Here is a 144,179-nt window from a genome sequence, read left to right on the forward strand (position 1 = left end):
TCCACAAGTAGATAAGAAGAGCAGATGTTGGTAATTATGTTGTCCTGTCCTCCAGATAGGTCATTCAGATACAAAAGTTATCTCGTGGTAATAAGCTTTCTTCCTGGACTAGGCCCTTATCTAAATTCTTTTAGGTAGTTTAGGGAAAGGCAGAAGTTTTCTTGGATCTGCTGGGTCTTATTACCTTCCGCTCAAAATAGTCCACATGCCATAAAGTAGCACATTTGGGGGAGAGTTGTTCTGAACCCCTTCAAAGCTTTACTGTGTTTAAGAGCTTGAAAGACTGGTAGGCATATTCTGTGATACTCCAGAGGTCAGAACTCGTGTCATATCTTAAAGTAAAAAGGGCAGACTTGGAAAGGCTGCCATAGGCAACTAGACTGGCATAACTGGGCTGAGGCAGGCACAGACTCAGTTGGAGAGTTTAGGAGGAAGTTCATAGTGCAGTAGGAAGAACAGTTACTCCCAAATGTGGAAACAGCATGTGAGTCTAGACCAGTAATTTACTCTGAGTGAGGGTATGACTGTGTACGTATCTATGAGATGGGATGAGGCATTGCAATGGAGAATTAAGGAGTAGACTTTGACAAAAGCCCACTTACATCATCAGGATTTGGTTCACTAATCAAAAAATCAGGTGTGGAGGGCCTGGGTTGGCTTAGTCAGTTAAGCATCTGACTTCGGCTCAGGACATGACCTTGCAGTTTGCAAGTTCGAGCCCCTCATTGGACTCTCTGCTATCAGTGTGGAGCCCGCTTCAGATCCTCTCTCTCTGCCCCTCCTCTGCTTGTGCGTGCTCTCTCTCTGTGTCTGCCCCCCTCAAAAATAAACATTAAACTAAAATAAAGAATTAAAAAATCAGTTACACCAGGAAATCTTTTTTTTTTCAACGTTTATTTATTTTTGGGACAGAGAGAGACAGAGCATGAACGGGCGAGGGGCAGAGAGAGAGGGAGACACAGAATCGGAAACAGGCTCCAGGCTCTGAGCCATCAGCCCAGAGCCCGACGCGGGGCTCGAACTCCCGGACCGCGAGATCGTGACCTGGCTGAAGTCGGACGCTTAACCGACTGCACACCCCCAGCGCCCCTACACCAGGAAATCTTAAAGAAGATCAGATTTGAATAATTCATTTTAAACTAAGACATCCATTTAAGAGCTGTACTACTATTTATTCTCTATCAATGAATATCTCAAGATATAGTGATATTAGCCACACTTCCTCTAGTCTTCTGTCTGAAGGTAGGAACTCTCAAATTTCCTGACATCCTGAACCTCATAGCTGGAATACTCATTTAGTGATTGAGTTGAGTGGTGCGGTGATGTGAGTTGGAGGGTGAAAAAGCACCCCCCCCACCTTTTTTAGTGCAGAGCCAAACTTCTGTGGATTTTTAGATGACAATTCTAGCTAGGGAACATACTCTACCTTCTTTTTATTGCTTCACCCTAGAGAGGAAACAGTGTCTCAATGAAGAAATCCAATTACAACTTCCTTTGCCATTTTTGTAATACAAAGGACAGATTTCTCCCTAATTTATCTATGGAGACACACATATAGGAGTAAGCAAACAAGTGAGTGAACAAGCAGTGTTTTTAAATTAAGGGGATTTACAATGGAACAGAATAGAAAACCCAGAAAAAACCCCACATATATAGTCAATTAATCTTTGACAAAGCAGGAAGGAATATCCAATTGGAAAAGGACAGTCTCTTCAACAAATGGTGTTTGGGAAACTGGATAGCAACATGCAAGAGAAAGAAACTGGACTACTTTCTTATACCATACACAAAAATAAATTCAACATGGATTAAAGATGTAAATGCGAGGGGCACTGGGTGGCTCAGTCAGTTGAGTGTCTGACTTTAGCTCAGGTCATGATCTCGTGGTTCATGAGTTTGAGCCCCACATCGGGCTTGCTGTTGTTAGCCTATCAGTGCAGAGCCCTCTTTGAACCCTCTGTCCCCGTCTCTCTCTGCCCCTCCCCTGCTTATGTTCTTTCTCTCAAAAAATAAATAAACATTAAAAAATTATTAAATTTATTTTATTAAATTCTAATTTATTAAATTCTACATGTGAGACCTAAAACCATAAAATCGTAGAAAAGAACATAGGCAGTAATGTCTTTGACATTAGCTGTAGCAAATTATTTCTAGCTATGTTTCCTGAGGCAAGGGAAACAAAAGCAAAAATCAACTATTGTGACTACATAAAAATAAAAATCTTCAGCACAATGAAGGAAACAATCAACAAAACTAAAAGACAACCTACTGAGTGGGACAAAATATTTGCAAATGACATATCTGATAAAGGGTTAGTATCCAAAATATATAAAGAACTTATCAAACTCAACACCCAAAAAACTAATAATCCAATTAAAAAATGGGAAGAAGACATGAACAGACATTTCTACAAAGAAGACATACAGATGGCCAACAGACACATTAAAAGATGTTTATCATGATTTACCATCCTGGGAATGCAGATCAAAACTACAATGAATCACCTCACACCTGTCACGATGGCTAAAATCGGGGTGCCTGGGTGGCTCAGTCGTTTAAGCAGCCACCTTTGGCTTAGGTCATGACCTCGTGGTTTGAGTTTGAGCCCTGCATTGGGCTCTGTGCTGACAGCTCAGAGCCTGGAGTCTGCTTCGGATTCTGTGTCTCCCTCTCTCTCTGACCATTCCCAGCTCACACTCACGCGCTCTCTCTCTCAAAAATAAATAAACATTAAAAAAATAATAAAAAAAAAAACCCTCTTAAAAAAGTAATGGCTAAAATCAACAACACAAGAAACAACAGGTGTTGGTGGGGATGTGGAGAAAAAGGAACCCTCTTTCACTGTTGGTGGAACACAAACTGGTGCAGCCACTCTGGAAAACAGTATAGAGGTTCCTCAAAAAAACAAAACAAACAAACAAAAAAAACAACTACCTTACAACCCAGGAATTACGCTATTAGGTATTTACCCAAGGAATACAAAAATACTACTTCAAAAGGATACATGCCCCCTATGTTTGTAGTAGCATTATTTACAATTGCCAAGATATGGAAGCACCCCAAGTGTCCATTGATTGATGAATGGATAAAGAAGATGTGGATATATACAATGGAATATTATTCAGCCATAAAAAGAATGAAATCTTGCCATTTGCAAGACGTGGATAGAGCTAGAGAGTATAATGTTAAGCAAAATAAGTCAGAGAAAGACAAAAACAATATGATCTCATTCATATGTCGAATTTAAGAAACAAATTAAACAAGCAAAGAAAAAAAATGAGCTCTCTTGGTCAAGAAACAGACTCTTAATTATGGCGAAGAAACTGATGGTTACCTGAGGGGAGGAGGATGAAAGCATGGGTTAATTAGGTGATGGGATTAAAAAGTAGATGTGTCCCGATGAGCACCACGTGTTGTATGGAAGTAGTGAATCACTATATTGTACATGTGAAACTAATATAACATTATATGTTAACTAACTGGAATTAAAATAAAAATAAAAAAAATTAAGGGTATTTAATTAGGAAACCACCAGATGTTACTCATTTTCCCTTAATGAAAATGTAACTCTGTGAACAGAGCTCAGTGACCTTGGTCTACTTTGTTAAAAACAATAATCATAATTTATTAGTATCCTCTGTTTTGGGAAAAAGAACATTTGGATTTCTCATAATACAGAATTTGAACTCATGTCTCTTTGATTCCAGATCCCAGTGAGTCTGGATTGAAGATCTAGCACTGGAGGGAACTGAAAAGGCATGAATGTTGAGGGTAGATAACTTAAGTAATAATTAAGCCTAGGTATATTAAATTCTCCCTTCCTTCTTTCTTTTTTAATGTTTATTTTTGAGAGAGAGAGAATGTACACAGGCACTGGGAAAGCGGGGAGGTGGGAGGGGCAGAAAGAGAGGGAGACAGAGGATCCCAAGCGGGCTCTGTGCTGACAGCAGAAAGCCTGATGTGGGCTTGAAGTGATGAATCGTGGGATCATGACCTGAGCGAAGTCAGACGGTCAGCTGGTTAAGTGAGCCATCCAGGTGCCCCTGGGCTAATGTTCTTATTAAAGATACCCTACAGAGTTCCCTCACCACTTCTGTCATGTGAGGATACAATGAGAAGTATGCGATGCAGAAGAGGACTCTCACCGACCTTACTGGCGCCCTGATCTCAGACTTCTAGCCTCTAGAACTGTGTTAAATAAATTCCAATGGTTTATAAGCTACCCAGTCTGTGATATTTTGTTATGGCAGGCTGAATGTTCTAAGACCGTTTCTTACAAATTCTATTTTTCTTTGGAATTAAAAATGGTCTTATATGTGGTTTAGTTTTCTAAGTAAATCATAAGCTAACTAGAGTTGTAAACTCAATACAAGAAGGCACAGGAGTTATTGGTCAATTCTATTTTTTTTTCCCCTTGGGGATCAACCTCCTAGAGTTCCCTATCATGCTATTTCAGTCTGGACTGGTTGCTTTTTACTTCTGCTATACAGCTGTCATCTTAGAGTTTTCCTCACGATCATAAAAACACTTGATTTCTCTACTGGCTCTGTTTTCTGGATCCCATGATACCATCTTTTTTAGGTTATTCCCCTCTTCTGGAGCTCATCCTTTATTTTTTGAGACGTTTCATGTTCAAATATCTTTAGTCTTTCTTTACACTTGATTGATATGCATGAATTATAGCATTTGAGGTAAAAAAAATTCATCTTCCCTCAGAAATTTGAAGGCATTTGTCCTCTTTTACTTCTAGTGTTGCTGTTGAGAAGCTCAATGTTATTCTTTTGTAATCCATTGTATGTTTCATGTTCTTTCTCTGTGACCGCTTTTATTTTATTATTTGTTTATTTTTTGAGAGAGAGAGGGTGCATGTCCTTGCATGAGTGGGGGAGGGGCAGAGATAGAGGGAGAGAGATTATATCACAAACAGGCTCTGTAGCACAGAGCCAGAGGCAGAGCTTGAACCCATGAAACTATGAGCTCATGTCCTGAGCCGAATTCAAGAATTCAATGCTTAACCAACTGAGCCACTCAGGAACTCCTGTCTTTGACAGATTTTTAGAATCTTCTCTCCATTCTAGGTGTTTCAGACTTTCACAATGATGTGCCTTATTGTGATCACTGATTGTGTTAGGTCTTTTAAGTCTGTGAAGACATGACCCTTAAATGTACAAATTTTCTTGATTTCTTTTTTTCTTTCTTTTTTCTTTCTTTTCTTTCTTTCTTTCTTTTTTTTTCTTTCTTCTTTCTTTCTTTTTCTTTCTTTCGAGAAAGCACAAAGATGGGGAAGAGGGACAGACAGAGAGGGAGAGAGAGAATCCCATACAGGCTCCATGCCAGTGCAGAGAGCCTGACACAGGGCTCGATATCATGACCCGGGTATCACAACCTGAGCTGAAATCAAGAGTCAGATGCTCGGGGCGCCTGGGTGGCGCAGTCGGTTAAGCGTCCGACTTCAGCCAGGTCACGATCTCGCGGTCCGGGAGTTCGAGCCCCGCGTCAGGCTCTGGGCTGATGGCTCGGAGCCTGGAGCCTGTTTCCGATTCTGTGTCTCCCTCCTCTCTGCCCCTCCCCTGTTCATGCTCTGTCTCTCTCTGTCCCAAAAATAAATAAAAAACGTTGAAAAAAAAAATTAAAAAAAAAAAAAAGAGTCAGATGCTAACTGACTGAGCCACTCAGGCCCCTCTTGATTTCTTTAATATCCTTTTAATTCCTGTCTTCCTTGAAAGTACTGTTAATGTTTTGGAATGATCCTATATTTATTATTTCTCTCCTACTGTCTATCTTTTTGTTTAATTTTAGGAAAAATTTTCATCTTTCTCCAGCCTGTATTTTTTATATCATATATGTATATATACATACATACTCGTATGTACATATTTACATATACACATATATTTATATATACATATTGTAACTTCTAAGACTTTTTTCTTATTGCCTGAATTTTCCTGTTCTTACAGCATCCTTTTTCTTGTTTCATAGACACAACATCTCTCTCAAAATATTAATTATAGTTCTAAAAAATGTTTTCTTCTTTCTGTATTATCAGCTTCTTACAAAATTCTTTTGTTTGTTTGGATCTGTGTTTCATGTTAGAGGATGTCCTCAAATATATGTTGGTTCATGACTATACATTCATATTTAAGAGTGAGGCATTTATGAGGCACCTGTCGGCTCATTGGAGGAGCGTGTGAAACTCTTGATCTCGGGGTCATGAGTTCAAGCCCCATGTTGTGCATAGATATTACTTAAATAAATAAAACTTTAAAAAAAAAAGAGTGAGACATTAAAGGTAATTGAGAAGTACTTCTGACCATGACGTAATAACTGGAATAGACTCTTGCCATAAACAACTAAAAACTTGTACAAAATTTATGAAATGACTGTTCTTTAGACTTTGGACTACAAGCAGTGCAGGTCTGTGATCTCTGACAGAGTAGAAAAAATCAGGTGATCTTGATGATCTAAGCTTTTTGCCTAGAGGCACTTTCCAGACATCATCACAGGGAAAGGGTACCTATGCAAAGTATGGAAATCTCTCTGAGTTGAGAAGCTAAAGATTGTGGTCTGAAGAGTCTGAGGCAGCTGGAATTTATAGTGCAGGGTACTTTGAAATTGAGCACGGTTGGAAAATTTATGCTTTGGCCATCAGTGTATGCTACAAGTTAGTGTTTGTTTTTTGTTTTGTTTTGTTTTTGTTTATGCCGCCAAAGTGCCTGTTGGTAAATGTCTGCCAGGATGCTGCTGGCAATATCCCCTGTCCATAAGTGTAGTTTGACCTAGAGAAATGGGACAGAAGAGAGTCCAGAAATAGACCTACATATATATTTTCAATCAATTTCTTTTTCTTTTCTTTTTTTCTTTTCTTCTTTCTTTTTTTAAGTAAGCTCTGCACCCAATGTGGGGCTCTAATTCACAACCCTGAGATCAAGAGTCACATGTTCTACTGACTGAGCCAGCCAGGCACCACATGTTCAATCAATTTTGACAAAGCAGCCAAGGTAATTAACTAGAGAAAGGATAGCTATACAGTAAATGGTACCAGAACAACTGGATAACCATGTGGAGGAAAAAAAACAGAATGTTGGCCATTACTCATATGTCACACAAAACCTGCTCTAAATTGATTATGGAACTAACATAAAAAACTAAAACTGTAACATTTCTAAAAGAATCTGTGGGAGGAAATTTTTGCAGCTTTGCACTAAATATAAAAAAAAAAAAACTTATTTTCCTCAAAAAGAAAATTGGAAGGCGAGTCACAGGCAGGGAGAAATTATGTGCAAAACATACATCTGATAAAGGGGTTTTGTCCATAACATATGAAGAACTCTTACATCTTAATAAGACAAGTGATACAATAAATGGGGAAAAAAAAGATTTAAACAGACACTTCACAAAGGCATATATGCATAGCCAGTAAATACATTAAAAGAGGTTTAACATCATCAGTCAACAGAAAGATAAAAACAAAAAACACAGTGAGATACCACTCTAAAGCTACTAGAATGGCTAAAATTTAAGTGACTGACAATCAGAGTTGGGGGAGGCTGTGGAATTGTTAGGACTTTATACACTGCTGAGGGTGTGTAAAATGGTACAACTACTTTCAAAACAAGTTGGGCATTTTTTAATAAAGGTCACCATACTCTGGGGTGCCTGGCTGGCTCAGTTAGTAGAGTATATGACTCTTGATCTCAGGGTTGTAAGTTTGAGCCCCATGTTAGGCATAGAGTTTACTTGAAAAAAATAAATAAAACCCAGAATAAATTAAAGATAAAGTCAACATACTCTTTACTATGTTACCCAGGATTTTGGACTTTTACATCTATATTCTAAATAAAATAAAACCTATGTCCACCAAATAACTTTCACATGAATATTCATAGTAGCTTTATTTATTAAAATCCCATAATGAAAATCAGCCAAAATATGTATCAACACTTAACTGGAAAAAAATGTGGTATATTAATAAAATGGAATTTTACTCTGTAATAAAAGGAAGAAATTGACACATGAAACAACGTGAGTTAATTTCAAAACATTACATTGAGCAAAAGAAACCAGACACCAAAGAATACATATATGATTCCATTTAGATGAAATATTACAATAAGCAAAATTAATCTGCAGTAACAGAAAGTAGATCAATGGTTGTCAGAGACCAGTGATAGGGTAGGGATTGACTGAAAAGAGGCTAGAGGGAAATTTTTGTCATATGAAAATGTTCTTTATCTTGACTATGGTATATACTAGTGTACGTATTTGTCAAAACTCATTTAACTATATACCTAAGTGGATGCATTTAGAGCTATACTCCAATAAAGTTGAGTTTAAAAGAAAGTAATGCTAATTTGAAGTTATTTATAGGTAAGTGGAATTTGTCTTTTTGTGTACCTCACTTTTGGGTGACAAGTTGATTTTTTTCTTGGGGGATGACCAAATGTCAGTAGCTCTTTCCAAAACAATATGGATTTTATAGAGTCAACTATTTTTTTGTGTAGTAATGTATTATTGTTTTATATATTTCTTTTTTTAATTTTTTTTAACATTTATTTATTTTTGAGAGAGAGAGAGAGAGAGACAGAGCGTGAGCACGGGAGGGGCGGAGTGGGAGACACAGAATCCGAAGCAGGCTCCAGGCTCCGAGCTGTCAGCACAGAGCCTGATGCGGGGCTCGAACTCACAAACTGTGAGATCATGACCTGAACCGAAGTCAGACGCTCAACTGACTGAGCCACCCCGGCGCCCCAGTTTATATATTTCTAATTACAGTTGATCCTTGAACCACATGGTTTTATCTGCACAGGTCCACTTATATGTAGATTTTAAAAATAAATATACAGTACTGTAAATGTATTTTCCTTATGATTTTCTTAATAACATTTTGTTTTCCATAAATTATTTTTCTAGATTACTTTATTGTAAGAATACAGTGTATAATACATATTGTACAAAATAGGTGTTAACTGTTTATGTGAACAGTAAGGCTTCCAGTTAACAGGAGACAGTAGTTAAGGTTTTGGGGAATCAAATTATATGGATTTTCAATTACATGGGGGGTTGGCACCCCTAACGCTTATGTTGTTCAAGAGTCAACTGTATTTTTAAATAAGCACAAGTGGTATACAACAGATTCAGGAACTAAAATAGTTGACTCTTAAGCATATAATTCAACTGGTGGAAACTAAAGCATGAGGAATCCTGCAGTGTAGTCTATGTGCTATGAACATTAGGCATTCTACAGGCATTAGTGTGTTTTGTAGACGACTGAGAGCTTCACTTAACCTCACTAGTTAATTAGAGTTTGGTTAAGAGCTAAAAAATCTAGGTAGCCATGGAGAAGTCTGCAACAGAGTCCAGCAGGAGATCAGTGTTGCAAGAATTTTGCCACTGGGATTTGAGTGGACTGAGATAAGTGACTGGTGTTGGGGAATAGAATTAAATATAAAATCTCTGCTAATCCAGTAAAATCTCTCCATAAAATGTAGAAAATAATGAAACAGTATTATTCTTAAAGGAAGATAAAAACAGATTGTAATGCATCACAGGTAATCTCTTAAAGAGATTGTAGAGACAAAAAAGATATCTCACCCTATTTACATAACCAGGCAAGTACAATCCATTATATACATGTTAGTTGTCTTTAACCAAAGGAAAATAAAATTTCCCCTATCTTTTGGCAAGCAGGAAGTTACAGCTTAAAGCTAAATTGCCACAGACAAGGAGGCGAGCCACCACCCTTCTTAATTTCCTTTTTCAAAGAGATGGGTCTTTGGTCCCCAAGAATGGTATTTCTGGGATGCGTAACTGGAAGGAATCTTATTTACTATTTAAATAGATGTACATACATCTCAAAGAGGCAGAGATAGCATTTGTAATCTCAAGTTTTCTGAAGGAAATGCTAAAAAAAGAGGGATAAAAGTTCTTTTTTTGCATTATGAAAAATTTTAAATATTTTAGATTTGTACATAATCTTATAATTTCCCCTTTGTTCCTATTTTTTAGTAAATCTGTAGTTTTCTAATTCTCGACATAGCCATTTCTACCTTTCTCTAGCAACAGTCTAAATATCTAGCAAGTCCATAGTATAATACAGGACAAAGCAATTACTAGTATTACAATAGGATGAATTCTAAAGGCTAGTATAGTATTTGCCTTGGAAAAAATGTTTAAGTATACTATATCAGTGGTAATTGATTAAAGCAGATTCTTGATTAACACAAGAGTGCACAAATATTCTCCTTCGTCATTAATTTTACAAACTGTTGTGATGTCTTTATAGTTTGTACTTTCAAATAATTAATTACTTGAAAAAAATTAGCTGAAGTATTAATTTGTAGTATTTTATGTAAATATGTAATATTACAATATTAATTTGTAATAAATTCAAGCCTAATCAGTAATTTAACTGTGGAGCTTGATAATCTTATTTTTTAATTTAATTTTTTGTTAAAACGAAATTTCTCCTTTATTTACTTTAAAAAAATTTTTTTAATGTTTATTTATTTTTGAGAGAGAAAAGAGAGACAGAGCATGAGTGGGGGAGGGGCAGAGAGAAAGGAAGACACAGAATCTGAAGCAGGCTCCAGGCTCTGAGTTGTCAGCACAGAGCCGGAGGCGGCGCTCGAACTCACGGACCGTAAGATCATGCCCTGAGCCAAAGTCAGATGCTCAACTGACTGAGCCACCCAAGTGCCCCGAATTTTCTCCTTTAAATTATAAAAAAATAAATAAAAAGACTGTGCCTTTCATCAGTCATATAAATAACATTACAGTTGAAGGATATTAGGCCCTTTAGTAATTATTCCACCTTCCCAAAAATTTCTCCCAGATGTAAAACAAAGACTCTAATGGCCATTATCTAGTATTGATACAGCAAATACTCAGTGTCCAGGAAGGAACAAGTTGACACTCAGGGAATCAGAAAAGACTGTTTATTTTGGACCCGTGCCAGGCCAGTGGAGTCACCTCCAAAGGGCGAGCATCCAGCTAGGGTTTTGCTGATCTTTTGTACATATGTGCTTCCGGGATTGGTGGGGCTAGTACAGTCCAGCTTCTGGTTTCTGACAGCAGGCTGATACAAGAGGCAAACAAGATTGCAGAAGCCAAAAGCATGCAAGGGGAGTATCTGGCCTGGGACATCTGGCTGCCCCTTTTAATCTGTTTTTTTACCAGCTTTCCTTCTTAGTATCGAAGCCCTATTATAAGGCACTCAATGTAAGGTACAGATTCAACTTTGTAGGGGAGGAAAAATAACTTTCCCTCTACCCTTCTAGGTTCTTGACTGAGACCCTCCTGTAATAAAAGACAGATTAATAAGAGAAAAACAAACAGAAGTTTGACAACATGTATACTACCTATATATATGGGAGATACTCAGGAAAACTGAGTAACTCCTGAAATGGCCCAAGATATCACCTCGAGTACTATCTCTAGCTAAAGACAAAAGAAGATATTGAAGGTGGGGGAAACCAGTTATGGGAGGTTATCATGCAAAACACAGTACATGAGATTATGGTTGTTTTGCAGATTTAAGTCACTACCTTCTCCACTGATAAGAGTTTTTAGAGATTTAGTCATCTTCCTCTTCCTGGTACAGAGAGGGAGACACCTTACAAATGGAGATTTCCCTTGTATATGTAAGTATTTTGTAAAAGGGTAACTGGTTTTCAGAGCTTCTCCTATGTCTGCTATTTCTTCTTAAAAATAACCAGTTAAAGATAATCCTTATGTCAAAGAGGGATATTTTGGGGTAGCAAATTCTGCTCCCCTTCCACTTCCAGCATTTAGTGTACAAGGCTCTAATCATTTTAAGTGTTGAAAACAGGCCATTTTTTCACCTCCATCCAAATCACAAATCAGTAGTTATCCACGTATATTTAATGAACTATTATAATAATACAACAGGTATGTTATTATATGTTTCTACTAGGACTAGAAAAAATTTGTATCCCAAAGTAGTTAACCGTCACATTAGATCTATCTTCTGTAGTTTCTATCCATAAATGCCAGATTTCTATTTTTCTATTAATCAGGTCCTTTTCTATACCACCCTTCTAATCAAACTAGTTAACAAAACATCTTTTGTGTGTGTTAAATTTGGGGCATGAATATCTGGATTCGTATTAGTTTTACTTTGATATTATTAAAAAAACCTTAGTAATGAATATGGTCCTATTTTTATTCTGCCAATAATCAGATTTTGAATTTATAAGTCCAGGCTGTGTCTATACTGGGAGTGTAATTTAAAGCTGATCAGAAATGTGTGACTTTAGGGATCATTATTGGGAGTAAAGAAAAAAAAGTAATGTAACAAATAATATGTTTGATTTCTAGTAAAATGTATTTCTTATAGTAACTTAAATAACTACTACTGTGAATAAGACACCAAGGCAGTCTGAGAATTATAGGAAGTTCATTAGAATACCCCCTTTCAGCTGAGTTCAGTACCAATATCAGTCACTCAAGAAAATTTAAGTTTCTTTTTTTTTTTTTTTTTTCAAAGTTTATTTATTTTTGGGACAGAGAGAGACAGAGCATGAACGGGGGAGGGGCAGAGAGAGAGGGAGACACAGAATCGGAAACAGGCTCCAGGCTCCAGGCTCCGAGCCGTCAGCCCAGAGCCTGACGGGGCTCGAACTCCCGGACCGCGAGATCGTGACCTGGCTGAAGTCGGACGCTTAACCGACTGCGCCACCCAGGCGCCCCAAGAAAATTTAAGTTTCAAATCCCTTGTGAGAACCACAGTCTAGTCCTCCTGAGGAGCTGGCTTCACATGGGAGGCATGAATCCATCTGAGTCATCTTTTACTTTGAGCCATATGGGTGATCAGCAGCACCTCAAATGGTCTCTCCATGTGGTGGCTCCTCATTTTCCCTCCAGAACACTTTTATGTAAAATAAATTGCCCAGTTTGATGGGGTGGGAGTGGGGGGAGAAACAGACTCTTCCATTAGGTCCCTCCAGGCCCTTCTGGCTTTATGTCTCAGGGTTTCTAAGGAAGAGAGAAGCCATTTTAAGTATTGAACATGATTATGAGAGAATTCAGTTAAACAGACAGAGGAAGTGATTTCAGACACAAATTCACAGTCCTGATGTAGGGGAGGAAAATTTACTTCTACCCTTCAACATTCTTCCAGCTGGCCTAAGAATTAAATTGGCATGAGATCGGGGCGTGGGTGGCGCAGTCGGTTAAGCGTCCGACTTCAGCCAGGTCACGATCTCGCGGTCCGTGAGTTCGAGCCCCGCGTCGGGCTCTGGGCTGATGGCTCAGAGCCTGGAGCCTGTTTCCGATTCTGTGTCTCCCTCTCTCTCTGATCCTCCCCCCCGTTCATGCTCTGTCTCTCTCTGTCCCAAAAATAAATAAACGTTGAAAAAAAATTAAAAAAAAATAATAAATTGGCATGAGACAGATTAACAGAAGAAAAAAACTGAAGTTTAATTACATGTGCACAGGGGCCCAATAATGAAATTGAGACACAGAGAAGTCAACGCAGGCAGTTTTTATTCTTTTTAGACAAAAAGACAAATCTGTGAGGAATTGATAGGGCAAAGAAACTTGACTTTGGGGGCTTCAATTAGGAAGGAATTCCAAAAAGAATTTGGGCTGTGGTAGTAAATTAGTAAAAAGTAACAAGCGTTGTTTATACAGTCTTCCTGGCTCTAAATTTCTTATCTGTGGTGATACTGATGTCTCTTTACCTCCTGGTATAGGGAACGTACCTTTCACATGGAGATTTATTTCTTGCTTTGTGGAGACAAAGGGGGGTCAGAGAGTTCTTTTGCACTGGCTGTCTCTTAATAACATTTATTTAAAATGATCAATATGCCGGAGCACCTGGGTGGCTCAGGTGGTTGAGCATCTCACTTTGGATTGAGTCATGACCTTGTGGTTCATGGGTTCGAGCCCTGCATTGGGCTCGCTGAAGTCAGTGTAGCGCTCACTTCAGATCCTGTGTCCCCTTCTTTCTTTGTGCCTCTCCCACTTGTGCTCTCTGTCTCAAAAGCAAACATATAAGTAAATAAATGAATGAATAATAAATAATCAGTATACCAAAATGACACATTTTGGGGTGGTCTGTCCTTGGCCTGTTTACTGCCAAACATAAACTCAAAGAGATAACATTATTGTTTTCAAGAATCTCTCTATTTGTGACAAAGCTGGTGGTAATTCTGTAGGCCACTTTAACCCAGTAGATTGCTGAATTTTAGCCAATAAACTTAAGAGTTTGAGTCATCTATTGTACTTGCAGTATGATAGTTTTTAGGAATCTACATACATTTGCATAATTCCTGGACAACAGTGGACATAAAATGATTTCCTCTATCTGATTCCTCAGGGTCCCCAAAATGGTGATTATGTGCATTAAGAGAGCCTTTATCACTGCCTGAACATCTGCTTTTGAAGAGGGAAAGCCTAGGCCATTCAGAAATCATACATACCACAACTAGACAAAAATCTCTTACCTTTCATAGGTGTTAATTTTATGAAATCTAACTGCCATCAGGTTCCTGGTAAAGTTGGTCAGAGAAAACTTTCTACACCTACCTTTGATGTGGTCTGTAAAGAATTCTGACAAATAATAAAACTCTTTAATATGTTTTGAATAATTTCATCTATTTGATAGGTGTAGTAAAAGTCTAGTGACTTTAAAAATCTCTCTTAGATGATTTTGACAACATAACAAAACTAATCAAGGAAATAAAGACTGTGGTATAGGAATTATTTTGTTAGGTAATTTTTATAGTCCAGTCGAATTTTTTTTTAGCTCCTCCCATTCAATCCATTTGTTCATTTCCCTTTGTGAAGTGTATTTTTGAAAATGAACAAAGGTTTTAGTTATTAAAAGTGGGGCTTCTAAGTTTGGAATCTGTCATGTTTTTACAGCAGCTTTTGTAGTTCTTTCAGCAAAATCATTGCCTTTAGAAATTTTGTCATTTTGCCCTGTGCACGTTCTACAATGGATATGATAATTGAGTAGGCAGTTGTAAACCTTCTAACAAATCAGCTTTTAATTCTTCATGAGATATTTTAGTCTTCACTGAAGTCAACAACCCTATTTTTCTAAATTTGCCCTGTTGCATGACAGATACCAACACTATTTATCATCAGTATATTATTTGCTTTGTGTCCAGAGCCAAGAATTTCAGCTCTAGTAACTGCTACTAACTTATCTGCTTTACCCAACTTAATCCCAGACAAAATACAAGCTTCCAAGATGTTATGATAAGTCACCAAAACATAAAAAGCCTTGAGTTGGCCACTTTTGTCCCAAGCATATGACCCATCAGGAAACGTTATGGAATCTGCATTTTGAAAAGGATTATCAGATAAATCAGACTGGGGCCGAATGTTTTCTTTTATTACAGTTGTACAGTTATGATCATCTATTCAATTTCCTAATCTGGTAAACAAGTAGCAGGTTTAGGAAATTGCGTCTTCCGATCATTGTATTAGGATTGGATAATAATACTTATTCCTAGCCAGTCTGACAGTCTACCACAAATGCTGGGGGTTATTCTTGTGAGATAAGTATCATCACATGTGAGATACTCAGGTAAATCAAGTGACCCAGTGCAAAGACTTGAGCCTTTTCATTAAGTGTGGTGGCTGCCACCACAGCTCAGAAACATGCAGGCATTTTCAGGGTGCCATAGCATCCAGATTGGTCTATAGTCGAATCCCAGCCTTAGAAGTTAAAATTCTAGTAGTACCTTTATTTTTAGTACAAAACAAATGGAAAGGGTGGCCTTAAGCCCTTTGAAGCCATAGTGTCAGTTTTACATTACTGGAATAACTAGGAAGTCATCTACATATTGAATAATTATAGATCTTCCTGATGGGACAAATTTCTCTGTTTTCCTGTAAATGACTAGAAAAAATAGTAAGGGAGTCCCCCAAACCCTCTTGGAATTCTTTAACTTCATAAGACTTACTTATGACTCCTTCATAAGTAAAAGCAGACAAGAATATAGACTCATCCACTAGAATAAAAGCAAAAAGCAAGCAAATAAATAAATAAAAGAAGAAAAAAAGGGCAATACAGATCAATTACAGTGAAAACTTTGCAGACAATGGTACTAAGTCAGAATAGTTGCATGGTTAGGAACTACATAGGTTAAGGAACAGAAAATTTATTTACTTCTCTAAGATACTGTACAAATCTACATAGTAGTCAACCATCTTTATCAAATTTATCTTCCTTCTTTACTAAAGTATGCAACTATATAGGGTGAATCCACTTTCAAAATTATGCCTCCTTTGCCTAATTTTATCTTTATATTTTTAAATTAAAATTTTTTTCTCCTAATTTTATTTTATTTATTTATTTATTTATTTATTTATTTATTTATTTTAATTTATTTTTGAGACACAGAGAGACAGAGCATGAGCAGGGGAGGGCAGGGTCAGGAAAGAGAGAGACACAGAATCTGAAACAGGCTCCAGGCTCCAAGCTGTCAGCACAGAGCCCGATGTGAGGCTTGAACCCACGGACCGCGAGATCATGACCTGAGCCGAAGTCGGACACTCAACTGACTGAGCCGCCCAGGCGCCCCTCCTGATTTTAAAATATAACGAGTTTTATTCCTTCAAATTGAGCTCTAAACAAAGGATATTGTTTTACACATGGCCATGGCTTATCCTTTTGGTAAGCTAATTTTACTGGTTTTCTGTCTCAAATTAAACTAGTATCATTATTGCTAAATAATGGCCTAAAGTGATGCATCAATTTGTCTCAGCCCTGGCACATAGTAACCAAATCAGCTGACTTTTTCCAGTGGGGCTCAGCAAAACACTTCATCTGGAGCAGTGATTATGGTAGCCTTTATTTGCACGGTACAGTCGCTTCCCAGTAGGTTTATAAGAGAATCAGGAGAAAGTAAGAAAACATGTTTCTTAGAGGAAAAATCTGAATGGGAACCACTGAGGAAAAGGAACTATGAGACGGCTGACCTTGAAATAGCAACAACCTGTATTGCTGTATCACCCAGATGCCAAATGAGAAATTTCCAAGTTAATTGCTGAATAAGTAGCACTGGAATCTATTAGAAAAGGTAAGGATAGGTTAACCTGAGAGAAAGTTATTGAAGCATATTATTCTCTAGTTCCCACCCCTAAGATCCTCCCAGTCTATCAATTTTTGAGCCATTTGCCAATTATTTCCTAGCTGAAGGTTTTGTCCTTCTGGGTTTTCTTGATTGTCTTGTTGCAATTTTTGTACCCTCTAGAGTCACTTCTTACAATCTCTCTTCCAGTGTCCTGGCTTTTTGTGATGATATGTAATTTTCCCTTCTTTCTTTGCTCCCTTCATAGGTTGACCAGAGTAGGGTTATTCCCTTTAGTAAATTATCTGAGCAGCTAACACTGTGGGTTTTCATTTTTTCTCTTCTTGTCTTAGCTGCTGCTAAGATTTTTTTTTTTTAATTTTTTTTTCAACGTTTATTTATTTTTGGGACAGAGAGAGAGCATGAACGGGGGAGGGGCAGAGAGAGGGGAGACACAGAATCGGAAACAGGCTCCAGGCTCCGAGCCATCAGCCCAGAGCCTGACGCGGGCTCGAACTCCTGGACCACGAGATCGTGACCTGGCTGAAGTCGGACGCTTAACCGACTGTGCCACCCAGGCGCCCCCAACTGCTGCTAAGATTTGAGTAACGGTCTGTCCTTTGCCTTTTCAGTCTATCTGATTGCCTTTTCCCTGACTTGAGTTTGGATAGTGGGCAAGAGAGCCAATACAGCCAAGGTGAGTCAGTACTAGAGGGTGATTTGATCTGCCCCTGCTTCCATACTTGTGAATGTTGAAAAAAAACAAATTGCTAATGGAAATCAACTGGGGACTCACTTAGTTCTGGGTATCTCTTGGCAGTGTCTCCCTGCTCATCATTAGCAGAAAAGCATTAAGTAACCCCTCTTGATGGGTTTCTAAAGCCCTTAGTTCTACAGTTGTAAAGGGTGGCTGATAGCTTCCCTTGGCCACAATACCCATCTTGTGTGTCATTTTCTAGTCCTCAACATCTTTGCTCCATGACTTCAGTGAAGTTTGCTGATTGCAAAATTCCTTGCGGCAGCCAGTGCACATCCCCATATGGGGCTACAAACTGAAAAGCGGCTGTGGAGCACTTCTGTGAGTATTTCTGGGCACAGAAAAAGAAGTCTTTATTTTTTTATTTAAAAAACGTTTTAATGTTTCTTCATTTTTGAGAGACCGGGAGAGACAGAGCATGAGTGGAGGAGGGACAGAGAGAGAGAGGGACACAGAATCCAAAGCAGGCTCCAGGCTCTGAGCTGTCAGCACAGAGCCTGATGTGGGCTTGAACCCATGAACCACGAGATCATGACCTGAGATCATGACCTGAGCCAAAGTTCGGCACTTAACCAACTGAGCCACACAGGCACCCGAGAGAAGAAGTGTTTAAATGACTAATAGTGAGATGCCTGGCTGGCTCAGTCAGTGGAACATGTGACACTTGACCTTGGGGTTGTGAATTTGAGCCCCACTTTGGGTGTAGAGAGTACTTAAAAACAAAATCTTTAAAAAAAAAAAAAGACTAATATCGGCTGGTGAGAAGGCAAGTGGATTACCTGGGAGGCCTGGAAAGCTTCTCAATGGCATCAGCTTCACAGGTGATCTGAATAGGAAGGGCAGGTTCTCCTTACACATGCATATCCTGGAGATATTGTGGGTTTGGTTCAGAACACTGCAATAAAGGAAATATCATAATAAAGTGAGTCAAATAAGATTTTTGGTTTCCCAGTGCATATAAAAGTTATGTTCACAATATACTGTAGTCCATTAAGTGCACGGTAGCATTGTGTCTAAAAAAACAATGTACATACCTTAATTTTAAAATACTTTACTGCTAGAAAATGCTAACCATCATGTGAGCTTTCAGTGAGTTGGAATTTCTTCTGATCACAGATCACCATAAAAATCCAGTATTTCAAATTTTCATTAATATGAGAATTACCAAAATGTGACACAAGACACAAAGTGAGCAATGCTGGAAAAGCGGCACCAATAGGCTTGCTCAAAGAAGGGTTGCCCAAGCAAACCTTCAATTTGTAAAATATGCAGTATCTGTGAAGCACAATAAATAAAGCAAAGCACAATAAAATGAGGTATGCCTATAGAGACAAAATATAGGATTATGTAGCACTTTGGTTTCTTTTCTCATGTTGATATTTATCAGGCCTAACACCATTTTTAAAATTTTCCCGTATGGCCAATGCAGCCACTCTCTTCTGTTACCTTCATACAGTGACATAGTCTTTCATCCAAATTCCTGATTATTTCTTGATCACATTTCTTTATTATACTTGCTTTCCTAGCTACATGTTGTGCGTTTGATAAGGAACTCTTAGAGGTGGATTCCAGGGTTGAGACACGAAGTGGAATCAGGCTAGGACACCAGACATGCAAGCATGTGCCCTCAAACAGGGCAAATGATTAATTACCAGCTGGAGAAGTTGTGCCCTTATCTTTCCTTACAGGGAAATCTAATGAAGGGAACCCCATCTAAAAGATCATTGCTGGGGCGCCTGGGTGGCTCAGTTGGTTAAGCGTCTGACTTTGGTTTCGGCTCCGGTCATGATCTCATGATTTGTGAGTTCAAGCCCTACATTGGGCTCCGAGCTGATGGCATGGATCCTGCTTGGGATTCTCTCTCCCCTCTCTGCCCCTCCCCTGCTCATGCTGCCTCTCAAAATAAATAAATAAACTTAAAAAAATTAAAAAAATAAAAGATTATTGCTTCCTTCTTCTCAGGACTCAATTTGATGTAGGGAAAGATTAAGAGATGCAGAGGGAGCTTGTACAACAAAGAAAAGAGGATAGTTCTATGAAAGAGAGAGTGCTTTAATTTTTCCATTTTCTCTTTCATTGGTCTCAATCTTTCTTTCTGTTTGTCAGATCACTTTCTACATTCTCCTCAGTTGACAGTCATCCAGTAAATACCACTAATTCATATGCCTGGAATGAGGCACTTCTAAGAACCCCTGCAAATATGTCCATTTGTCCAAATCAAAGAAACCGTTCCCACCACTGTAAGACTGGATTCTTATATGTATGCCCATTCCAAATGTGACAGAGAGATAGATATTAGCAATTTAAGAGAAAGCTCTGCATGTAACAATTCTGTCTTTCTATATTTTTCTGCCATCAAAGCTATTGGTGATCCTGATGGGATTTTAGAGCTGGTATCACCAATGCTTACTCAATAATAAATTCTTGAACTTGAGAGCGTAGTTCTCTGGCTAGTATTCCAAAATAGTGGAGAGAAAGAAAGGACACTTTTCTTAATTTAGGGTTTCTTACCTGACTGTTGTGGGTTCACAAGACTTTCAGCTGATCCATCCAATTCAGGAATTGCCAGATGATCCTTATTACCAAATTGTTGGGAAATATATTCAATATAACATTTCCTGCCAACCCAATAAAACTTCTCATAAATGTAACCAAGAATGAATAGTTTATTACTGAATAAGCATTAAACCCGACTGCAGTGTGTATCACAGGCAATCTGCTAAAGAGATTGTATTGACCCCCACCCCCCCCAATTAAACCTCTTACCTTTTGTATACATGTTAACCCATGTTGGTGTTCATTTTCAATCTGCTTTTTTTGCCTAGGATACTTCCTTGTTCTTCTTTTCCTTCTACCTATGTAAGTCATTTTATTATTTACTTATTTATTACTTATTTACTTGTTTTTTTACTTATCTATTTGAGAGAGCGTGCAAGCCAGGGAGAGGCACAAGGAGTGGAAGAATCTTAAGCAGACTCCACATCCAGTGAGGAGCCCAATGCAGGGCCTGATTCTCATGACCCTGAGATCATGACCTGAGCTGAAATCAAGAGTTAGATGCTCAACCAACTGAACCACTCAGGCACCCCTAAGTCTTTCATTTTATATAGCTCATCAGAGTAATTCCTAGCTACAAAACTGGATACTACCTGATTTCCTTTTGCCCAAATAAACCCTTACAAAGTTTAATATGCCTCAGTTATCTTTTAAGTTTTTAATTTTTTTTTTTAGTAATCTCTATACCCAATGTGGGGCCTGAACTCACAACTCTGAGATAAAGAGTCACATGCTGTTCCAACTGAGCCAGCCAGACACCCCATTTATCTTTTAACACAGCAATGCCCCATTATGTGCCCCAATTATAATGGTACATTAGGTCAGGATTGGAGTAGCAAGAGGATTTGATGCTGGGTTTGACAGATTAGGGCTAGTGCTACTTAGATACTTCTGATTTGTATGGCTTCTAAAATCCAGGGCAGGGCTCAGCCTGCAGATAGTTTGGGCCATAGAGCCGCAGCTACATTAAAGAAAAGCATTTTGGCCTAGAAACAAGAGGATTAGAAGTTATAGAGAAATAGATTTGTGTATAAAGGTGTAATTATTTTTTAAAGTTTATTTATTTTTGAGAGGGAGAGCATGAGCAAGGAAAGAGCAGAGAGAGGGAGAGATGAGAGAGAGAGAGAGAGAGAGAGAGAGAGAAAGAAAGAAAGAAAGAAAGGAAGAAAGAAAGAATGAGAATATCTTAAGCAGGCTCCATGCTCAGCGAAGAGCCAGACTCAGGGCTTGATCCCACAACCGCGAGACCATGACCTGCACAGAAACCAAGGGTCAGAAGCTCAACTGACTGAGCCACCCAGGTGCCCCAAGGCATTATTGTTTCTTAAACCATATTGAAATTTACTCCTTTTAAGCCAGTTAAGAAAATATATCACAAGACAAACTAAGCATGTTTAGCAATAACAACACTTTTGAGAGAAGAATGTAATTTTCTCTTCTGGAAATAATATTGCAGATGGTCACTTGTGGGTCCACTTTACCACAGTAGAGGAGCAAAGTTGTTGAAGCATAGAAAACTATGCTCAGCTGAGCCACTTTTCTGCACAATAGTAAAGTACTTGAAATCATTCATGAGATCAAGGTTTAAAACCATTTTAAGAGACAAGACTTTAAGTGTTTTATAGCCACCTCTGTAAGAGGTCCTTCCTGCCCCAAATGGTCAAAGCTTAATTAGAAGTTGGATAATACTTAAGTTTTTTTTCTCATATCTTCTGTTCAAAATATTATTATCATTGGTATATGGTTTGTATCTTGTCTGATCTGGATGATACAGTCCAAAAAATAGGGCTTGAGAAGACAGACCCTACCCTCATGGAAGAAGGGGTGGGTGGCCCTCTGGGTACAGGTCACATACCATGACTCATTTCCCCTAGTTTTATAAAGGAGGGCTCTTAGTTCCTTGATTTTCAGTGAATTGGAGTAAAGGGTGTGAATTACAATAGTGATGAGGGTGTGTACTTATAAGTGAACTACCCTGTTGAAAATGGTACGGGTCCTGGAGGAAGATATTTCATATAAGGTAGCATCTGGGCAATAATATGACTATGGGGAAGGCGATGGAGAAGAAGTCATTGGTAGACCTGAAGCCTGAATCAAGTCAGAAGTACCTGCAACCTGGAAGGATGTGGCATTAGATGGCTTATTGGTGGTAGAGGTGAGAGTATGTACAGAATGTTGCTCTGAGGTATAATATGATGAGAGTTTAATGCCACTGGGTGACCCTGGTATTCAGGATGATGGTGAGTTCATGTATAGAAGCAGGAGGTGGCAGTTCTCAAGTATCTGAATTTGAGCCATTCTGAATAGGAACAGTTATTAAGTTGTTTTCTTGTTCAAATACAAAGGTTTCCTGACTCATGAAGGAGGTTGAGGTGAAGCTGTGTGTAATGAATTCTATTGGGTGAGCACAAATATCTTCTAGTGGGTGATTATATGGCTTGTGCAGCACATGTTGGAAAGGAGATGGTGATATAATGCACTGCCCTGGAATATTGGTTCGTATGATGCTTGTCTGGAAACCTAATAAAACGATCAGAGATTTCATGTGGTGATGGGGGCAATATGTGGGACGAACAGTTTCAAGTTAAGCACGGGCAGCAGGCTTTTCAGCTCTCATAAGGCGGTGGTTGATATGAGCCTCTAAATCTCTTTGAGACAAGTATGTTCTCTTGCATCCTTGAACAGTGCTGCACATGAATAGATAGCTTTGTGTATGTTCCTCAATTCGCTTCACAAGATTACTACAGCCTGGACACATCTTATCGCCTTGTTTTCCATGTAAAATAGCACATGCATAGCAAAAAGCATGCTTGCATGGAATCAGCGGCCCATAGATTTTAATCAGTAATTTGGATTTGTCACAGAAATGAACTAGAGTATCATCCTTTTCACCCAAGATGTTTATTGGAAAGTCCCCCAAAATATCTCATTAGATCTTTGCTCATTTCCAAACAATTTGCCCCTTGGAGCCATACCATTCCTCCTTGCTATGATGGACTCCTCTAGTGTACTCCATAATTTGGCTTGCAAGGCCTAAGGGGAATGGAAGTTAACCTCACTGACCCCGGAAGCACATGCACGCTACCCTCTTCAGCCTATGAGGCAAGGTGGAAGTGCAAACGGGTTGCTTCAACTTTGACCTCTTCTTACCTACCCCCATTCCAGTAAGGGAGTCGGGCAGCAGAAAGAGCAAGTGGAGCAAGTGTATCAGAGCTGAGTTTGGTTAGGCTGCTGCTTGTTTTCTGCTTCAAGAAAAAGTAGCCTTTAACTGGAGAAAGAGGCTAATCTGGAATGGGAGTGGGGGTGGGGAGAGAGCGCACAGGTGCACAGTAATATCTGAAGACATAGTCTTGAAGCAGGTGAGACAGCTCACCCTTAAAGGGTTGTTGGTGTTGTTGTTGTTGTTGTTTTTTGGGTGCTTTCCTTTTTTGGGTGAAAGCCCGCCCATTATATGAAATGTTCAAATAGAGAGTGGTTAGCTCGTTGTCAACATGCTGTAGCTCCGACTTCTCAAACTTTTCTGCCAAAGTACCCCTAATTATAGAGAAAAACAAATGTAACTGTGAGGGTGAGGGGGCAAAATTCTAAGTACCTCTGAAAGCAAGATATTTCTTTGAATAGTTGTACTTTACCTTAAAATCACATGAAGATAGCTTCCTGTTTTAGAATATTGGTTCATTTTAACAAAAAATATTGCTTTTAATTACTTAGTTAAATGACCTGAATCTCTCCCTGCTCCTAAAGTCTTTGAGTAAGTGATATCCCAGGAAGCTGTGCCAGGCAAGGTACGTACCAAATCCTGGTATATCTTGTGTATTTCCCCTCAGTGTTGGTGCACTAGTTCGTGGTACACTGCACAGACTAACTTCTTTATTGAGTACAGGGTTATCCATTAGGACTTAGAAATGCTTTTTATACAGAATCCTTTATCATGGTATTTGTAGATAAGAATATTTATCTGTGAATAAAAGTTCAAAGTTAAAAGCCCCAACAAATTAGGGAGATGATTAGTCACATTTTAAAATGCTTTCCCATATCCCCAAATTTCTGATTTTGGTTCTTTAAATATTACATCCTCAAGGTATATTTGATATCCATTTATAGAGCATTAACACCTTGGAGAGAGACCTAAGTGAAATAAAAAATTCAAGAGCAAATAATCAGAGATTACTCAAAAATGAATATGAAGCATTTGATAAATGATCGTATTCGTTAATGGAAAGATTAGGCTGGATTTACTGAAATGCCATTTGTGTCCATATTTTGGGGACTTACATCCATTGTAAAGTGAGGCTCACCCTCAGTGTGATAACTTCATTCCGTACTGTCCAGAATAATTGCGCTCATTTTCATTTACAAGGCAACTTTGCAAAGGAAGTGATGAACTACTATAACCAAATATGCCAAATATATGATTAAAAAATAATTAAGGGTAGGTCAGAGCAGGAAATTGCCCTCATTAAGAGATTATCCATCTCTGCTGCAACACCAATGCATAGTCAAAGCTGACCTTTGCCAAACAAAAAGACAAAGTCAGCAGGGATGTTGCACCAGGTTGAAAACGCTACAGAGAAAAGAAAAATAAAAGCCATAAAAATATATTTGATCGTCTACATTTAGATCCCGGAATTCTGAAGCATACAGCCAGATCAGAATATTTTTTGCAATTATACTCCATGATTGATGCTGGGGATTTGGAGAAACTCTGAAATAATGGGGAGTTGGAAATTTTCACATTTGCTGACATATTTATACAAGAAAACATATATAGCCACGTGGGACATTTTACCAGAAAGAGTGAGCAAGAGAGTGAGTGAACAACAGTAGTAGGGTGAAAAAGAATAAGGACAATCCTCCCTTTTAATGTTGGAAAAGATTATGAAGCTTACAGGTGGTTAAAGAAGGAACCCTCTTTATCCATTTCATTATTGATGAATTCCTGAAAAGTTGCATGTAAGTAGGTACCAGTTTTCTCATCTTGACCTCTGGTGACTATTTTGTCTTTATTTTGAGTTTGTCACCTGTGGGCAGTGGTTATTGGTACCCAAGCCTTTGATTTCAAGGTACCCAAGCCTTCTTCAAATTAACTAATGCCATAGAAATACGTTAAGTATACAAGGGGACCTTGTGACTCAGTGTGCACCCTTCTTTCTGACTGCCTGGGATGAAGTGGTTTTCAATCGTTCTCTATAATGAGAAGGGTACATGTGCTCTGGGTGAAGTTGGAGTTGGGGAGCCCAGAGTTTTACCTCCTTAAGACTCTCCAGCTCTGGCACCCCTTTCATCCACTCAGTGGAACACAGTTTGAATACCACTCCTCTCAAAAATAACTGTATACACACACACACACACACACACACACACACACACATATATATGTATATATATATATAGAGAGAGAGAGAGAGAGAGAGAGCGCACACGCACGCACAGGGGAGTGGGGGAGGGGTAGAGAGAGAGGGAGAGAGAGACTCTCAAGCAGGCTTGGCATTGTCAGCACAAAGACCTATGTGGGGCTTGAACTCACGAGCCACGAGATCATTACCTGAGCTGAAGTCAAGAGTCAGATGCCCTACTGACTGAGTTACCCAGGTGCCCCTCATATAAATATTTTCTTCCTCTTTTTTTTAAAATGTATCATTTCTTTTTGTTTCATGTTTATTTTTCTGAGTGAGAGAGAGAGAGAGAGAGTGCCTGCATGCATGTGGGGGAGGGGCATGGAGAATGGGAGACAAGAGTATCCAAAGTGGGCTCTGCACTGACAGCAGAGAGCCTGATGCAGGGCTCAGACTCATGAACCATGAGATCATGACCCGAGCCAAAGTCAGACACTTAACCCACTGAGCCACCGAGGGCCCCTGTTTTCTAAGCTGATATATAAAATAGATGAGCATTCACCTATCTATCATCTAGATTAAGAAATAGAGCACCAGTGTGCCTGAGTGGCTCAGTTGGTTAAGCATCTGACTTGGTTTCGGTTCGGGTCATGATCTCATGGTTTTGTGGGTTTGAGCCCCATGTTGGGCTCTGTGCTGGCATTGCAGAGCCTGCTTGGGATTCTCTCTCTCTTTCTCTCTCTGCTGCTCCTTCACTCATGTGCATGCGTGCTCTCTCTCTCAAAAGAAATAAACTTAAAAAAAAAAGAAATAGAGCACTTATCAGTGCATTTGAAAACTCTGCTACACTCCTCCCTTGTTATCACCCTCACAGGAGGAAAGCACTAAATTGTGTATTCATTGTTCTCTTGGGATTTTCACTTTGAAAAATCACACATACATATATATATGTCTTTATACAAAATATTATCTATTTTTGCATGTTTCTCACTTTGTAGGTATGGGATAACACTGTGACTTTCTTTATTCCCTTAACATTATATTTCTAAGATCTTTTCATGTTAATGCACATATTTTATAAATATCAGTACTGCATTCCATTGTATGACTCTATTATAAAATTTTTTTAACATTTTTTTGTTTTTTTGAGAGACAAAGAGAGACAGAGCATGAGCAGGGGAGGGGCAGAGAGAGAGAGGGAGTCACAGAATCCGAAGCAGGCTCCAGGCTCTGAGCTGTCAGCACAGAGCCCCACGTGGGGCTTGAACTCACGAGCAGTGAGATCATGACCTGAGCCGAAGTCGGACGCTTGACTGAGCCACCCAGGTGCCCCTGTATGACTCTATTATAATTTAAACATTCTCCTATTGGTGAATATTTAGTTTTTCTTATGCTTTGCAATTATAAGTGCTGCTTTGAAACATTGTTGTACATGTCTCTTGTACCTGTTTAAGAGTTTCTTTAGAGTATGTGTATAGGATTGAAGTACTGGATCATAGACAATGAGCATATTCAACTTTTCCATTGTTCATATTAATTTATCAGTGGATTATAAAAGTTTTTGTTGCTCACCTTCACCAATACTTGTTATTAACAGCCTCTTAATTTATTACAGATTTAGTGGTTGTAAAATTTATGTTTTCTATTCTTTTTTTTTTAAGTTTATTTATTTTAAGAGAGGGGGAGGGAAGGGGCAGAGAGAGAAGGAGAGGGAGAGAATCCCAAGGAGGCTCTGCACTGTCAGCACAGAGCCTGATGCAGGGCTTGAAATCAGGAGCTGTGAGATCATGACCTGAGCCAAAGTCAGGAGTCGGATGCTTAACCTACTGAACCACCAGGCACTCCGTATGGGCTTTATTAAAATAATTTTTATTTTTTTATTTTTTTATTAACTAAAAAATGTTTAATATTTCTTTATTTTGAGAGAGAGCATGAGCTGGGGAGGGGGGCTAGATAGAGGATCTGTAAGATCATGAACTGAGGCAAAGTTGGACGCTTAAACAACTGAGCCACTCAGGTGCCCCTAGATTTTTTTTTTATTTTTAGGGGCTCTTGGTGGCTCAGTCAGTTGAGCATTTGACTCTTGATTTTGGCTCAGGTCATGCTCACACAGTTTATGGGATTGAGCCCTGTGTCAGGGTCTGCATTGACAGCATGAAGCCTGCTTGGGATTCTCTCTCCCTGTCTCTCTGCCCTTCCCTCACTTGTTGTACACACATACTTTCTATCTCAAAATAACAATAATAAAATAAACTTTAAAAAGAAAGATTTTTAAATTTTTATTTTCAAGTAATCTCTACGCCCATCGTGGGGCTGGAACTCACAATCCTGAGATCAAGAGTCACATGCTCTGCCAGCTGAGCCTGCCAGGTATCCCCAAATGTATGTCTTTATGTTGTGTTTTTCTGATTACAAGTGAGGTTGAGCAGTTTTTCATGTTTAAAAAAATATTTTTGACATTTATAGTTCCTCTTTTGTCAGATGATTGTTTATATCATTGGACCATTATTGAACAATTTGTATTTTTCTTTATTGATTTGTAGGAGTTCTTTATATATCTGATGCTAATTCTTTGCTAGTTCTATGACTTGCAGTTGTCTTCTCTAGCTTTGTAAGCTGCCTTTTAATTTCTTTATGGTAACTTGTGGGAAATAGAAGTTCTCAATTTTTTTTTGCAGTTTTTTTTTTTTTTCAGGTAATTTGGAGACATAGTTTTTTTTTTTGTTTTTTGTTTTTTTTTTTTATATGAAATTTATTGACAAACTGGTTTCCATACAACACCCAGTGCTCATCCCAAAAGGTGCCCTCCTCAATACCCATCACCCACCCTCCCCTCCCTCCCACCCCCCATCAACCCTCAGTTTGTTCTCAGTTTTTTTTTTTTTTTTTTTTTTTTTTTTTTTTTTTCAGTTTATTTTTATTTGTGTATAGAAAGTCTTAAATGCAGTTTGCCTTCTCAGGACTTCATTAAAGATACATGCTGTATCACTGTTTATAATAGCCATCTTTTTTTGTGTTTTTTTTTTTTTTTTTTTTTTTTTTTTTTTTTTTTATATGAAGTTTATTGACAAATTGGTTTCCATACAACACCCAGTGCTCATCCCAAAAGGTGCCCTCCTCAATACCCATCACCCACCCGCCCCTCCCTCCCACCCCCCATCAACCCTCAGTTTGTTCTCAGTTTTTAACAGTCTCTTATGCTTTGGCTCTCTCCCACTCTAACCTCTTTTTTTTTTTTTTCCTTCCCCTCCCCCATGGGTTCCTGTTAAGTTTCTCAGGATCCACATAAGAGTGAAACCATATGGTATCTGTCTTTCTCTGTATGGCTTATTTCACTTAGCATTACACTCTCCAGTTCCATCCACGTTGCTACAAAAGGCCATATTTCATTTTTCTCATTGCCACGTAGTATTCCATTGTGTATATATACCACAATTTCTTTATCCATTCATCAGTTGATGGACATTTAGGCTCTTTCCATAATTTGGCTATTGTTGAGAGTGCTGCTATGAACATTGGGGTACAAGTGCCCCTATGCATCAGTACTCCTGTATCCCTTGGATAAATTCCTAGCAGTGCTATTGCTGGGTCATAGGGTAGGTCTATTTTTAATTTTCTGAGGAACCTCCACACTGCTTTCCAGAGTGGCTGCACCAATTTGCATTCCCACCAACAGTGCAAGAGGGTTCCCGTTTCTCCACATCCTCTCCAGCATCTATAGTCTCCTGATTTGTTCATTTTGGCCACTCTGACTGGCGTGAGGTGATACCTGAGTGTGGTTTTGATTTGTATTTCCCTGATAAGGAGCGACGCTGAACATCTTTTCATGTGCCTGTTGGCCATCTGGATGTCTTCTTTAGAGAAGTGTCTATTCATGTTTTCTGCCCATTTCTTCACTGGGTTATTTGTTTTTCGGGTGTGGAGTTTGGTGAGCTCTTTATAGATTTTAGATACTAGCCCTTTGTCCGATATGTCATTTGCAAATATCTTTTCCCATTCCGTTGGTTGCCTTTTAGTTTTGTTGGTTGTTTCCTTTGCTGTGCAGAAGCTTTTATCTTCATAAGGTCCCAGTAATTCACTTTTGCTTTTAATTCCCTTGCCTTTGGGGATGTGTCGAGTAAGAGATTGCTACGGCTGAGGTCAGAGAGGTCTTTTCCTGCTTTCTCCTCTAAGGTTCGGATGGTTTCCTGTCTCACATTTAGGTCCTTTATCCATTTTGAGTTTATTTTTGTAAATGGTGTGAGAAAGTGGTCTAGTTTCAACCTTCTGCATGTTGCTGTCCAGTTCTCCCAGCACCATTTGTTAAAGAGGCTGTCTTTTTTCCATTGGATGTTCTTTCCTGCTTTGTCAAAGATGAGTTGGCCATACGTTTGTGGGTCTAGTTCTGGGGTTTCTATTCTATTCCATTGGTCTGTGTGTCTGTTTTTGTGCCAATACCATGCTGTCTTGATGATGACAGCTTTGTAGTAGAGGCTAAAGTCTGGGATTGTGATGCCTCCTGCTTTGGTCTTCTTCTTCAATTTCCTTTGGCTATTCGGGGCCTTTTGTGGTTCCATATGAATTTTAGGATTGCTTGTTCTAATTTCGAGAAGAATGCTGGTGCAATTTTGATTGGGATTGCATTGAATGTGTAGATAGCTTTGGGTAGTATTGACATTTTGACAATATTTATTTTTCCAATCCATGAGCAGGGAATGTCTTTCCATTTCTTTAAATCTTCTTCAATTACCTTCATAAGCTTTCTATAGTTTTCAGCATACAGATCCTTTACATCTTTGGTTAGATTTATTCCTAGGTATTTTATGCTTCTTGGTGCAATTGTGAATGGGATCATTTTCTTTATTTGTCTTTCTGTTGCTTCATTGTTAGTGTATAAGAATGCAACTGATTTCTGTACATTGATTTTGTATCCTGCAACTTTGCTGACTTCATGTATCAGTTCTAGCAGACTTTTGGTGGAGTCTATCGGATTTTCCATGTATAATATCATGTCGTCTGCAAAAAGCGAAAGCTTGACTTCATCTTTGCCAATTTTGATGCCTTTGATTTCCTTTTGTTGTCTGATTGCTGATGCTAGAACTTCCAGCACTATGTTAAACAACAGCGGTGAGAGTGGGCATCCCTGTCGTGTTCCTGATCTCAGGGAAAAAGCTCTCAGTTTTTCCCCGTTGAGGATGATGTTAGCTGTGGGCTTTTCATATATGGCTTTTATGATCTTTAAGTATGTTCCTTCTATGCCGACTTTCTCAAGGGTTTTTATTAAGAAAGGGTGCTGGATTTTGTCAAAGGCCTTTTCTGCATCGATTGACAGGATCATATGGTTCTTATCTTTTCTTTTATTAATGTGATGTATCACGTTGATTGATTTGCGAATGTTGAACCAGCCCTGCATCCCAGGAATGAATCCCACTTGATCATGGTGAATAATTCTTTTTATATGCTGTTGAATTCGATTTGCTAGTGTCTTCATGAGAATTTTTGCATCCATATTCATCAGGGATATTGGCCTGTAGTTCTCTTTTTTTACTGGGTCTCTGTCTGGTTTAGGAATCAAAGTAATACTGGCTTCTTAGAATGAGTCTGGAAGTTTTCCTTCCCTTTCTATTTCTTGGAATAGCTTGAGAAGGATAGGTATTATCTCTGCTTTAAACGTCTGGTAGAATTCCCCTGGGAAGCCATCTGGTCCTGGACTCTTATTTGTTGGGAGATTTTTGATAACCGATTCAATTTCTTGGCTGGTTATGGGTCTGTTCAAGCTTTCTCTTTCCTCCTGATTGAGTTTTGGAAGAGTGTGGGTGTTCAGGAATTTGTCCATTTCTTCCAGGTTGTCCAATTTGTTGGCATATAATTTTTCATAGTATTCCCTGATAATTGTTTGTATCTCTGAGGGATTGGTTGTAATCATTCCATTTTCATTCATGATTTTATCTATTTGGGTCATCTCCCTTTTCTTTTTGAGAAGCCTGGCTAGAGGTTTGTCAATTTTGTTTATTTTTTCAAAAAACCAACTCTTGGTTTCGTTGATCTGCTCTACAGTTTTTTTAGATTCTATATTGTTTATTTCTGCTCTGATCTTTATTATTTCTCTTCTTCTGCTGGGTTTAGGCTGCCTTTGCTGTTCTGCTTCTATTTCCTTTAGGTGTGCTGTTAGATTTTGTATTTGGGATTTTTCTTGTTTCTTGAGATAGGCCTGGATTGCAATGTATTTCCCTCTCAGGACTGCCTTCGCTGCGTCCCAAAGCGTTTGGATTGTTGTATTTTCAATTTCGTTTGTTTCCATATATTTTTTGATTTCTTCTCTAATTGCCTGGTTGACCCACTCATTCGTTAGTAGGGTGTTCTTTAACCTCCATGCTTTTGGAGGCTTTCCAGACTTTTTCCTGTGGTTGATTTCAAGCTTCACAGCATTGTGGTCTGAAAGTATGCATGGTATAATTTCAATTCTTGTATACTTATGAAGGGCTGTTTTGTGACCCAGTATATGATCTATCTTGGAGAATGTTCCATGTGCACTCGAGAAGAAAGTATATTCTGTTGCTTTGGGATGCAGAGTTCTAAATATATCTGTCAAGTCCATCTGATCCAATGTCTCATTCAGGGCCCTTGTTTCTTTACTGACCGTGTGTCTAGATGATCTATCCTTTTCTGTAAGTGGGGTGTTAAAGTCCCCTGCAATTACCACATTCTTATCAATAAGGTTGCTTCTGTGTATGAGTAATTGTTTTATATATTTGGGGGCTCCGGTATTCGGCGCATAGACATTTATAATTGTTAGCTCTTCCTGATGGATAGACCCTGTAACTATTATATAATGTCCTTCTTCATCTCTTGTTACAGCCTTTACTTTAAAGTCTAGTTTGTCTGATATAAGTATGGCTACTCCAGCTTTCTTTTGGCTTCCAGTAGCATGATAAATAGTTCTCCATCCCCTCACTCTGAATCTAAAGGTGTCCTCAGGTCTAAAATGAGTCTCTTGTAGACAGCAAATAGATGGGTCTTGTTTTTTTATCCATTCTGATACCCTATGTCTTTTGGTTGGCGCATTTAATCCATTTACATTCAGTGTTATTATAGAAAGATACGGGTTTAGAGTCATTGTAATGTCTGTATGTTTATGCTTGTAGTGATGTCTCTGGTACTTTGTCTCACAGGGTCCCCCTTAGGATCTCTTGTAGGGCTGGTTTAGTGGTGACAAATTCCTTCAGTTTTTGTTTGTTTGGGAAGACCTTTATCTCTCCTTCTATTCTAAATGACCGACTTGCTGGATAAAGGATTCTCGGCTGCATATTTTTTCTGTCTAGCACACTGAAAATCTCGTGCCAACTCTTTCTGGCCTGCCAAGTTTCAAAAGAGAGATCAGTCACGAGTCTTATAGGTCTCCCTTTATATGTGAGGGCACGTTTACCCCTTGCTGCTTTCAGAATTTTCTCTTTATCTTTGTATTTTGCCAGTTTCACTATGATATGTCGTGCAGAAGATCGATTCAAGTTACGTCTGAAGGGAGTTCTCTGTGCCTCTTGGATTTCAGTGCCTTTTTCCTTCCCCAGTTCAGGGAAGTTCTCAGCTATGATTTCTTCAAGTACCCCTTCAGCACCTTTCCCTCTCTCTTCCTCCTCTGGGATACCAATTATGCGTATATTATTTCTTTTTAGTGTATCACTTAGTTCTCTAATTTTCCCCTCATACTCCTGGATTTTTTTATCTCTCTTTTTCTCAGCTTCCTCTTTTTCCATAACTTTATCTTCTAGTTCACCTATTCTCTCCTCTGCCTCTTCCATCCGAGCCGTGGTGGTTTGCATTTTGTTTTGCATTTCCTTTAAAGCGTTTTTTCAGCTCCTCATGACTGTTCCTTAGTCCCTTGATCTCTGTAGCAAGAGATTCTCTGCTGTCCTGTATACTGTTTTCCAGCCCAGCGATTAATTTTATGACTATTATTCTAAATTCACTTTCTGTTATATTATTTAAATCCTTTTTGATCAGCTCATTAGCTGTTGTTATTTCCTGGAGATTCTTCTGAGGGGAATTCTTCCGCTTGGTCATTTTGGATAGTCCCTGGTGTGGTGAGGACCTGCAGGGCACTTCCCCTGTGCTGTGGTGTATAACTGGAGTTGGTGGGCGGGGCCGCAGTCAGTCCTGATGTCTGCCCCCAGCCCACTGCTGGGGCCACAGTCAGACTGGTGTGTGCCTTCTCTTCCCCTTTCCTAGGGGCGGGATTCCCTGTGGGGTGGCGTGGCCCGTCTGGGCTACTTGCACACTGCCAGGTTTGTGGTGCTGGGGATCTGGCGTATTAGCTGGGGTGGGTAGGCAAGGTGCACGGCGGCAGGGGGGGCAGGCTTAGCTCGCTTCTCCTTAGGTGATCCACTTCAGGAGGGGCCCTGTGGCAGCCGGAGGGAGTCAGATCCGCTGCCGGAGGTTTGGCTCCGCAGAAGCACAGAGTTGGGTGTTTGCGCTGAGCGAGTAATTTTCCCGGCCAGAACCGGTTCCCTTTGGGATTTTGGCTGGGGGATGGGCGGGGGAGATGGCGCTGGTGAGCGCCTTTGTTCCCCGCCAAACTGAGCTCTGTCGTCCGCCCGGGGGCTCCGCAGCTCACCCTCCCTTTGTCCTCCAGCCTTCCCGCTTTCCGAGCAGAGCTGTTAACTTATGACCTCCCAGACGCTAAGTCGCGCTTGCTGTCGGAACACAGTCCGTCAGGCCCCTCCGCTTTTGCAAGCCGGACTCGGGGGTTCTGCTTGGCTGGCGAGCCGCCCTTCCGCCCCGGCTCCCTCCCGCCAGTCCGTGGAGCGCGCACCGCCTCGCCGCCCTTCCTACCCTCTTCCGTGGGCCTCTCGTCTGCACTTGGGTCCGGTGACTCCGTTCTGCTAATCCTCTGGCGGTTTTCTGGGTTATTTAGGCAGGTGTAGGTGGAATCTAAGTGATCAGCAGGACGCGCGGTGAGTCCAGCGTCCTCCTACGCCGCCATCTTCCCAGAATCCCCTTTTTTTGCAGTTTTTATTTATTTAAGTTCTCTCTATATCCAATGTGGGGCTTGAACTTATGACTTACAGCAAGAGTCACATGCTATACTGACTGAGCCAACCAGGTGCCCCAGGAGTTCTCAATTTTGATTTATCAGGCTTATCAGTCTTCTTCATTATGATTAGTGCTTTTCTAATATGCTTAAAATGTTTTCCCTACCCTGAGATCATAAAGGGTATTTGCCATGACAATTTTTGTTTTGCTTGGCCTTTCAAATGGAATCATCTTTAATGGATTTGCAATTGATTTTATATGTTGTAATGTCAGGATATGTTTTTTTTTTCTTCCATATAAAAATCTGGGCAGGGGGGTGGGGGCATCTGGGTGGTTCAGTTGGTTGAGTGGCTGATTCTTGATGTTGGCCCAGGTCATGATCTTGCAGTTCATGGGTTCAAGCCCCGAGTCAAGCTTTGTGCTGATAGTGAGGAGCCTGCTTGGAATTCTCTCTCCCATTGTCTCTGCTCCTCCCCCCCTGCCCCCGCCGCCCCCACCGCTGTTCTCTCTCTCAAAATAAATTAAAAAAACTTAAAAAACATAGTCATGTGGGGCACCTGGGTGGCTCAGTTGGGTAAGTGTCCAGCTCTTGGTTTTGGCTCAGGTCATGATCTTACAGTTTGTGAGTTTTAATCTCACATTGAGTTCTGCACTGGTAGTGCAGAGCCTGCTTGGGATTCTCTCTCTCTCCTTCTCTCTCTACCCCTCCCCCATTCTCTCTCTCTCTCTCTCTCTCTCTCTCTCTTTGTCTCTCAAACTAAATAAATGAACTTAAAAAAAATTGTTATGTGAAACTGAGTAAAGGAAACCTCATTTAAAATGGAGTTGGGAGGCCAGGAGGTGGAGCTCTCACAACATAACACTTTTTACAGCCCTTTGCAAACTCAACAGGAAGAGGTATACCTTGCATTCCTGCTAGGAAGAATTCTATATAGTACTTTACTACTCCAGCAGGAGGAAAGATTTTCTTTTGGCCTGGCAACAGCCCAGCCAATGAGAAACTATCACAACTCAACCAATGAAAAGCCATTATACTTAAAACTCCCAGTGTAGTCCAATGGACCTTTTGTTCATAAAGACCCTCCCAACTCCTCCCTTTCCTTTGTAAAAGAATGTTGCCTGCCTTTAGGGTACCTGGCTGGCTCAGTCTGTGGAGTGTGCTGTTCTTGATCTCAGGGTCATGAGTTTGAGCCCCACATAGGAGGTAGAGATTACTTAAAGAAAAAACAAACATAAAAAAGAAAACAATGTTGCTCTCCTTTGTTCTCTGGACTTGCTTATGATTTTGCCTTAGCTTATACTTTCTGAGTTACAATTCTCTGCTGTTCCCAAATAAAACCATTTTGCTGGTAAAATAACTGACAGTTTTATATTTTAAGGTTAACAGTCAGTTATCTAGAACAATTTATTAAATAATGCATTCTTTCCCTTCTGATTTTCAGTGGCTAACTCTGTCATATGTCACCTTTTCATATATATATAAGTCTCTTTTTGGATTCCGTATTCTATTCCATTGGTCTGTTTTCTTATTCCATCTTAATTACTGTGGCTTTATAAAGTTTTAGTGTTTTGGAGAGGGGAGCAAGTCTCCCCAAATTACTTTCCAGGATCACCTTGGCCTATTCTTGGCCTATTCTTGTCAAGATATTTTAGGTTGTGCGATATTAGATGCATGAAGGAGTTCTTTTGAAGTCAGGTATTTTCAAAGACCAGAAAAGCTGCTGCCTAAATTTACTGGCATCACTGTTGGTACTCTGTGAGATGAGGTACAGGGTTAACATAATTTTTGCTTCCTTTACTTTTGTTTATTTCCCTTTTTCTTTTTAAGTTTTTATTTAAATTCTAGTTAGTAAAAGAAAAAAAAAGAGGTTAGAGAGGGAGGGAGCCAAAACATAAGAGACTCTTAAAAACTGAGAACAAACTGAGCGTTGATGGGGGGTGGGAGGGAGGGGAAGGTGGGTGATGGGCATGAAGGAGGGCACCTGTTGGGATGAGCACTGGGTGTTGTATGGAAACCAATTTGACAATAAATTTCATATTAAAAAAACAAACAAAATAAATAAATAAATAAAAATAAATTCTAGTTAGTTAACATATAGTGTAATATTGGTTTCAGGAATAGAATTTAGTGATTCGTCACTTACATATAATACCCAGTGTGTTTCCTTTACTTTTAAAACTAACTCCCTTGGGATCTTACCATTTTTGGGGATGGGCAGTATGGCATTGTGATAAAAAGCATGACCTCTGCTGACAGGCATACTTATGGTTCAATTTTTGTTCTGCCTCTTATTACCTGTGTGACCTTAGGCATATTACTTAATTTTTCTGAGTCTTTTTATTTTCAATCTTTAAATGGTAATATTAAGGGGCGCCTGGGTGGCTCAGTTGGTTAAATCTCTGACCTCAGCTCGGGTCATGATCTCACCATTCGTGGGTTTGAGCCCCATGTTGGGCTCTGTGCTGACAGCTCAGAGCCTGGAGCCTGCTTTGGATTCTGTGTCTCCCTCTGTCTGCCCCTCCCTCACTCACACTCTGTCTGTCTGTCTTTCTCAAAAATAAATAAACATTAAAAAAATTAAAATAAGTGGTAATGGTAATAATAATAATAACAATAAAATAATATTATTTACCTAACATGTTAGTTTTTTATTGCTGCATCGCAGATTGCCACAAAATTAGTGCCTTAAAGCAACACAAATTTATTATACAATTTTGTAGGTCAGAAGTCTGTTGAGGCTCTCACTAGACTAAAATCAAGCTTTCAGCAGGGTGATGCTCCTTCCTAGAGGCTCTAGGGGTGATTCTGTTTCCTCGTTCTTTCATATCGTTGGCAGAATTCAGTTCCTTGCAGCTGTTGGCCCAAGATCCCTGTTTTCTTGTTGGCTCTTGGCTGAGGGCCATTCCCAGCTTAGAGAGGTCACCTGCATTGTTTGGCTCATGACTCCCTTCCTCCATCTTCAAAGTCAACAATGGTGGGTTGACTCCTTCTCACTCTTCAAATCTTTCTTGCCTCTTTTCCCATCATATCACTCTTTGTCTGTCTGTGTGTTTGTCTTCCTCTTTTCTCTCTTATTCCAGGTTTGAAAAGTTTTCCACTTTTAAGGGCTCATATGATTATATTTTGCCCACTCAGATGATCCAGGATAATCTCCCCATTTCAAGACCCTTAATTTTAACCAATGCTGCACATGGCTCTTTGTCATGCAAAGTAACATGTTCACAGGTCCTGAGGATTCAGATGTAGACATCTTTTGGGTGGGAGGGAAGACTGCATTATTATGCTTTTTTGTCTACTACACCTACCTCACATGATTCTTGTGAAGCATGCATGAGCTAATGTATGTAAACAGCTCCATATAGATCTGACATGTAGTAAACAATACGTGTTCATTAATATTTGAACTATCTATTACTGGAAAAATGGGTTTTCCCCTTTGCTTTTTGTTGTTGTTGTTGTTTGTTTTTGTTTTTTTTTTTTGGTATATTTATGTGGACTCCTCATATAATTTCTCTAAAAGAAGCTATGTAGGGACACCTGGGTGGCTCAGTCAGTTAAGCATCTGATTCTTGGTTTCTGCTCAGGTCATAATCTCAGGGTTTTGTGAGTTCAAGCCCCACGTCAGGCTCTGAGCTGTCAGCGTGGAGCCTGCTTGGGATTCTCTGTCTCCGTCTCATCCCTCCCCCACTTGTGCTGTCTCTCTCAAAATAAATAAGTTTAAAAAAAGCTATGTGATATTTTAAGCATACAGACTTACATAATTTTTTTAAATGTTTATTTATTTTTGAGAGATGGAGACAGAGAATGGTGGGGGGGGGAGGGGCAGGGGGAGAGGGAAACAGAATTCAAAGCAGCCTCCAGGCTCTGAGCTGGCAGCACAGAGCCCGATGTGGGGCTCGGACCTATGAACTGTGAGATCATAACCTGAGCTGAAGTCAGACACTTAACTGACTGAGCCACCCAGGCACCCCAACCTTACATAATTTTTGAGAAGACTGGTACCCTACATAGCTGTAGTCGTTTGAATTGTGCTTCCACACACAAACACACACACACACACACACACACACACACACACACACAATCAAGTCCTAATTCCTGGTATCTGTGAGTGTGACTTTATTTGGAATAGGGGCTTAGTAGATATAATGCAGTTAGGTTGAGGTTCTCCTACTGCTTTAGGGTGGGCCTCACACCCAGTGACTGTTATCTTCATAAGGGAAAGGAGAGGGGTATTTTGACACAGAGTCACAGAAGAGAATCACAAGGGGGAAAGGCCATATGATAATAGAGGGAGAGAATGGAGTATAAGCAGCCAAGGATGGCTGGAAATCACCAGAAGGTAGGAAGAGGCCAGGAAAGATTCTTCTCTCAAGCCTTCAGAAGGAGCATGGCCCTGATTTTGGATGTCCAGCTTCCAGTGCTGTGAGAGAATGACTTTCTTTTGTTTTCAGCCACCTAGTTTGTGGTATTTTGTTATGGCAGTTTAGGAGGCTAATCCAACAGCTTACCATGTTTTCCCAAATTGGTTTTTATTTGAAGTAGCATATTAAACATTGTCTTGTTTATTTTCAGCATATAAGATATCTACATTCAAATATATGCACCAAAATACGGGCAGTACCCTAAAAAAGACTTGCTTGGTGTAGCTCTTAATAGTAGAATTAAGATCATTTAGTGAAAGTTTTCAGGCAACTGATTTTTTTTAGTTCAGCATATAAAATAGAGCTTTCTAACAGTTACAATAAGAGCATAGCAATAAGAGCTGTCCTAAAAGTCAGACCCTAGACCTTTGGATGAGGTGGTAGAACCATTTTTTTATATTAATGCTTAAGATAAACATTCATTTTAAAGTTAGATATTGTCATGGCAAACCAGGAAGAAAAATTGTTTACATTGTAACAGAAAAGTCTGAACTGGTGCTTGCTTACTTAGACATATGTAAGAAAAATACAAAAAAGCTCTTACCAACATTTTCTGCATGAAGTTCAAACAATTGGATGATCCGGAACAAAATGTAGTCAAGTGATTATCTAGTCTATGAGACTACCTCTAAATCAATTGATAGATAATTTTTGGAGGCACTTGGGTGGCTCATTCGGTTGAGCATCTGACTCTTGGTTTCGGCTTAGGTCACGATCTTGCATTTTGTGAGTCCGAGCCCCATGTCTGACTCTGTGCTGATAGCATGGAGCCTGCTTGGTATTCTCTCTTTCTTCCTCTCTTTCTCTGCCCCTCTCCAGCTGGCTCTCTCTCAAAATGAATAAACTTAAATTTTTTTTTAAAGACAGTGAATCCTCCAGCGTTCATTAAGTGCTCCCTGTGTTATCTAAGAGATAAAGATGATGCCATCACTGCCCTAGTTGATTATATACTCTTGCTGGGTTGTGTAGCAGACAGTTGCTGGGTGCATTTCTAGGATCCACTCTCTTCCTAATAATATTCACTTTTGCCTCCTAGTATCCTTCCCATTGACTCACAAGCCACTTGCTCCAGGCTACCTAATCAGGGTGAATTTTAGTGCTCTTCTTTGGAATGCTGGTAAGAAGTTCTGTGTATCCCTCTGGATATTAGTAAAAAAAAAAAAAATATGGTCTTGATTGTAGCTGGCAGCTATGTTATTGCCAGGATAGAATCCAGTTTTAGGATAAAGTTGACACTGAGGATGGCAAAACAGAAAGATGTGAGGAAATTGAGTCCTCAAAGGTATTCACTGAATTACTGAATCAAATATATATCTGGACGATTTAGTTAAGTGAGAAAATAATTCCTCTTTTTGTTTAAAGCTAGTTTGCATTGGTTTTTGTGGGTTTTTTTTCCAGCATAAAGTCTTATCTAATATGTTCATAAATCAGTGGAAAAACGATAAATGACAGTATATAATCAAGTGCTAGATATACTGAATACAAACCACCAGCAGCATTAGCATTACTGGAGAACTTGATAGAAATGCAAAGTTTCAGCCCCTGGCCCCACACTTACTGGCTTGGTGTGTCTGTGGGTGGCTTCCAGTAACCTGTGTTTTAACATGCCCTGCAGGGGATTCTGTTGCTGGCTAAAGTTTGAAAAACTGTACCCCAGAAGCTGAGAACAGAAAGGAAGACTTCAAAGGGAAGGTAAGATGAACTAAATTCAAGAGCAAGATGGACCTTGGAAAAGAAGACTCATGAACCAGAACAAATAAAGGCACCGAGGTAGGAATGGATGTTATTTAATGGGGCATTATCTGGGTAGTTGTGACTCATAAAATAGTAAAGGATTAAAACTGCATGGATCTGAGGGTATCAGAGAGTTGGCAGCTGAGACTGAGTTTTTATTTTTTTCCCATTACTCTCATTTCTTCTGAACTCATTGAAAACCTGAACAACAGAATGCAATATTGGTATTCTCCATTGTAGGCAATATATGTTGAGATCAACCTGTTTGTAGTCTGGCTATAGAATATTCAGAGCATCAAGTCACAGGAAAAGAATGGTCTGGTCCTATTTGTATTTGTGTCAGGTAGACAAAGAAACCTCCTTCCTGGACTTCAAAAACTTGAAGGGAGTTACTTTTATCTTCTTGTCAAAATCTGACACTAGTAGGTCCACACCAACAGTGAGAATTTAACCCGCCATGGCTTTCTGAGATATTGAGTGGAATTCCTTGTCTTCCTTCTCCTTTCTTTCCATATTTTGTGGGAGAAGTTTCCACCTTAAATATTGATGTCACGGCCAAGGTTGTACATCACCCGCCCACACTGCCTGCTCTGTTTGATAATGTGTGCTTGGATGGAACTGTTTACATTCCACCCTTTTCCCTAAAGCACTATAAGCCATGCATAATGATGCGGCCTGTGGAATTATGGAATAGGAGCTGACTTTGGCTCAGAGAGAGTGCTGGAAAATGAGAGACAAGCATTTTAAAGCTAACATGCTATTGACTACAAAAAACCAAACACTAGATCTTAAAGTCTAACTCTTTTCCAAACTTGTCTAGATCTGAGTTTATGGTGGTAGTGGGTAGGTGTGTAAGTGACAGTGGGGTTGAGGGAGGAGAGGAAGGGTTTTATTTTAACCTAAAGATGCAGATAACTTTTCCTTATTGACAGCCAGCTTTTTGCTAAGGAGTGCCAGAACAGTGAATAAGCATTTCTAAAGCAGAGGCACTGCTCAGTGTATTTAGTTATTATTTAATTAGTCTCGATAATGGGGCTTCATTTTAGAGAGAATTTAATTTAATGGCCTTGATATTGAATGGCCTTGGTGTGGCAAAGACACTTGTCTCTGTGTATGTGTGTGTGTAAAATGCAAATAATGGAAGTGGCTTTGGAATTGGGCCAAAAACTCCTTAGCACCAGGCTAAGGTTACTTTAAATCTGCTTGCTTTGCAGGTCAGATTGAAGGATGCCTGAGACAAGCAATAAATTCTTCCCCTCTGCCACTTTGGGAGGACAAATCAGCTGATGAATCACCTCTTGTTTCTTCAGATAGACTGACCCGTCATTTGACTTGCTTTGAGGGTCCAAAGTTTAATTTTTTTCCCTTCTTGGGGGAGAAGGGAGTGACTGTGGGAAGCGAGTGTTCGAATCATGGGCCACTAGTGAGTTGCAGGGCTAGAGAAGTCAGTCATTTTGACCTCACTGCTTGTAGGATCAACTTGGAGCTATGCTATCTTATTCTCTGCTGGGGACAGTTTCTACAGGCAGATGGGTTTCCATGGGCAGAGACTGGTGGAGACTTGGATTTCCAATGCTTATTTCGGGAAAGGTGGTGCTTTGATAACCTTCACACAGGGCTGCTAATCGTTGTACTTTGTCCCATTTCTTCTAGCTTTGGGCTATGAGGCTTTGGCTGTTGTGGAGATGAATATGTATATTGCTTCCCTTCCTTACTCTGGAGGTTTCAAGCTCTGGTATGTTTCTAATGGACCCTTTTAAATGCTGCACTTCTAGGTTCATTTTCAATCAATGAAATGCATTGCTGGCCTTCAGTGTGAGTTGTTTGAAGCTAAAGGAAGATATAGTCTGACAAACTCTGCTGTGCCTTTTGTTGAAGTATTTAACAAGAGATAAGGCCCTACTATGGCCAACATACTCCGGAGACAACTGGCAGGTATGTACTACACATCTAAGTATTAGACATGGTGGGATAAAAGTGAAGATACCAAGATGTTAAACATCTCGATTAGGTCTGCATACACCTGGTTTAATGACTTTGTTATTTTGGGGGAAGGAAAATTTGCTCTAGTCTCTCAAGAGTCTACGGCCTGTTCTAAGAATCAAGTTGACATGAAAACAGATAAAAAAGAGGAAATCAGATTTAATTTGGTAGCTACTGGAAATCCACATAAACATGAGATTCCTGAGACAGTCAGACAAAATGAGGTATGTGTCGTCCTGAACTAAGGAGAAGGGGATAGTGTTCTGGGGCTTCAAAGGGAAGGAAATCCATTCAAAGGAAGATGGAAAAAGAGGAAATATTTGGTAAACAAATAATTGCCAGACCACACAGAAACAATGCGACATAAGAGAAGAATTTTAACAAACAGGTTTTGTTAGGTTTCTCCCTGTCTCCAACCCTCATTTCATGTTATAATTTCTTTTTAATTTTTTTAATGTTTATTTATTTTTGAGAGAGAGAGAGAGAGAATAGGGGAGGGACAGAGAGAGAGGGAGACACAGAATCCGAAGCAGGCTCCAGGCTCTGAGCTGTCAGCACAGAGCCCGATGCAGGGCTCTAACTCATGAACCACAAGATCATGACCTGAGCCGAAGTCCGACACTTAAGCAACTGAGCCACCCAGATGCCCTTCATGTTGTAATTTTATGGTGATTGCTGTCTTCCTGGAACAGGTCATCCATCCAGATTATTTTAGGCAGTTGTGGGAAGGTCACAATTTCTTCCTGAGTCTTTTAGGCTTTGATTGTTTTCAGCTCAAAATAATCTGCATGCCAAGTGGCACGTCTTAAAGTGATTCTTTCTGAACCCTTACATTATTGTTTCTTTCGTGAAATTTATTGTTGTTTTTGTTGTTGTTGGTTTCTCTATTGGTTCTTATGGAGTTCTCTTTGCGGTTCTGCCTCTATATTTATCAGTGTGCCTTTGGGTAAGTCTTACCCCTCTTAGACTCACTTAACTCAACTGTAAAGTAGAGATACCACTTGATCTTCCTTACTCATAGGGTTATTATAAGTGTAGCTCATGGTCCCAGTTTGAGTCTGAGGTAGTATTACCCCACTAATTGGACATGTCTGGGCATATCTAGAAGGATTATGAGACAGATTTTCTAGGAGTCAGTTGTTATACAGGGCCACAGAGTCTCTTGGAAAAGAACTAAGCAAAAAAGACTTCCGGCACACGAACTTGCCACAGGAGTACCACTAGGAAGCCACAGTAAAGAAATAGCAGTGTTTTGATAATAAGAGCCCAAAGCAAAATGATAGTTGGAACACTTCAGTCTAAGCAACAGATCAGAACGGCCAATATTGGAAATTTAGGGAAGTGTAGGGGATGAAAATTACCTTTAGGAAGAATAAGCGAAGAGCAGTGGCCAGAGAGACAATGACAGGCACTGGAAGACTGGACTTCAGGGTCCTTCTAATGATCAGGAGAGAGGGAGTATCTGTTACCATTCCTGGACCGTGAGGTTTAGTCTTAGTCATGGATGGTACTCTAGTTTCCCATTTTCTCTTCAATAATTCAGAGACCTTGATATGAAAAAGATTTGGTCAAAAAAAACTGATAGATGTGAACAAGTTCCTAAGGTAAATGGGTATCTCTTAGTTCACTCCTTTCCCAGAAGTTGTGTTCAGGGTGTAGGGATGTATGGTGACTGGCTGGCTAATGAGGGGTCATTGGTTATGGGCAGAGAGAAATGGAGCCAAAAGGGAATCCACTTATTTCTTTATTTTTTGAAATTTTATTTTATTTATTTACTTTTTTCATATTTGGGGGAATCCACTTATACTTAGCTCTCCTCTGCACTGTGTTCTTTTTATTTTGTTATTTTTATATGTTTTTCTTAGAGCATCTTTTTTTAAAAAAATTTATTTATTTTTTAAAAATAATCTCTACACCCAACATGGGGCTTGAACCCACGACTCTTAGATCAAGAGTCTTATGGCTCTTGTGACTGTGCCAGCCAGGTGCCCCCTGTGTTTTTTTTTTTTCTTTCCATTTCCAACGCTTTAGTGGGGCTCTGTTAGTGACCACCCCCCGCAGGTTAGTGACCCCATGTTCTTTATAGAAGCATGCATGTGAGCAAGGAACTCACTGGGTTGATCCACAGGCTGAGATGTGAGGGCCTTGAATCAGAATGACCTATGAGAGGGGCACCTGGGTGACTCAGTCGTTAAGCTTCCAGCTCTTGATTTCATCTCAGGTCATGATCTCGCAGTTCTTGAGATCAAGCCCTGGGTGGAGCCCTGGGTGGAGCCCTGTGTTGGCCTCTGCATGACAGCATGGAGCCTGCTTGGGATTTTCTCTCTCCCTCTCCCTTTGGCCCTCCCCTGCTCGTACACACATGCATGCTGTCTCTGTCTCTCTCTCTTTCAAAATAAATAAATAAACTTTAAAAAATAAAAAAGCACACCTGGGTGGCTCAGTTAGTTGAGGGTCCAACTCTTGGTTTCGGCTCAGGTCATGATCTCACAGTTTTGTGGGTTCGAGCCCCTGCATCAGGCTCTGCACTGACAGATTCTCTGTCTCCCCTTTTCTCTGCCCCTCCCTGACTCATGATGCCTCTCTCTCTCAAAAAAGAAAAAAAAAGAATGACCTACAAGAATTTGGTGGTGAGGTCTGGCAATTTTACTTTAGCCTTGTTTTGTGGTGGGGCTGGGAACTTGACCTAATCAGCAAGGGGTCCTGAGTGTGGCATATGCCGCATGGACAGGAGCTTCTCTCTGGCAAAGAAGTTGGCTTTTGCTCTTAGGATAACTGAGGTACATGAGAACAGGCTTCTGCTTCACACAGTGGGATGAGTTGAGGAGGCAGGTAGGTATTAACCTGATTGGAAAGGAGGGTATAGAAAGGTTGACCATATATCACAATCTACCAAGGATAAATTCAATATGCACCTGTAGTTCTGGTATAATTATTAAGAGAACCTTTTTTTACTCTTAAGTTCTTCTGGTTCGAATGGTAAATTATATGGCAAGGAGCTCGGGCGAGGTTTTTCTGTCCTTTTGAATTCTGCTGCTGCTCTGCTGGCTGGCCCTGCAACTGGCAATTACTGCACTTTTCCTGAGGCATCTGAAGATCCCCTTCTGTTAGGCCCTTCTTCTTCCATCTGCTCCCTTCCTCTTCTCCCTTTTACCATCCTGGGCTCTTGGGAAATTTTCTGTTTGTGGCTCTTTTTTTGACCTTGGGGATGATGTAGCCTGAATCTGCCTTGGACCAAGCTGCAGTGGCCCTGGTGCTGGGTTCATTTTTGTCCTTTTGCCATTTTTGAATTTGATGGCAAATGCAAACATGAGGAATTGCCTCTGTTCCACTGGGGAGTTAGTCTTGCACATCAGTTACATAATGTCTGTAAAGTCAAGGCTTTGTGAAATTCGGTACTACCCACCTGCTACCGTGGTCCTGGCCTCAGGGATGGTTAACCTGCAGTACAGAAAATGCTAATAGCATTTTTTTTTCTCTCAAAACAATGTGTACCATTGTCCCTGAAGGAAATGTAGAAAAATAAAAATAGAAAATAAAAGTTACTTGGAGAACATTCGGAAAGCCTAAGCATACCAACTTCTTTTGGTAGAGCTCAGTTAGCTAATGTCAGGCTTTGGCCTGCTCATATTCTTCCAACAGAGGACAGCGAAACCAATAGTCTTATGAAATCTATAGATTTCCTATTCACCTTCATATCATTCAGTTTTTATATCTCTAGGGTTTGAAGACAGTTAAACACATCAGCAATTTTATAGGTTTATCAAGGCACTGATGTCATCTGGGGAAAACGTACTTCACTTATGCATCATGTATGAAAAACAGAATCAGACACAAATCACAGAGAAATGCAGTTAATGTTTTATGAGTTCATAAATCTGGGGCTGTGACTAACACTGGGACCTCCAATGGAAACCTCCAGCCTTATAATTCAGCAGCTCCAAGGATTAATTTTATCACATAGAGCTTGGGCTGGGAGCTAAAATACATCCACATGCAAATCCAGGCCATCGGGGATACCTGAACGCATTTCTGAATGAAGATTTGAGAATGTGCACTGGTGAAATAACCTTGGAAGACTTTTGAGTTGTCATTTGCTAGTTGCACATATAGTGTGCAGTATCCAGGACAGTATACTTTCCGTTGACATCAATCCTCAATGTTTAATTATAGGAGAACTAGTCGTGTAATATTTAATTGCGATTGAGTTACTATCTCACATGATTATATAAATTTGTGTCCCTATTTTATAGATGAGCAGATTGAGGTCAAGCCATGTTAAATTGCTTAAGGTCACGAAGTCATGAAGTTGTAGAATTGGGTTTTCTGATTCCATGGCCACTTCTCCTCCTTAACATCACACTAAGTATAACAAGAGTTCCATAAAACTCATCCATGTTTACTTGCTCCTGTATACATATGGGCTTCATGGATAGTGACAGACACACCTAGCAAGATACAGGGATGTGGGGTGGTTGTGGGAGAGTGTCCCCATGTAATACATGTCGCATTCAGTAGGAAAGAATTTGACTAGAGTTGGAGCTTCCTGTCAACTACACAGCAATGCTAGGGGAAAATTTAGGCCCCCGTTTTCTATCTAATGGCCTGTTTTGCACAACCACAGTGGATTTCTTGCAGCCAAGGCTGAACTTATGTGGAAGCAGAGTTGACCACCCTTGTGGTGTGTGTGAGTTAAAGGGATTAGGGAACCTGGCTTCTCATCAAAAGCAATAGAGGTTTATTATTATTATTATTATTATTATTAATGTTTATTTTTGAGAGAGCATAGGTGGGGGAGGGGCAGAGAGAGAGAGAGAGAGAGAGAGAGAGGATCTCAAGTGGGCTCTGCACTGACAGCAGTGAGCCCGATGTGGGGCTCCAACTCATGAACCAGGAGATCATGACCTGAGCCCAAGTCGGATACTCAACTGACTGAGCCACCCAGGTGCCCCAGAGGTTTATTCTTAATTTAATTTTATTCACTTCTACTGAGATTTTTTTAACCTTTTGTTTTAAAATAATTCTAGACGATAGGAAATTATAAAAATAGTAGAGTCCCATATACTCTTTACTCTTTCTCTGAAGTTAATATCTTATGTATAGTGCAATATCAAAACCAGGAACTTGGCATTGGTATAATAATGTTAACTAGACTACAAGACTTACTCAATTTTTTTGAGTTTATATTTTTAATTTATTTTGAGAGAGAGATAGAGAGCATGCAGGGAAGGGGCAGAGAGAGGGAGATAGAATCCCCAGCAGGCTCCGCACTGTGAGCTCAGCGACTGATGTGGGACTTGAACCCATAAATCCTGAGCCGAAGTCAAGAGTCTGATGCTTAAGTGACTGAACCACCCAGGCGCCCCAGGCCTTATTCAAATTATGCTAGTTTTTATCTACATATGCTTAAATGTGTGTGTGTGTGTGTTTGTGTGTGTGTGTGTGTGTGTGTGTGTAGTTCTCTGTCGTTTTATCTCTAGGTTGTTCTTTTAGTTTATGGCTCTCATCCCTGTTGCAATACAGACTCTACCACCTTGGAGAGGTGGTGTGTTGTGCCAGACAGAAAGGGCTTTGGAACCTGACAAGTTTGAGTATAAATCCTAATGCTGCTATTTTTTAGCTGTGTGAATGTGATTTTGGACAAATCATTTCATCTCTCTGGGCCTCAGTTTTTCCCTGTGTGAAACAGAGATAATAGTTCCTATTTCACATTTAATGATGGGTACATACACAAATACATATATACATACATACATATATACATAAGTGGGACAGTATACATAAAGTACTTGACCCAGTAAATATGCAAATCTTTCCCTTCCTCATTTCTCCTTCCGTGAGTGAGGTAGCACTTTTAAGCTGTTTTCAGTTCTGTATACCTGAGTCTTTCCTGAGAAGAGCAGATTTTAATGGGAGGAGGTGAGAAATGCATGAAAGTATTGGGAGTAGTGGTACCAGTGAAAGATTTCACCAATTTTATAATTTCTCCTGGAACTAATCCTGTTCCAGGTGTTCTGTGGGTTGTTCCTCTATCACATGAATGTTTGTAATATTTTTACCCCTGTACTTTTGCATCTGTCATAAATTAATAATCTAAAAAATATTAAAAAAATTTTTTTTTATTTTGAGAGAGAGCGTGTGCTCAAGTAAGGGAAGGGCAGAGAAAGAGAGAGAGAGAGAGAGAGAGAGAGAGAGAATCCCAAGCAGGCTGTGTGCTGTCAGTGCTGAGCCTGAAACGGGGCTTGATCCCCTGAACTGTGAGATGATGACCTGAGCCGAAATCAAAACTTGGACACTTAACTGACTGAGCCACCCAGGCAACCCAATAATGTAAAATATTTAATAAACATCATAATCATCACTTCATTTCTGTCTTATCCAGAAATTCTCTTAACCATTTTACCATGAACTCGGAGTCACTGTGCTAAGGGGAAGTCTTGAGGGATTGATGATATAAAAGTCATACTTTTCTATAGATTTGACTATTAAACAGTTAGTCACTAAAGGATGTGGACGCTAGCCTGGATGTACAATAAGGGTGCATCTGTTGCTTTTTTCTTGAGTGGAAGGGATGATCACAAAGATGGACAGAACTCTGAGACTGGGAGCCTGATTTTTTTTTTTTTTTTAATGAAAGGAGAGGAAGGGTGCTAATGATTTTTAAAAAAAAATACTTAAGGTTTTGATTCCTTTCATTTATGTTTTTAAAAATCAAGCCTATTGGGGTACCTGGGTGGCTCAGTTGGTTAAACGTCTGACTCTTGATTTCCTCTGAGGTCATGATCTCACAGTTTGTGAGATTGAGCCCCGGGTTGTGCTCTGTCCTGACAGCATGGAGCCTGCTTGGGATTCTCTCTCTTTCTCTCTCTCTCTCTGCCCCTACCCCACCCTCTCTCTCAAAATAAATAAATAAACTTAAAAAATAAAAGTCAGGATTTATTAATCTTTTCAAAGAACTGGTTTTTGGTTTTGTTGATTCTTTTTATTTTTTTTTTTCTGTTTTCATTGACATTTGTATTTTATTTTCTTCCTTCTGCTTGCATTGGATTTAATTTCTTTTTCTAGTTTTTTTAAAAAAACTTTTTTTAAATGTTTATTTATTTTTGAGAGAGATCGAGAGACAGAGCATGAATAGGGGAGGGATGGAGAGAGGGAGATACAGAATCTGAAGCAGGCTCCAGGCTCTGAGCTGTCAGCACAGAGCCCAACGTGGGGCTTGAATTCATGAACTCCAAGATCATAACCTGAGCTGAAGTTGGACCCTTAACTAACTGAGCCGCCTGGCACCCCCTTTCTCTAGTCTTAAGGTGAAGTTTACATCATGGGTTTAATTTTATTTTTTAATTATAGTCATTCAAAGCTATAAATTTCATTCTAAACATGCTTTAGCTGCATCCCACACATTTTGACATGTGTGTTTTGTTTAATGAGTTATTCAGAAGTTTGTTGTTTAATATCCAAATATTTGAGGATATCCCTGATTTTGTGTGTGTTGCTGTTAGATATACTTTAGTACCTTTTCAGTCAGAAAATATACTATAAATGATTTCAATGTTTTTTAAAAAATGGAAGATATTTTTTGATCCAGAATATAGCCTATTTTGATAAATGTTCCCTGTGCAGTTTTGTGTTTGTTGAGTGGAGTGTTCAGGGGTGAGCACATTTTCAATTTTAAAAGATAATACCTAATTGTTTTCTAAAGCGGTTTTTTTAGGGGCACCTGGATGGCTCAGTTGGTTAAGTGTCCCACCCTTAATTTCTGCTCAGGTCATGATCTTGTGGTTTGTGAGACTGAGCCCCACATCGGGCTCTGTGCTGATGGCCTGGAGCCTGCTTGGAATTCTCTCTCTCCCTCTCTCTCTCTGCCCCTCTCTGCTCTCTCTCTTTCAAAAATAAATAAATAAACTTAAATAAAGCGTTTTTTTTAATTTTACATTTCCATCACAGTAGATGAAAGTTCCTATTCATCTGCATCTTTGCCAACATGTGGAGCTGTCGGAGTTCTCAATTTTTGCTTATTTTGAGTGTTTAAAATAGTATATCATTGTGGTTTTAATTTACATTTCCCTGCTTCCTAATGGAGTTAAGAATCTTTTCTGCTGGTTACTCAAAACTTTTGTTTCCTCTTCTGTGAAATGCTTGTTCATGAGCTTTCATATTGATTTGTAGGAGTTCTGTATATTTTATGGATACTATTTCTTTATGTAATATATGATGCGCATATATTTTTCCGTTGTCCCACTTTCCTTATGGTGTCTTTTAATGAATAGAAATTGTTAATTTTAGGGGCACTTGGCTGACTCAGTCGGTGGAGCATGTGACTCTTGATCTCAGGGTTGTGAGTCCAAGCTTCATGTTGGGTGTGGAGCCTACTTAAAAAAATTCTTAATTTTAATATCCAATTTATTGAATCTTATTTTCATGATTAGTATTCCCCCCCCCCAATTTTATCACAAGTTTTTAATGGGCTACTTAATAGAATTCTAAATTTAATGCATTTGGTGCTTGACTTACACCAATGATTCTTTTTATTTTTTTTTTAAGCTTAAGGGGTGTGTAGCATGATGGTTTGATTTACATATACTGGGAAATGATTACCACAGTAGGTTTTGTTAACATCCATTATCTCATGTAGATACAGTAAAAATAAATAAATGAAAAAAATTCTTTTTGTGCTTTCTCAGCATTTCTCCTGTCTATCATATAGCGGTATTTACTACGGTCATCATGGTGTACATGATACCCTTAGTATTTATTTATCTTATAACTGCAAGTTTGTACCTATTGTCCACCTTCCTCTAATGCCCCCTATGCCCCCAAATTTATGGTTAAGTACTTTTTGTGTTGTAAGGTACCTTTCCTTAACTTGAGCATAAAAATATTCTATAATGGAACTGATTTTCTTCTATTGGAACTGATTTCTATATCTGGTATGCATTAGATTCAGTGTCATCATTTTTCCCCTCTAGGGACACTCATTTGTTCTAGTATCATTTATTAGTTATTTATTTATCCTCTTTTCCTTACTCCTCTGCTATTTTTCCTTTATAAAATGTCAAATGTCTGGATTAGCCTGGTCTGGTTTCTGGGGTCTCTTTCCTCATTTCTCTTTATTGTATTATTTATTTTTTCCTCTCTTTAATATGTTAATCTTATTTGTTAACATTATATAATCCTATATTAATATTATATAATATTATTGATATTTTTGGGGTGCCTGGGTGGCTCAGTCAAATATCTGACTCTCGATTTCGGCTCAGGTCATGATCTGGTTTGTGAGATCTAGCCCCATATCGGGCTCTGTGCTGATGGCCTGGATCCTGCTTGGGATTCTCTCCTTCTTCCTCTCTCTTTGCCCCTTCTCTGCTCAAAATAAATAAATAAACTTTAAAAATATATGTTATTGTTATATCAATATATCACATCAGTATTTATTGTAAATATCAATATATGAATGATAGTTATTAACATTATATAATTATATAGTAATATTAATATAACCCACATTATTGTTATATATTATTATATAATATTTATTTTAATAATAAATACACTTTAGAATCAGAATTTTATTTATTTATTTTTAAGAAATATCCACACCCAAGATAGGGCTCAAACTCATGACTCTGACATCAAGAGTCACATACTCTTCTGACTAAACTGAACTAGCTAGGTGCCCCTAGAATCAGAATTGTATTATTTTATTTTGTTTTTAATATACTTTTAAAAAATGTTTCTTTACTTCTTTGAGAGAGAGACAGAGACAGTGTGAGCAGGCAAGGGGCAGAGAGAGGGAGACACAGAATCTGAAGCAGGCTTCAGGCTCTGAGCTGTCAGCACAGAGCCTGACACAGGGCTTCAGCTCATGAATTGTGAGATCATGACCTGAGCCAAAGTCAGACGCTTAACCATCTGAGCCACTCAGGTGCCCCTAGAATCAGAATTTTAAATTCCATAGACACAGACACACATATTTTCACACTCTCACTCAACAAATAGTGGGTTTTGTATTGAAATTGCATCGAAAAATGGATCAAATTGAGAATTGATCTATTTATGACATTAAGTATGGGTTTTGAGGGGCGCCTGGGTGGCTCAGTCGGTTATATGTCCAACTTTGGCTTAGGTCATGATCTCACTGTTCGTGAGTTCGAGCTCCACATTGGGCTCTGTGCTGACAGCTCAGAGTCTGGAGCCTGTTTCAGATTCTGTGTCTCTCTCTCTTTCTCTGCCCCTCCCCTGCTCACACTCTGCTTCTCTCTGTCTCCTCTCTCAAAAATAAATAAACATTAAAAAAATTTTTAAAAAGTATAGGTTTTGATCTCCAAAAATTCTTTTTTTTTTTTAAAAAATTTTTTTTTTCCAACGTTTATTTATTTTTAAGACAGAGAGAGACAGAGCATGAACGGGGGAGGGGCAGAGAGAGAGGGAGACACAGAATCGGAAGCAGGCTCCAGGCTCTGAGCCATCAGCCCAGAGCCTGACGCGGGGCTCGAACTCACGGACCGCGAGATCGTGACCTGGCTGAAGTCGGACGCTTAACCGACTGCGCCACCCAGGCGCCCCCAAAAATTCTTAATAATATGAAAAATTATACTTCTAGTTAGAATATAAAAGGACACAAGACTTCCATACATATTGATCTGAATCTTATTTGTCAATAACTTTTTCTTTTTATATGTTTTCTTCTCTTTAGTTTTAGCTTTCTGAAATTTTAAGAGGCCATCTCTACTTTTCCCACTTTAAGTGATACTTGGTGACATCTGTCAGTATAAAATGTTGTTCTTAAAAGTTCAGGGAAATTTCCTTCTATTCTTTTTGTTTCATTTCTTCTATTCTTTTATTCTGGAACTCATTTATTTCTTTTCTTAAAATTTTTAAAATTTATTTTAAGTAACCTTTCCACTCAGCTTAGGGCTTGAACTCATGACCTCAAGATCCAGAACCACAGGTTTCACTGACTGAACCAGCCAGGTGCCCCCCAGACCCATTTTAAATACATTCTTAGGGGGCTCCTGGGTGGCTCAGTGGGTTAAGAGTCAGACTTCAGCTCAGGTTCGTGGGTTCGAGCCCAGCATCAGGCTCTGTGCTGACAGCTCAGATTTTGGAGCCTGCTTTGGATTCTGTGTCTCCCTCTTTCCGCCCCTCCCCTGCTTGTGCTCTGTCTCTCTCTGTCTCTCAAATATAAATAAAAACATTTAAAAAATAATAAGTAAATCCTCAGTCTTTCAATTCTCTTAACTCTTTTTCTCATAATTTCCATCTTCCTTTTTCCTCTATGTTCTTGGAGATTCCCTTAACTTCATTTTGCAGATTGATGGTTCCAGCCATGACCATATTATTATTCATCCTATCCGTAGATTTAAAAAAATATTTCTGGGGCCATCATAGTTTTTATGTACAAAACTCATTTTTGTTCTTTGCTTTTCTTTTTATGTATTAGAACGCACTTATTTATGGATGCTGTATTTTAAAAAATGCTTTGAGGATAGTAAATATTTTTTTCTGACTTGTCCTGGGTCTATGACCACTGCTGGCCACTCCAGGTCTGGTGGTCTGTTTTCAGAGGCTGTGCACCCCCGGGTTCTAAAAGGCTTCCCAGGAGGGCTGCCTTGGTGAGCCTTGTGTGGTTTTGCAAAAGAGGTGCTTGGCCGCCTCTGCATTCTTTTGTTTTTTTAGTTTTCTTGGTGGCCATATGCAGAAGGAGAGGATATTAATTTTTTAAAATTTGTCTTGGGGCATCTGGCTGGCTCAGTCGGTAGAGCATGTGACTCTTAATCTCAGGGTTGTGAGTTCAAGCCCTATATTGGGTGTGGAGCTTACTTAAAAATGATAAAATTTGTATCTCTGAATTCTTTTTTTAAAATTATTGCAACTTTAGAACAGGCTTTAGTATCTGTTTCAGTTATTCATCTTTCCATCTTTTTTTATAACAGATAAAAATATTTTCATATGTTCTTCCTTTTTTTTTATGTTTTAAGTCTCTGAATTACTTATCTCAGCTTTCTTGTCTCCTATTTCTTTCTCCATTTTTTTTTTTTTTTGTTGTTTTGGATCTTTTTGTTGATCTTGTTCCTTTTTCTTTGATGCTATCTTTTTCAGATGTCTGGCTGTCTTTAGTTGTCCATTCAGATCTATGAATAAAGGATTATATTGGTTAGTATAGTTACCTTTTCCCCCTTTGTCACGTAGATTTATCAATAAACGTTTTGAAAGGGATGGCTTGACTTGACTGATGGGCAGATCTTCCTATAGCATATGGGGTAAGGGATCAGTCAGGTACATTCACAATGGCTACACACAATTGCCAATATAAGGTGAGATTTACCAGAAGTGTGGTTGAAGTTTTTGAATGTGTATTATTCTTGAGTAGAAACAGTTTTCCTTTATTCACCTTTCCTTTTTTTTTTTAATGTTTGTTTGTTTATTTATTTATTTATTTATTTATTTATTTATTTGAAAGAGAGAGACAGAACATAAGCTAGGGAGGGGCAGAGAGAGAGAGAGAGAGAGAGAGAGAGAGACAGAATCTGAAACAGGCTCCAGGCTCCTAGCTGATAGCAGAGAGCCTGATGTGGGACTTGAACTCATGAACTGTGAGATCATGACCTGAGCTCAAGTCAGACACTTAACTCACTGAGCCACCCAGGCGTCCCTCACCTTTTCCTCCACCAACTGTATTACCACGAGCTCTGTGCTATGTTGCTGAGAAGTTCTAACACCCATATTAGAAGTGATCCCTACATTGACTACTTTTTAAAAGGTAAGATCTTTGGGCTTTATTTTAAGACAGTGGTTTTTATGGTGTGATCCCCAGACCATTATCTTCAGCATCACCTGAAAACTTGGTAGAAATACAAATTCTCGGGCCCCATCCCAGACATAGTGAATAAGAAATCTGGGGAGATGAATCCCAGAAAGTTGTGTTTTAACAACTTTTCCAGGTGATCCTGATATATACTCAAGTTTGAGAACCACTGTCCTAGGAGCAAAAGCTGCCATTGTCAGTTGTTCTTTTTATGTCTGGTGTGTGGGGGTGGTGTGGAACCTCCCTGGTCCAGGTGTTTTAAATGCAATTTATTTTTTTATTAAAAATTTTTTTAATGTTTATTTTTGAGTGACAGAGAGAGGCAAAGCATGAGCAAGGGAGGGGCAGAGAGAGGGAGAGACGTCGGGGGGCGGGGGGGAGACACAGAATCTGAAGCAAGCTCCAGGCTTTGAGCTGTCAGCACAGAGCCTGATGCAGGGCTTGAGCTCATGAACCATGAGATCATAACCTGAGCCGAAGTTGGATGCTTAACCGACTGAGCCACCCAGGCGCCCCTCATCTCTGCCATTTTGAAGTGCACAGTTCAGTAGTGTTAAGTGCATTCCTATTGTCTGCAGCAGATCTTTACAATTTTTTCATCTTGTGACGCCAAAACTCTACCTGTGAAACACTAATTGCTTCTTCCCCCCATCCTTTGGTAATCATCTTTTGACTTCCTGTTTCTGTGATTTTGACTACTTTAGGTCATATGAGTGGAATCATGCCATAGTTCTCTTTTTGTGGCTCATTTCACTTTGCATAATGTCCTTGAGGTTTATGTGTTGTAGTGTGTGACCAGATTTCCTTGTTTGAGGCCATGTAATATTCCATTGTATGTTTATACCAGATTTTGTCTATCCTGGTATGAGTTTTAATGTTGTTTAAATTAGATCTTTTCTAACTCAGGGCCCATTAGGAAATAAAATTGGCTTTTTGACTCTTTTCTATTTATTATGTAGAATTGTGTAAATTCATAGCCCTAGGTAATTATTAAACATTAGAACTATAGAACAAATAATGGCAGCATTGGGCTGAGCTTCAGAGATCATCTTGCCCTGTAGACCCACTTTACACAACAGGAATCAACAATTATAAAGGTGGAGTAGCTTGCCCTCATTCAGACAGCAAGTAATTTTTTTTTAATTTTTAGAAGATTTTTATTTTTTAGTAATCTCTACACCCAACATGGGGCTCGAACCCATGACCCCGAGATCAAGAGTCGCACACTCCTCTGACTGAGCCAGCCAGGCACCCCTGGTAGCAAGTTATTTTAGAGCTGAGGCTAATACCTAGAGTGCACTGGTGGTTCTGTGTTTCTAGAGGGAGTGCAGAAGGAACAGAAGCAGCAGTATACCTTTCTGGCGTGAGCAGATTTAACTCAGGGATAACTCCATTTTTGAACTTTATTTCTTGGAATAGAGTATCTTCTACGTTTACACTGTCCAACTTTCAGAAAATTGGGCTGTTAGAAGTCACAGAGGGAATTAGCAGCTGTTATAAGAAAAAGCAAAAGGATTGTTGCCAGACTTCCTAAATCTTGGCATATTTGAGAAAATGTCCCAATATGTTACATATGCTTATTCATGTGTAGAAACCTGTGGCTATAGTGCGTTGTCGATATAAATGTTTTGCATTGTAAGTTGGTCCGAGTGCTGGATTGCACGTTTATTAGTCCCTGAGAACCCTTCTTCTGCTAGCTCTTTTTGCTTCATTTCTCCTGCTCTTTTGCATTTCTCATTCCTCTCTGCATAAAACCAAAAGGAGGTGGGGATCCTGGTCAGGGCTGTCAAGAATTTCATTCTAGTTCTTCTTCCAAACCCTGCCAATCCCTTCTAGCCTTAGTGACAATTACTTTTTGATCTCCGCCTTGTCCAGAGTTTTAAGATCAAACCATATAAGCCATGCTTCAGCAGAGTGGAAAAGTAAGTCCTGTTTTAAGAACTGGGAAAGTACCAAAAAGTGAGTAGAGGACCAAATGACGAAGTCCACTGCCTCTCTCAAAGCTGGATAGGCACGGACTCTTGTCCTACAGAAACAATCAGTAAACTGAAATACATGTCCTGAAAAATCAATGTATGGGTACAGAGACATCAGTCAGATTGATTTCTTTCCTCACATTTTAGCGTAACCAACTTCTCGGAGAAATCGTGAGAGGAAAATAGAAGCCATGTATACTTGGTAAATGGACTCCTCGTAGAGTTTTTTGTTTTGGGTTATAGTCATACCCTAACTCATAGGGTGAGTCATGGGGCACACTGAAGCAGCAAAACAAACCAATGAGGAAAGGGAAAAAAGATAGAATTTAATGGCCATAGAAAGATAGTGAAATATTTGCATTGATAAATTGGTGTATAAAACACAAATTGTTAATCATTCCTTTGGTTTAGGCAGTTTCTGATATGGAAAATGTTGGGGTTTGGAGCCAATGGCCAAGAAAGAATTCTTGAGATGTCTTTGGTGCAGAAAGGTGGTTTTATTGGGAACAGGACCCGTGGGCGGAAAGAGCTGCACTGGGGTTGTGAGGGGTTACTGATTATATACTTTTCAAGTTGGGAGGGGGTTTGGGATAATATAAGCCTCTAAGGAATTTGGAAGCAAGATTTCCAGGACCTTGAGGGGCTAGCTGCTGTTAGGATAAGGTCATTTACTGCTATCTAGTAAAATCTTAGTCATGAGCCCCTTCAGATGTATATCAGTGGGCCATATGGTTGGAGTATGATTGCCAACATATTTGTTGGGGGGTAGAGAGAAAAAAAGTTTCCAAATGAATTTTTTTTTTAATTTTAGAGGCAGAGAGCACAAGTGGGGGAGAGGGGCAGAGGAAGAGAGAATCCTAAGCAGGCTCCCGATGATGGGCTTGATCCCCACAACCCGGTGATCATGACCTAAGCCAAAATCAAGAGCTAGATGCTCAACTGACTGAGCCACCCAGGCACCCCTCCAAAGGAATTTTTTTTAATGTTTACTTTTGAGAGAGAGAATGTGTGAGCTTGAGCCAAGGAGGTGCAGAGAGAGAGGGGAACAGATGATCTGAAGTGGGCTCTGCGCTGACAGCAGAGAATCCTATGTAGGGCTGGAATTCATGAACCTTGAGATCTTGACCTGAGCCAAAGTTGGGTGCTCAACCGGTGGATCCATGCAGGTGCCCCTCCAAAGGAATTTTTAAATGTTAAGGTAGACTTAGAGGATTCTGGGGCGTTGGGTAAGATTGCCTATTGCCTTTAGCAAAGTGTCAACATGGAGGCAGCTGAGGTCCCAGGAGGTTACTCTGCCTATTTCAAGGACTTGTCAATGGGCTGTAAGTAGTATGGAATTTTTTTTTTTGTTTTTTTTTTGAGAGAGAGAGGACAAGTGAGCAAGGGCAGAGAGAGAGAGAGAGAGAGAGAGAGAGAGAGAAGAGAGAGAAGCAGGATTCACCCAAAGCAGGGCTCGAGCTTACTGGATGTGGGGCACTAGCTCACCTGATGTGGGACTCGGACTCACAAACCATGGGATGCTTAATGACTGAGCCACCCAGGCACCCAGTAGTAGGGAAATTTAACTTTTTTTTCTTTTGCCTTTGTTCCCCACACCAGTTTCCAAACCTTTTTTTAAGTGGATAAACTGATTTGTCAAATGAAAACTTATATGAAATCCTAATATAAAATAAAGGGAAAGAAAAAAACAGGTGAAAATAAAGCTAGTCTGGTTGAAGCATCTCCACAAGGCACAATTTGGAAAACACCCAATCAAGACATTCAAGACTCCTTTGAAATGTAGTAATATTACCTGGGAGTTATACCTATCAAGCTATTGAATAATAACAATTTGGGGAAAATTAAATCACTTCTGCAATACTGTATTAACTTCTGGGAGTTATACTTTAAGAGGGACATAGAAAACCTGAGAGTCGTTGAATGGGATTTCCAGCATTCAGGGTTTCATAGTGGAACTGGGTTTTTGAACCAGAGATCTTTAATTCAAGTTTGCCTCTGCTATTTAGTACCTGTGTGACCTTGGGCAATTCATTTCTCTGAGGCATAAGTTTCTTTCTTTTTTTTTTTTTAGACTATTTATTTATTTATTTTGAGAGAGAGAGAAAGTGCAGGCAGGGGAGGAGGGGCAGAGAGAGAGAGAGAGGGGGGGAGAGTAAGAATCCCAAGCAGGCTCTGCACTGCCAGCACGGAGCCTGATGTGGGGCTCGAATAACGGACCCTGAGATCAGGACCTGAGCTGAAATCATTAGTGGGATGCTTAACTGAGTAAGCCACCCAGGCGCACCCTCAGGCATAATTTTCTTATCTGTGAGGGGGTCCAGACTAGGTCATTCCCACATATGCATTTTTGGCTTGAAGATTCTTTTGAACTGATTATTTTTTACATTTTTTAAAAACGTAAACTCTACCCCCAACGTGGCTCTTGAAGTCATGACCCTGAGATCAAGAATCTTATGTGCTTTACTGACTGAGCCAGCCAAGCGCCTGAGCTGATTATTTTTTTTTTTTTTTTTTTTTTTTTATATGAAGTTTATTGACAAATTGGTTTCCATACAACACCCAGTGCTCATCCCAAAAGGTGCCCTCCTCAATACCCATCACCCACCCGCCCCTCCCTCCCACCCCCCATCAACCCTCAGTTTGTTCTCAGTTTTTAACAGTCTCTTATGCTTTGGCTCTCTCCCACTCTAATGTCCTTTTTTTTTTTTTTTTTTTTTTCCTTCCCCTCCCCCATGGGTTCCTGTTAAGTTTCTCAGGATCCACATAAGAGTGAAACCATATGGTATCTGTCTTTCTCTGTATGGCTTATTTCACTTAGCATCACACTCTCCAGTTCCATCCACGTTGCTACAAAAGGCCATATTTCATTTTTTCTCATTGCCACGTAGTATTCCATTGTGTATATAAACCACAATTTCTTTATCCATTCATCAGTTGATGGACATTTAGGCTCTTTCCATAATTTGGCTATTGTTGAGAGTGCTGCTATGAACATTGGGGTACAAGTGCCCCTATGCATCGTGGAGGTTCCTCAGAAAATTAAAAATAGACCTACCCTATGACCCAGCAATAGCACTGCTAGGAATCTACCCAAGGGATCCAGGAGTACTGATTATTTTTTAAAAAGAATAGTCACAGGAGAATCTCTTCAAACCAAGTAGGAGTTGCCCTTTTAGATGCATTTACATTTACAAGGGAAATCTCAATTTGTAAGGGTATCTTCCTCTCTCTTCCTGGAAGAGGGGGAGGGATGAGTCAATCTCTAGAAACTCTTCTTAATGGAGGAGGCAAGGACTCAAATCTGTGTAACAACTACACCCTCAGGTTTACTGTGTTTTGCCTGCTAGCCTCCCTGTAACTGGCTTGCCCATCCCCTAAACATCATCTTTTGTCTTTAACTAGAGATGGTATTTAAGGTGGTTAATGACTTGGGCCATTTTGGGGAGTTATTCAGTTTTCCTGGGTCTCTTCTATGTGTACAGGAAGTTTATTTGCTATTAAACTTCCATTTGCTTTTCTCCAGTGAATTTGTCTTTTGTTACAGGTGGTTGGGGGTGTCTCAGCCAGAAACCTAGAAGGGTAAAGGGAAAATTATTTTTCCTCTTCTACATCTGCTTGTGCCTTCGAGTCTGGTCATTATGGATTGCATTAATGGGCTCCCCTTCCTGCTGGCTTTTGATTGGTTTTAATCAATGGGAGGTACCAACAGGCAGTTGGAGAGTGGGAGAAAAGAGAGGATGGGCAAATATTCCAGACCTTTTTCCTGAAGTAGTTTGGAATTGGCTTTGTTCCTCTACTGAATACCTCAGTGGTAGCTTTCCCCTGAAGTTCTCTGCAGGTTCTGGTTGCTCCTGCCTCCCCTGCACCTTTAGGTAAATGTGGTGTTAAATTAGGTTCCCGGTCTCTCTTCCTAGCCCTGGAATACTTCACTTCCCTTTGTCCTTTTTCCTTAATTTTCCCTACAACATTAGAAATAGTCCTCTTATTAAATTGTCCTTTGAGTATGCCATCTCTTTCCCGATTGGGGGGGACTGTGATATATTCGGTATTAAAAAAATTACCCCATTATTGAAATGTGTTTGCATCTTTGGAAAATATTCCCTGGAAGAAGTATGGGTATGTCGTTTCCTCAGGAACATTTGTTATGTGAATAAGACTGTGGCATTGGTATTTAACTCTCCATTGACTCTTACATTTACTTCTGGGCTTTCGGCTTTCCTTACTTTTTACTGTTTGTGGGCTCCTAAGAATTATGGAGTTTGATTGTGCGCTGTATACGCCCAAGTTTTGCTACTATAGGATTTAGCTACTATAAGGTCAGCCCAGTCAGTGGTTTACTCAGCCTGAGGCTAAGGAAGCCATGGCCAAAGTTTTGTCCTTGTGAGGGACAGTTACCTCATGTTTTGAAGTTAAAGTTTTCTTTAATGTTTATTTATGTTATGTTTATTTATTTTTGAGGGGGGGGGAGGGAGGAGAGAGAGAGAGAACAAGCAGGGGAGGAGGGGCTGAGAGAGGCTGAGAGACAGAATCTGAAGCAGGCTTCAGGCTCTGAGCTGTCAGAACAGAGCCTAAACCTGGGGCTCGAACTCATGAACTGTGAGATCATGACCCGAGCAAAGTCAGACGCTTAACCAACTGAGCCACCCAGGCACCCCAATGTTTATTTAGTTTTGAGAGAGAGAGAGAGAGAGAGAGAGAGAGAGAGAGAGAGAGAGAACGAGCAAGCGAGAGAGCATTAGGGTGCAATTGGGGAAGGGGCAGAGAGAGAGGAGAGACAGAATCTGAAGCAGGCTCTGTACTCTCAGCGCCAAGCCCCATGTAGGGTTCCAACATACGAACCATGAGATCATGACCTGAGCCGAAGTTGGGTGCTCACCAACTGAGCCACCCAGGTGTCCCATGAAGTCTTAGATGGTGCTTGCAACCTTGGTCACAAATGATTATTTTTGAGGGTCAGTTAAGGCAAAATGGCTGGCTCTGATGAAGCAGCAAAATAGTTCATTCTATTAATCTTGGGTCAGTTGTGTCCTCTTTTTTAGGAAGAGCAGTAATCCTGTCTACGAAATGGCAAAGAGCCAACTCAAGTACTAGCCAGACTAATTCTTCTCAAAGAATTTTTATATCCTGTTTTTGGGAGGTGCAACTTGTTACCTTTCCTTTCTGACTTGGCTGTCGGGATATATTTGCTATATATTAAAAACTCAATCACAGGGGTGCTTGGGTGGCTCAGTCAATTGAGCGTTCCATTCTTAATTTCAGCTCAGGTCATGATCTCAGGGTTGTAGGATTGAGCCCCTCGATGGGCTCCCCACTGAGTGTGGAGTCTGTCCCTGTCCCTGTCCCTGTCCCTCTCCCCCTCCCCTCCCCCTCCCCCTGTCCCCTTCCCCCTCTCTCTCCCCCTTTCCCTCTCTCCTCCTCTCCCCCTCTCGCCTTCTTCCTCTCTCCCTCTGCCCCCCTCCCCTCCTCCTGTGTGCTCTCTCTTTCTCTAAATAAAAAATTGAAAAAAAAACCCTCAATTGCAGTAATATCTCATTTTTAGTTTTTTAAATGTTTATTCATTTTTGAGAGAGAGAGCATCAGTGGGGGAGTGGCAGGGAGAGAGGGGGACAGAGGATCCAAAGCAGGCTCTGCGAGCCCAATGCAGTGCTCAGACACACAAACCTTGAGATCGTGACCTGAGCTGAAGTTGGACATGCAACTGACTGAACCACCCAGGTGTCTCTCATTTTTAGTTTCTGTTATAACTCCCTTTCTCATTAATTTGTTTACTCTTTATTGAACTATTAGGTGGATATTTATATATTTTACTGAAGGTATTTTAAATTCATTAGGAAATAGGAAGTATAAGTACTTGGGAGAATCTTTAATGAGATAGTTCCAAGAATATGGAAAAATAAGGGGAACAGTTTGTCCTCTGAAATCAACATGTAAGTCCAGGTTCATCTATACAACCACCTGAGAGAAGATGGCTTCGAGACCAGAATTGGTGATACATTGTATTCATAGATCTGAATAAAGACCATATCAATTAAGAAAAGAATGTATTCATTGCAGTAAGCATAGAAAAAGGAGACTTAGGGAGGCACATGTTAGCTGTGTCCACCCAAGCCTGCTCAAGGCAAGACAGCCTGATCCAATTTACTTCTGGTACCTTGACCTGTTGAGAATATTTGAATGAGTTGGATACATCAGGCTATCCTGATGATTTCAAGCATTTGATCAATTTGATTATTAATCCCTTTTATAATTTCAAGCTCTTTAAATAACATTCTGACTATGATGTGGCTTTCTGTACACCATAGCTACAGGGAGAAAAATTCACTATTCACATAAACCATGAATGATCTGGTGCCTGTAACAGTTAATTGTCAGTGTAAAGTTAAAAACAACAACAACAACTTTTTATTACGATTTGGCCTTACATGTGGTGTGTCTCCAGGGAGAAACTTCACTTGTCATGCTGACTTGGTTACTGCAGTCCATGTGAGGGACATATTTTGCTTTGTCAAGAAATGAATTGTCATTTCGAGGTCAGTTTTAGTCGGGGAAGCTTAATTAGCATGCATGCATTGCTGAGAGGTAGATTTGCTCTTGGTGACACAATATCTGACTTGAGAGGTTGCAAGGCAGAGGGCCGAACTCAGGACCATGGTTAATTCGCCCACATAATCAGCACCCTCCTATGAGGCCTCCTGGGAGCCAGCTTGTAGGCGTTGTTCCAGAATGGCATGCTCTGTAGCTGCAAGTGAGCATGCTTTTCTTTTATAAAATTATTGGGCTTCTAAATAGTCTCTTATTCAAGGTTTGTCTGCCTAGGATTTATGTATAGGCTTCATTGCAAGCCAGTGGCAAAATGTGATCACATGAACTTCTTTTTAAATTTTTTTCTATGAAGTGTACGATTCACACAAAAGAATATATGTAAGATATATGAAAGTTACTAATCATCGTAATAAAACAACTCTAAGCTACTACCTTACCACAGAACTAGCCAGTTGCAAATACTGTTGAAACTCCCATGTGTTCTTCCCTGATACCTTATCACTGTTGTGTCTCAGAAGGCACTACTGTCCTGTATGCTACATTTAGCATTTCTCTTGAATTCCTTTAGAACTTTACCATCCATGTAGATATCTCTAAACAATGTATTGCTTATTTTTTACTAAGGTTTGAGTTTCATAAAAATTGTGTCAGGCTATATGTATTTTTCTGGGACATGCTCTTTTTATACTTTAAATTATAGTCTAAGGTTATTCTATGCTGCATGTATCTGTACTTGATTCATTTTCACTGCGGTATAATATTCCATTATATGACTGTATTACACTTTGTTCTTTTCCCTGTCAATGAACATTAAGAACATTGTTATGAATATTGGTAGAAGTGTGAGATAGCTCTAGGGCAAATACCTAGGAATAGAATTGCTGTACAGTAGGGTATGCATGTCTTCTGCTTTTCCAGATAATGAAAATTTTTTTATTCTGAAGTTATTTAACATATTTATATTTCCAGGCATGTAGGAGACTTTTGCTTGTACTGCATTCTGGTTAACACTTGATATTATGAAACTCTTATTTATCTTTTATTTTAGTAAGTAAATTATATTAGCTCATTGTGATTTTACTTTTCGTTCTTTGGTTCCTAATGAGTTCAAGTACTTTTTTACATGTTTATTGGCCGTTCATGTTTTACCTTTTTATATTGTATATTGCTTGTTAGTTTATTTTTATGAGTTACAAATATAATCTTGTACAAGTACTTTGTTGGTTATCTATGTGACGGATGTCTTTCTCTAGTTTGTGGCTTTTTTTTTTAAAGTTTTTTTATTTTGAAAGAGAGAGAGAGCAAGCAGGGGAGGGTCACAGGGAGAGAATCCCAAGCAGGTTCCATGCTGTCATCGTGGAGCCTGACACGGTGCTCGATCTCACCACCATGAGACCTGAGCCGATATCAAAAGTTGGCAGCTTAACCGACCGAGCCACCCAGGCACCCCTGTGGCTTGTTGTTTTATGGGGACCTTTGATCATCAGAATTTATTGATTTAATGTGTTCATGTTTTTCAATCTTCTTTGATGATTTAAGCTTTTTGAGTCTTCTTTAAGAAATCTGAGGTGCCTGGCTAGCTCAGTCAATAGAGCACACAACTCTTGATCTCTAGGTTATGAGTTTGAGCCCCACATTGGCGGTAGAGTTTACTTTTTTAAAAAAAGGAAGAAATCCTTCCCTGAGACTAACATTTAATGCTCGAATTACCATTGTTTGGACTCCCATTGACCTATCTTGACCTTAGTAACCCTTCTCCTCTACATATCTGGGAGTTCTTGAAAGTCAGCAGTGAATGTGTTCAAAATCTATCTGCCTTTTAGTGTTACCACATTGCAATTGCCATGCTGTTTTTCTTCTTTTCCACCCTCCCCTGTAGCCAATAGCCACTGCCCTCAGAGTGATTTAGTAGCAGCTCATTGTAGCTTGTATTGGGGTTATCCCTTTATTTTGTTTTTAAATTTTTTTTATTTAGGTTTATTTTGAGAGAGACAGAGACAGTGTGAGTGGGGGAGGGGAAGAGAGAGAGAGGGAGAGAGAAGCCCAAGCAGACTTTGCGCTGCCAGCGCAGAGCCCAATGTGGGGCTACGAGATCATGACCTGAGCCAAAATCAAGAGTCAGATGGTTAACCAACTGAGCCATGCAGGGCCTTCAGAAGATTATCAGCATTGGGTGCCATCTTCCAAAAGTTCCATTCCTTGGGGTGTCAGAGAGATGCTGGGGCTTTTTGTGGAAGTCGGGAGAATGTGTTGTCTTTGCAGTTATATGTCACAGTTCCTTAGGCACCAAAGACATACTGCTCCACACAAGGTCCCAAAACATCTCCTAATAAAAACAAAAGAAAATTAATAAAAAATCAAAGTTCATGCTCATTTCTATAATCATAATTGGCTGTTCAGGTATAATACTAATTCTGTCATACACAGTGTAGCAGCATTTTTTACCCACCCTTACATCACATAAAACATCAGAAACAGAGTCCTTGCTCAACCACAAACAACAATTTATACTTCAAAACCAAAACACTTAACATGTGCATTTAATTCATTTGCTTTTCACAGCCTTTCTTCTAGTGTGAGGTGAAGAAATGATCAGATCTACATCCTCTTCTTGGCATGGTTTTGTTATCCCAATTTCCTGAGAGAAATATTTGGACAAAAATACCAATTTCAAGTTTCTCTGAACAAAAGATAATTTTCATAGACAATCCAATATAAATTCATATTAAAATATTCTTTAACTCTGCACAGTCCAGCTAAAGATACACCCCATGTATTAAGCAGTGCAGTTGACATTTTAGTCTGTAGTCTCTGTATGCAAGTTAATAATGACTACACATTTTTCCCCCAAGGATAAAATGGACAGTCTGTTGAAAAGCTGAACTGAAGTCTTTATGTCTAGAGAGAGAGAGCTTCTTGGAGTCCTTGAAGTGACAGAAACTTCTATCTACCCCTTTTATTCATCAGAGATTTCAAAAAATATCTTAAGGCCTGAATTTCAGGCCACACACTTCATTTCCATTAGTAATGTGGATACTAAAGTATAAAAGAACCACCCCAGGGGCAAAATGGTGGAATAAACAGTGTGGGAAAGGAGATGATCTGCGTTGGAATAGATTTCCCCTTAGCCATTTTGGTTAAATGTTTATGGAAGATTAAAGATGACTTTCAAATTTTTTGCCCTTTCTCCAGCAAGTGATGGTGTCTATTGCCGCTATACTTGAATCTGGGCCTGATAGTCCCTGTTTGGCTAATAAAGTGTGGTGGAAGTGATGCTGTTCCAGTTCTGGGTCTAGCCAGTAAGGACTGGCAGTTTCCATTTTGGTTTTATGGAGCACTGAGACACCATGTACCAGGTCTCAGGACCCTGGTGAGAGACCCTGTGGAGTAGCCTTGAGACTTCATAGACAGAGCAGGGTAGCCCACTGATGCCCGTCTTCCAGCTTTCCTTGGCAGGGCACCACGAATATGAGTAAAGCTACCAGTTGCACGTCACTAAGTGACTCCAGTTCATGTCACATGCAACAGAAGAACCATCCTGTCAAGATTTGCTGAATTCCCTAGCACGTAGTCATGAGATACAATAAAATGGTTGTTGTTTCAAGTCGTTGAGTTTGAGGGTAGTTTGTTATGAAGCAAACTGGTAACTGGAACATGGTTGTTACCATGTGAGAAAGGGTTCACAACTCAAATCAGGATCATTTGTATTTGTGATTCAGTACATCCAGGCAGGAGTGTTAAGTGTATATTGTTCTCATAAAATTTGATGTAATCATTTGTTTTTTTTAAATGTTTATTTTTGAGAGAGCACAAGCAGGGGAGGGGCAGACAGAGGCAGACAGAAGGTCCAATGCTGGCTTCATGCTGACAGCAGCAATCCAGATGTGGGGCTCGAAGTCACCAAGTGTGAAATCGTGACCTGAGCTCAAGTCCAATGCTCAACCAAATGAGCCACCCAGGTGCCCCTGGTATATTCATTCTTAACATATTTTATTCATTTGATAAGTTCTGAGTTAAGTTCTCTAGGCATTGTTTAATATAACCTGGATAAGGCTAATCCACCCACTAAGAAATCCACCCCCTAAGAAAAGCTTTGGCAGCATTGTTTTTAATAACGTTTTTGAAGAGGTAACAAAAAGGGATGAAAATTATAATACAGAGTGAAACCTCTTTAAATTCTCATTTCCCACTCTCTTCCAATATCTCACACTGTACAGCACACAGATTGTTCCTTCCTTTTGACTAATGTGAATAATGATGCTATGAACACTGGTGTAAAGTATCTGAGTCCCTGTTTTCAATTCTTTTGGTTATATACCTACGAGTGGATTACTGAGGCATATGAAGCACTAACCTATTTTCCACAGTGGCTACACCATTTTACATTCTCACGAGCAATGTATAAAGGTTCCAGTTTCTCCATATCTTCACCAATGCTTGTTGATTTTCCCTTTCTTCAAAATTATAGCCATCCCAGTAAATGTGAAGTAATCTTCAATGAGATGGCTTTGATTTGCATTTCCCTACTGACTAATGACATTAAGCATCTTTTTATATGCTTATTGGTCATGTATATCTTCTTTAGATAAATGTTTATTAATGTTCTTTGCCCATTAAAAATTTTTGTGGGAGGGTGTCTGGGTGGCTCACTTGGGTAAGTGTTTAGCTCTTGGTTTTGGTTTGGGTCATGATCTCATGGTTTGTGGGATCGAGCCCCATGTAGGGCTCTGCACTGACAGTGTGGACCCTGTTTGGTATTGATATTCTCTCTTCTCTGCACCTTCCCCACATGCAACCTTTCTCTCTCTCAAAATAAATAAGTAAACATTAAAAATTTTTTTTGTTGTTGTTGAGTTTTAAGGGTTATTTATATATTCTGGATATTAAATTGTTGCTAGCCATATGGCTTGCAAATATATTCTCCCATTCTGGGGATTTTTTTTCACTCTCTTGATACTGTCCTTTGCACAAAAGTTTTAACTTTAGGAAGTCTATTTTTTCTTTTGTGTGTTTTTTGTTGTTACATTTAAGAAACCATTGTCAACTCAAGATCACACAGACTTGCTTGTATATTTTCTTCTAAGAGTTTTATGGTTTTAGGTCTTAAATTTTGGTGTCTTTTATTCATTTGAGTTAATTTTTGTATACAGTTTAAGATAAAGGTTCAACTCCGTTCTGTGGCACGTGAACATCTAGTTTCCCCAGCAGTATGTGTTGAAGAGACTATCTTTTCTCAGCACCCCTGTTGAAAATCAGTTGAACTATACATGTGGGAGTTTGTTTCCAGGCTGTCAATTCGATTTCATTGGTCTATATATCTATCCTTATGCCAGTACCATGCTGGTTTGAGTACTGTAGGATTTTTTTAATTTTGAGAGAGAGTGAGAGAGAGAGAGGGAGTGCCAGCAGGGAGGGCACAGAGAAAGAGGGAGACAAAGGATCTGAAGGAAGCCCTGCCCTGACAGCAGAGAGCTCAACATGGAGCTTGAACTCATGAACCATGAGATCATGACCTGAGCTGAAGTTGGATGCTTAACCAACTGAGCTACTCTGGTGCCTCATAGTATTTTATTGAGGATTTTGCATCTATATTTGTAAAAGATTTTGTTCTGTAGTTTTTCATAGTGTGTGGCTTCAATGTTAGATAAAATGCTGGACTCAGAGTGCCCCTTTCAAATGTTTGGAAGATTTTGAGCCACCTGGGTGACTCAGTCAGTTAAGCATCTGACTTCGGCTCAGGTCATGAACTTGCAGTTAGTGAGTTCAAGCCCCATATGAGGCTCTGTGCTGACCGCTCAGAGCCTGGAGTCTGCTTTGGATTCTTTGTCTCCCTCTCTCTCTGTTCCTCCCCTGCTCAAACTCTGTCTCCTTCTCTCTCAAAAATAAAGGTTTAAAAAAATGTTTGGAAGATATTAAGAAGGACTGGTGTAATTTTTATTTTTATTTTTTTATTTTTTATTTAAAAAAAATTTTTTTAACGTTTATTCATTCCTGAGACAGAGAGAGACAGAGCATGAATGGGGGAAGGTCAGAGAGAGAGGGAGACACAGAATCTGAAACAGGCTTCAGGCTCTGAGCTGTCAGCACAGAGCCCGACGCGGGGCTCGAACTCACATACTGCGAGATCATGACCTGAGCTGAAGTCGGACGCCCAACCGACTGAGCCACCCAGGCGCCCCAGGACTGGTGTAATTTTTCTTTTTAAAAGAAGTTTATTTCATTTATTTTGAGAGAGAAGGAAAGAGAGGGAGAGAGGGGAGAGAATGAGTGGGAGAGGGGCAGAGAGAGAGAAGGAGAGAGAGAATCCCAAGCAGGCTCTGCACTGTCTGTGTAGAGCCCCATGTGGGGCTCAAACTCATGAATCATGAGATCATGACCCAAGCTGAAATCGAGAGTCAGAAGCGTAATTCAATTGAGCCACCCAGGCCTTCTGGTGTAATTTTTCCTTCAGCATTTGGTAGTTTTAGCAGTGAATCCAACTTCTTCTGGGCTTTTCTTTTTTGGTAGATTTTTGATTACTAATTTAATTTACTTATTTATAATAAGTGCCTCCTATTTTCTTTTTCTTCTTGAGTCAGTTTTGATAGTTTGTGTGTCTTTAGAAATTTGTCCATTCATCTAGGTTGGAAAATTAGTTGACATACAATTGATCATGGTATTGTCTTATATTTTTTTATTTTTGTAAGGTTGATAGAAATGCTCCCATTTGCATTATCTGATTTTAGTTATTTGCATATTCTCTCTTTTATTCTTGGTCAGTCTGTTTAAAAGTTTGTCAATTTTATTGACATTTTCAGAGAATCAACTTTTGGTTTTATTCCATTTTTCTGTTTTCTGTATCTTTTTTCTGCTCAAAATTTTATTATTTCCTTCCCACTCATAGTTTTGGGTTTATTGACTGTGAGAGCTTTCCTCTTTTTTTAAATGTAGACATTTACAGCTATAAATTTTCCTGAGTATTGCTTTTAGTGTATCCCATAAATTTTAGTATGGTATACGTTTGTTTTCACTGATATTAAAATTTTTTCTAATTTCCCTTGTGATTTCTTATTTGACTCATTGGGTTAAGAATGTATTGTTTACCCACCCTACAATTAAAAAAAGAATGTATTGTTTAATTCCTCCCTATTTTTGAGTTACCCAGTTTTCCTTTTGTTCATGATTTCTAGCTTCATTCAACTGTGATCAGAGAAGATACTTTGTACAGTTTAACTATTTAAAAATTTATTGAGGATTGCTTTGTATTCTGTTGTCTATACTGGAACATATTCCATGTGCATTTATAAAAAATATGTACTCTGTGTTTGTTGGTAGTGTTATATATGTTAGCTCCAGCTGTTTAATAGTGTTATTCAAATCCCCTATATTTTTATTGATCTATTTGTTCCACCAATAATTAAAAGCATCTCACTGAAGTCTCCAACTATTATTTCTCCCTTTCTGTCAGTGTTTGCTTCATATTTTTAGGGCTCTGTTTTTAGGTACATATATGTTTATAATTCTTATATCTTTTGAATGGATCGACCCTTTCATTGTTCTAAAACATCCTTTTATGTTTCTTTTAACAAGTTTGACTTTAGCCTTTATTTTGTCCAGGGGCGCCTGGGTGGCTCAGCTGGTTAAGCATGTGAATTCCGCTCAGGCTGTGATCTCCTGGTTCGTGAGTTCGAGCCCTGTGTGGGGCTCGGTGCTGACAGCTCAGAGCCTGGAGCCTGCTTCGGATTCTGTGTCCCCCTCTCTCTCTGCCCCTCCCCCACTCATGCTCTGTCTCTCTGTCTCTCAAAAATAAACAAAAAAATTTTTTTAAGGTTTATTTTGCCTGATGTTAGTATAGACATTTCAGTTCTCTTTTGTTAGTAGTTGCTATCTCTTTTCCATCCTTCCCCTTTCAACTTATTTGTTTCTTTTTACCTAAAGTGAGTCTCATGTGATAGCATATAATAAGATCATGTTTTTTTTTATCCATTATTCCACTCTCTACTTTTTTTTTTTATTTATTTATTTTTGGGACAGAGAGAGACAGAGCATGAACGGGGGAGGGGCAGAGAGAGAGGGAGACACAGAATCGGAAACAGGCTCCAGGCTCCGAGCCATCAGCCCAGAGCCCGACGCGGGGCTCGAACTCACGGACCGTGAGATCGTGACCTGGCTGAAGTCGGACGCTTAACCGACTGCGCCACCCAGGCGCCCCACCACTCTCTACTTTTTAATTGGAGATTTTAATCTACCTTTTAAATATTTTTTTTAATATTTATTTATTTTTGAGAGAGAGTATGTGTGAGTGGGTTAGGGGAAGAGAGAGAGGGAGACACAGAATCCAAACTAGGCTCCAAGCTCTGAGCTGTCAGCACAGAGCTTGATATGGGGCTTGAACCCATGAACTGCAAGATCATGGCCTGAGCCGAAGTTGGACGCTTAACTGACTGAGCCACCTACGTGTCCCTTTTTAAAATTTAAAAATTTTTAATTCTTTTGTAATCTGTTTTTAAAGTATTACTGATATGCCAGGAGTTCTCACATTTTGTTATTTATATTCTATATCTTATGCATCAATTTTGTTCATCCTTTACTCTGTTACTGCCATGTTTTGTGTTTAATTGATTTTTTCCCAGTGTGTCATGTTGATTCCCTTGTCATTTCCTTTTCTATTTACTTTTTCGTTATTTTCTTAGTGTTTATCCTTAGTATTTCAAATAACATCTTAAATTTATAACAATCTAGTTTCATAAGCTCCATCCCTCCTTGTTGTCATTCTGTAACAAATTTTATTTTTATATATTATATTGCTGTTAGCATAGATTTATAGTTTTTACTTTATACATTTGTCTTTTAGATTGTATAGGAAACTAAAAGAGGAGTTAGAAACCAAATATGCATTACTACTGGATTTATATTTGCCTATGCAGTTACCTTTGCCAGTGTTCTTTATTTCCTCATATTCCTTTAAATTACTGTCCGGTGTCCTTATTTCTTCTTCTATGGCCAATCTGTGAGCAACAACCTGTCTCAGCTTTTGTTTATCTGGGAATATTTAATTTGCTTTTCATTTTGGAAGAATAATTAAGCAAGATAAAGAATTTTTGGTTGGCAGTTTTTTTTTTCATTCTTTCCTTCCTTTATTTTTTATAATTAAAAAAAATTTAATGTTTATTTATTTTTGAGAGAAAGAGAGATAGAGTGTAAGCAGGGGAGGGGGAGAGAGAGAGGGAGACACAGAATCTGAAGCAGGCTCCAGGCTCCAAGCTGTCAGCACAGAGCCCTAAGTGGGGCTTGAACTCATGAGCAGTGAGATCATGACCTGAAGTCGATGCTTAACTGACTGAGCCACCCAGGCGCCCCTATTTATTTTTTTTAAAGTTTGTTTTTTAGTAATCTATACACCCAACAAAGGGCTCAAAATCACTACCCTGAGATCAACAGTTGCATGCTCTTATGACTGAGCCAACCAGGCATCCCCATTCCTTCCCTTAAGTATGTTTTCTCACTGCTTATTGTCTATGATTTCTGAGGAGAAATTGATTGTTAATCAATTGATGTTCCCTTGTCTGTAATGAGTCACTTTTCTTGCTTTCAAGCTTTTCTCTTTGTCTTTTGACAGTTTGTTTAAAATGTATCTTGGTGTGGATCTCTTTAAATTTATCCTACTTGAGAAACAAAAAATAAAAGGAGGTTCCTGGCTGGCTGCGCTGGTGGAATTTGCGACTCTTGATCTTGCTTGGGGTTGTGAGTTCGAGCCCTGAGGTAGCCATAGAGATTATGTAAAAAAACAAAACAAAAAAAAAAACAAAAAAACTCCATCCTACTTGGAGTTTGTTGAGCTTCCTCAGTGTGTAAATTCACATATTTCATTAGATTTTGGAAGTTTTCAGAGGCATTATTCTTTCAGATATTTCCTCTGCCTCTTTCTCCTTTCCTCTGGGCCTCCTAATATGCATATTGGTACACTTGATGGTGTCCACAGGTCTCTTTGGTTCTCTTAATTTTTATTCATTCTTCTTTTACCTCTTTAGACTAGATGATTTTAATTGCCCTACCTTCAGGTTCACTGATTATTTCTTATGACTAATCAAGTCTTCTCTTAAAGCTCTCTTACAAATATTGTGATTAAATGATTTTACTTTTCAGCTCCAGAATTTCTGCTTGGTTCCTTTTTTTTTTTTTTTTCAACGTTTATTTATTTTTGGGACAGAGAGAGACAGAGCATGAATGGGGGAGGGGCAAAGAGAGAGGGAGACACAGAATCGGAAGCAGGCTCCAGGCTCTGGGCCATCATCAGCCCAGAGCCCGACGCGGGGCTCGAACTCACGGACCGCGAGATCATGACCTGGCTGAAGTCGGACCCTTAACCGACTGCGCCACCCAGGCGCCCCACTGCTTGGTTCCTTTTTATAATTTTTATTTTTTTTATTGATGTGCTCTATTTGGTAAGACAGTGTTCTTCTGGGGTTTCCTTTAGCTCTTTCAGCATAGTCAAGACTGTTGATTATTTTTTTTTAATTTTAAGTTTTTGAGATTTTATTTTTTATTTTTATTTTATTTCTTAAAATTTATTTATTTTGGGGGAGAGAGAGAGAGAGAGAGAGAGAGAGAATGAACATGACCCAGGAAGGGCAGAGAGAGAGGTAGAGAAAGAGAGAATCCCAAGCAGGCTATATGCTAACAGCATAGAGCCCGATGTGGGGTTCAGTCTCATGAACGGAGAGATCATGACCTGAGCCAATATCAAGAGTCAGATGCTTAACTGAACTACCCAGGTCCCCCAAGATTTTATTTTTAAGTAATCTCTACATACAATGTGGGGCTCAAACTCACAACCCCAGGATGAAGAGTTGCCTGCTCTACCAACTGAGCCATCCATCCGTCCCAAGGCATTGATTTAAAGTTTTTGTCAAGACATCCAATAAGCTTGGAAGGTGTGGATGCAGCATCACTAACATAAAATGCCATGAGGCTCTCTTACCAGGTTTTAGTCACCTTTTTCTTGTTAAAATGTTTGCTTGGTTGCTCTATACTTTGTTTTTCTGCAGTTCTGATAGTTAATTCTGATAATTTTTGTCAGCTTTTTAGGTGTTTGTTGTAGAGGGATGGGCCCTTGGGATCGCCTACTCCACCATTTTCACTGATGTCACCCCCACTATGTGTTATTATAGTTAATATCTTGTTAATTATAATGAGCAAAACAGTCATAAGTGGCCTTAAAGTGACTGAATTCTATCTGGGCATGGGCCATGTTACACTAATTCACAGAATAATAGTCAATATAGAGGAAGCATCAAAAATCAAGTAATCTAATCCTAGTGGAAGGCTCTTTTTTTTTTTTATATATATATGAAATTTATTGACAAATTGGTTTCCATACAACACCCAGTGCTCATCCCAAAAGGTGCCCTCCTCAATACCCATCACCCACCCTCCCCTCCCTCCCACCCCCCATCAACCCTCAGTTTGTTCTCAGTTTTTAACAGTCTCTTATGCTTTTGCTCTCTCCCACTCTAACGTCTTTTTTTTTTCCTTCCCCTCCCCCATGGGTTCCTGTTGAGTTTCTCAGGGTCCACATAAGAGTGAAACCATATGGTATCTGTCTTTCTCTGTATGGCTTATTTCACTTAGCATTACACTCTCCAGTTCCATCCACGTTGCTACAAAAGGCCATATTTCATTTTTTCTCATTGCCACGTAGTATTCCATTGTGTATATAAACCACAATTTCTTTATCCATTCATCAGTTGATGGACATTTAGGCTCTTTCCATCATTTGGCTATTGTTGAGAGTGCTGCTATGAACATTGGGGTACAAGTGCCCCTATGCATCAGTACTCCTGTATCCCTTGGGTAAATTCCTAGCAGTGCTATTGCTGGGTCATAGGGTAGGTCTATTTTTAATTTTCTGAGGAACCTCCACACTGCTTTCCAGAGCGGCTGCACCAATTTGCATTCCCACCAACAGTGCAAGAGGGTTCCCGTTTCTCCACATCCTCTCCAGCATCTATAGTCTCCTGATTTGTTCATTTTGGCCACTCTGACTGGCGTGAGGTGATACCTGAGTGTGGTTTTGGTTTGTATTTCCCTCATAAGGAGCGACGCTGAACATCTTTTCATGTGCCTGTTGGCCATCTGGATGTCTTCTTTAGAGAAGTGTCTATTCATGTTTTCTGCCCATTTCTTCACTGGGTTATTTGTTTTTCAGGTGTGGAGTTTGGTGAGCTCTTTATAGATTTTAGATACTAGCCCTTTGTCCGATATGTCATTTGCAAATATCTTTTCCCATTCCGTTGGTTGCCTTTTAGTTTTGTTGGTTGTTTCCTTTGCTGTGCAGAAGCTTTTTATCTTCATAAGGTCCCAGTAATTCACTTTTGCTTTTAATTCCCTTGCCTTTGGGGATGTGTCGAGTAAGAGATTGCTACGGCTAAGGTCAGAGAGGTCTTTTCCTGCTTTCTCCTCTAAGGTTTTGATGGTTTCCTGTCTCACATTTAGGTCCTTTATCCATTTTGAGTTTATTTTTGTGAATGGTGTGAGAAAGTGGTCTAGTTTCAACCTTCTGCATGTTGCTGTCCAGTTCTCCCAGCACCATTTATTAAAGAGGCTGTCTTTTTTCCATTGGATGTTCTTTCCTGCTTTGTCAAAGATGAGTTGGCCATACGTTTGTGGGTCTAGTTCTGGGGTTTCTATTCTATTCCATTGGTCTGTGTGTCTGTTTTTGTGCCAATACCATGCTGTCTTGATGATGACAGCTTTGTAGTAGAGGCTAAAGTCTGGGATTGTGATGCCTCCTGCATTGGTCTTCTTCTTCAAAATTCCTTTGGCTATTCGGGGCCTTTTGTGATTCCATATGAATTTTAGAATTGCTTGTTCTAGTTTTGAGAAGAATGCTGGTGCAATTTTGATTGGGATTGCATTGAATGTGTAGATAGCTTTGGGTAGTATTGACATTTTGACAATATTTATTTTTCCAATCCATGAGCAGGGAATGTCTTTCCATTTCTTTAAATCTTCTTCAATTACCTTCATAAGCTTTCTATAGTTTTCAGCATACAGATCCTTTACATCTTTGGTTAGATTTATTCCTAGGTATTTTATGCTTCTTGGTGCAATTGTGAATGGGATCAGTTTCTTTATTTGTCTTTCTGTTGCTTCATTGTTAGTGTATAAGAATGCAACTGATTTCTGTACATTGATTTTGTGTCCTGCAACTTTGCTGAATTCATGTATCAGTTCTAGCAGACTTTTGGTGGAGTCTATTGGATTTTCCATGTATAATATCATGTCATCTGCAAAAAGCGAAAGCTTGACTTCATCTTTGCCAATTTTGATGCCTTTGATTTCCTTTTGTTGTCTGATTGCTGATGCTAGAACTTCCAGCACTATGTTAAACAACAGCGGTGAGAGTGGGCATCCCTGTCGTGTTCCTGATCTCAGGGAAAAAGCTCTCAGTTTTTCCCCGTTGAGGATGATGTTAGCTGTGGGCTTTTCATAAATGGCTTTTATGATCTTTAAGTATGTTCCTTCTACCCCGACTTTCTCAAGGGTTTTTATTAAGAAAGGGTGCTGGATTTTGTCAAAGGCCTTTTCTGCATCGATTGACAGGATCATATGGTTCTTCTCTTTTTTTTTGTTAATGTGATGTATCACGTTGATTGATTTGCGAATGTTGAACCAGCCCTGCATCCCAGGAATGAATCCCACTTGATCATGGTGAATAATTCTTTTTATATGCTGTTGAATTCGATTTGCTAGTATCTTATTGAGAATTTTGGCATCCATATTCATCAGGGATATTGGCCGGTAGTTCTCTTTTTTTACTGGGTCTCTGTCTGGTTTAGGAATCAAAGTAATACTGGCTTCATAGAATGAGTCTGGAAGTTTTCCTTCCCTTTCTATTTCTTGGAATAGCTTGAGAAGGATAGGTATTATCTCTGCTTTAAATGTCTGGTAGAAGTCCCCTGGGAAGCCATCTGGTCCTGGACTCTTATTTGTTGGGAGATTTTTGATAACCGATTCAATTTCTTGGCTGGTTATGGGTCTGTTCAAGCTTTCTCTTTCCTCCTGATTGAGTTTTGGAAGAGTGTGGGTGTTCAGGAATTTGTCCATTTCTTCCAGGTTGTCCAATTTGTTGGCATATAATTTTTCATAGTATTCCCTGATAATTGTTTGTATCTCTGAGGGATTGGTTGTAATCATTCCATTTTCATTCATGATTTTATCTATTTGGGTCATCTCCCTTTTCTTTTTGAGAAGCCTGGCTAGAGGTTTGTCAATTTTGTTTATTTTTTCAAAAAACCAACTCTTGGTTTCGTTGATCTGCTCTACAGTTTTTTTAGATTCTATATTGTTTATTTCTGCTCTGATCTTTATTATTTCTCTTCTTCTGCTGGGTTTAGGCTGCCTTTGCTGTTCTGCTTCTATTTCCTTTAGGTGTGCTGTTAGATTTTGTATTTGGGATTTTTCTTGTTTCTTGAGATAGGCCTGGATTGCAATGTATTTTCCTCTCAGGACTGCCTTCGCTGCGTCCCAAAGCGTTTGGATTGTTGTATTTTCATTTTCGTTTGTTTCCATATATTTTTTAATTTCTTCTCTAATTGCCTGGTTGACCCACTCATTCGTTAGTAGGGTAATGCTTTTGGAGGTTTTCCAGACTTTTTCCTGTGGTTGATTTCAAGCTTCATAGCATTGTGGTCTGAAAGTATGCATGGTATAATTTCAATTCTTGTAAACTTATGAAGAGCTGTTTTGTGACCCAGTATATGATCTATCTTGGAGAATGTTCCATGTGCACTGGAGAAGAAAGTATATTGTGTTGCTTTGGGATGCAGAGTTCTAAATATATCTGTCAAGTCCATCTGATCCAATGTCTCATTCAGGGCCCTTGTTTCTTTATTGACCGTGTGTCTAGATGATCTATCCATTTCTGTAAGTGGGGTGTTAAAGTCTCCTGCAATTACCACATTCTTATCAATAAGGTTGCTTCTGTGTATGAGTAATTGTTTTATATACTTGGGGGCTCCGGTATTCGGCGCATAGACATTTATAATTGTTAGCTCTTCCTGATGGATAGACCCTGTAACTATTATATAATGTCCTTCTTCATCTCTTGTTACAGCCTTTACTTTAAAGTCTAGTTTGTCTGATATAAGTATGGCTACTCCAGCTTTCTTTTGGCTTCCAGTAGCATGATAAATAGTTCTCCATCCCCTCACTCTGAATCTAAAGGTGTCCTCAGGTCTAAAATGAGTCTCTTGTAGACAGCAAATAGATGGGTCTTGTTTTTTTATCCATTCTGATACCCTATGTCTTTTGGTTGGCGCATTTAATCCATTTACATTCAGTGTTATTATAGAAAGATACGGGTTTAGAGTCATTGTGATGTCTGTATGTTTTATGCTTGTAGTGATGTCTCTGGTACTTTGTCTCACAGGGTCCCCCTTAGGATCTCTTGTAGGGCTGGTTTAGTGGTGACAAATTCCTTCAGTTTTTGTTTGTTTGGGAAGACCTTTATCTCTCCTTCTATTCTAAATGACAGACTTGCTGGATAAAGGATTCTCGGCTGCATATTTTTTCTGTCTAGCACACTGAAAATCTCGTGCCAATTCTTTCTGGCCTGCCAAGTTTCAAAAGAGAGATCAGTCACGAGTCTTATAGGTCTCCCTTTATATGTGAGGGCACGTTTACCCCTTGCTGCTTTCAGAATTTTCTCTTTATCCTTGTATTTTGCCAGTTTCACTATGATATGTCGTGTAGAAGATCGATTCAAGTTACGTCTGAAGGGAGTTCTCTGTGCCTCTTGGATTTCAATGCCTTTTTCCTTCCCCAGTTCAGGGAAGTTCTCAGCTATTATTTCTTCAAGTACCCCTTCAGCACCTTTCCCTCTCTCTTCCTCCTCTGGGATACCAATTATGCGTATATTATTTCTTTTTGGTGTATCACTTAGTTCTCTAATTTTCCCCTCATACTCCTGGATTTTTTTATCTCTCTTTTTCTCAGCTTCCTCTTTTTCCATAACTTTATCTTCTAGTTCACCTATTCTCTCCTCTGCCTCTTCCATCCGAGCTGTGGTGGTTTCTATTTTGTTTTGCATTTCATTTAAAGCGTTTTTCAGCTCCTCGTGACTGTTCCTTAGTCCCTTGATCTCTGTAGCAAGAGATTCTCTGCTGTCCTGTATACTGTTTTCCAGCCCAGCGATTAATTTTATGACTATTATTCTAAATTCACTTTCTGTTATATTATTTAAATCCTTTTTGATCAGCTCATTAGCTGTTGTTATTTCCTAGAGGTTCTTCTGAGGGGAATTCTTCCGCTTGGTCATTTTGGATAGTCCCTGGCGTGGTGAGGGCCTGCAGGGCACTTCCCCTGTGCTGTGGTGTATAACTGGAGTTGGTGGGCGGGGCCGCAGTCCGATCTGATGTCTGCCCCCAGCCCACCGCTGGGGCCACAGTCAGACTGGTGTGTGCCTTCTCTTCCCCTCTCCTAGGGGCGGGATTCACTGTGGGGTGGTGTGGCCCATCTGGGCTACTTGCACACTGCCAGGCTTGTGATGCTGGGGATCTGGCGTATTAGCTGGGGTGGGTAGGCAAGGTGCACGGCGGCAGGGGGGCAGGCTTAGCTCGCTTCTCCTTAGGTGATCCACTTCAGGAGGGGCCCCTCTTTCGTGGGCCTCTCGTCTGCGCTTGGGTCTGGCGACTCCGTTCTGCTAATCCTCTGGCTGTTTTCTGGGTTATTTAGGCAGGTGTAGGTGGAATCTAAGTGATCAGCAGGACGTGCGGTGAGCCCAGCGTCCTCCTACGCCACCATCTTCCCTATCCAAGGCTCTTTACACTATACTAAATTATCCTCATGGCCAGCTAGAAAGGTTCTGAGTATAGGTTGGAGGAGTCATCTGTGTTTTACTTTCAGATTATTAGTAAATACTTTCATGCCTTATTTTTCAGAGAGCTGTCCCTAAGTAGCCAACAGCCATCTGATCACTTATCCTCATTCTAACTTCTCTTACAAGGCTGTGAGGCCGCCTTTCATACTTGACATGAAGGTAGTCTGTTTCATTTCATCTGTAGCAAAATTATTTTGCCCCCCACTTTTTCCTTGTAGATTGTTGCTTTATAAAGTACATCATTATCTTTTCCGTCCGTGACTAATAAGAATGCCAGACATTCATTTTGGGCTTGGGCACAGTTTCCTGTCCTCTCCTGATGCGTTTTTCCAACTAGAGTTCTCTCTTCCAGAATCTCTAGTGGTTCATTTTTTTCTTTTTGGTAGAAATTACATTTTGTTTACTTCCCCTTAGTCCAAGTAATTACATAGTATGCAAAATGAGTATGCAGAGATCAATTAAAATATTCTCTTAGTTTAGGGCTACTGACTTGTCCAAGATCTAGGTAGAAAAGTGAATAGATACACGTCATTTCAGATATTCTACCTTTTGCCCCCATAAGTATGTTCATACTCTCCAGGCTGTATGTCTGGACTATTAGTTTATAAAAATTTGAGATCTATGGATCACCTTGGTGAATGAGTTAGATGGGACTCTTTGTCAGTTTATTTTTCCTTTGAAAAATAACCTTTGATGAGAGCTAATGTTCAGTGTGCTCTTTCTTGTTACTTGTTTCTTTGATGTATTGGGGAATTTGGCTAAGAACATTTGACTTAGCCTTAATGGAAAGAAGGTAAATTGGATATAGCTTCTGATGATTTTGTGTGTGTGTGTGTGTGACAGAAAGATTTCATTTTCTTGGTGTCTTAAAATTAAAAAAAAAATTAAGTTTATTTATTTTGAGAGTGAGAGTGAGAGCAAGAGCGAGAGAGAGCATGCAGGGGAGGGGCAGAGAGAGAGGGAGAGAGAGAATCCCAGGCAGGCTCTGTGCTGTCAATGCAGAGCCCCATGTGGGGCTGGAACTCATGAACTGTGAGATCATGACCTGAGCTGAAACCGAAAGTCAGACCCTTAACTGACTGAGCCACCCAGGTGTCCCATTTTTGGTGTCTTTAATGAGGAACTGATTTGAGTGTTTTTAATGAAAAAGTAATAGCAAAAAAAAAAAAGAAATCTCAGGTAGTTATTAATAGGAATTTGGAGTATGTTTAGGTGTAGACATTCTGCTAATGTGTGCTATGAAGGCTGAGAAAGAATCTTATAGGAGAAAGAATCTATTTTGTTACTAATGTGGCTGTTGAAACTTCTTTCTTGTAATTCATTTGAAAGCCTTGTAACTCTGGATAGAGCTCCCTGGCTTTTTGTTATTCCTGCTATCTAGATAGGTGATTAGATATCTGCAGTACTTCACTTTTCTGTGCTTTCAGCCAAAGGGCTGAAGAGTTTATAGAGCCATCTTCCATACTGTGGCACTTTGCCTGAGGCTAGTTCAAGGCAAATTTAACAACTGTATTGATAATAATAGACAAAAATAATAATAGCTTTTAGTTATCAAGACACACCAGGTGACAATTACATTTTATACACTATTTCTAAATCTTGCAACATTGATATTTTTATCTCCACTGTATATAGGAGGAAACTTGAGGAACTCTGAGGGGAGATAACTTGCCCCAGGTTACACGGCAACTGGTTCAAGCCCAGGTCTCTCTGAATGCAAAGCATTCTCTCTCTGCACTGTGCCTCTGTAGTTTTCTAGTTTGTTTCTAGTTTGTTGTGGTTTCTAGTTTGTTGTGGCTACCATACATGCTTTGTTTCTGTTCCTTGTTTTCAAATAGCTTATTGTTCGAACATCTGCCATATGCCAGGCATTGTGCTGGCTACGTATTAAGACTGAAGTAGCCTTGCGAAGTAAATATTAGTATCCTCGTTTTATAGACGATATCGATTTGCCATTATGCCTCTACCGAAAGGAAACTTGCTCTTTTTAACAGTTACCTCTTGCCCCAGCTGACCCTTCCGTCCCCATCCTCATTATAACTTCGCAGACGCATGTTCCAGGTGATTCCATCATCTTGTTCGTACATGCTCGATGGGTGTTAATGATTTCCTATGTTACCTTTCTGACTAGTTAGCACTCCCTGGGAGACCCATAGACTTCCTGCACACTCAAAGTGTGGACTTCCCCCATGCTTGGTGTTTCTCAGCTGTGTGGAAATTTATAGAATGTGTAACATTTACCTGGGCCTGTATCAAGTCACCTCCATGGGACTCATGGACAAGGGGACTGGCTTAATGTGCTCAGGCTGCTACAACAAAATACTAAAGACTGGGTGGCGTAAAGACCAGACACTTATGTCTCACAGTTTTGGAGGCTGGGAAGTCCAAGATCAAGGTGCTGGCGTGGTTGAGTTCGGATGAGAGTTCTCATGCTAACTTGCAGATGGCTGCCTTCTCACTGTATCTTGAATGACAGGAAGAAGAAGAAGAGGAAATAACCTCTATGGTGTCTCTTAAGGGCACTAATCCGATTTTGGGGGCCCACTCTCATTACTTCATCAGAACCTAGATATTTCCCAAAGGCCCCACCTCCTAATACCATCATATTAGAGGTTAAGGCTTCATGATATTAATTTTGGGAGGACACATTCAGTCCATAACAGAGAACCAACACAAATAAATATGCAGAATCTTATGCTGCTTGCTGTGCTGTGAGCGGTAAAGCCCTCCACTATCTCTGACCTAGGAGTCTTTCATCTTCTGTTCGGATCTATGAATCAGTATGTTTTATCTGTAAAACATAGGATAAAATCTAGGGTAAAATCCTAGACCATTCACAGTTCTTGACAACTACTCTATCCAAGGTTTTTTAGTCTAGCTTATGGGGAAAGGCTTTGTTCCTAGCCCTGTGTGACTGTTGGCTACTGTTCCCTCCAATCCTTTCAGGTGGTTCTTTGCCCACCCGTGGTTAGTTTCCTTGCATGCATGTTCTGATCAGTACTCTGCTGAATACTCCAGGGGGACACTGTTGACTCCCGGGTTCTCTCTGCTGCTATATCCTCTCTGATCATCTGCCTTGCAAACTCTAGTCTTCTTGTTCTTCCTGTACTCTCCATTTCTTCCCCTGTAACCCAAGAGATCCATGAAGCATCTCCTCTGGTTTCCTTTTCTGCATCCTGTATGCTTCCTAAAAACTCTTTACAGGAAGTAAAGTGGTATAGTCATTGTTTTAGACATTGCTATTCTTTGTTTCTTGGTGTCCTAGGTCTCACAAACTCTTGTTTTTGACTGTGTCCATTTTTTAGGTTGTTTCAGGTGACTGGATAATCAGTTCCTGTTACTCTATCTTGACCTGAAGTGGTAATTGAATCTTTGTTTTTTGAAAGTGGATCTGATGTTTAGAAATAGCCCAAAGAAAGGGATAAGTAACTCAGAATGAATAAGGCTGGTCATCAAGTTGGCTAATTCCTTGCAACCCCCACCTCCAAAAAAGATAAAGTAACCAACCTACTTTTTTTGTGTGTGGTTTAGAATTATTATTTTTTTTGGGGGGGGGATCGACAAACAGGTTTTTTTTAATTTTTTTTTTTAACGTCTATCTATTTTTGAGAGAGAGAGAGACAGAGCATGAACAGGAGAGGGGCAGAGAGAGAGGGAGACACAGAAGCTGAAACAGGCTCCAGGCTCTGAGCTGTCAGCACAGAGCCCGACGCGGGGCTCGAACTCACAGACCGCGAGATCATGACCTGAGCTGAAGTCGGATGCTTAACCGACCAAGCCACCCAGGCGCCCCAGAATTATTTTTATAAAGAGTAGAAGAGTTTTAGTGGACTTCTTCCACTCTCCCCTATTCCTCTAGGCACTGTAACCTATGGAGAACTAAAAGTTCTGGAAAAGAATTAGGGTTCTGTTTTGACCATCATTCACTCTTGCTCAATGCCACAATTTCCTAGACATTATATGACTCGTCCCTTTTTGGAGTCTCTTATCTTCTCATTCTCAATGCCAAGACTGAGGCTGAGGTTCTTGTATCCTTTGGTCTGGGTTATCATACCGTATTGCTAACTTGTCTTTTCCTTTTTCTGTCCTTCATGTTAAGGCCAGAGTAACTTTCTGAAAGAAACAAAAACAATAGATCTGACAATGGATCATTTTGCCCCTCAGAATCATGCTCCTTTAAATATAGAATGTCTAGCCTTCTTTTGGTGCTCACAATTTGCCTATATAAATTCACTTTATTTTACATAACACAGTCTCTACCATCCACAGAATCATAATCCTCAAATGACAGTGTTGTAAGGTATTCCAACCTCAAACCAAGTGGGACAGTTCTGCCTTTCTTTTATTTTTTTTTAAAAAATTTTGTAATGTTTATTTATTTTTGAGAGAGAGAAAGCACAAGTGGGGGAGGGGCAAAGAGAAGGGGACAGGAGATCTGAAGGGGGCTCTGTGCTGACAGCCTGATATGGGGCTTCAACTCATGAACTGTGAGATCATGACCTGAGCCTGGGATGGGTGCTTAACCGCCTGAGTCACCCAGGCGTCCCAGCTCTGCCTTTCTTGTACAGGTCTAGCTCCGTCCCCTCTTGGTGTCCCTGCTTATGCTCTGTTCTTTTTCAGAAATATCCCATTTTGCCTGCCTTTGGAAACATTTCTCAAATAACAACTGCTTCATAAGGCCTCCCCAGAGACCTCCAATTTGAATAAATTCCTTTGTTTCTTATTTTCCCCTAACATGTTGGTCGCACCTATATTAGAGCACTTACCAGACTCTGCTTTGGTTTACTTAGGTAAATGCCTATTTCCTTCAGTGGATGGTGAGTCCCTGGAGTGCAGGTACTTACTGCCTTATATCTTTCCATATTCATCATAGGATCTACCCAGGGCCTTATAACTGTATGTTCTGAATAAATATTTATTGGATTGAATTTTTTTAAATTAGGAAATGTTAGCACATAACAATAAATCAATAATACTTTCATTTACTGACATTTGTAATCTGGTCTGATCTCAGTGAAATTCCAAGTAAAGAATTTGTCTTTGGGCTCTCTGAGGACCTTGCTCTTTTCTTATGGCCAGTCGGTACCCAGAACTTTTATTTTGTTCCCTGAATGCCTACCTACCCTAGGCAATACCCTCTGAGAGTAGCTTCAAATCTAGTTACGTCCCTGATTTATCTGGGGCAGTTTTAAATTAAAAAAAAAATCCATTTCCTGGGTTCCATTTCAGAACTACTGAGTTGAAATCTCTGGGGGTGGGCCTCAGGAATTTGCATCTGGTGCTTGGTGACACTAAAGCAGAGCCAGACATGAGACCCACTGCTCTATACTCTTGGGTCTAGATCATTCCCTATACTGACCCTCCTGTCAGAATTTATTTACCCTGAGTCTTCGGCTTTTGGGACCCTGGTTTCAGCTAGCTGGAATTTTGAAAAGTGGTTTGATGTATTTTCTAACTCCTCCTTACTAAGTCATTAATATCTTATTTCTCTCAAGGGCATTTACTTTTTAATAGGGTTCTCTTAAAGACAATGTGGAAAACATTGCCTCTAAGAAATGGCAACATTTAGACTTTTTAGTTGGAAAAAGAGTTGATCCCTTTAAAGAACAGTAATTTTGAAGTTGCTGTGGGAAGCAGGTAAGGATTATAGAAAATGCAGAATTTTGTTACATTATTTCTCTGTTAATTGCTTGTGCATCAAAATCGGGACAGGGTTGGACGATATAATTAGAGAGCAATATCTCTCCATCATGCTACAGGGAACACAGGAAAGACAGGGAAAAATCAAAGCCCCAGTGGGCTTTGATACCTTTTTAAATGGTTGTAAAGCGGTCACAATCAGGATTTTAGAAAAAAAATTAAAAAATTTCCTAAAAGGGAGAGAAGATAATTCAAATGTTTCCTAAGAGGATACAAAGGAAACCACTAAGGAAGCAGTTTATTTCCGGTTAAAAATCAAAGGGTATCACATAGTGCCATAGTTCCTATTTCTTTCAAAACTTAATTTAATCTATTATGATATTCCTTTTAAAAAAATCTGTTACTGTATTTCTTGGATTCTTTTTTTTAAAACAACATGTTGTTAGTACATAATCACTGTTTAAAAAAATGTTTATTTTAGAGAGAGAGAGAACACACGCATGCATGGGGCGGGGGCAGAGAGAGAGAGAGAGAGAAAATCCTAAGCAGGCTCCGTGCTACCAGTGCAGGACCCAACACGGGGCTTGATCCCACGAACCATGAGATCATGACCTGAGCCGAAATCAAGAGCCAGACAGACGCTTAACGACTGAGTGACCCAGGCGTCCCTCACTATTTTTATATGAAGTTCTGTTTTCATGTCTGAAAATAAGTACTAGATGGTTAGAGTTTCAGCTAGTCATGCTTAAGGCCAAAGTATGAGTAGGAAACTTGTAGGACTGTAATCCAGTTCGCTCCAAATTTATTTGATCATCCCTGTCAATAAATATATGGATGCCAAATAGGAATTTATTTACAAAGTAGTACATATAAAACAGATGTAATGTATTACAAACATGATAAAATAAAAAGAAATAGAAATTAAAATAGATTATATGTAGAAATTTTAATATTCTCTTCCCAAACCCTAGTAGATAGATGGTTTCCAGTATTTGTGGAGTACCTACAAACCACTTTTTTAAACAAATTTTTTTGATGTTTTATTTGTTTTTGAGAGAGAGAGAGAGAGAGAGAGAGCGTGGGGGGGTTGCAGAAAGAGAGGGAGACACAGAATCCGAAGCAGGCTCCAGGCTCTGAGCTTTTATCAGAGAGCCTGATGTGGTGCTTGAACTCAGAAACTGTGAGATCATGACCTGAGCCAAAGTCGGATGCTTAACCAACTGAGCCACCCAGGTGCCCCCCTACAAACCATGTTTGATACTGCTACTCTTTCCTTTTTGTTCTCAAACTTGGGTCGAGCATTAGAAACACCTTGGGATATTCGAAAGGTGGTTGGATTCTTGTGCCCTACGCCCTCCCCCAGGTCTATTGACTTAGGATCTCTATGGCTAGAACTTGGGAGCCTCTATTTTGAAAATGCTGTCCCAGGCAATTCTGATGCCCGGTCATACTTGGAAATAATGATCTCACACCAAAGGTCACCTAGTGGCATTTGTTCTCTAGGACTGTGATTCTCAACCTTGACTACCTACTGGCATTTCCCAGGCAACTTTAAAAATGCTGGTTCCTGGGTCCCACCATAGTCGGTCTGAGGTATGGCATTGGCATTGGGATTTTAAAGCTCCCCCAGTGATTCTAATGTGCAGCCAAAGTTGAGAGCCACTGCTGTAGTGAAGAGGATAAAACAGGGCCTGAGAAGCTGTATTAGGATATTTTGGTTACAAGTTATACAAACTCACGCTAGCTTAAGCAAAAAGGAATGTATTGGTTTACCCAAAATGTCCCAGGGGGTGTCTGATTTCAGACATGTCTGGATTTAGGACCTTAAGCAATGCAGTCAGGGATCTCACTCTCTCTTTATATCTCTTGACTCTCCTTTCCTTTATATGGTTACATTCTTGGGTAAGCTTTCTCCATATGGCTTGAAATATGGCCACAGCAGCTTTGGATTTATATGATCCTTATAGTTTGTAGTCTTGGAGAAAGAAAAAAACCCAAAACTGTTCACTCTCATAGTTTACATATCAACGCTTAGAGGAGACTCTCACTCTAGCTTGCTTCAGGTACCTAAGTCTGAAGTAATCACAGTGGCCAGATAGATGAAGTGGGATGAGTCACATGCCAGTTCACCTGGTCTGGAGAGTTGAGCTTATGAGATGACGGTCTCACTTAAAGCTCATGGAATGAATTTCCCATAGGAAGGGATGTTTGGTTACAAGAAGACTGGGGGAAGGAACATTATGCGAGCCAGATGATAGCACAATCCACTACAGAAGTGGACTTTGAAATTTTAATCCTGTTTTGATGGTACTAATGGCACTGGTTGGGATATTCATAGAGTCACAATGCCCTATGACAAAAGGAAGGTCTAAGGGTAAAGACCCTCTATAAGGTTAGTCTTGCCTGGAATCAAGCTATAGATTCTTATGTAAGCCAAGAAACTGTTTCCCTTTCCAATGAAGTGTTAACTGAATCCTACTTTATGAATTGGCTAATTTTTCTTCCCTCCTGTGCATATTAACCACTCAGATCTTACAAAGAGCTAAATTTTTCCTGGTCAGAGACTGTGTTTGATGAAAATCTTAAGCCCCATGAACGAGTCACCCAACTGCTTAACATTCAGTTGAAGAGAAATCCCTTTTTAGGTTGTTGGTTTACGGATTGATAAGACATTGCTCTTGCTACAGTGCTCAAGGTAGTGAAATTTGCAGAGCTATTAGAATTCTGATATTGTCAGAATTGGAACTGTGTGAGGGCCCAGCTCAGGGTCCCTCTCTGAGACCATGCAATATATTCGCAGTTGAAACCCTGGCCCTGAAAATCTGATTGTCAATTGGGAAAAGAACTTTTAGAGTTCACTTCCTCTGTAATTGGTTAACACTCTTCTTTCTCCATGGAATCAAGTAATAGAAAAATAAATGCAGAGTAAATAGAATTTCATGCTTGTGCAAGCCACTGGCAAAATCATCCTTGGGTCATGCAGGAAGAGATGTTCTGTGCAGAGGAAAATTGTCTGGAAGGGAAACATTTTATATCAATCTCCTTTCTCTTATTTACCCTATTTGAAGTTCTGGTTTTAAAATGCTGATTCTTTGCAGAGAGATGTATTGGGAAGGAGGAGACTTTGCACCTGTCCTGGAGATCAGGTGAGCAATTGTAGTATTATCAAATGAGTGATTTATTCTGTGTAGATTTTGAATACTAGAAAACTCCTCCAAGGTTACTTACATACAAAGAAGAGTACATTAAAACCAGACTATTCTCTAGAGTGTCTACTAATTTTACCTGTTGGGCAGAATAGCAGAGTAGACAAAGTTTGCCTTAGCAGGCAAATTACCTCAACTCTGTTGGGTCTGTGTAGAGTGTGTGCGTGTGTGTGTGCGCGTGTGTGTGTGCGCGTGCGCACGCAGGGGTACTCTTTCTCGTAGTCACACACACTCCACCTTATGCTTACTGTCTCACCCTATTACTCTTCCTGCTGTGTTGTGTTACTTTTCCATTGCTCCTCTAACAACTTATCACAGACTTAGTGGCTTAAACAATACAAATTTGTTATCTTACAGTTCTGGAGGTCCCAGGTCCAAAATGGGTTTCACTGGATTAAAAATCAAGGTGTCCACAGGGCTGAATTCCTTCCTGGGTGGCTCTAGGGGAGAATCTGTTTCCTTTCCTTTCCCAGCTTCTAGAGGCTTCATTCCTTGACTTGTGACTCCATGCTCCATATTCAAAGCCAGCAATGACTAGTCGAATCTTTCTCATGTGGCATCACTGAACTATTTTCCTGCCTTCCTCTTCTACTATTCAGGACCCTTTTTATTATATTGGACCCACCCAACTAATCCAAGATAATCTCTGTTTTTGTAAAGTCACCTAATTAGCAACCTTAATTCCATCTGCAGCCTTAGTTCCTTTTTGCTGTATAGCCTAACATGTTCTCAGATTTTGAGGGTTAGGATGTGGACATCTTTGCAGTGGTGGGTAGGAGTGGGGGGGGGGAGCATTATTCTGTTACCATACATGTCCAGTGCTCCAGTGCATTGGCTGTGCATTGGCTGCCCAGAATTCCTGACACTCAAGTAGGACTGTTACTTCCTGAAGATCTTGGAGTGTAATTTATAAACAGGAACACCAGAAGAGGAGGCAGAAGGTTTGAGTTGGAAAACAGCCTCTCCACTTATGGGTTGTGTAACCTTGCGCAATTCTTGGAACCTCAGCTTCCTCATCCATGCCCTTTTCCCTTTTCCCTTTTCCCTTATCAAAACTTACCTATTCTGTAGCAGGAAAACTACTCCAAGCTAAGACACTGATAAGTGATAATGATTTCATGCATTTCTTCTCACTTCTTTCCAACCCAATACACATAATACCCTCCCAAGTACTGTTTATAAATATAACATGAATTCACCGGGAAGGAAATCATTGTATTAGGTGTGCAGTAAAAATGAATGGATTAGGCTGCTAACTTCCTCTTATTTATTTTATTAAAGAAAAGTTTTTAAGTTTACTTGTTTTGACGGGGGAGGGAGAGAACGAATGGGGCAGGGACAGAGAGAGAGGGAGAGAGAATTCCAAGTGGGATCTATGCTGACAATGGGGCTCGAACCCACAAACTGTGAGATCATGACCTGAGCTGAAACTGAGAGTTGGACACTTAACCAACTGAGCCACCCAGGCGTCCCTACTAACTACCGTTTAAAGCTGGCTTTGTTCCTGAACATTTAAGAAGAAGGAATCTACAGGATGATCAGAGGGCCTGGCTTACCTCAGGATATTCTCAGTTTATGTCTGTTGCCTTGTTTTATTCTTGAATGCCCTGATTTGAATGATAAATTATATGATCACTGTATTTATTTGGCACTTGTCAATGTCATGAGTGTATTTGTAAAATTCTCCTTCTACCTTGGACTTTCAATGAAACCAGGGGCATTTTAATTACTTTGGTAGTTTCTCCTCTAGTCAGCCTAGAATCTGCTTACCATGGCTTCTGGGTAGCTGTTTCTGACTGACTGTAATTCCGTATTTTACATTTGAGCCATCATTAATTTTCCAAGTAAAGTTTGTTGACTATCTGTTATGAACTGCATTGTATCCTTTGCCCAATATGTATGTTGAAGCCCTAACCAATAATTTGACTGTATTTGGAGATAGGGCCTTTAAGGAGGTAATTAACATTAAATGAAGTCCTGCGGGTGGGTTCCTAATCCAATAGGACTGGTGTCATTTTATGGAGAGGGAGAGACTTGAGGGATGTACATTGACAGTGAAAAGGCCATGTGAGGACCCAGAAACACAACAGCTATCTGCAAGCCAAAGAGAGAGGCCTCTGGAGAAACCAAACCTGCCAACACCGCTATTAGATTTCCAGCTTCTAAAACTGTGAGAAATAAATTTCTGTTCTCTTGCGTTAGCCTGAGCAGACTCGTGTATCATCTATATAAGAAGCAGTTAAAGGTCTTGTTAAAATGCAGTTACCTGAGTGCTGTTTCAAATTTAATTAGAATCTCTATGGGTGGGGCTCAGGGAAGCTCTATGTTTTCCTCAGGTGACTTATATACACTTATATACACTAACTTTGAGAACCACTGAACTAGGGGCCTCAGGGTACTAAAAGAGGGGAGAGGTTTTTATTCATATGTCTATATCATGTTAAGTTTTTGTTCTCTTTTCAGGGACTTTCTACCTGGGTGTTAGCAGAAAATAACAGGGATTGAATATACAAGTTATCTTTGAGATATCTGGAGGTGTCAATGAAAATTCCAGAAAGTCTGGAGGCTATGGGGACTATATGTGGATGATGAACCAAGGAAGAGAGGAAAATATTATTTTAGGGGAAGTATAAAACTAACCCATAATTGGCTCTTTATAAAGGTCATTGGGAATGTAGCCATTGAAGCTGTATTTGACCATTGCTCACCTCTCCCTTTCTTCCTCCTCTGGAGCTAGTGAATAATACAGGGACATAGTGCTTTGCCCCTTTCCTTGAGGGCACTTAAGAAGCTTTGGCTTTCAGGTCTTTGTCTCTCAACCAACCTGCCTCTAATAGAAGCATTTGGCCCCCAGAGTTTAAATCCCATCTCAGTGGAAGCTAGATTAGGGACAAGGTAGCTAAGAGAAATGGATTCAATTGATAAACATTCTATTCTATAAAGCTTGAGATGTTCATGCCTCAGAAGTTAGGTTACAATCTTAATGTCAGACCTACTTGTAATTAGCATGAATTTCTGCCTATTCCTTGGTCTGTATAAGTTCAAAGCCTTCCCCTGGATCCCTAAAAGTTCAGATTTCCTCCAAATAACCTACTTATAGAAAGTATTTCTGTAATTTTTTTTTTTTTTTTAGAGAAAGAGAGAAAGTGCAGCTGAGAGTGCATGTAAGCAGGGCAGGGGCAGATGGCGAAGGAGAGAGAATCTTAAGCAGGCTCCATGCTCAGCTTCGAGTCCAATGTGTGGCTTGAACCCATGACCATGAGATGATGACATGAGCCGAAAGCAAGATTTGGATGCTTAAGCAACTGAGCCACCCAGGCGCCCCAAAATCCAGTATTTAAATTCGGGTCTGACTCTTAACTTTATGTTATTTTCGCTAGACCACCATATATACCTCTGAATCTGGAGTCTTGGGTATAAAGTTCTAATAGTTTGTGTGCCCACAGAAGTCATGTTCTCTCTGAGTTTTAGTTCCTTATCTATAAAACAGGGACGCTGGATTAAATGGTTTTTAAAGGCCTTTTGAGCACAGACATGATGTTCAGTCACTTCTCTGTACCTCACTTGACAAATAAAACTGGAAGCTATAGCATGTCTTAGTTAAGGCAGGACCTCATTAAGATATGGATCATGGGTTTTTATTGTCCTATCCCTAACTTAGGTATGATTTATTTATTTCTATTGGAGAGTGACTGGTTTTAGATAGATACATAAGGTCCGGAATTTTTTGAAAAGTAGAATTAATTTACTTTGGATTTTATTTTCGAAATTTTGAAATATTTTTCAACTTTACCCTGAAATGGGAAGGCTGGATGGTCTTTGCAATGCCAATGATTTATATGGCAACCTTGCCCTTGGTTTTATAAGAAGCAGTATAAGGGATGTTCAGATCAGCAAGTCTCTTATCTTTAACTGTAGCTATCAGTCCCAAACTGTGAATGCTGTTTTTCACACTAAGCATCACAGCTGGAAATGCTGCCATCTCTTCTAATGGCTGTGCTGGTAAAGTAGGGAGGACCAAAGACAGATACCCATTGTCATGATAAATACTCAGACAAGGCTTCATCACCACAGTGGCCAATGGTAGAGGTGATTGTGTAGCTTTAGGAAGCTTGTATGTAGTGAACAAAAGTCACTGTTGGGGCGCCTGGGTAGCTCATTCGTTTAGTGTTCGACTCTTGGTTTTGGCTCAGGTGATGATCTCACAGTTTGTGAGTTTGAGCCCTGCATTAGGCTCTGTGCTAGTGTGGAGCTTGCTTGGGATTCTCTCTCCCTCTCTCTCTGCTCCTCCCTCACTTGCACTGTCTTTCTCTCTTTCAAAATAAATAAATAAAACTTTAAAAAAAGTCACTGTATAAGATGCCATTGAATCATGGGTTTGGTGGCTAGATATTGGCCAAGTTACTATCCATGCGAAGAGAAGGAGATAGGAGTGTGGCATGCAGAATCCTATTTGGATTTGTTTGAAAGAGGAAAACGAGGAATTTCTCAGGAGAGATGCTAGGGATCTGCTAGATGTGCTTTATAGTACAGCATTCAATTACTTGGGTTATGCCATCCTCGTCTGGCTAAACCTCTTCTTCCAAAAAAACCAAACAAACAATGATCTACATACCACTTATATTTACAGTGCTTTATATGCATTTTTTCATTTCATCATCACAACAACCCTGGATCGGTGGGTAGGTAGATAGATATTATTGTCCAGATTGTACAGGTGAAGAACATGAGGCTCGCTGAGGTTAAATGACTTTCCCAAGGTCACACAACTGGTAAGTATCTGGAGTAGAATGTGAGCTTGGGTAGTCCTCTTCTTCCTATTCCCTTTTCCTTTACCTACTCTGCTTACACTGTACCCACTCAGCCTGAATATCTAGTGATTACCTTGTGGAATCATTTGTGAAATAGCTTCCAAGAGGGTTAATACCAGTGGGCTAAATAAATAAATAACAGTAGACTTATCAGATCTCATTAACTGGTCAAGTAATTAAGTATTCATTGAATTCTTACTTGTATGGGCACTGGGGATACAGTGTTGCAGAATAATCCTTGCCCTCATGAAGCATAGACTCTAATTGCTGGTGCTGTGTGCGATAGTAGCCATTAGCTAAGTGTAACAATTTAAACTTAAATTAATTAAAATTAAATGCAATTAAAAACTCAGTGTCTTGGTCACACTAGCTACATTGCAAGTTCTCAGTAGTGACCTTCAGCTCGTGGCCAATGGACTAGATACCAAAGATAGAGAACACTTCCATTATCAGAGCAAGTTCTACCGGACAGTACTTAGGCAATTAACAACAATTGTGTTGAGTGAAAAAAGAGGACAATGTGTTAAGTTATTTAATGGGTGAGCTAGTCTGGGAGGCTTTCCTGAGGAAGGTGACATTTGAGCTGAGCTTTTGGTCAGAAATAGCTAAGCCAATATTCCTAGGTAATGATTCTTCTACAGTGAGGTAAAGTAATTCTCTTAGAATTACAGTGGTGAGGTGGATTTGTTCAGCTTGTCAGGGTATAAAGACACCTACCTTCTGCCCTCAATGGACCCAGCCTTGGCCGTACAAGAGAATAGACAAGAGGAAGGTACAGAGCTGTCTCACATCTGTGCCTGTTAGAGTCAGGGCAATGGAACCCGAGGCCGTGAATCACTGCAAGTGAGGACCTGTGTTCATTTTTGGTGCTCTGGGAAACAGTTAATATAACTTTGCTTGAAATATTTTGGGGCCTAGGCGTCAATATTGAGTTTGGTGAAACAGTGATCTGATTCAGGATATTCTGGGCAAAGTCAGAGAAAAAGAGTGAGCAGGGAAGAAGGTGTTTGTGCTTGGGAGAATGTGCCGTGTCCAGAGCTACATGCTCCACCAGCCTCTTCCAGCCTGCACTGGAGAGGTAAAAAGGTATTTAGATACTCCTGCAGCTACAGGCAGGAAGTTCAGCTCAAGTTCATAAGCTGGCCGAGATACAACCTGTGTGGCAAGTTAGTATATCTTCGAATTAATTAGAATGGACTGTGATCCCATGTTGTCATCCATCTCTAACTCATCATTTGTCATCTATCTCTATCACCTATCATTATCATCTATTACATATCTGTATCTATTCTCCAAAAGTCCTAGGCATAATTTCCAATGCTGTACAGTTCCCAGTTCCTTCCTTTCTGTGTGTTCCACTCAGGCTCAGATTCTTTTTCTGACTGGGGCACCATGGAGCAAGGTGTGGGAAGGCCGGCTGTTTTTCCAATATCAGCATCACAAGCTAGGAATATTTCATGTTTAATTTGCAGTGAGAGAAACAGAATCTCCAGAAGATGAATTTGACTTGACTGATAGTCATGTCAGTAAAAACTGCCAATAAAAACTATCTCTTGGGTGTCCTAGAAATGGCCAAAAAGTCAGGATGATTGTATGAACTAGTCAACTCTTAACCAGTTATATTGGTGTCATGCGGATGTCACAGTACTGGGAATTGGAATGACTCAGTTCTCCAAATGCTTCCCAATTTTTAAATCCCAGAAACAGCTATGTCAGCTTCTGCACATCTGCCTGCTGTTTGTCACACTTGCATATTAAAGTGCTTTTTAAATGCATCTCATTGCTACTGTTTTTTTTGGGGGGGGTGGGGTGGAGTGGGGATTGTTTCTGGAGATGCTAGTCTCTTGAATAAGTACTGCTTCCTCTTCTTTCTTTTAGCATCCTGCTTGCAGCTGCCCCTTAGAGACCTTGACTCACTAGTTATGGCTGGAATCCAGGTCCTTTCTCTTTCAGTTTTCGTTGCGTGTACTGAGCTTTGTCAGAGCCATTCTGTATTTGATTTATCTTCTGCCAGGATGGTGGCTCCATATTCAGTCTGTGTGCCAAGTGCTTCTGAGGCAGTGTTTCCAAACCAGATAATTTAATTTCTCCATTTTCAGAAAGGAAAGAGCAAGCCACCTTATTAACTGGAGATGTGCTTATTTGGTACCGTGTGGGGGCTGACATTATCCTCCTGAATCTTCGGAAACTCATCTTGTTCCTGAGGTTTAATTCTCCTTAAAATCTCTCTGCAACTCTCCCACCCCAACCTCCACACACGTCCTCAGAAACAGACATACATACATACTCGCAAGTCCAATCTAGTAGTTCTTTGAGGCTCACTTTAAGTCTCATCCTCTCCATGGACTCTTCTCCAGTTAGGGAGAATGTAATACCTGCATTTTATTTTCTCCTCTCCTGCAGTACATAATGTCTGCAACACACAATTTAATACTTGCCTATTCTATCTTGCACTACTCCAGTTGGAGAGGAAATTCTTAGAGGGCTCAGTACATGTTTTAAAATTCTTCTCCTGGTGATTATTTATTCATCTACTCAGTGAACATTTATTGAATGCTTAATATATTAGTCCTGTGCTAGGTACTGGAGCTTTGAGGATAACGATGAACACATAGTGCCTGCCTTCAAGGAGTGCCCAGCCTAGTAGGGGAGATAACCATGTAAGTGCAATAATGTATTCTAGGTGCTATATGATAAAAGTCAAAATAGAGTACAAGGAAAGCATAAAGGTATGAGTAGGGGCTGGTTCTACTCGAAGCAGAAACGACATCATAATAGAGATGATTGATCCAGCTTAGTTTTCAACATGGTCCATTTCTACTTGGGAGAGAAGAAGAATATTCGAAACGAGTAAGAGCATCAGAAGAAAAGTCGCAGAGGCTTGTGAAAGCATGAGACATTAGAGAAACTATAAGTGGTTTGGCATGACTAGAAAGCAGTTGGGTGGAGGTGGGTAGAGCAAGTAGTGAGAGAGAGAACTGGAACAGTATTAGGGGCCAGAATATGGGGCCTTGTCACATTAAAGGCATTGAACTTTAAGCCACAGGCAATGGCGAGCCACTGTAGAATTTTGTATGGAGGAGTTACATGGTCTGATCAGTGATTGAAAAAGATGACTCTGATAGATGGCATGGAAGCTGATTAGGAGGTTGAGATAATGAGGGTTTGACAGAGTGAGTACCATGGCAATAGGAATTGAGAGGCAACACAGGTTTTAAAGGTGGTAGGCAGCCAGATTGATAGGATTTAGTGATCAATTAGAGTACAAGAGCCAGAGACAGGGAGGAGAATTCTAGACTAACTCTTAGGTTTCTGGTTTGGACCACTGTGGTGGGGGGCGGGGGGGTGGGGCGGGGGAGTGGTAGCACCATTCACTGAGGTGGGAGAAAGAGAAAAGTAAGCCCATTCTCTCATGGCTCTCTACCCCTCCCCCCTACAATCCCATGTGGGTGCACCATAGATGCTCAAACATGCTGACTGTTTATTTAATTTTAGTCTATTAAGAGAGAGGAGGGGTGCCTGAGTGGCTCAGTTGGTTAAGCATCTGACTCTTGATTTCGGCTCAGGTTATGATCTCACGGTTTGTGAGTTCAAGCCCTTTGAGGGGCTCTGTGCTGACAGTGCAGAGCCTGCTTGGGATTCTCACTCTTTGTCCCTTGCATGCTCTCTCACTCTCTCTCAAAAACAAACAAACAAACAAACAAACAAACAAGCAAACAAACATTAAGAAGAAATCATTTAAAAAAAAAAACAGAGAGGAGAAGGTCTTACCTTTTCTCTGTGTCCTACCTTAGCTTATATAAGATACTTCCTGAAGTGGAAAGGATCTAAGTTTCATGACCTCTTTGTTGCTGCTACTTTTGACTCTTTTCTCTGTTGCTATGATCTATTTTTGCATTTCTGTGTCTCTGATGCAGGTTCTGGACTCACTCCTCAGCTTGCCTTCCTTGTTAGTGCTGCATATCTTTGATCCTTGTCTGTATGTACGATTTAATCACAATCACTCACATTTGAATGATGATTTGGAGTTTATAAGGCATGTTCTGATATACTGTATGTACTTTGATACCTATTACTCTACTGTGAAGTAGGCAGTGAAGTAGCTTTAATTGCCTATTTCATAGAGAAAGGAATTTAGACAGTGGTGCTAGGACCTGTCAAGGATCACAGATCTAGTAAGTGGTATAACTGGGACTCTCGATCACCTCCATATCCATTGTACTTTCATTACACAATCTCCATCCATGCCTTACTCTCTGGTACCCACGTGCTTCTAGACTTCTCATGGCCTGATTTCTGTCCCCTGCCATGTTCTGATCTCCAGTGCTTATCTGTGCCTCAAGTCCACTGTGACCTTCTGCTTTCAGTGACCTCCCTTGCTTAGACCTATGCTTTGCCCTGTATATTCAGTTCTGTTTTAGCTTTCTCAGTCTGGGAATCTTGCCCTGTCTCAGTAATCCTTGTACCCATAGTCCTGGCAGTGACACAGCAGGACTTGCAGATGGATTTGTGGCACTAGAACTTTTCTTCCTAAGAGCATAAAGGAACACCCACTGCCAGTCTGTTGGAAGAAAACCTGACCTGAAGCAATACTGGCCTTTGGACTGTGTTACTTGCAAAATATTTAATTGGCGGATATGGGCAATGAAAGGTGACAAGACGAGGCGAGTTTTCCAACCCACAGCCTGTGTCGTCTCTAACACATTTCTCATTTAGGGTTCTCAGTGAGCTATGTTGCCTGAACTTTAGTCTCCTTGGGATTACATGAATCTCCTGACTCAAATGTTTGGACTGACCCTTTGGACCAATTTTCATTTATGTGGTAGCAAAAGAGCTTTCAGCAGCATACAAATTGTTGGTACGTGCCTTCTCCTCACTCCTGAAATGGTTTAAAAGGTGGCCCTGTGTACCTGAGCTTCTGTGGACTCAGTGGGAGTCAGGGTTGCTTAGGCTTCCTTAGCACTTAAGTGGTTTTTAAGATTTTTATTTATTTATTTTATTTATAGAGAGAGACAGTATGAGTGGGGGAGAGGAGCAGAGGGGTGGAGAGAGAGAATCCCAAGCAGGCTCCACGCTCAGCACAGAGCCTGACACAGGGCTCGATCCCACGACCCTGGGATCATGACCTGAGCTGAAATCAAGAGCTGGACACTCAACCAACTGAGCCACCCAGGCATCCAGCACTTAAGTGTTTTTTTTTAAAATGTTTATTTATTTTTGAAAGACAGAGACAGAGCATGAGTTGGGGAAGGGCAGAGAGAAAGGGATGCACAGAATCTGAAGCAGGCTCCAGGCTCTGAGCTGTCCGCACAGAGCCCAATGCAGGGCTTGAACCCACAAACTATGAGATCATGACCTGAGCCGAAGTGAGACACTTAACCGACTGAGCCACCCAGGTACCCCAAATGTTTTTTTTAATGTTTATTTATTTTTGAGAGGCAGAGAGAGGGAGAGAGGGAGGGAGGGGAGAGAAAGGGGGGGCAGAGGATCCAAAGCAGGCTCTGTGCTGACAGCAGTGAGCCTGATGTGGGGCTCGAACCCATGAACTGTGAGATCATGAACAGAGCCCAAATCAGACTCTCAACCAGGTGAGCCATCCAGGTATCCCTTAAGCATTTTATAGTTGATTAGCAACTACTTGTGACAATCCTGCCACATAACAGGGATGTTCTGTACAGACTCCTTTCACTTGAGCCAACCATGTAGTTGGGAAGAGAAGCCTTAACATTTTTTCTACTGTGCCCGAGTAGAGCATAGCAGTCATAAATCTATGCTAAGAAATTTGGGATAGAAAATGAGATATAGGATTGGCTACTTAAAGAAGCTTCCTAAAAGATGACATTTGAATTGAGCCTTAGAGAATGGATAAGATTTTGATTGTAGAGTGTGTGTGAGTCAGTGTTAGTGTTGATATTCTGGCATGGCAAATTGGCATGATAGAAACCCCATATTTAATTCTTTTTCAGAGTATTTCTCTCCATCTCAGGTGACAACTTTAGGAAGGGGCTTATCAAAGCAGGCTTTTTATACCATGTTACGTCTTGCCCAGTTCTACAGTTCACTTCTTTTGCAGTATGATTTTAGGCTGTGATGTGAACTTAGCTCTGGAGACTCCTTTTCCAAGTCAGATTTCCACTCCAGGTGAAAACTGAGTTTGTACTTTTGAGATAATTGTTCTAAGGAGGCAGTGCTGCTAAAATACAGGCTAGAATAGAAAAGTTAACTTTGTGTAGCTGTGAGATGCAATTTTCTCTGTTCTTCCTTGGCAAAGATGATGCTGTGACTGGGGAGCCGTCTCAGAGTGACAGATCTGTGTGGGCTGAAGCCCCAGTTTGATCATGAGGGGGCGGGAGATGGAAATTTCTTTCTCTTCTCTATGATGGTTTCTGATGCAGGCAACTCTAAGTTCTGGGAGCTATTGTTGGGGGCATGATGTATGCCTCGTTTTTCAGTGGAACATTATGGAGCAAATAGCATCTGAAACATGTTCTTGCAAGGAGGGCAGAGGGCAGGATGTGCTAAAGCAGGGGAAATAATTTATTGGATAAAACAGATTTCTTGGAGCTGTGGCCTGCAGAAATATTGCATCCAATATCAAACCCAATTGCCTTACTCTGTGTTCTACTTTTCCAAAGATTTTCCTAGATGTTAGGGTGAATTGAGGTAAGATTCTGTTTCTCCGTTGGGGGGGAGGGGAATGTTAAACAACAGTGGGCTGAGATGGTTGGCCCTTGGCCAACTGTGAACTTGGCAAACTATGTCTGTTAGTTTCCCACCTTTCTATTAGTTTCCCCTCTTCTCTCTTGGTATTCTCCCCTGGGGAATCTAGACTCCCCCTCTGTTAAGTCTATATTGAGACCCCAGGAGTCACTTGTAGGGAGAGGGGCATATGCCTGGGATGCAGGGATGTGGCTCTGTCTCAAGAACAGTAAGCAGCAGCCTAAGCATGCTATCCTGAGGATGTAGCAATTTCTTGTTCATTATGGGCTGTTGTGTATGCCCAAGGATAGGAATTAAGGTGCTTACTCATTAGCAGGAATTTGTGCTCCTCCTGAGGAGCCATCTGTTCTGCTGAATGGACAAGGTGCAGACATATTTTGAAAGGATAGGAAAATAATGAAAGTAGAGATTAAGAAAAGTGATCTTAAGGAGTTTGGGATGGATTCAATAGGGGAGATACTAGTATCTACAAGGTAAATAATTACTAACAATTATTGAGACCTTACTATATGCCAAGCATTTTATATAAGGTTCTCTTCTAATTCTTATGATAAGCCTATGAGGTACTGGCTATTATTCACTGGTAAAATAAGGTAAAATTGTCCAAGGTCACAGAGCTGGTAAGTGATTGAACTAAGATCGATTGTTTTTTTTTTTATTGTAAAAATATGTAACATAAAACTTACCATCTTAACCATCTTGAACCAGAATTTATTTCTCATTTTATTTTTAAAATCATTTAGTGGGGCACCTGGATCGCTCAGTTGGTTAAGCAACCGACTTCAGCTCAGGTCATGATCTCGTGGTTCATGAGTTCAAGCTGTGCTGACAGCTCAGAGCCTGGAGCCTGCTTTGGATTCTCTTTCTCCCTCTGTCCCCCCCCCCCCAACTCATACTCTGTCTCTGTCTCTCTCTCAAAAATAAATAAAAAAAACCATGAAAAAATAATTAAAATTATCATTTAGTGTACGTGTCCTTTTTTGGTGTGCACTTCTATATGAGTTTTAACACGTATACAGATTCATGAAGCTCTCACTGCAATGAGGATATGGGACAGTTACATCTCCCCTGAAAACTCCATCCTGCTGTTCCTGCACATACCCTCTGCCCCTTTCTAACCCCTGGAAAGCAGTGATCAAGTTTTCATCATTGGGGTGCCTGGATGGCTCAGATAGTTAAGCATCTTGCTCTTGATTTTGACTCTTGCATTTTGTGAGTTCAAGCTCTGCATGGGGCTCTGCGCTAATAGCACAGATTCTGCTTGGGATTCTCTGTCTCCCTCTCTCTGCCCTTCCCCCACTCACGTGTGTGTGTGTGTGTGTGTGTGTGTGTGTACACATGCTCATGCACGTGCGCATGTGCTCTCTCAAAAATAAACATTAAAGATTTATAATTTTTCTTCACCATAGATTTGTCTTTTCCAGAATGTCATATACATGGAATCATATAGTGTGTAACCTTTTGAAACTGGCTTCTTTCACTCACCAAAATTCTCTGGAAATTCATTCAAGTTTTTGCATGCTCATTCTTTTTTATTGCTGAGTAGTATTCCATTGTCTGGATGTACCACAGTTTGTTTATCTATTCATCTGTTAATGGCCATTTGGGTTGCTTCTGATTTGGGACAGTTATGAGAAGAACCTCTATAAATATTCATGTGGAGGTTATGCTGTGAATACCTATTTTTTATTCTTTCTTTTGAACACCTGTTTTCTTTAGGGTAAATACCTAGGAGTGGGATAGCTGGGTCATACAGTTAGGTATATGTTTAACTGTGTAAGAAATGGTCAAATCATTTTTCAGAGAGGCACTACAACTGTGCATTCCTACAGGCAGTATATGAGAGTTACAGTTGATTGCCTCCTCACCAACCCCCATTTACTGCCAAAGACCATTCGCCTTTTTGTTTCTGTGAATATGACTACTGTAGATATCTCATATAAGTGGAATTTTACAGTATATGTCTTTTTGTGACTGACTTATTTCGCTTAGCATAATAGCCTTAAGATCTGTACTGTAGCATGTGTCAGAATTTACCTCCTTTTTAAGGCCAAATAATATTCTATTTTATGTACACACCACATTTTGTTTATCTTTTCATGTGTTGATGGCCACTTCAGGTTTGTACACCTTTTGGCAACTCTGGATAATGCTGTGAACATGGGTGTATTATAACTCCTTGAGATCTGCAGCACCATTTTTCTTGAAAAGACTGTATTTTCCCCACTAAATAGCATTTTCGCCTTTTATAAAAATAAATTTGCCATATGTGTGTAGATCTAATTCTAGACTATTATCTTCTGTTGATCTGTTATCCTTTTGCCAATACCAAGCAATCTTGGTTATTGTACTTTTATAATATGTTTTAAATTTGGGTTGTGTGTCAGCTTAGTTCTTTTTTCAAAATATTCTTGGCTACTCTAGGTTTTTTGTTTGTTTGTTTTTTACCTTGCCACATAGTTTTAGAATCAGCTTGTCTTTATCCACAAAAGTCCTAATGGGATTGAATTAAACTTATCACTTAGGGGAGAATTGATATCTAAACTATATTGAGTCATTGAATCCATGAAAACACTGTATCTCCACATTTGTTTAGGTTTTTGTTGATTTCATTCATTAAAATTTTGAAGTTTTCAGTATTAATATCCTGAACATTTTTTGGGGGGTTTGTACTTTAGTGGCTCATGTTTTGCAGCTATTTTAAATGGAATTAAAAACAATTACAGTTTCCAATTATACATTGCTAATCTATAGAAATGTGATTGATTTTTTCTTGACTGACCTTTTTACAGTCTTATTAAACTTACTAGGACAGTTTTTTTGGTGTTGTTGCTTTTAGATTGTTTGGAATTTAGTACTGAGACAAGTATGTTGTTAGCAAATAGGGATTGTTTACTTTCTTCCTTTCCAGTTAGTGTGCAGGTTATTTTCATTCCCTTATCGTACTGCTTAGGATGTGAGCAAGGGCATCCTTGCCTTATTCCTGATCATAAGAGGGAAAACATTTAATTTCTCTCCATTAGGTGCAATGTTAGCTGTACATTTTGTACATGCCTTTTATCGGGTTGAAGAAATTACCTTCTACTCCTAGTTTGCTGTGTTTTAAAAAAATCACATTTTAATAATGAATTTTGTCAAATGCTTTTTCTGCATGCATTGATATGACAATGTGATTTTCTACTTTAAGCCATTTAATATGTTGGATTACATTGATTACTTTTATTTTATTAAAATAATGTTTATTTATTTATACTGAGGTGACGAGGGGCAGACAGAGAGGGAGAGAGAGAATCCTAAGCAAGCTCTGCACTGTTAGCATAGGGTCTGACATGGGTTCAGTCTCACATACTGTGAGATAATGACCTCAGCTGAAATCAAGAGTCAGACATTTAACCAACTGAGCCACCCCGGAGCCCCTACATTAATTTTAGAACCTTGAATCAGACTTGTGTTCCTGGTATAAACCCTATTTGGTTATATTTTTATATGTTGCCTGATTGAATTTTCTAATTTTGTGGAGGAATTTTTATATTTATATTCATGAGGCATATTAATGTGTAGTTCTCTTTTCTTGTACTATTGCCTGGTTTTGATATCAGGATAATGTTCATCTCATAAAATGAGTTGGGAAGTATTCCTTTCTCCTCTATTTTCTAGTGGAGGCTGTGTAGATTGGCATTGTTTCTTCTTTATTTTTTTTTTTTAATTTTTTTTTTCAACATTTTTATTTATTTTTGGGACAGAGAGAGACAGAGCGTGAATGGGGGAGGGGCAGAGAGAGAGGGAGACACAGAATCGGAAACAGGCTCCAGGCTCTGAGCCATCAGCCCAGAGCCTGACGCGGGGCTCGAACTCACGGACCGCGAGATCGTGACCTGGCTGAAGTCGGACGCTTAACCAACTGCGCCACCCAGGCGCCCCAGCATTGTTTCTTCTTTAAATGTTTGGTAGACTTTGACAGTGAAACCACCTGGGCCTGGAGATACCATTTTTTGACAAGTTTGAAAACCATATATTCAGTTTCTTCAATAATTATAGGACTGTTTAGATTATCTCATCATCTAGAGTTGAGTTTTGACAGTGTGTGAGTTCTGATGAATTGGTTAATTTTATCTAAGATGCCAAATTTAGGTACATAGAATTGTTCATAGTTTAGCTTTGTTAGACTTCTAATATTTGTGAGACCTGTAGTAATATCCCTCTTTTACTCTTGATGTTAATATTTGTTTTCTCTTTTTTTCTGTTAGTTGTGCTAGACATTTATTGTTTTTACTGATCTTAGAGAATTATCAAAAAACATCAAGACCTAGGACAAAAGACATAAACTAATCTAATGAGAGATGATCAAGTCTTTTAAACAGAAGCTATAAATTTTGTAGAGAGAATAAGTAAATGGGAGGAATAATATGTTTATGGTTTTTCAAAGTCTAACTGTTTTAAAGATGTCCGTTTTCCCTAAGATGATCTATAGATTGAAGGAAAATCTAATCATCCCAGTTCATTTGTTCGCTTCTTTCTTTCTTTTTCTTTCTTTCTTTCTTTCTTTCTTTCTTTCTTTCTTTCTTTCTCTTTCTTTTCTTTTCTTTCTTTCTTTCTTTCTTTCTTTCTTTCTTTCTTTCTTTCTTGAAAATTAGAGGGGAAGGCAGACTTTTAAAAAAAATTTTAATGTTTATTTTTGAGAGAGACAGAGCATGAGCAGGGGAGGGGCAGAGAGAGAGGGAAATATAGAATCTGAAGCAGGCTCCAGGCTCTGTCTGAGCTGTCAGCACAGAGCCCGATGTGGGGCTCTGCGAGATCATGACCTGAGCTGAAGTTGAATGCTTAACTGACTGAGCCACCAAGGCGCCCCTGAGTTCTTTTTTTAAATGTTTGTTTATTTTTGAGAGAGAGGGAGGGAGGGAGGGAGGGATAGAGAGAGAAGGAGACAGAGAATCCCAAGCAGGCTCAGCACTGTCAGCATGGAGCCCAACCTAGAGCTTGAACTCATGAACCATGAGATCATGACTTAGCCGAAATCAAGAGTTGGATGCTTCACCAACTGAGCCACTGAGGTATCCCCCAGTTCTTTTTTTTTAAATTGAAATTGATAAGCTATTCCTTTTCAAAAAAGATTTTTAATGTTTATTTTTGAGAGAGACAGAGACAGAATGTGAGTGGGTTAGGGGCAGAGAGAGAGGGAGACACAGAATCTGAAGCAAGTGATAAACTATTTCTAAAATTTATGTAGAAATATTAATACTGTAAGGTAATTAAGAAAAAATATTGAAGAGTGCAGGAACTTATGCCATCAGATATCTAGGTGTATAAAGCCTTATGGCTCCAGTAAAACATAGTGTGGTATTGGTCAAGAATGGAGAAGTAGAACAGAAAACATGAGTCTATTTGTCTATGAGACTCTTGTCTCAGAGATATGAGTCTATGGCAGATAAAACAGAGTCCAGAAACAAACTCACATATATAGGGAACTTTGACATATGACTGAGTTAGAATGGAGATCACTGGGTTATAGAGAGACTATTAAATAAACGAAGCAGGAAGCATTGGTTATTCAAAGTGGAAACAATATGAATTAATATCTTTCATGTGGTATATGAATGTTAACTTCAGAAGAATTTGTAAGTTAAATGTGAAAAGCAAAACTAAATTTTTTTAATAAAAAACATCAGTGAACATTTTTTTGACCTTGGTAACAAACTATTTTTTAAATGTGACATAAAGCACAATCAACAAACTAATAAGTCTGATAAATCACATTCAATTATAAATTTTTCTTAATGAAAAGACAACTTGTCAAAAGTGAAAAGATAAGCTGTAGACTCTGAAATTATTTGCAACACATTAAATGAATACATTGTTGGTATCAATAATATGTAAAGAACTTATAAAAATCATTAAAGAAAAGATAACCTAATAGAAAAATGGGCAAAAGACATAAATTTTGTAGATGAGGAAATAAATAAGGAAATAATATATGAGCTACTCAATGTCTTTGATTATTAGAAAAATTCAAATCAAGACATGAAAGAATATTTTTTACCACTCATTTGAAAACTATTAAGAAGTTTGACATTGCCAGGGTGCCTGGATGGCTCATTCAGTTAAGTGTCTGACTTTGACTCAGGTCACGATCCTCGCGGTTCATGAGTTTGAGCCCTGCATCCGGCTCTGCACTGACAGCTCAGAGCTTGGAGACTGCTTCTCTATGTCTCCCTCTCTCTCTACTTCTCCCTTACTCATGCGCTCTCTCTCTCTCTCTCAAAAATGAATAAAAACATTAAAAAAATTAAAAAAAAGAGGTTTGACATTGTCAAATGTTGAAGAAGAGGAGGATAAACGGTATAATCTGTATGTTGATTCTGGAATTATAAGTTGGTATAATTGTTTCAGAAAACAAATTGGTATTATCTTGTAAAGTTGAATATTCACATTTGCTGCTGTGGCAATTCCACTCCTAGATATATTCCCAAGAGAAATGTTAATAACTGTAAACCAGGAGTCATATCCACAAATATTCGCAGCAGCATTTATTATAAGAGTAAAAAAACAAACTGGAAGTAACCAAATCCTCATCAACAGGAGAATGGTAAAATTGTGATATATTGACAGAGTAGAATATTATAAAGTATTAAAAATAAATAAACTACAACAAGTAATAGCCTAAACAAATCTTAATAATATAAAGTGGAGTAAAAGATGTAAATCTTACAAGATACCTTATATTGTATCATCACCTTTAAAGTGCAAATCCATGAAAGATCAAATATATTGCTTACATATAAGCATGTATGCATACACACATACAGGAGATAAAATTAAAGAGAAAGTAAGAAAATGGTAAACATAATCATAAAATTTAGAATGGTGTTATCAGTAAGAGACAGGAGACTAGGATGGGGAGAAGTGGATTGGTGTAGATTATTGCTCGTGTTCTAGTTCTTAGTTTGAGTTAGTGGGATCATGGGTATATGATGTTATTAAAATAACGAATCCATAAGTAAATAAAACTGCCTGCATGAAGCAATCATGACAGCAAGTTTTGATTAAGGATCCATTTTTGTGCATCCTAGATGCTCCAAACAAATGAACTTTAGATTAGTGGGATTAAGCAATAAGCACATTTTGTAGAAGATTTCCACTATATTGTTTAGTGGTGAAAATGTGGAGTTAATTATTCTCTACATATTTTACTTAAGCTTTGAAAAAACATCTGTTGACAACTACTAAGATTACTAATAAAAGGGGCACATGGGTGGCTCAGTTGGTTGAATGTCTGATTCTTGATTTCGGCTCAGGTCATGATTCCAGGATCATGGGATCAGCCCCAGGTCAGGCTCTGCAATGAGCATGGAGCCTGCTTGAGATTCTCTCTTCCCCTACCCGTCTCCCTCTCTCACACTTTTTCTCTCTCTCTCAAATAATTATGATGATGATGATAAATGAAATTACTACAAAATGGTAACTACAGCGAAATGTAGTTAAAGTGTACACTGCTATTTGAGTGAGTAGTGGCTAAAATAGCCAAGGTAACAGGTAGGCAATATAAGTACCCTGAGAACCCTACTGGGCCAGTCTTTGCAATGGAATGGCTGGCTGTGTGATCGCAGTAGTTTATTTAAGGACTCAAGTGCCTCATAGGTGCTCTGGCTCAGAGAAGGAGAAACCATATACATATATAAATATATAAATTCTCTGAAAACTCTTCACCTGCCATGTAGATAGGAACCAAAAAGTTAACCCAAACATTTAATTTGGCATTGAACAATGCAGCTGCTGTTCCAGGTTTTTCCCTGACAATAGAAATTTGATCTTTTGGGGGCACCTGGGTGGCTCAGTCGGTTAAGCACCTGACTTAGGCTCAGGTCATTATATTACAGTTTGTGGGTTCGAGCCCCACGTCGGGCTCTGTGCTGACAGCTCGGAGCCTGGAGCCTGCTTCGGATTTTGGGTCTCCCTCTCTCTCTCTGCCCCTCCCCTGCTCGTGCTCTGTCTCTCTCTCTCAAAAAAATAAAATAAAAATAACTTTAGAAATTTGACCTTTTGGTGAAAGCTTAATGGTAAGACCATATATTCATGGAGTGTTGTCTCAAAGATATACAGTTCCCCAGGATCACTCCTCCTGAAACGATTTTGGAGGTCCAGAAACAGCGTCAATTAGGAGCTTGGAGGGAATGAAGGGTCTCAGAAACTGTTCCAGAAGTACTGTATCAGAATCTGCATTTTAACAGGATTCCTTTAGGTGTTTTGTATGCATGTTAATATTTGGGAAAGAGTTAGTTCAGAGCAGAGGTCATTACCTAAAGGACCTCAACAGGGGCTGGATTTCAGGAAGTCTGTATGCTCACTGGAAAAAATTTTTTTGATGTTGCATTTTATTTTTATTATTTTTTAAAATATAATTTATTATCAAATTGGATAATATACAGTGTGTGAAGTGTACTCTTGGTTTTGGGGGTAGATATTATGTAAAATTTTGAGTTTGTGTGAATGAATGTTTTTTCTAGGTCATAGTATATATTTTACTCCTGGATCAGGTTAGACCTTTGGAAAGCTGTGTATTTAGTTCCCATGCTTTGGCTAATTGTTTCATAGGGCATGCTTTAGTTTTGTATCTCATTTACTTGCCCTGAAGAGCACTGTGAAATGCAGCTCTTGAAATTCATTGTATTTATTGCTGGATACTAGTGAGACTGTTATAGCACCATGCAGGTGGTTCCAAGGCCTGACTGCACAAAAGAATCATCTTAGGTGTTTGTAAACTACTGATCTGAGGTGCTGCCTGGGAATAAGTATTGTTATAACAAGTAGTTACGGTGATTTTGGTGAAACAGATCCACCTAGTAGTAGTTTGGGAAGTTTTACACTATCTCATGTTTCTTCCCTAAAATCCACAGGGATTTCATTTCTTATATCTTTAGTAGCAGGAAAAGCTTTATTTCTTTTTGGTAACTGAGATGCAGTTACATGAATATGAATAGTATATGAGTTAACATGTATCCCACATTAACTTATGAAAACCACACTTGTGACCTACTTTTGATAATTTTCTAGAATCTTCTGTTTTACACTTTTGTGTTTGTAAAAATTTTGTGTTACCTCTGCCTTTGTTTTACTTTGGATTTTCCCCTTCACTTTAATCTTTTCACTTATTGTATGCCAATTCTGTATTTTTTAGTTTCTTTCACTTCCTTTGAATGAGGTAGAGTATAAATTAAAATGTAAACAAACAAGTAGATATTTGAATAATTATTTATTGGACCTAAGTAAACCTACTCACTGTTAAATTTTTGTTTCCTTGGAAGAAAGACAGTGGACTTTTCTGTAAAGTCCGTTGTTTTTTTTCCATTTTCTGTGTTTGGTTCTGAAAGGTGTCTTACGTTCTATCATTCAGTTTATACTAAAACGGATTAGTTTTGAAATAGTGGCCCACAAATGCAAGTCAAAACCACAATGAAGTAGGACTTCACTTCTACTAGGGTGGCTGTAAAAGAAAAGACAGATGAGTGTTGGTGAAGATGTGGAGAAATAGAACCCTTATACAATGCTGTTGGAAACGTAAAATGGAATGGCTACTTTGGAAAATAGTCTGGCAGTTCCTCAAAATGTTAAGCATAAAGTTAGTAGGCAATTCTAAGAGAAATGGAAACATGTCCACATAAAAAATTATACATGCATATTTAGAGCAGCATCATTCACAATAGCCAATAAGTGATAATGAACCAAATGTCCGTCAAATGGTAATGGCTAAGCAAAATATATATTCATATAATAGAATATTATTTGACCAGAACACAGAGTGAAATATTGATACATGCTACAACATGGATGAACTGTGGACATTATGGCAGATGAAAGAAACCAGACACAAAACGCCACGTAAATATGATTCCATTTATATGAAGTATCCAGAATAGGAAAATCTATATAGACAGAAAGTAGATTAGGGGCACCTGGGTGGTCCAGTTGGTTAAGTGTTTGACTCTTGATTTTGGCTCAGGTCATGATTTCATGGTTTCGTCAGATCACGCCCTCGCATTGGGCTCTGTGCTGACAGCACACAGCCTGCTTAGGATTCTCTCTCTCCTCCCTTTGCCCCTCCCTACTCACTCACTCTCTCTCTCTCTGTCTCTCTGTCTCTAAAAATAAATAAATAAATAAACCTTAAAATTTATTTAAAAACTTAGAAAGTAGATTAGTATTTGCCAGGAACTAGGTTTGTTTTTGGGGTGATAAAAAATTTTGTAATTAGATAGTGGTGATTGAGGCACAACTATGTGTATATAGTAAAAATTATTACATTGTATACTTTAAACGAATAATTATATGGTATGTGAATTACATCTCAATAAAGGTCTTTAATAAATAGTGGTCCACAACCCTTTTGCTAGCAAGCATGCCTTTTCTTGTTACCCATTATTACCTGCTTCTCTTTTTTCCCCCATGGTTATCATGGGTTGACCATTTTTTCATGCTACAAGTGGCATTTATTCACTCATTAATTACTGTTCTCATTTTTTTTCATTCATAGGCACACATATTATTAAATATTTTTGTTCATTATTAAATAACCGATGTTTCCAAATGGAGCTTATATGATTGCTGTTAAAGATAAGAAACAAATTACTTGGCAATCAGAAGGAATGAAATCTTGCCATTTGCAACAACGTGGATATAACTACAGGGTATTATGCTAAGTGAAATAAAGCAGAGAAACGCAGATATCATATGACTTCACTCATATGAGGGATTTAAGATACAAAACAGATAAACATAAAGGAAGGGAAGCAAAATGAATATAAAAACAGGGAAGGGGGCAAAACATAAGAAACTCTTAAATGCACAGTACAAACAGGGTTCTTGGAGGGTTTATGGATGGGCTAAATGGGTAAGGGGCATTAAGGAAGACAGCTGTTGGGATGAGCACTGGGTGTTATACATGGGGAATGAATCACTGGAATCTACTCCCAAAAACATTATTGTACTATATGCTAACTAACTTGGATGTAAATTAAAAATAAATAAATAAATAAATAAATAAAGCAAAATCTTTATTAAAGAAGATAAGAAACTTGATGTTTTTATAAATCTGTTTAGTCTTTTTGTGGGGGAAATGTATAATACATATCAGGTTGTTGAAAGTAGTAAAAGAGATCCCAGACTTTTTATTATTACTGTTATGGTTCGCTGGGTGTCAAGAGCCCTTAGGTTATGAATCATAACCTTAAAAAATTATTATAAAATATTTATTATTTGTTTTTTAATTTATTTTGAGAGAGAGAGAGAGAGAGAGAGAGAGAGAGAGGGAGGCAGAGAGAGGGGGAGATAATTCCAAGCAGTCCCTGCACTAATAGTGCAGACACAGGGCTCGATCTCATGGACCATGAGATCATGACCTGAACGGAAATCCAGAGTCAGATGCTTAGCTGACTGAACCACTCAGGCACCCCAACAATGACTCTAAATTCAGGGGATAATTTAAATTAAAAAATTCAACAATGAGCTAGGCATTAGGAGATTTTCATTCTAGGTATAGTTGTGTCAGTAACCAACTCTATGACCTTGTTCAGGTCAAATATATTTTTTGTTGGCTTTTATTTTCTCATCATTAATGTTGGCACCTTTTCACCTTGAAGAGTTATGAGAATCACAGGATCAACATTGACTGAACACCTACTATGTGCTAGACCATTTCCATAGACCTATATTCCTTCATTTAATCCTCAAAACAACCCTATTTCGTAGGTATTGTTCTTGCCCACTATACATGTGAGGAAATGAAGCACAGTGGGTTTCCATAGTTTACTTAAGATACATCTGAAATGGAACTTAAACTTGATCTTTTTGACTTCAGAGCACAAATTTGTAATTATTAAATCTATATTACTTAGTATAGGACATCGTGTTGTAGGAACAAACCGTGAATCTTAGGGATTAAAGTTACAAAAGTTAACTTCTTGTCTTTGCTATATGTTTTTGGTTGCTTGAGGGTCTGATTCATGTCATCATCAGTCCAAGCCCCAGGCTGACAGAGTCACTGCCATCCCTAGCATTGCTGACTGCCTTGCCTTGAGAGAAAGAATGTGTGATACATTACGTTATACATGGCTCTTAAAACTTCCACCCAGAAGTGACACATGTGACTTCCACTTGGGCATTGTTGACCAAAGCTAGTCACATGGCCATACGCTAACTTGTATATGTGTGTAGGAAAAGCAGTCCCACTATGTGGGAAGGAGGAGAAATATAAATATTTGCTGAGCAGCGCTAATGACTACCACAGTTTTCAAATGTGTTTATTGATATAACACTATTGTTATTATGACTGTGAATATTGTTCTCACCTAAGAAGCACTGAAGCGTTATTACGACTGAATATTGTTCTCACCTAAGAACCAGTGAGATGGATATATGTTCACATTTTTTGGAACAGCCTCTTTTATAAGTCATACCGTAAAGTCTGCATATGCTACAATTTACAATTAAAAAAATAATATCCAAACAAAACAATAAAATGAATGAATAAGAATCTGAGCTGTTTAAACTGATACATTTTAATGTAGCTTTCTTGTCATAAAAGGGTAAGGTTTTTACCTTCCTGAAATATATTAGAAGAAAAAAATGACACTAGAAGGGATGAAAGTACAACAAATGCGGTTATATATAAATTGAAATGAATGCCATAAACACTTAAAGAGGTCTGCTATGCCTTTTGGGCGTGGCTGATTTCAGAGTAATTTCATGCCTGTGATGGTTGCAATACCTAACACAGCCATTTATAATTTTCAAAGTGCTCTTACAGAATTAAATGAACTAATGCATATGAAAGAGCTTTCTGTAAACGGTAAACACTTTGCAAATTTGACTATTTTTCTTTTTATTATTGTCACATGATCGCATTTGATCCTTACAATTACCCTGTGAGGTAGAGCCAACCCCAAACTGTGTTTGCTACTGTTGTTTTCATTGTCCTTCTTTACAGTAGAGGAAACTCAGAAGTATTAAACTAGTCTCTGTGATTCTGTGGTTAGTAAACAGAGGACTTGGGGCTAGAACTTCAGTCTGTAACTCTTTGGTCAGTCCCCTTCCCACACACAGTGCTGCCTCTTCAGTCAAATTCTTGTGTGTAACTTACATGCAGCTGGGAGAAATTAAAAATTACTCACTTGAAAGAGAAAAGATAATTCCCAATTTCCCAAGACACAGCTGGCATTGTGCGTGCAAACAAGCCGAGGGGACAGAATCTACTACCTTCTGATAAGGAACTCTGGAAAGGATGGAATCGTTCTAAGGCCTTACATTAGTGGTGAGAAAATGGTCTTTCCAAGGGGCCAATTAGTGGGTTGGTAGCCTGAAGTATTTCACAGAATGCCATAGCTCAAGGAGGCTGAGGAAAGGTAGTTATGCCTGCCTTGAAGAACTGTGCAAAGTAGGTTAGCAGCATTGCTTCCATTTTTGTGAAAGAGAATGCCTTTCTAATTTTAGAGTCTTTTAAGAGATGGGTAGGCTTTTGTGTAGGGGAAGCTTTTCTCAGTGCTCATTTCGAGAGGTGCCTGTGAAATCACTTTATATCCTGTTTGGAAAAGGAAGACAATGTGGTGGAAATGAAAAATGAGTTTGCGTAAAAAGTTATCTTTCCCAGAAGAGACGGCGGAAATAGGGCTCCACAGCCATACTTATTACTTTTTCCCTAAGTTACAGAGATGTGTGTTATCAGTTCAATGCAGGTATTGGGTTCCTTTAACTGTAATGTGTCTCCTGAAGTTATACAGTAGGGAGTATTTATTTAGCAGATCATTCCAGAAGGGACAAAGGCTTTCTTTTAACTCCTGGAGAGTGTTGGATATTCCCTAACTTCTCAATATCTCCAATGTAATTTATTTTGTAAATTCCAATTTTCAGAGCATTAAAATGTAGTTTATAAAATGACCTTTTCATTTATTTAAAACAATTTTTTTAATGTTTATTTTTGAGAGAGAGAGACAGACAGACAGACAGAGTGTGAGTGGGGTAGAGGCAGAGAGAGGGGGAGGCACAGAATCTGAAGCAGGCTCAAGGCTCTGAGCTGTCATTGCAGAGCCTGATGCAGGGCTCGAACCCACGAATCTTGAGATCATGACCTGAGCCGAAGTCAGATGCTTAACCAACTGAGCCACCCAGGTACCCCTGATCTTTTATTTTTTAATCCATTTTTTCTCTGGTAAAACAGCAAATATTCCAAATGCAAATGCCCCCCATAAAGAAAAGAAGGGTTCCCCCAAGGACCTGAGGTCTCTTTAAGTGTAGGTAATTGTGTGTAGGTTTAAGTAACTGAGGTTGAATTTTATCCTAAGAAGCCACTTATGAAACTTTGTTTTAACTGCAGAATTTACATATATTTTAAAATGAAGAATTCTGTCTATAAAGATGAAGGCTTAGAGAAATCTGGGATCTAAGATTGTAAAATTACCAACCAGTCTGGTTGTCAAGTCCTAGAAGGATTACATTATAACTTTTTTAATGTTTATTTTATTTTTGAGAGAGAGAGAGAGAGAGACAGTGTGAGGGGGGAAGGGGCAGAGAGAGAGGGAGATCCAGAATCTGAAGCAGGCTCCAGGCTCTAAGCTGTCAGCACAGAACCCAACGTGGGGCTCGAACTCACGAACCGAGAGATCATGACCTGAGCCTAAGTCGGACGCTTAATCCACTGAGCCACCCAGGCGCCCGTAGGATTATATTAGATTAGAATTGAAGGTGGTCTTTTCAGGACTAACGACAATGAGACTCTCCTGAATTGGGAGTGTGCTTAAGACTTCCATCACCTTGAGGCACCTGGTGGCTCAGTCTGTTGAGCGTCCGACTTCGGCGCAGGTCATGATCTCACAGCTCTTGAGTTCAGGCCCTGTGTTGGACTCTGTGCTGACAGCTCAGAGCCTGGAGCCTGCTTCGGATTCTGGGTCTCCCTCTCTCTCTGCCCCTCCCCCACTCACACTCCGTCTCTCTCAAAAATAAATAAACATTAAAAAAAAAGAGAGACTTCCATTACCTCCAGAGAGACTGCAAATCTAAGGAGGGAACTGAATAATCCTAATGAGTATTTAACTTGGAGTCCCATTTAATCCTCATAAACTACTATGGAGAGTTCATATTTTATAGAAGAGATAGTAAGGTCAGATAGAAGTTTGTCAGTGGGCCTACAGCCACATAGCTACATGCAAATATAGATTTAAATCCAAATCTATGAGTCTCTCAAACCTTATTTCACTATATTTTTGTAGGTTCAAAAAGACCTTAGGTGGGATGCCTGGGTGGCTCAGTCAGTTGAGTGTCTGACTTCGGCTCAGGTCATGATATCACCATTTGTGAGTTCGAGCCCTGCATCTAGCTAGCTGCTGTCAGCACAGAGCCTGCTTCAGATCCTCTGTCCCCACCTGTCTCTGCCCCATCCCGCTTGTGCTCTCTCTCTCAAAATTGAATAAAATGTTAAAAAAAAAAGACCTTAGGTAAAGTCTTAGTAGATAGAGTTATATGGAGTTACTAAGAGAAACCAAAGCTATCAAAGCGTTCACTAATACTTCAGACTATTACCAAGGACAACTAGACCCTCTTACCTTGAGGCTCAAACACAGAGTTTAAAGCTAAAATAGATGGCTTAAAACTGAGGTTGCATTCATGCCAAGCTCCCTTGTAGGCCAGTTAGCAATAGCTGACTTTGAGTTAGACACACTTCCATGGTCCAATCAGCTAATGTTAGAGTGGCAGTGTAAATCACTGCAATCTTTGGGACACGTGTGACCTATAAGAACACTTCTGTTTATTTTGTTCATCTGGTATTTGTGATAGACATGTAAGAGTCCTGCCCTGTACACGTCAATGTATAGAAGGGACCTAGTTAGGACAGATTTGTCATTTATTAGTATTGGCCAAACTGCTTCCAGGTTCAAATAATATTTATATCCATTAATATCTGGCTTGAATGGAATTCTGTAATTCAGCAAGTAATTTCATTATATGGTACTTTCCTTTTTGTTTGTCTTTTCATGAGAATATGGATCTTGTTTGTGTTGTATACTATGGCAACACTAACTCCTAGAACAGGTGCTTTGCATAGAGGTCAGTAAATGTTTGTTTAGTGAACATAAACATAGGCCTACAATGATTCTTGCCAATCTGTTTCCCTGCTTAGTTCCTTTGCCTGTTTACCACATGAGTTATTTTTTCTTCAATTCTTCACTTTCCTTGAACCTCTAATCTTTACGGTAAAACGTGCCCTCTCCTACATTGAAGAAAAGATGGAAGGCATCAGATGGGAATTTCTTCCACCATTGTCTCCAAACCCACAAACTTTTACTTGCTTCCATCTTTTCTTAATCCAGTGGGCAAAATGGGGTGGGAGTAAAAGTTGCTCTGTTCCTTGCAGACTCAGGCTAACATAGGCTCTTTCCTCTTCAACATGGGGTTTCCAGTGTTTTCCTGGGCGTAGGGATATCCAGCCAGCAGATGAAGGAAGGGAGAGAAGATGATACTTAGAAAGTTTGTATGGGTCAGATCTGGAAATGGACCAGCACCCAGACACATGGCCACTTGTAACCATCCAGGAGTCTGAGAAATGCATTCTTTTTGCACGCCCTACAAGAAAGGAAATGGCAAACGTTTAGCCAGCCTCTCTCATCCTATTTGGTTTGTTTTATCTGCTATGTTTTTACTTTCACCTTCTAGATTGGCTCATTCCATCAGATTTTTAAAGCATGGTTAAGTTTCTCCCAATTTTTAAAATAAACAACAACAACAATAGCACTTTCTTTGCATCCCCCAATGTATTCATTTCCTAGGGCTATTGTAACAAAGTACCACAAACTGGATGGCTTAAAACAACATAAATTTATTCTCTCACCCTTCTGGAGGATGGAATTCTGAAATCAAGATGTTGACAGGGCCATGCTCCCTCTGAGACACTTTTCTAGCTAGACCTCTTTCTTACCTCTTCATAGTTTTTGGTGGTGGCCACTTTGATCCTTGGTGTTCTTTCACTTGGAGCTATATCACCGATCTTTCCTCTTTTCTCATGGCATTCTCCCTGTTGTGTCTGTCTTCACATGGCATTTGATTTTCTTATAAGGACACCCTTATTTTGGATTAAGGGCTTATTGTACTCCATGAACTGATCTTAACTAATTATATCTGCAGTGACTATTTCCAAATAAGGTCACCTTCTGAGGTACTCAGGATTAGGACTTTAGCATATCTTTTTGAGGGACACAAGTCAATCCATAACACCTCTCTCAATTGCCCTCTATAATTCTCCTCTTTTCTTCTCCTGCAATTATAGTTACCACGTGTCACCGTGCAAAGTTATTACAATATTATTGACTCCATTCCCTTTGCTGTACTTCACATCCTTGTGACCTGTTTATTTTTTTACCTGGAAGTTTGTGCCTCTTAATCCCCTTCTACTATTTCACCCATTCCCCCTTCCCCTCCTCTCTGTCAGCAGCCTGTTTGTTCTCTGTATTTATGAACCTATTATTTGGTTTGTTTTAATTTTCAGATACCACACAGAAGTGAAATCATATGGTGTTTGTCTTTCTCTGACTTATTTCACTTAACATTATGCCCTCTAGCTCCATCCATGTTGTTGTGAATAGCAGGATCTCATTCTTTCTTATGGCTGAGTAATACTCCTTTGTGTACATATACTACAACTTTATCCATTCATCTATTGATAGACATTTAGGTTACTTCATTCTCCTCCCCTTAATTCCACACTTGGTGAATGAATTCTCTGTACTCACTGTCTATATTTTTCAGTCCTTAATGCACTTAAATAAGCTGTTTTATTTTAAAGATTTTTTAAAATCTTTATTTATTTTTGAGAGAGACAGAGACAGAGCAAGAGTGGGGGAGGGGCAGAGAGAGAGGGAGACACAGAATCTGAAACAGGCTCCAGGCTCTGAGCTGTCAGCACAGAGCCCGACGCGGGGCTCGAACTCATGGACTGTGAGATCGTGACCTGAGACGAAGTCGGATGCTTAACCGACAGAGCCACCCAGGCGCCCCTTAAATAAGCTGTTTTTATCATCATTCGTATAAATATACTTTTACTATTTTCCTTGTACAATGTCCAGTAGATACTTTTCTGTTTATCTTACTTATCCTCGTAGAAACATTTGACATTGCTGGCCACTCCCTTCTCAAACCTATGACTTTGGTGAAACTTCATGCCTATTTCAGTTCATCTCTTAAATGTAGGTGTTTTTGTAGTTTTGTTCAGACCCTCTTCTCACACCATGTAATTTTTCAATCTCCTCTATCCTGATGGCTTAAATTACTCTGTATATGCAGATGATTTTGAAATCTCTGTCTTCAGCTTTTACCTCTTTCCTGAGTGTCACACTCTTCTTAAGTGCCTTCCCAGTAGCTCAACTTGGATGGTCCGAGGTAATTCAAAGCTGAAGTCATCTTTTTTCAACAACACCCGATCTCTCTTAATTTTAGTGTTTGTAAGCATTTTAATCCAATCCATTTTACTTTGATTTAAGGAGTGGGGTAGGGGTGCATGTTTCTCATATTTCAAATAATTGGCCAGTTGATGCAAACTATTTATTGAAGAATCCCTCTTTATCAACCTGAGATGCCACTTTTATATCAACCAATTTTTATATTTTGGTTAGATCTATTTTCGTTCTATTCTCTCTCAGTGATCTATGTATCTAGTTTTTCTTTATTAACAAATAGTTTTAATTATTGAACTACATAATATATTTTAGTAGACGATGACCTTGCTCTCAAACATTTGACCTATCTCCCTCCCTTTTTTTAATGTTTATTTTTGAGACAGAGCTAGACAAAGTGCAAGGGGGAAGAGGCAGAGAGAGAGGGAGACACAGAATCCGAAACAGGCTCCAGGCTCTGAGCTGTCAGCACAGAGCCCGATGTGGGGCTCAAACCCACGAACCGTGAGATCATGGCCTGAGCTGAAGTTGGATGTTTAACTGCCTGAGCCACCCAGGAGCCCCAACCTATCTCCCCTTTATTCATCTGGTTTCTCATTGTGAGTAGAAACCTCTTGTGCTACATGATTTTCATGAATGCCACACAGTATCCCATTTTTTTTTCTGCTTATTGTGGTTTTAGTACTTTCCTGGACACTGGGGTGTTAATTCTAACTGTAGCCTTGGAGGAAGTAGAGAGTGGCTTCTGCCAAAGCCTCCGTTCTTTCAGCCTAATCAGTTAGAAATGCTCTGTGGCTGCTGCTCTGGAGGGGATGGAAATTTGCAATTATCATATTACCAGCTCTGTAATCCAGCATGCTGCATCTCTGTCTCTCACCCTCAGAAATTTCTAAGAGTATCAGCAACCCAATTTCACCCTTTGTTCCTAAGGGGGAGAATACAAAGACTATTGTAATTCGACTAGGAGCCTTAGGGAACAGGTTGTGTGTGTAGAGTGCCACCATGGGGTGTTCCTTTAAAAATTTTCTGTATAATTTATTTCCATGGCTGATCTATTGGGATTTCTTGTATATCCTGCCTTTTTAGGAGAAATTAACTCAACTAAAATCTCTTAAAATATTTTTATGTATGTGTAGAGTGTAACAATTTTTATTCTTCTGTTAGCAAAAGCAAACTGATCTTTTTAGCCCCAGTCTTTGCACCCTCCAAGTCATACTCTTCACTATAGCCATTGTGATTTGACTCCTTTGTCTCTGTCTCCAGTGCAGGCTTTTGGGCTGAGCTACCGACTCATGTGTACAGCTATTTATGTGACATCTTTTGGATGCTTCAAAATGAAACTCATAATTGTTCCTCTGAAACTGACTTTCCTTCCAGAATTTCTTCTTTTGGTAAATGACCACCCACTTCCAGAAAGGCACTAAACGGTTTCAGTCATTTCCTTGACTGTTGTAACTCCTAATTGGCCTTCTTGCTCTCCAAACTATTTTCTACCCAGCAGTTGAAAGAGCTTCATAAAATACAAATCTTATGACATCAGATTCTTGCTTACATCTCTTTAGTGTCCTCACATTGCTGTTGGAATAAATATAAATCATCTCAACATGCCCTGAAAACCCTGAGTAGTCTGTCTACGTCTATACTTCTCCTCTTTCTTCTCTCCCCATGTCCTGTCCACTAACAGTCATGGATACTTGGCCTTCTAGATATATTCTGAATGTATCTATATATCCATCTCTAGTGCCACCATTTTTCTAATGCCTCCATTTCAAGCCACCATTTTTACCTCATGTTCAGTTTTTCAGTGAATAACTGTTTTTCCGGATTCTACTCTTGTCTTCTTACAATGCTGCTCTACACCATTGTCATGATAATCTATTAAACATAGACATGCCTGTAGACACTCTTGACTATAGCCATTGTGACTTGACTCCCTTGTCTCTGTCTCCAGTCTAGGCTTTTGGGCCCGTGTAACTGCTCTGCTTATAACCCCTTTCAAATATAGCATAAAACACCATCTTTTTACTATAGTACACACGGCCCTCCACGATTTGGCTTTTATCCCTCCAGTTTTCAGCCATGACCCAATATTCATTTGTCTTGTGCTGCAGCTTTAACAATAATTAGGATGACAATAATAATCCCCAATAGTACTGGCAGTTACCAATTATTAAGCATCTTTAATGTACCAGCTCTTTAACTATCTCTAATTCTGAAAATAATTTTTCTATTTAGATATTATAGAACCGCTGCTCTAGATTCATTATTAATTGAGATGCTGGCTCTTGCTTTGAAATAAAAATATTCTTTATAACGTTAAGTGATTATCCTTCTATTTCAAGTTTACTAAGATTTTATGAGGAATACAACTTAGAATTAAGTAAATACCTTTTGATAGCCACTAAGAGGGTTATATAGATATTTTTCATTGTTGTATTGATGTGGGATATATTGTGATGGTACATTGCTAATATTAAGGGAATTTGAGGAATTAATCTTCCTTGGTGCCATGGGATTTTTTTTTAAGTTTTTATTTATTTATTTCAAGAGAGGAAGAGAGTAAGTGAGGCAGAGAGAGAGGGAAAGAGAGAATCCCAAGCAGGCTCTGTGCTGTCAGTGCAGAGCCTGACACGAGGCTTGAACTCACAAGCCCTGAGCTGAAATCAAGAGTCAGATGCTTAACTGACTGAGTCACCCAGGCGCCTGGTGTCATGAGATTTTAATCTTAATATATTGCTATATTTGATTGACTAGTATTTTATTTAGCATTTTTAGATATATTCATAATTGAGATGGGTCACTACCTTATTGTATGAACGTGTGTGCATGCACATGCATATGAGTGTTGTCTTTATCAGTTTTTAAAAATTTTTTATGTATTTATTTTTTGAAGAGATTGAGAGATTGTGAGCAGGAGAGAAGCAGAGAGAGGGAGACAGAGGATCTGAAGGGCTCGAACCCACAAACCGTGAGATCATGACCTGAGTTGAAGGCAGACACTTAACCGACTGAGCCACACTGGAGCCCCTGTCTTTATCAGTTTTGACATCAGGGTTGTGCTACCCTCATAAAACAAATTGGTAAACTTCTAATTGCTTGTCATACATCAGTCTCTGTCATTAGATTATAAGCTCCATGAGGTAAAGAACCATGTTTAGAAATAATTCTAGCACAGTACATAGCACAGTAAAATCAATATATAGTTATTTGCTAAATGTTTGAGTGAATCTTCATTCTCTAGGTGGGAAGCTGAGGATCAGAGTAATCAACTTGCCCTGGGCCATACATTTAGTAAATGGCAGAGCTGATCCTAAGAATGTATAAATAGAATCTAATGGCCTAGACTCATGTAGGAAGGTAGCATGCATGGGCTGGAAACTTGACTTTGTGGTTAGAATTTTAAAACTGGCAAATTGTGACACCTGGGTGGCTCAGTCGGTTAAGCGTCCAACTTTGGCTCAGGTCATGATCTCACAGTTTGTGAGTTCGAGCCCCACATTGGACTCTGTGCTCACAGCTCAGAGCCTGGAGCCTGCTTCGGATTCTAGGTCTCCCTCTCTCTGACCCTCTCCCGCTCATGCTCTGTCTCTCCCTCTCTCTAAAAACTAAAAATAAACATTAAAAAATGGCAAATCAAATATCAGTGTCCTCCAATAACTGTCGTCCCTCGTCTTGGTTTAGACTTTTGACTCTGGAGTCTATGCAACTTCTGCCTTATCATGCTGTCTCTCAAACCACTTGGAATTCTTCATATATGCAGGGTCACTACATAATGTATTGTCCAAACTGGGACAATTTTGAGGATGAAAAGGGCTGCTATTTATAATTCTGCTTGGGTAACAGAAGTAAACTGGGAGTGTCTTGGGTACCAGGCTGTATGGTTTTCTAACCCATACATACATAATGTGTTGTGTCTCTTGTATACATCTCTTTGCCCTTGTTCCCCTGCCTGAAAGGTTTCCTTCTGTCTAGCCTGCTCTTACTAATTTTTCAAATGCTTCCTGCTTTGTGAAGCCTTTCTGCTTAGTCTCCTCCTTTCCCCCCAGACTCAGTCAAGTGTTCTAACATTATGTTTTCAGTGCTTTGTGATTATTCCCTTCTAGGATTTATTGTACTCTCCTAACCATGTGTGTTTAGTGGTCTGTTTTTCTGTTAGACTATGAGTTTCCTGAGGGCAAGGACCATGTCTTTCTTTTCTCCTGGTGCCTGACAGTGCTTGGTGTGTTGTAAGCACTTAGTAAGTATTTGTTGAATACATGAATGCATAAACAAATGAATGACCAGTAAAATATAATTGTTTTCCCCATACCAGAGGACTGTTATCTTTTGTCAAGGAAATGGAGCACGAAAATATGTTCATGCTTTACACTTGACATACGTGACTCAGCTCTTTCCACTGTCTGCCCTTCAGGAAACATTAGGGCAGGAACAGATGGCCTCACTGTGTGTTGTGAGGTGTGTTAAATGAGGGCCTAAACTATACAGCTTCCACTGGTGCGCCACACTGCCTCGAATGTCGCCATCCCAGCCATTCCTTCGGGAGGAATACTGTCTTCAAATGGCCACTTCTAAAATTGTACATGTATTATCTGAGAGGAGTAGCCCTCTAAATGACCACTTTTTCCCCTACCCACTTGGATTTTGCTGGGAATAGGATATATAGTATATGGAATGAGTGAATCTGGCTTGCAATGAGAGAGGTGTGGGTGGAATTTTCCTTGTTTGTAATTATTTATCTGTCCATGTGTCTGAAGTCTTTCCCCCCACTGTGATGTGAGCACCATTAAGGCCTTCTGTCTCCTTTGGTTTACTCAGTACCCAGTGTAGCACCTGACTTGTAGTAGGTGTTCTGTAATATTTGTTGACTAAATGATTCTGTTTTCATGTTTACTTTGTACATATTTATGCACCTTATATCATTGAACACCATTTGTTTACTTACATGTTGTCAGACCCTGCTTTTTAATCCTCATTAGAGCTGAGGTACATTAAACCTCCGGGTTCAACCTGCACAGTCCAGCCCAGCATCAAAACTGACCACTGTGGGTTCTGTATCACCAACTGGAGCTCTAATTTGTTTTGCTTCTCAAGCCTGGTAATGAGAGGGCGAGAGAGGGCCAAGAGAGGGCCAAGAGAGAGCACACAGGCCACACGTCAGAACTCTGGGTGCTTAAGGAGTCTCAGCCTTCCTGCTAACTTATGAATTTCAGATAACCATGATTGGTTCTTGCTGATTTCCTTTCTCCACCTTCATGGGATTGGATTGTGCTTCTTATATCCTGAGATTCTGGTTATGGTTCTCTTATCACAAGACTGAATTATAATTCTCAGTTTAGAGTATCAGTTTCTGTCAGGTACCTTTTTTTGTTCATTGCTATACTTCTGATACCCAGAAGCAATAGCTTGGCACAGAGTAGGTTTTAGTTCATTAACCTTGAATGAATGAGTGATGGAGCCCTTTTCAGAGAAGGCATGACTGCTTTTGCAGGGGGTGGTCTTGGGCAGTAGTAGTAATAGCTCTCATAGCTACCATTTATTGTTTGACTATTCTGTGCCAAATGTTGTCTTAAAAATGTTGCCTTAAAAATTTTTTTTAATTGGCATAATGATGTTATGAAGCAGGTGTTCTTGTCACCATTTTACTGATTACTAAACTGAGGCTTAGAGAAGTTAGCAGCATGACTAAAGTCACATAGTAAGTGGTAGAACAAATCCATATTGTTGATTCTCGAGACATCAAACTTTCCATTTTATCATACAAGAGAGCACTGCACAGGTGGTAGTAGGGTGACAATTTAGGGGACACAGATGGGTTAGGGATGTGGTATGGGTACTAAAGATAGACTCCATTGCTTGACATATTTGCCACGTACTGGCTCTGTTGCCCTTTGAAACTGAAGTTGTGCTATAACCGGAAGAGTCAGGCTGTCCATCTCTGAGAAGTCTATGGTTCAATAAATACTGAAAGCAGAGAGGGCACTAAGATGGGCAGACATCAGTGTCTGTGCTGGGAGGTGGTTGTTGTTCACTACTGCTCTCTGCAAGCCGGTCAGGGTGCTGGGAATTAGAGCTTACATAGGGTTGTAAGCTGAGGGAGATAGTTTTTTTAATGTTTATTTATTTTGAGAGAGAGAGAGAGAGAGAGAAAGAGAGAGGTTGAGTGAGTGGATAAAGGGGCAGGGAGAGATAGGGAGAAAGAGAGAATCCCAAGCAGGCTTTGTGCTGGGCTTGAACTCTTGAACCATGAGATCATGACCTGAGCTGAAACCAAGAGTCGGGATGCTTAACTGACTGAGCCACTCAGGCTCCCCAGCTGAGGGAAAATGGTTTAATTAATTTTGGATTATCTGCTTGGTTCCCCAAGAAAAAAACCTCAGATTAATTCATAATATGAAATTTGTTGTTCCTCTCTTCCTTTTCCTTTCTTTTTTTTTCTTTCCCTTCCCTTTTCTTTTTGCCTCTCCCTCTTTCTCTCAGCAATAAGTAAGTTGAAAACCTTTTTGGATAATTGATTTTATTTGGCCGAATCTGAATGGGAAGTGAGCCAAAATACAAAGGTAATTGTGTTAGAATTTTAAATAAAATCTCTGATACTCAAATGAAATGCCGAATTGTGGGGTTGATCAATTCACTTACCTGGCTTGTGCGAGCTTTCACAGATTTTGAGGTGGTGGACATTACAAATTAACTGGCAGTTTATCAACATTCTAGCCTCTTGCTTTTTACCTAGGAGGGTAATACATTTCAAGGAAGAGTGGTGCAACCTACTGTGAGTGGAAATTGCTGGTAGTGCTTAGAGTAGTGGGAAGCCAATAACCTCTAGTCCAAGGGCAAGTACCTGGGGGCAATCAGTTCATTGACCAGGACTGGTGATGAACTTGTCAGATTTTGAATGTGTTTTCCAAAATTAATGGACATTTGCCTTTTCCAAAGGGATGGAAAGGGAAAAGAGTTAGAATTACAAAGGAGCTGGCATATGTTATTTCAGAGGTTTAACTTCCCAAAATGGAAGTAGTTACTTGGTAGCAAGTAACAATTTTCATTCTCTTTGTGCATCAAAAGATGCCTCATTAACACCAAAGGTACTCCTTGTGATCCAATCAGATGGATCATTTTATGCTTAATCTACTCATTCTTGCCTTTGTCTGTTTGTGCTGATCTTTGCCTGGATTACCTTTCTGTCTATGTCAGTCTTCACCATTCTCTATTTTCTCCTTTTTCTCTTTTTTTTTCCTCCTCCACCTCATCTTTCTCTTTCCCTTTTTCCTCTAACCCTCCTTCTCTTCTTAATAATGACAAAATACCAAGGATTAAAAAAGCTTTGGTTTGCAATTAATGATTACTTAAAGAATTGCCACACAGTGTAATTCACACACACTGAATAGAAGTTACCTGAATGGTCTCTTTTGAGACATTTTTTTCTTTTATAATCTTATGCATAAGGAGTCTGTATAACAATAGTTTAAGACCCCAAATGTCAGATACTGGTTAAGTGATTTCCAACCACTAACAAGAAGGATTATTCCAGAAAAATGAAAAAAATTAAATTTGTGCAGTGTAGGGGAACATATAGATAATGTGTAACTGGTACACACAGGGACTTGTAGCCACCCTATCTAATATGACTTGCACTGTGTTATTTTCTTTAATCTTCATTATCTTGATTAATCCTCACAACCACCCAATGTGGAAGATATTATTATCTTCATTCTAAAACACATGGGGACACTGAGATTCAGAAAGGTTAAGTAACTTGCTCAGAGTTAAGTAGCTAAGGAATAGTGGAGTTGCGATTTGAACTCATGTCAGCATTGTTCCAAGGACCAATTCACATTCTTCCCTCTAGTCCTCAAGATGCAACTCATTAAAGTCCACTTTGAGAACTCTAGCTCTGTAAGTTGGTTAATAATCTGAACTCATAATCACAGTCTGAACTAACAATTCTAAAACTTGACTATATGTTTTCATAAGTTATCCTTTGTTTCATGTGAATAAGCTTGAGACTTAAGCTTCTTTTATATACAATGCTGCGCATACAATAGGTACATTGGGCATACAATTCATCTTGAAGCAGAGGGAAAGTCAAGCTGTGGTTCTGAACATAGAAATTCCAGGAATAAGGAGTATTTGTTTACTTAAAGTCTAAACAACTGGATGAGACCTAAAGCCAATCCAAATAAGTGTTATGTATAGTTTGTTTGGGAAGAGTTGGGGTGAGACACTGCAAGAAGGTAATTTGGTGACTTTTTTTCTTTTTGCTTCACTGATTGACCAGTTAATGTTGTAGCGCAGCATCTCATACACACAAGAGTTTTGACTATGTTGGGTGAATCCTCAGTCAATAATCAATCATAAAGTAGATTAGACAATATCTAGATAATTAAAGTTGGCTTTATAGAGGAGCCACATTCTATAAGTTGGTCCTGTGAAGTGGATGTTGATACAAACTCTCTCATTGCTCTTTATTGTTTCAGATGTGCTTTGTCTTCGACTGGCAATGATGTATAAGATGTGGACTTTTAAGTTTTTCTCTTACTTCCTGTCGATTACAGTTGGCTTCTTTAAGATGACCTAAATATTGAAATGAGAGAGTAACTATTTGTATTTTGAAATCATTGACAAAAAGATTTCTATGCACAGTTTGCCTTTAATACATTAACTAGGATTAAATTTGGGGCACCTGGGTTGCTAGCTCAGCCTGTTGAGTATCTGACTTTTGATCTCAGTTCAGGTGATGATCTCATAGTTGATGTTCTGCTCTGACAGCACAGAGCCTGCTTGAGATTCTCTCTCTCCCCTCTCACCCCACCCCTCCCCCACATATGCACTCATGTGTTCTCTCTCAAAATAAGTAAATAAACTTAAAAAAAATAACTAGGATTGAATGTATAAAATTTCCACTGATATGTAGGTATAAAATATGTAAAAATATGTCTATATTTCTAATCAAATGTATTATATGAAGGAAGGTATAATTAATCTATCAGCTACCCATAAATATATTGAGTTCTTGTATTGAAAGGATCCTTTGGTGAAGGCTTTGTGAAATGAAATGATCATCTGTTATTTATGGGCATTTGTCCCTTGGAGTTTTGCTCCATTGAGTTTTTAGTAAAGTGGAGATTGCCTCTATGCAGGGTTTTTCAACCTTGGTACTATTAAGAATTTGGGCCAAAGAATTCTTTTTTTTAAATTTCTTTAATCTTTATTTATTTTTGAGAGAGAGGGAGAGACAGAGCATGAACAGGGGAGGGCAGAGAGAGAGGGAGACACAGAATCCGAAGCAGGCTCCAGGCTCTGAGCTGTCAGCACAGAGCCTGATGCAGAGCTCGAACCCATGGACTCCAAGACCATGACCTGAGTCGAAGTCGAATGCTTAACCAACTGAGCCACCCAGGTGCCCTGGGCCAGAGAATTCTTTGTTGTAGAGGCCTGTTTTGTGCATTGTAGGATGTTTAGCATTGTCCCTCGACTAAACCCCCTAGAAGCCAGTACCATTCCCCTATCCCCTTTTTTGATGACAACCAAAAATGTCTCCAGAGATTGCTAAGTGTCTCCTGCAAGACAAAATTGTCCCTGGTTGAGAACTACTGAACTATGTAGGTCTTGAATATTAAGAAATAGTTCTATATTAGAATAAGTATAGCAATGCTTATATAACACTTATTTGTGGCCAGTGTTTTGCACATATAACTCATTTAATCCTTATAGTTCTGTAAAGTAGATACTATTATTATCCCATCTTTGAAATAGGGAGGCACAGAGTGGGTTAAGTAGTTTGTTAAAGATTGCAGTGCCAGGATTTGAATTCAGGCTGGGTGGCATCAGCATGTGTCCTCTGAAATACACTGTACTATCTGTACAATGGAATGGCCAGAGAACAGAATTTTTTTTCTGGACAAATGATATTTGTGTTCTGGCCTAGTTATCCACATTGCATATCCAGGGGGATGTTGCCCATGGTCAGCTGTGGGCCTGCCGCTGTGAAAGACTTCAGATAAACGCTAAAGTATTATAGTTAATAAAAATTTTTTTTTAAGTTTTTATTTTTTGAGGGGCACCTGGGTGACTCAGTTCATTGAGTGTCTGACTTCAGCTCAGGTCACGATCTCACAGTTTATGAGTTTGAGGCCCGTGTTGGACTCTGTACTGATAGCTTGGAGCCTGGAACCTGCTTTGGATTCTGTGTCTTGCTTTCTCTCTCTGCCCCTCCCTTGCTTGTGTGCCCTCTCTCTCTCTCTCTCTCTCTCTCTCTCTGTCAAAAATAAACAAACATTAAAAAATACTTTTTGCGTGTCATCCTTGCACAGGGGCCATGCTAATCTTCTCTGTATCGTTCCAATTTTAGTATATGTGCTGCCGAAGCAAGCACTAAAAAATACTTTTTAAAGTAAACTCTATACCCAACATGGGGCTCAAACTCATGACCCCAAGATCCAAGAGTTGTATGCTCTTCTGACTGAGCCAGGTAGGTGCCCCTCAATTTTTTTTTCCCAAACCAAAGTGTATCCAGCTTTATTAAAGATACTTCTCATAAACAATCATGGTATTTCAGGCAGGACATGGGCAGACAATTGTTAACAGTATTCAACAACTTTCAAACTCCCTTCTTCAATGGACTACCAAAATCAGGAGGCCACTATAAAACCCAGTGAAGTTTTCGTTTGATGCTCTGAACAGGGAAAGTTTAGACTGAGGGTTGACATTTCACATTTGCATGTTGTTTAACAACTTTTTACAAGCCAGCCCTGACTTTCAGGAAATGAAAATGGCAGAATTACCAATCTGAAGCTCCACAAACTAAAATAGGAACCCTTTTGAGGGATGCCATCTCAATGGTGACACTAACGTCCAGATTGCTTTACATACTGGGAACCATTTCTTGGGGTCAGGTTCCAACAGGTCTCTGGGTTTAAGGGAGATAAGCTTATGTTGAAGGCAGAGGAGAAGCGGACATAAAAATGAATTTTAGTTTTTCCACACCACAAGGCGTTTGTGCCAAAGTGACTAATGTGTGTCAACATCAAGGAATCCCTCCTCCTGGGAACCAAGGGAAGTTCCTCAGAACTAGAAGGGGATGGTGTTTTTCCCCTTGTATCAGTCTAGCTTCAGAGATATTCTACTACTGACGTATGCCCTTCCCCCAAAACAACACTGAAACGTTCTGTGTGCTAACAACATAGCTTAAAAAAAGTAAAACAAAATTCTGCAGTTTTATAAAACTTGATAAAAAATAGTATTTCAAACTGTACAGTCACCAGAAGTACACAGTTACCCATAATGCACACACTTGGCATCTCCAGCACCTTTCTGCACCTGGTCTCTTGTGGCACCTCCGTTTTCTGCATCAGCTCTCCCCTTGTTCCCTTTGGGTACCTTCTTCCCCTTCTTTGCAGGGGCCTTTTTAGGTTTGGACTCTGGCTTTGCAGGAGCAGGTTTAGCAGATAACCTTGCGGCGGATCTTCTCTGTGGCTCATCCTTCACCTTGGCTTTATCTCCTTTAGCATCCCCTTCAGCCTCTCTCATGGGCATGGTGGTGACGGTGGTGGGACATAGGTGCTGGACGTGGGGATGCAGTGGCGCATGGGCTTTGGTCGGTCCGGGGGTCATTCTCACCTCTACTTCTTCACATGGCTCCTCAACATTTTTATACCAAACATTTATACGCCTACTTTTTTGGTCACTAACTACTGTTGATTGAGTGAGTGAAAGTGCTGCTATTTGACAGACCGAATATAGCATATGTGCAGGCAAGGCCCATCTTATGCTGACTCTAGAGTCAATCCACTGATGGTGGATTGTATTTCAGCAGTTTTATGAAAATTAATGAAATTTTAGCTGATCTTAGTAGATTCACCTTGCCCAGAACTTGATTACCTGGCCTGAATGAAGAGAGGGTAGTTCCAAAATTCCAGTGTATTCTCGGTGGGCAGTTAATGCAAAATTTTCAGGTATGAACTTTGGATAGTTTGCAGATCAAGGAGGTACTGAAAACATAAACCAGGGCTCTCCTTGGATGAATAATAGGTGGCATTAAAAGACTATTATTTGATCTCTTGCTTTTGACATTGGGTCTAATTATTCTACTAGTAGATGGTACCAGATCCTTGTTCAGTCTTAGCCTAAATGAGAACACGTGGCTTGGGTAAGACAGTTATATATTTTAATTCACTACATTTCTTCCTTCGTTTATTCACCATTTATTAAGAGTTATTATAGTACAGTTTTTAACACTACTGACCCTCAAATCAAATTTTACCTATGATGCATATTAGTTGTATGATCTGGGGCAAATTACTTAATCTTTCCAAGCCTTGGTTTCTTGTTTGTAAAACTGAGATATTGTGCCTATAATATTTACCTCAACATGATTGCTTTGAGTATTAAATCAAATAATGTATGTAAAGTCCTTGCAAAGTAAATAGAACATATTCAATAAGTGTTAGCTATTACTAGTATTGTGTACCTATTATGTCACTGTGTCTGTCTCCTAGGGAGAGGAAACAACGTAAATAGTTAAAACACAAGGTAGAAGGTCATATGTCATGAAAGGAGGAAAATTAAAATGCTCTGGTAGTTCAGAAGAGATAAGAGTCCTGGATGAAGCAGCAAGGAAGGAATCATGGAGGAAGTAACACCTAAGTTGAGCCTTGAAGGAAGGATAGAATGAAGGCATGCAGTTGTGAGAACACTATTTCTAGAGTCAGCTATAAATACCCACTGCGACTGGACTGAAAATGATGAGTCATCCTTTTCTTCTTCTTAATCCCAGTAATGTGCAGAAAGGAAATCCACAGTGGTAGCAAATTCTTGCCACCAGTGTTCCTTCCCTTCATTTTCTATGGAGAACACAGAAGGACAGTCTTGTTTCCTGCTGCAGTAATAGAGGCACTAAGTTCAAGGTCATGTAGTCAGCTTTAAATTAGACTGTTGTGCATGAACTCTCTAATCAAGCACCATGTACATTTTTATTAGGCATTTACTCTAACCTAATCTCATGTGGTGCTTTGGGGGTACAGAAGTAGTATGCCCTTGAAGAAACTATGGTCACAATGGGAACTATGATATAAATACAGTAAATAGTTTATAAAATAACATAGAATCTAATATTCAGGTATGTGGTGTGAACTTTTTATCTAATACAAGTTGTGAAAAAAAAGATTGATCCATGGAACTTCAGATGATTTTGTAAAGATGGCTTTATGGGATAGGAATTTGAGTTTTTGGATTGATGTAGGGGAGGGGAGAAGAGAGCATTTGAGATGGGAAATTTTTTAGCAATGCTAGTAATTCATGAATGAGAATTCATGAAGATAACACCTTTTAACTTATGGATTAGAATTTCAGTGATGTCTGCATCTCTTCAATTGCATGATACTTACAGAGCTGTGTTTGGATCTGTCCTGTCCTAATGCCCCCACTCCAGGTGATTTATAAACCATGCATATATGTGGGACACTTTCTCAGACTCCTGCTCTTGTTGATGCCTTCCACCATCCAGAAACTGTGCGTACATGAGCTAAATGAATGTCACGTCATTGACAGGAATAATTCTCCATTTGTAGACGTTTTGAGGAAATGAATAATTTTGGCTCATTTCAAAAAGGGGTCTTTCAAAGTCAGCACATTCTCTGACATTCTTCTCCCTTCTTCCCCTTTCATGTGTGAACCCCACTGATTTCTTAGGAAGATGCCCTGGTTGTCATGGTGAAAACTACGCTAATTGGGTTCCTCTAGTTGATGTTCTGTCAAGCTCACTGCCCCACTGAGGATCTGGAATAGAGCACTTAACTTTTTCCTTCTCAAAGAACGTGTTCCCAGCAAGTCAGCTGCCTCAGCAGAAAATGGAAGGTATTTGAAATGTCCAATATGTTATCCAAATATTTCACCCTTCATGGGGCCAGACATGCACAGTTTCACTTTCATTTGGTATCTTCTTTCCACAGAGAGTACTGATGGAAACTCAGCTGGAGATTTTTAACTGTGTTAAGTGGTTTGGGGGAATTTGTAAAAAGTGAAAGCGTGTGGACTGATCGTCAATTTGAGAAAGGAGACCTGAGTCCAGGGCAGGGCTGGTCCGAAGTAAACTGAAGTAGTCCTTTTTTGTAGTTGTCTTGCCCTGTTTCCCCCCCTGCTAGAAGGAATAAAGGAAGGAAAAAGGAAGTCCAGCAAGCCTAGTGCCTCCATCACAAGTTGTCATCTCAACTTGAGACAGTTCCTGATAGCCCTTCTCTCGCAGTGTTTTAAATCAAAGGGTAGCTATCTGGTGTATCAATTTCCCAGGGTACTTTCTTTGCTTGAGGACTTATAGGAAAATCTGAACTATGGTTTTCATGGCTCTGAATGATTTAACATATCACTTACGTAACTTACCATTTGAAATTGCCCTTGATGACCATTGGGATAGATATTTTGGTATTCCTTATATGACATCAGGCAAACTGTTGCCATCATCTACATATTGGTTTAATTTTCCTAGACCTTCTTGGTAGTATTGACTCACTGAGAAATTGTGAGTATACTGTGTAGCTCTATGTTTCTGTTTTTGAGGTTGATTCTTCTGACTTTGGAGGAGCACATGCCTAGGTTGTGTGAGGTTAAGGCTTCCCCTAGGTCTTTTTGTCCTTTTACCATCTCCTGGAATACTTTGTGATGTTTCAAACTCATCTGAAGACCTATCATTCCATCTGTCTCTTTAAATGCACTTTTAACTGTCACTGGTCCCTTATACCTCCGTGTGAATGGGTGTGGGAGAAGGTTTGGGGCACTGGTCACCTGAGGGAACAAGGAGAGGAAACACCACGGAGGAAAAACCTGCCCATTGGGTATTTGGGGCTAGGAAAACAACTTGCCTTTTCAACAATTTTGCCTCAGGCTGGTAGTGGGAATAATAATGATAATTATCATCAGCAGCAAGTGGTGCCCAATTAAGTGCCTAATTGGGCATGATGCTGTACTTAGACAACTGCACAGACCTATCCGTTTCTGCAGAGCTTGAGACAAACACACTGTTACAGAGACTGGGTTGTTCAATTGTAATATCAAGTCAGTTGGTGCAAAATGTGTGGTTCACATTGCACATAGGCTAAAGATCAGTTCATTTGGGGGGAATATGGGGCCAGTGAGATTGAAAGTAGGAAGGTAAATGGAACCTGAATATTATTTTGGCTTTACTCCTCATCAACTATTGAGAAATGTTTAGGCTCTTTCCTGCTTCAGAAAGTAATATCACAGATTCTTTGATGATAAACAAAGCCCTTGCTAGGCATCAAGAACATTTTTCACACTATCAGAGATCACTGTTTACCCTTGGAAATGGGGATGGAAAAGGAGAGGGGTGGATGGGGACTCACACCAGAATGACCCCGGATGATGGTTTTGTATGGCTTTATAGAGTATAAATGTATGCTAAGATTTGCATGCTTACTGAGTTCCAGGTGTTGTGTGAAGTATCCTACGTAAACTATGTCGTTTGATCCTGCTAACAACGACTATCTACATGAAGAAATAGAGGAATAGAGAGTATAATGAAGTTGCTCCAAATCACACAGCTATACAGATTACCCCTCCCAGTACACCCATATTGTATTGCATTTCTGTGATAGTTTTGTCTTATCATAGTCAATCTCTCTCTGCAAAAGGTCGATGCAGTTAGTTGAGGACTCCACTTAATTGGATTCTGGTTAGTTGAGGTTTGGCTCTTTCAAAGGAGGTTGCAGATGGTTCAGTTCAGGCACAAATTAGCCACTTACTGTCCACCAAATAATTACATCTCATGGTAGTGTATTGCTAGAGATTGAAGAGTCTAATATTTATACACCAAAGAAACCTGATATATCAAAAGAGAGGTCTGAGTTAAGTAGTTCAGAGGGCCTGGAACTCTGTTGAATTCAAGCTGTTCTTATAATTCCATTATTGTTAAATCCCTTCCTTCCCAAAAACCCACAAGCTGCCCAGCCATGAAGGCTTGTTTACATAGGGTTCCTTTAATTTAAAGGGAAAAAGAGCTTTGCAGCTTGTAGGGTGGAGGTGAAGCCTGCCTGTGCTGTAGTTCCTACAGTTTGCCCTTACATGTTTCCATAGAAACAGAATTGTTGCTTGAACTAAAAATTCTTAGAGTTGTTTGAAACTTGAGCTAACTTTATCAGAACTGAGGGAGAGATTCCTGGCTTTCCATTCTACTGGCAATTAGTGGAGTCTATGTGTTTAGAGGGGAAAGAAGGCACTCAAGGACTCTTTAGAGTCAGATTTGCATGAACCCTAGATACCAGTGGAGAGAGAGATAACCGCGTATGTGAATCCCCTCTAATTCTTTTCCAACTCGTCTTTCCATTTAGCTCAGCCATCTTGCCCCAGAGCATAGGATCATTTTGGAGGCAAGAGTAATTAAGAGCATGGACTCTAGAGTCAGGCTAATTTGGGTTTGACTTCTGGCCCCATACTTATCACCTTATGTGAACTTGGGCAAATAATGTAAGTCGTTAGATCCTCAGATCCTCATCTGTAAAATGAGGGGTAAAACCGATACTTGCTTAATAGAAATAATGTTAAGGTATTGTGCCTGAAACATGGTAAACATTCAATAAGTGGTAGGTTTTGAAAAAGTTACTTGTCCTCCCCCAGAAACCTTGCTGATCTCTCCTAATCCGTCACACCTTTGAAGACCTTTACTTTTCTTTTTTTTAAAGTTAATTTATTTTGAGAGAGAGAGCAAGCAAGCAAGCAAGCAAGCAAGGAGGGGCAGAGGCATGGGGGGTGGAGAGAATCTCAAGCAGACTCTGCACTGTCTGGGTGGAGCCCGATGCAGTGCTTGAACTCACGAACCGCGAGATCATGACCTGAGCCAAAGTCGGATGCTTAACCGACTGAGCCACCCAGGTGCCCCTTTGAAGACCTTTTCGTGAACCACATCTCATGTCATCTGCGTTGATGTCACTTTGCTTGCCACTTTTGAGGTTGTTGTCAGTTGAGGTCTAGTTTTGTTTTGTTTTTTATGGTTGTCTTTCAGATCACCTAGATTGTAACCACTTGAGGACACAGGTGGGCTCTTGCCTGGTACAAAGCTGAGCACCCAGGATATACTAGTTAAATATTTGTGGGAGTAAAGATTGGGCTTTGGGCTTCACCAACTTATCCAGAGACTATTTTGGAGTTGACTTTTTGTCTCCACTGGAGTCCAGGTAGCCACTCTCTTTCTTAGCTTTTGCTGTCCCTACTAATAATACAATCTGGTAAAACATATCTAATGTGCCCAATTTAATAGGTTCCATCTCTAAGGACTGATGAAGATTGAAAGAATGTTCTCATACAGCCTGAGGCTTCTTTGCCTGTAGTGGTCCAGTGTCGGTGGCTCATTTTATTTGGGGAAACACTGTATGAAGTTTGGTCAGCCTCAAAGACAGCCACTGGGGCCTCTTACTGGGTGTGAACTGGCAATGACTACAGCCAAGCAGAGCTGAGCTAGGGCTAAGATCAGCTTCATTTTTTTTTTTTTTAAATTTTTTTTTTTTCAACGTTTATTTATTTTTTTTGGAACAGAGAGAGACAGAGCATGAACGGGGGAGGGGCAGAGAGAGAGGGAGACACAGAATCGGAAACAGGCTCCAGGCTCTGAGCCATCAGCCCAGAGCCCGACGCGGGGCTCGAACTCACGGACCGCGAGATCGTGACCTGGCTGAAGTCGGACGCTTAACCGACTGCGCCACCCAGGCGCCCCCTTTTTTTTTTTTTTTTAAATTTTTTTTCAACGTTTATTTATTTTTTTTGGAACAGAGAGAGACAGAGCATGAACGGGGGAGGGGCAGAGAGAGAGGGAGACACAGAATCGGAAACAGAAGATCAGCTTCATTTTAAGATTCCCCTATCGATCACCATTGGGTGGTGGTATCGCTCAGACTAGAGTTGTTAACCTTCAGCCTGGGCTACTTTTCTCAGATATTTTGGAGTTCAATATCATATCTAAGGTGAAAAATCACTTATGAGACAGTGCTCAAGTTAAGTGGTGAGCAGCTTGTAGGTAGCCTGCTGGAGCAAAAAGGGCCATAGTAAGGCATTATTAAGGGAAAATCAAATGTTTACCGGGGCTTTGCAAAATATAGGGGGAAATGAAAAGAGGGCTTCTGTGATAAATGAACAAAGAGCTTGATTTGCCTCATTTCTAAACTTCTCTATCACTCTAGTCAAATAGCAGCGTTATTCAAACTCGAATTATTTTTGCCACTCTGAATAAAGGAGGAATCCAAGGAGGGTCTTTGGGAGATTTTCGGGTGAGAGCCACATCTCAGGGAATGGGTAATTTTGCCGTCATTACCACTTTGGTTGGCATCTAGGTGCCAAGTTGGTTGAATATTTTCCATGAAGAAAAAGACTCCCTCCAACCTGCAGAGGTATCTGCAGCTCCACCAGGAACCAAGGGCAGGCTCCAGACCCTGGTTGGAAGGCAGAGGAGAGGAAGGAGGGAAGTGTGTGAGAAGGGAGGTGAAGAGGAGAAAGGCAGAGGGGACAGCATCTGAGCTTATTGAGTCAGCCTGTTAATTGTGTTTCCTACAGCTGGCCCTGCGTCTCTTTAATCCATTCTCCACACAGCCACCATTGATTTTCCTAAGCATAAATCTGATTGTCTCATTCCCTTGCTTAAAACCCTTCAGTGTTTCCTATTAAGCTGAGCATCAAGTCCAAGCTCCCTGACATGATGTACAAGTCCCTTCACAATCTGTTTCTTACCGCGATCTATCTCCCCTCTACCTACTTTCTATATCACACTTGATGCGACAATAATATTGAACGGCTTACAGATCTTTCTACCTCTCCCCGCCCCTGCTACACTCTTATATACACAAAAGGCTGCCCCATGTCCTTGCTTATGCAAATCCTTCTGCATGGAACACTGTTTCCATCTTTCTTTCCTAATTTCTGTTTTTACTTCAAGACACAGCTCAGATATCACCTCCTCTAAGAAGAATTTTCCAAGCCCTTCAGGCTAGGTTTCTCTTCTGAGTTCATGACACCTGTGTACACTTACTCCATTATGTTGAAATTTGTTTACATGTGTGTCTTCCCCACTAGACTGAGAGCTTCTTGGAGGATGGGACTAAAGGCATTCAATATTTCAGATGGTGGTGAGTGATAGGCAGTGGTCTTATGTACCTGTCAGAAGTAGCCATGGTTTGGGCTTCCTTCCTGTTCAGTCAGTAGATGCCTGCTTTCTCACTGGCTTACATATTTGCAAAAAGTCGTCCATGCAATTATTCATTAGACTCCTGGCTCTAGGAAATGTTTGCAGTTTAAATGGGTGTTTATAGTGCCTTCTCTTTAGGGAACAATGGAATTTCAGGTACGAAGGCAGGCTAATGTAGAGACATTTTCCCTGGCCCTTGGACCACATGGTGTAGGCAGCAATCCATTAAGCCAATGTTTAGGGTCAACCCTCAACCCAGTGAACCCTGATCACCATAGTAATCTGTTAATACTCAGTTAATTTGTCTTTTAGAGAAACAAAATGTAGACATGTTGATTCTGAGGCTCTAGCTAGAGTGTGAGCTCCTTGAGGAGGAAGACTGTCTCCAACTTGTCTGGGCTTTCTCAGAGGGCTTTATACTATGGGAGAGGCTCTCAGGGGGTTCTGGCCAATCCTCTGATTTATGGGGGGTGGGTTTCTCTTCTTGCATTATGCCTAAACCGGCATGGAGGCAACACTTTGATACAGCTCAACCCCACTTGCTTGTCCTGTGCTTCAAATCCCAGGGTGCTATCTCTACTAAGACTTAAATAAAAGTTAGTGCAAGGGAAGGGAAGGATAGATGGATGGATGGATGGATGGACCATCAAACTTGGCTCTTCTCATCACACTATCATTTTTCAGAAATGTTAAATTATTCTTATTGAAAATTTTTAAAAAAATGAAGGAATCATATCTCATAGTATCTGTTGGAAAATGTGCTTTAAGTAGCAAGATCCAGTCTGTCCTTACTGGAGAAATGCCAGTTCTAGTGATGGGAAAGATTTTCTCAGACCATCTGTCAGTTATAGCAGTCTGTGTTTAACCCTTTCTGTACCAGCAGAAAAGAATTCACTAATCTAGTACGTAGCTGCATTGGGTGCTCTGGGGGATAAGACCTGGTACCTGCTTTCAAGGGGCTTAAAATTTGAGGAGAGACGAGAGCTACAGGATCGTGTATAAAGCAGGCCAAATGTACTACAGGAGGCATCTGAAGGCAGGGGGAGAGGGCAGGAATTGTGGGCCCTGTGGGTAGAGGGACTTGCATGTTTAATGCCAGTAGAGGTGGAGAAGACCAGCATAAGTCTGTACAATGGGAATAGTCTGGTGTTCTAGGAATATAGGATATGGTAATAAAAGTAGATTATTTGATGGTCAGATGAAGGAGTCATTTGACTGTCAGAGTAAGAGGTTGGCTTTTTATTCTATAGACAATGGGTTGTCAGTGGCAGGTTTTGTAGTGATCAATACCTTGTTCAGAGCTATGTGTAAGGAGGATTATTTGGACAGCTTACGAAGTATGGGTTAAGTACTGAGCTATTTTCTCCAACCTCAGGGGAGGTAGAAATGGATTCATGGCTTCTGCTATTCAAGATTTGTTGCATTGGGTTTTAGAGACTTAGAACTATATTTTTATTTTATTAGTTGCTAGTAGATTGATAGTCCAGAGGTCATCGCTCAGGGTAAGAGAGCTAGCTAGCCCAGGGCGCCTGGGTGGCTCAGTCAGTTAATCGTCTGACTTTGGCTCAGGTCATGATCTCACAGTTAGTGAGTTTGAGCCCTGCATGGGGCTCTCTGCTGTCAGCACAGAGCCTGCTTCAGATCTTCTGTCTCCCTCTCTTTTTCTCTCTGCCTTTCTCCCACTTTCTCTCTCTCTCTCTCTCTCAAAATAAATAAACATTAAAAAAAAGAGAGAGAGCTAGCCCAGGTGGCTTGGGAGGGTGCATTTTTCTGGTGGACCTTGAACCTGTGTGAGCTTAATGGATTTTGAGTTAAACCTGGGCCACGTTTTCAATATTAGTGTGATGTTCTTCTTTATTTTGTGAGTGTACATGTATGGGTGTGTATTGTTTTGATTTTTTTTTGAGTCTTTTGACTCCATTTTTTTGTATCTCATGGAATAGAACAGGTGGAGATTGGGAGTAGTGGTGGGGAGAATGTGGGGTCATATCTGATACCTGTATTTTCATTCTCCAGTTTCTTTCTTGGCCTAACGCTTAAGAAGCTCATGTTATGGGGCACATTTTTGGTTAGAGTAGCCCTAATGTTTATCCAAGTGTGGCTTTCTTTGGCCACCTGTAACAGAATTCACCAAAGGAGGAAACTGGTTAAAAATGCAGGTTTAGGGCCCTGCCCTGGATTGCCTGAATCAGAGACCAAGTATCTGCTGATTTCATAAGTGACCTAGGTGATTCAGATGCATGCTCAGGCTTGAGGACCACTCAAATAGGAAAAGATTAAAAGCCAAAAAAACTGAGTTGTGAATGTAAAAGGGAGATCATAAGGTAGAAAAAAGGTAGATCATAAGTCATTAAAGGGAGTTTTGGAAAGTCTAGAAAACTTGGCCTTTTGCAGTTTTTCTTTTAGTTTGTCAAGCTAGGAAAGTTTAGGTCAAAGAAGAGAAACTTGTGGTAAGAGGATATTCCTGTTCTGGAATGGTCTTTCTTCTTTGTCTCTCCCTGTACAAATCTGACGAGTTCTTCAAGGCTCACCTCCCCTCATATATTTCAGGATCATTCCAGCCCCTGACGACTCTCGTGGTTTTCAGAGCTGTCTTTCACTTCCTAGTTGTTCCTTACTTTTCCCTTTTAGCCCTGGAGCCTCTTGTGTGTTGTTAGCTTGGGGCCTCTTGATGTACTGACAGCTTGCCATTGAATTTGTGGGGACTTTGCCCTTGAATTTGGATCTGGGATTTACCTGCTTCTTGCCTTTTGATGTTGTCTCACCAAATCATCTCTAAACTCCTTAGGGGCTGCAGCTTATTCTTCTTTACACACTGATTGTGTAGCATCTGATACCATACTTGTCACCCAGTAGGAGCACGATCAATGCTTGCAGAGTGAATGAGAGATTTCAGAGGACATGATGTAGCTTTGCTTGAGAAAACACAAATACCAAAGCTCTGTTGAATAAAGGGGAAAGTGAACCTAAACCACATGCTTATGTTCACTAAAATAGTCAAGTACTTAAAAATGAAGTGTGCAAAGTTCTCTGTCTTGTCAGGAGCTTTGAAAGAATTGCAGCGAGTCCAAATTCTTTATTTTCATTTATGAGACACCCATTTCCATAACTCGCCTTCCATTTTCAACACTTTCTTTCAATTCCAACTATGACTCAGGCTTGCTTTTTATTTCTGGCAGCATGTTGTCTTTTAACTGGGGAGTGAAAAAGAACTTGGAACAATGACTTTCAAACTTCCCTAGTCCTTCGATAACAGTCCTTCTTAAGTGCTGAGGGATAGCCAGTGGTGCATTCACTGATTACATCATCCATTATCCTGGTCCTGCCATGGGATCTTTTTCCTCCTTTTGGGATTTGATAACTGACCCTGTTGGATTTAATTTGTCAAAATGCGTCTTCCCCAATTCTTCCTTCCTCCTCTTTCTTTCTTTGAAGCCACAGTTTCCCTGATTTTAGAGTGTGGGGGACTAGGGATGGGTGGGAGTTGATGCCTGCCTGGGCTTTTTAAGTACCAACAGCAACATTATTTCTATATTTTTTGTTCTGCCACTGAAAATGCCTCAGCCCACACATAACTAGTTCTCATTCTCTTCTTGTTCCCCCGCCCACAGCATCCTCCTGCTCCCCCTCAAATGCCTGCCCCCCTTCTCGGTGGCTACTTTCCTTCACAGTTCCAGAATGGTTTCATTCATCACTGTCACAGTTCCTGTCGATGGTAAACTCTACCATCTTATCTGCGGCCACCAGTAAATGAGTTTGCATTTAATATTTTAAAGAGTTTTCTTTGTTTCTGACATTTCTCCACCCACTGATACTTGCACTTCTGTGGCTTGCTGTCACCTTTTTCTCTGCCAGTTGGTTGGCAGGAACCAATCTCCCCCAGAAAATGCAAGAGGATCATCCTGTCACTCAGGAAATCTGTTTAATTTTCATCTGACATTGGTTACAAGTGCTCACTTTCTTCTCTGGGCGAGGAAGGCAGACTTAAGAAGAGGAGGAACAATTTAAGAATTTGGCAGAGGAGGCTGAAAGTTGAAAATGATTGGGCTGGACACTGGGAAATTTTGGATTTGAATTCCTGCCTTGGGCTGACCTGCTGTCAGTTCTGTGTAAATTACTTACTCTATCCGTGTCCTCTCCTGTCCTATGGGAATGATGTTAATTTCTAAGCTGGCAATGGAGGACAGGAGCAATGGATACAATATTTGGAAAATAAAAAGAGCTTTGACAATAATGACACTGCTTGCTGAAAGCTTGGTATGTGCAAGGGTGGTAGATTGTTTGCACACATAATCTGTGCTCCTGAAGACAACATTGAGTAATTTGAGGCTCAGAGATCTTCAGTATCTTGCTCGAGACCACATGGCTTATAAACAGTGTAACAAAGATTTGAACACTGTTCCGTCTGTCTCCAGAGTTTACACTCTCAGGATTTTGTTATGCAAGTTCAGGGTGGCACTGGGCATAATTGGGTGTTCTCAGTGATTTGTGTCCCCTCTTGCCTTGTTTTCCCTTAAGATTTCCACTAATATGGGGCTGATGCATGACTAGGAGTGTCTGGGTTTGGATTTCAGCTCAGCCGTTTATTAACTATGTAAATTTGGGCCACTTATTTAACCTCTTTGTGCCTGTTGTGTCTGTGAAATGGGGATGATAAAAGATGAAAACCGCTTCTACCCCATAGGTTTGTTGTGGGGCTTAACAAGTTAATACATATGCAGTACTTTTGCCGAACACATTGCAAATCCTCAATGATCACAGCTATCACCATCATCAGCCACAGCAGTATTTCCTCGCAGTGATTCTCCCTGGACCGGTTCCGTGTGGCTGGTTGGCCATGTTCCAGATGTCTTCTTCCTTATTAAACAAACAAACAAACTCTTTGTTCTATGTATTCTTTTCAGAGAGTATTACTCTGTACCTTCCAAGGTGACTGATCTTTCTAAGGTGAATTAACTTGTTCTGGAGTATGATATGTTACATTTGATTTGAGGTTTCTGATCATACAGTTCTTTAACCCCAAGAGGTAAAATCATTTAGTATAGATTTTAAGTTGTGAACCTGAATGGGATAAGGTGCAGGGTGGGTTGTGGTATGGTTAGGACTAGAGCATGTTTTATTCAAATACATCAGGGCCACTTTTAGATCTTTTATGCATACATTT

At 39.7% G+C, this 144,179-nt stretch overlaps 1 protein-coding gene, 1 non-coding gene and 1 pseudogene across 2 annotated transcripts; all 3 read right to left on the reverse strand.

Moving 5' to 3' along the window:
* Window positions 1-10,915: 10,915 nt before the first annotated feature.
* On the reverse strand, window positions 10,916-83,123 carry LOC115506875 (annotated as a pseudogene).
* A 46,983-nt stretch (window positions 83,124-130,106) lies between these two features.
* Window positions 130,107-130,210, reverse strand: LOC115507909. Its single transcript, XR_003966832.1, has one exon. It is a non-coding gene; the product is annotated as a U6 spliceosomal RNA (small nuclear RNA).
* Window positions 130,211-131,109: 899 nt separating this feature from the next.
* On the reverse strand, window positions 131,110-131,389 carry LOC115506876 (non-histone chromosomal protein HMG-17-like). The gene has a single exon (XM_032592078.1). The coding sequence runs from the start codon at window positions 131,368-131,370 to the stop codon at window positions 131,110-131,112; it is 261 nt and encodes an 86-aa protein (XP_032447969.1). The 5' UTR covers window positions 131,371-131,389.
* Between the last annotated feature and the right edge of the window lie 12,790 nt (window positions 131,390-144,179).

The sequence above is a fragment of the Lynx canadensis genome, chromosome X (assembly GCF_007474595.2).
Source record: "Lynx canadensis isolate LIC74 chromosome X, mLynCan4.pri.v2, whole genome shotgun sequence".
Classification (NCBI taxonomy): domain Eukaryota; kingdom Metazoa; phylum Chordata; class Mammalia; order Carnivora; family Felidae; genus Lynx; species Lynx canadensis.

Coding starts and splice junctions, on each gene's coding strand:
- LOC115506876 (XM_032592078.1), bottom strand. CDS start 131,370: ATGCCCATGAGAGAGGCTGAAGGGGATGCTAAAGGAGATAAAGCCAAG.